Genomic DNA, 144,179 nt, shown 5'->3' on the forward strand with positions numbered 1-144,179 from the left:
CCCACCATTTAGACAGTTGCAGTATAATAAACTGACCAATGGACTGGCAAACTGTGTATAAAGTGCATGGTTTTTCTATTTCAAAATAGAAGCAATTGAACAGCCAATGTGTATGTACAGTGCCTTTTAATTGGACCATACATCAGTAAATGCAGTGCATGCTTTCACATTCAAAAGCTTTACATTAGCCTACCCCTACAATTAAAACACATTGTTGGACAAAAGTTACCCATCAACTCAGGTATTTCAAGGCACCTGTGACGTGTCGCTCTAAATAGTCTAATACACGAGGAATACTTTTGATTGAAACAAAAGTACATGTTTAACGAATCGTTTAATATGAAGAAATAACTCAAAGAATCATTCCATCCTTAGATAATGTGGTCTTTAGGTCCTCTGGAAATGTTGTGTAGTAATATAAAAAACGTGTTGAATCCAATGTCACCTTGTCTGTTTAACCAGTTTTGTTATCTGAGAGTACACTATCGACCAGAGTACATACAGGGGTTTCCAGGAAACTCAAATTAATTCCATTTGAACTATCTGATAAGTAACACCATTAGAGGAACTTAAAACGTTCTGTTCAATCTTCCTATGCCACATTGTCAGAGAGCACATTATGATTTTAAACTGTTAACTTGTTTTCCATTTAGATTTGTATTTTTCAGCCTGCAGTTAAAAATAAATTACTGTTGAAGATTGACAGTAAGATTCAAGTTTTCCATTGTATACAACTATAAAAAACTTGAGTCCAGTTTGGATTATTATTTTATGTTTCAGTCAGAGGATTTTTATTTAGGATATTTTGAGTGTGATTTAGTTAATTCTGTAGTTTTCAATAATGTACAGGTCTTGTTTCTTTGATTGTATTCTTGATATATTTTTTTTAGATGCATTGTTGCTAAAACATTTCCACCTTCCTCATTTCTCTCCTCTGCAATTGATTTCTTCTACAAAATCCTCTCTAAAAGGATAATAGTGTGAATGTTTCTGATCTTCAGTGCAGTGTTTGAATGTACAAGTCATTTATTTTGGGGTTTATGTCTCGTAACAATATTCATTTGAACTTTATTGAGAACTTTTATTTGAAATGAATATTCTGGTTAAGGCAGCTTTTCCTCTGGTAAATGCAATCAAAGCTGTCATACTATATCTAGATCATTGCTAATTATCCTCATCCCAACTCGAAGCCAAAAATTCCTAAGTGAGAACCATTGTTTAATGCTTCTTTTGAAGAATATAGAAAGCATGTCTAGCTTGGTTTTTCTGTCACAGAAAATGTCATTGTAGAGTTAATTACCCACTGGCTGGCTCCATGTTTTTTTCCAAATAAAAGTACTCTCCCTCACCATCAACCTCCTGTCTTGGTCTTGTTGAATAATTTTACTGAAGTGTGACATTTGCACTTGGTCAGTATTCATTTTTGCTAAGCCCTTGGCCTTTGGAGTTCCATATGAAGTCATGGTTGTATATCAGCGGTACTCTCCGGCCTTCTATTGGGACCCTATCACAATGTACTACACCTTTCTGCAAACTTTTCTCCTTCCTGTAACATGCACACAGTTCCTTTGATACTACAGATGTACTTTCTATGCGCTTCCTGTTTCAATTACTGTAAAAGGCAAAAGGTAAATTACATTAGCCTATTTCAAGAAAGATTTCATTGTTTTAGTATGGTGTCCTTCTAAAACAAAAAGCACTTTGAGATCCAACACAATAATTTGCATAAAATAAATGTTAACAAAATGCTGAGGATATATAGCTCAGACAGGAAAAAGCTCAATATAGAATACCAAAGAATAATCATTAACACATTTTGACAGCAGGATATGTAAACATTTCTTCAGAATGTCCCATAAGCTGTGACCCCAAGGCCGTTTCAGGGGTAATTAGTTTAGTGGTATTGGTCACATACTGTTTCTATTTTTGCAAAACACAGACTTTCTTTTATGAAAAGATACGTCCATTACTCCGGAAGGCCCACTGACATCTAAAGTAAGACTACGTCTATTTTTAACTAGAAGTGTAATAAGAGCAACATGTAGTTCTACAGAAGCATCATGTCAAAACAACATTTTTCTACAGCCAGATCACGTGTGAGAGCACGAGGCTGCTTTTTGGACTTGAGTAAGCCACATGGAATACTTCTAATAGTTCTTGCTCTTCCATATATTTTATATCATCCCATTCCTTTACTAGATTCTGTGTATTAGGTTGTGGAATTGTTAGATATTACCTGTTAGATACTGCTGCACTGTCGGATCAAAAGCATTTCGCTACACTCGCAATAACATCTGCTAACCATGTGTATGTGACCAATAACATTTGATTTCTAGTAACTTCTACAGTGTCTTCAGAAAGTATTCACACCCCTGACCTTTTCCGCCTTTCGTTGTGTTACAGCCTGAATTTAGAATGTATTACATTTAGATTTGTGTCACTGATCTACATACAATACCCCATAATTTCAAAGGGAAATTGTTTGAATATATACATTTTTTTTATACATCTGAAATGTCTTGTCAATAAGTGTTCAACCCCTTTCTTATGGCAAGCCTAAATAACTTCAGGAGTAGCAATGTGCTTAACAAGTCAGATAATAAGTTGCATGGACTCACTCTGTGTGCAATAATGGAGTTTAACATCATCTCTGTACCATACACATACAGATAATTGTAAGGTCCCTCAATCGAGTAGTGAATTTCAAGCACAGATTCAATGACAAAGACCAGGGGAGGTTTTCCAATGCCTCACCAAGAAGGGCACGTATTGGTAGATAAAAACAAACATACTTTAAATATCCCTTTGAGCATGGTGAAGTTATAATTACACTTTGGATGGTGTATCAATACTCCCAGTCACTAAAAAGATACAGGCACCCTTCCTAATTCAGTTGAGGGAGAGGAAGGAAACCACTCAGGGATTTTATCATGAGGGCAATGGTGATTTTAAACCCGGATGGATCAACAGCATTGTACTCTACAATACTAACCTAAATGACTGAATGAAAAGAAGGAAGCCTGTAGAGAATAAAACTATTCCAAAACATGCATCCTGTTTGTAATAAGAAACTAAAGTGAAGAATAAAAAATGCAAGGAAATTAACTTGTGTCCTGAATACAAGGCATTAATTAGGTTTATGGCAAATCCACACTTCATATTTTCAAGCATGGTGGTGGCTGCATCATGTTATGGGTATGCTTGTCATTGGCAAGGACTAGGGAGTTGCTTTTAAATATAAATAAAATAAATAGAGCTAAGCACAGGCAATGTCCTAGAGGAAACCCGGTTCAGTCTGCTTTCCAACAGACACTGGGAGACAAATCCACCTTTCAGCAGGACAGTAACCTAAAACGCAAGGCCAATTGTACACTGGAGTTACTTACCAAGACAGCATTACATTTTCCTAAGTGGCCTAGTTAAAGTTTACTTAAATTGACTTAAATCTATGGCAAGACTTGAAAATGGCCATCTAGCAATGATCAACAACCAACTTCACAGAGCTTGAAGAATTAAAAGATAAAATGGGCAAATATTGTACAATCCAGGTTTGCAAAGTGCTTAAACATTTACCCAGAAAGTCTTTGCTGCCAAAGGTGATTCTAACATGTATTGACTCAGGAGGTTGAATACTTATCTAATCGAAAGTGTTTTTTCCCCCATAATATTTGTGGGGTGGAACTTTTGTGTCGATCGTTGAAGAAAAATAACAATTAAATTAATTTTAATCCCCCTTTTAACACAACAAAATGTGGAAAAAGTCAAGGAGTGTGAATACTTTCTGAAGGCACTGTATTAACAGAGGAATGTTCCCGCCATGGAGGCAAAAAAATCTGTTTCTGGGAGAAATTGAACATCTTGCCAAACCTTTGAAACAACTTTTAGAATTAAATAACTTTCTTTAACACAGCTGCCTTGAGCTAGGGGTGCAGACAAACACATCTTCATTCTGCAGACTTTCCCCCTTCTGATGACCAGGTGGCGAATCGCATCTCTGCATGTCTGGCAGACATATCAGTGTGGATGACGGATCACCACCTCAAGCTGAACCTCGGCAAGACGGAGCTGCTCTTCCTCCCGGGGAAGGACTGCCCGTTCCATGATTTCGCCATCACGGTTGACAACTCCATTGTGTCCTCCTCCCAGAGCGCTAAGAACCTTGGCGTGATCCTGCACAACACCCTGTCGTTCTCAACTAACATCAAGGCGGTGGCCCGTTCCGGTAGGTTCATGCTCTACAACATCCGCAGAGTACAACCCTGCCTCACACAGGAAGCGGCGCAGGTCCTAATCCAGGCACTTGTCATCTCCCGTCTGGATTACTGCAACTCGCTGTTGGCTGGGCTCCCTGCCTGTGCCATTAAACCCCTACAACTCATCCAGAACGCCGCAGCCCGTCTGGTGTTCAACCTTCCCAAGTTCTCTCACGTCACCCCGCTCCTCCGCTCTCTCCACTGGCTTCCAGTTGAAGCTCGCATCCGCTACAAGACCATGGTGCTTGCCTACGGAGCTGTGAGGGGAACGGCACCTCAGTACCTCCAGGCTCTGATCAGGCCCTACGCCCAAACAAGGGCACTGCGTTCATCCACCTCTGGCCTGCTCGCCTCCCTACCACTGAGGAAGTACAGTTCCCGCTCAGCCCAGTCAAAACTGTTCGCTGCTCTGGCCCCCCAATGGTGGAACAAACTCCCTCACGACGCCAGGACAGCGGAGTCAATCACCACCTTCCGGAGACACCTGAAACCCCACCTCTTTAAGGAATACCTAGGATAGGATAAAGTAATCCTTCTCACCCCCTTAAAAGATTTAGTTGCACTATTGTAAAGTGGCTGTTCCACTGGATGTCATAAGGTGAATGCACCAATTTGTAAGTCGCTCTGGATAAGAGCGTCTGCTAAATGACTTAAATGTAAATGTATGCAGACTCCTAAATATTTACACACATTCCATCAAATAATTCTATGTCTTGCCTGCGTAACCAAGATGTTCACATTATTTGTTGATAACAAGTTGTCTGCCGACGATATCCCATTGATGGAGATCAGAGGAGGCTGGTGGGAGGAGTTATAGGAGGACATGCTTATTGTAATGGCTGGAATGGAATAAATGGAAATTATAAACAAATCAAACAATAGGAAACCACATGTTTGACTATGTTCCACTGATTCTATTCCAGCCATTACAATGAGCATGGCCTTCTATAGCTCCTTGCACCAGCCTCCTCTAATGGAAATACAGTGCCTTCAGAAAATATTCAGACTCCTTGACTTTTTCCACATTTTGTTGTTACAACCTTATTCTAAAATTTATACGATTGTTTTTTTTTATTATACATCTATGTAATACCCCATAATGACAAAGCAAAGCAAAAACAGGTTTAGAAATGTTTGCTCATTTATTTATTTATTTATTTATATATATATAAGGGAAATGTCACATTTACATAAGTATTCAGCCCCTTTACTCAGAACTTTGTTGAAGCATCTTTGGAAGCAATTATAGCCTCAAGTCTTCTTGGGTATGACGCTACAAGCTTGGCACACCTGAATTTGGAGAGTTTCTCCCATTCTTCTCTGCAGATCCACTCAAGCTCTGTCAGGTTGGATGGGGAGCGTTGCTGTACAGCTAGTTTCAGGTCTCTCCAGAGATGTTTGATCGGGTTCAAGTCCAGGCTCAGGCTGGGCCACTCAAGGACATTCCGAGACTTGTCCCGAAGCCACTCCTGCCTTGTCTTGGCTGTACGCTTAGTGTTGTTGTCCTGTTGGAAGGTTGAACCTTCGCCCCAGTCTGAGGTCCTGAGCAGGATTTCATCAAGGATTTTTGATACCACCATGCTTCACTGTTGGGATGGTGCCAGGTTTCCTCCAGATGTGACGCTAGGCATTCAGGCCAAAGAATTCAATCTTGGTTTCATCATACCAGAGAATGTTGTTTCTCATGGTCTGAGTGTCTTTCGGTGACTTTTGGCAAACTCCAAGCGGGATGCCATGTGCCTTTTACTGAGGAGTGGCTTCCATCTGGTCACTCTACCATAAAGGCCTAATTGGTGGAGTGCTGCAGAGATGGTTGTCCTTCTGGAAGTTTCTCACATCTCCACAGAGGAACTCTAGAGCTCTGTCAGAGTGACCATCGGGTTCTTGGTCACCTCCCTGACCAAGGACCTTCCCTCTGATTGCTCAGTTTGGCCAGGTGGCCAACTCTAGGAAGAGTCTTGGTGGTTCACAACTTCTTCCATTTAAGAATGGTGGAGGCCACTGTGTTCTTGGGGACCTTCAATGCTGCAGAAATGTATTGGTACCCTTCCCCAGATCTGTTCCTCTACACAATCCTGTCTCGGGGCTCTACAGGCAATTATTTTGACCACATGGCTTGGTTTTTGCTCTGACATGCACTGTCAACTGACAGGTGCGCCTTTCCAAATCATGTCCAATCAATGGAATTTACTACAGGTGGACTCCAAGTTGTATAAACATTTCAAGGATGATCAATGGAAACAGGATGCATCTAAGTTCAATTTCGAGTGTCATAGCAAACAGTCTGCATACTTATGTAAATAAGGTATTTCTGTTTTTCTTATATATATTTGCAAAAAATTCTAAAGACCTGTTTTTGCTTTGTCATTATGGGGTATTGTGTGTAGATTGTTGAGGACATGTTTTTCTTAAGACAAATAGTAAAACAACAAAACAAGCACAACCTTCTGAATATCTGCAAAGCATTAGCCAACATCAACACAAGGTCTTTTAACACACCTATACTTGGAAATGGTCTTAAGAGGCAAATTCCTAAGAAGAAATTGTCAAACCCACAGGGAAGCGTTGAAGATCAGGAGTTTGCTGTTGGCTGTTCCTGTGTAAACAGTAGTGTGTGAACAGCTGGGTGTGTTCCCTGTCTGACTGTTATCGCTTAAACATTTTGCATTCCAGTTGAGTGCCTCAATTCAACATTACTACAGTGCACTGCCTCAGACTAAGCAATAGGTAAACTAATAATAGCCTGTCTGCCCTGGATGACTTGAGTCCCGTGGCTTTAAGAGCTCTGTAGATCATCTGTAGGACCATTTAATAAGCTGTGAAGCTGCTTAAACATCTGATTTATTTTCTATCTTTTCCAACATTGGTGATTTAATCTCAGTGATTGCTGCATGCCGCTTTTTCTTAACACTACATTCAAAGACTCGTTATACTTCACACTCTAAACAGAACAAGGAAAGAAATGCGATACTGTATTTCATAACCAGGGGACGACAAGATTCTGACATGCTTGTAAAAATTGAGTTATTCACATAGTAGCTGTTTAGGTGGTCTTTTACCTGTGAGATGTTGCTAGTTATCCATAGGATACGATCTCTTTAACAAATGTGTGATGAACATGAATTAATATATTTGATAATGTGATTAGAAATAATTAAGGGTATTCTCTTTATTTAATCATTAAATATCTGTACTTTTCTATTGAAATTGAAAATCCTGTGCACCCCACACAAAAAAAGATTGACAAATGTCTTAGAATTGGGATACTCGGCACTTTAGGTACCTTGATGGCGAGGACCTTAATGGGTTATGAAAGCAAATAATTCACTACAAAACATTTGAGATCTGGGATGTGAAAAATGTCATTCTCAATATCTCAGAACCATGCTTTGTGCAGATATAACCTTATAGTCCCACGGTCTCGATTTCCAAATACCACAAACCAGTTTCCCCGATGAGGAAGAAGTTAAGGCAAAAATAAGAAACTAGGCCTACACTATTAGGCTACTCATTAAATACAATTCCCAATTTAAGGTGAGAGCTAACAAAACTGCCCAAAATAAACTCAAACATCACACAGTAGTATGTAGTTGAACCCATGTTTACTAATGAACTAAATGTGGAAAACTAAATGTACTACTATTCATAGTTTATGAAGAAGTGCTTCCATCTTGTGGCTCAATCAGTGCTATGCAGGCTGGTGCTCCTGCCTTGGATCTGTCTGATATGATGTCTCCAACAATAGTGATGAAGTAGATTTATCTTATAATTCAGAGGAATAATTATCCAAATATCAATAAAAAGTTTTATAAATGTTGTAATTATATACATTTTCTATGACACATTACATGTAAATAGAAAAGGTATTCTTGTTGAAAAAAGCATATACCAACATAAATTAGTTATTTTTTAACAAATTAAAAAGTATCTGTTTTAGTTAACATTTCTACAGTAACCTGTGAAAATTTAACTCTTCAGCGCTCATGTCTCTTGAAGGACAACAACGTGAGCCCAAATAAGACATGCAGTATCCTGCATACGGTCGTTCAACTAAATTCACAGCTACATAAAAATGTCCTACAGTTTAATACAGGAAGTATTTCCTCTGAGATGTCCGTGTCTGACAGACATCAACTGAGCAGGAGGTATTTCCCCAAAAGCGTAAGGGTCATTTTGATGGAGACATACAGTACATTCCTTGCTGTTTTTAGATTATGTTCCTACATCACAAGAGCCAGTGTGGAGACGCAGCGCCCCCTGTCTGTGGAGTGAACTCAGGGTCCTGAACTCCAGTGGCATAGTGTGTGGACTGGCATGGGACGTGTACTCGTAGGTCAGAGTGTCATAGTAATGGTACTTCACTGGTTTCCCCTGGGAATCCTGAGGGAAAGGCCAGAAACCGTACAGGTGGATCTCCTCACAGAAGCGAGTGGCCATGGTGTACATCAGTAGACCAGTGGTGGGTCTCTTTATCTGGACGTTGTTGGTCAGCCAATACCTGAAGAATGGAGCAAGATAGTTATATAACCAAGCTAAAGGTATTTTAAGGCACTCAAGTGTTACCTGACATCTGAAAGAAATACCTAAGAGGAAATCTTTGGAATCTTTATTTTAGGATAGAGCTATTTCTCAGTGTCCAAATATTTTCCTTTGTATCTGGAAAATAAATCTACAGAACCTATAAAACTAGTGGACACTTGCACACATGCCAAGGTCCTATGACAGATAACACATAGCAAGAATACAGTCGTGTTGAATATTATCTGAAGCAAAGTCTGGTAGACTTTATCTCTGATAAAGAGGATGAGTGCATTGAAGCCAATATCTGTTAGAAAGCACTGAACCCTCTGCATTCTTAGCACTGCAATGGCAGTCCACTCACCCCTGAATAAGCCCCTACAATAAGCACCCTTTCTCTCCCTATGTGGTGTCTTTCACTCAGCTCTCTGGGTGGATGTATGCTGAGGCGTCAGTGGGCTCAAGAAGAGGAACAGAATTGTAATAAGAGAGACAGGTCTGGGGCCTGCAGTCACAATGCAAGCCCCATCTGGTCCTCTCACTCACAGGCCCCCAGCCCAGCGTGGCCTACCTGGACCTCGAGATACTCTAAGAGGAGCCCAGTGACCTAGCAGTGGCCTAGGACTCGCAGGAGGTCAATGGTGGATCTATCGAGTACTCAGAGAAGCAGAAACCCAGGGGAATCTATTCAGTTTGTCATTTATCAAGCACCACAGTAGCTAAAAGGTCATAGACATGTACTGCATTTCTAACAGCGTTTTCCCTGCATTTCAAAAAATGTATTGCCCTTTCAGAAATGATTCAAGGCTTTTTGTCAAAATACACTACAAAAAAATAACACTTCTGCTGGCTAGCTGTCCTCCTGCAAATTCAACAGCAGGCAGAGAGGCCAGCAGCAGTAAGTTGGTCAACAATGGCCTGTTGAGTAGCTCTAATAATCTGTTTAAAAATGGCAGGGGACCTGTGAACTGCTGCTTAATTAATGGCTGCCAGGCCCTGGATTGTGGAGCTCACAGGTGTACAGACTACGAGCTTCAGTGTCACAAAGAGCACATGCGTTCCCTCCTTGTCTTACCCTCTGACAGCATGGAGAAGGCGCAGTGAGGGGAAGGCGGTGTGCACATCAACCGTGTGCAGCAGGATGAGATGGATGGCCCACTCTACCCTCTCCTCTCCTCCCTTGGCCATGAAGGCTGGGATCCACAGTACGCTGCCGCTGAGGCTCCGGAGCCGCTGCAGGAAGCGCTCCCTCCACTCCTCACTGGCCAGGTCCTGGAAGGCCCGCTGCACCACAGATGGGTTCATGGTCACAAGGTTGGTGCGCCGGCCCACATCCTCAGCATACTCTTCCACTGGCGCCAGGTTACATCTGCAAATATAAATGTATCTAAATTACTCTGCTATCACTTAGTCCATTTTATTAGTCTTTCACAAATATTAAGGTCAAACCACAGATCTCATAAATTTGCCCAATCCTACTGTCCTCCATAAACTCCATGAAGATTAGTAAACTCCACATACACTAATTTAGGTAGCTCTGACATTGTTCAACATGCATTAAGCACATAATCAGTGAGCTAAGAACAACCCTACACCAAACACAGCTAGCTCATTGGTGAACTGCAACTGAAAACCCTAATGAATGTATTCCATGTGTCATCCTGCTGTGTGTTGGTATCGTGTCCAAAGAAGGTTACTTGACTGACCTCAGTAAAAGTAATTACTATACCAATGCACCGAGAGATGACCTAAGGGGAAATAAAATGTCCTGTATCTATTAAAATAAATAATGTGGAGCTGTGTGAGAGCCAGAGTCAGGTTTAACTGAGCACTGCTGTGAGCAGAGGCATTATTTCCCTACCTGAATACCTCAGCAAATCCCTCATCACTCCCTCCCAGCTAACGGCCCCTGCTTAGCTATGGCTTTCTCTGCAAACCCATTCTGACCCATCTTTCCGTTTCCCTGTTGATCTGACACTCCAGCAGCAGGGAGGTTGGGGATTTACTCTTCCACCATAGAGGCATACAGTATGGCTCTGCATATCCAGACATTAGATCAAGTTGCACAAGGAGGATGGAGAAAAACACCATCCCAAAGTAATGAGGGACTTCAAATATCCCAATCTCATTACAGCAGTACAAACATATCAGCAGAAATGCACTGCCTTGCTACGGTTTTGCTATTATTGTACAGGAATCAAATGATACGAGATATACTATGATTCCCATCCCCCAAAAACTGAAATATTGATATGGTTTCGCATATTTCCCAATTTCCATTAGTTCAGATGCCTCTCTTCATCATTAATTTATGTCATATGTCAAACTCATTCCACAACTGGGCCGAGTGTCTGCGGGTTTTCGCTCCTCCCTTGTACTTGATTGACTGATTAATTAAGGTCACTAATTAGTAAGGAACTCCCCTCACCTGGTTGTCTAGGTCTTAATTGAAATGAAAAACCAAAAACCAGCAGACACTATGCCCTTCATGGAATGAGTTTGAAACCCCTGATTTATGTGCTCTACTTTCTAATTACCCATACTCACGATGCAGTGGAGGCTTTTTTGCCTGGTCTCAGAAATCTGCTGTGTTGTGCACTGAAGTCCACAAGCGAAGGGAAAAGATGACAGGAGGAGAGTGCGTAGATAGTTGCGAGAAGGAATTTTATATACAATGAACAGTGATCATGCTGTTTTTATGTGGCTGTTATGAAAGTGAACTGTGTTTGCGTGGGATCAGCGGTGTATTCATTCTGCCGATTCTGTTCAAAACGCTTCTTAAATGGAAGCAAACAGAATCGGGATAAGCATACCTGAATTTGTCCAATGTAAAACTCTAATTTGTAACTGTTGGACTAATGATTACACCCCAGATCAGCTAGATGCAGGCAAGAGTGTGCAATGCGTATTGAATGTGTCAAAGTCTGTCACCTTGATTAGTCAAAAATCTCTCGACCTGTGCACCTACATTGTCAACTTTTATTCATAGGTTAGGTTGTAGCAACCTCATGATGGGTACAGGGAAAATTGGTCATTGTCATGTAGTAGCCTAAACCTATCGATGTTACATTGAGCTGGGTGAATGGCATTTGAATGACAATCATCCAATATGCTGTAATAGAAATAAAAACAAAATTATTCTCTCTCATCTCAAACGGCACCGACCGCCACTGTCACAATGCCTTGCTGTAGTGTGGACACAGTTAGGCAACCTTGGATTTCATCCCCCTATAAACATCTGTAGTTGTACAATTGCTATTCATAGCTGTACTTTCTCTGTTGCTACACTGACAGACAAAGCAGTTATATAGCAATAAATAACCCACTCACAGAAAGCCGTTTGCTGACACACTAGCACAGAGCAGCATTGACGGATGGTTTCAGACAGACATTCTCCCTTGGTAAATGAGTGTAGCAGTCCTAGGAACAAACGGCAGTGCTTCTCTAAAGCACCCCATTACATTTCGGGTGGATAGCAGTAGCTTTTGAAAATGTCACATTTACCCAGCAGGAATTTAATTGCTGTAAGTACTGCTGCTCATTTCTAAAAGTAGCAGGCATTTCAAAGGTGTGGAGAATATGTTGTTATAGAGCAGTGGCATTGAATCTTCAAGGTAAAGTATTTGTGAAATCTAAGGGACTGTGCTTAAATAAAAGTTATGAGTATAAAGATGAATAGTGCTTTAATAGAGAGAGCCTCATTACTATCCTGAATATTCCACTGCAAATTCAATGATAAATTAACTCATAATTCACTTTTATACACAGCAAATTGGCCTGTGTTACCTAGTCTTGATTTCTCAGTGTAACATTTCTAGTGTTGATTCAGGTGTTAAATTACGTTAACACTCATTCATAATAATAATAATAATATATGCCATTTAGCAGACGCTTTTATCCAAAGTCATCCACAGTCATGTGTGCATACATTCTACGTATGGGTGGTCCCGGGAATCGAACCCACTACCCTGGCGTTACAAGCGCCATGCTCTACCAACTGAGCTACAGTAGGACCCGTTCATGTAAAAGAATCCCAGTGTTGATGTTAATAACCAATCTTAACCTGTTACTCCTACCCCCTACTTTTTCGAACATTCTGTTAAAAATCGCGCAACATTTCAGCGCCCTGCTGCTCATGCCAGGAATATAGTATATGCATATGATTAGTATGTGTGGATAGAGAACACTCAGATGTTTATAAAACTGGTTAAATCACGGTGGTGACTATAACAGAACGTGCGTTTCATCGAAAATCTGATCACTGAAAATGGAAAAATATATCCATGCGCGACTTGAACCCATTGATAAAGGTGAACCACATTTAATGGGGCTGAGGTTGCAATTACCTACAGCTTCCACACGTTGTCTAGAGTCTTGTCATTTGCCTACTATTTGTTTCTTGGTCAAACAGACGCAAGGCAGCGCATTTCTTCCGGTCTCCAACCGGATATTTTGGTTGAGATTTACCCGGACATTATTTCCAGACCGACAGCTAAAGAATATACTTCGCCTCGTGATCAATTTGATCGCTTATTAACGTTTACTAATACCTAAAGTTGCATTACAAAAGTATTTCGAAGTGTTTTGTGAAAGTTTATCGTCGACTTTTTTAATTTAAAAAAATGAGGTTACGTTATAAGACGCAATTTTTTTTTGTTTATCACACAGTCTTCATAGATCGATATCTAGGCTATATATGGACCGATTTAATCGGGAAAAAAAGACTCAATAGTGATTATGGGACATCTAGGAGTGCCAACAAAGAAGATGGTCAAAGGTAATGAATGTTTTATATTTTATTTGTGCGGTTTGTGTAGCGACGACTATGCTAATTATTTTGTTTACGTCCCCTGCGGGTCTTTTGGGGTGTTACATGCTATCAGATAATAGCTTCTCATGCTTTCGCCGAAAAGCATTTTAAAAATCTGACTTGTTGCCTGGATTCACAACGAGTGTAGCTTTAATTCAATACACTGCATGTGTATTTTAATGAACGTTTGGGTTTTAACTAGTACTATTAGCATTTAGCGTAGCGCATTTGCATTTCCAGATGTCTAGATGGGACGCCTGCGTGTCAGGTAGGAGCAAGAGGTTAAACCAAAATCACGCCCAAAATTATCATATTTACCAGAATGCTCTATTGCAGGTGTCACGACTTCTGCCAAAGTCAATGCCTCTCCTTGTTCGGGCAGTGCTCGGCGGTCGACGTCACCGGTCTTCTAGCCATCATTGATCCATTTTTCATGTTCCATTGGTTTTGTCTCGTCTTCCTACACACCTGGTTTTAATCCCATTCATTACCTGTTGTGTATTTAACCCTCTGTTTCCCCTCATGTCCTTGTCAGAGATTGTTTGTCTCTGGTGCGCAGAGTGCTTGATCGCCTGTTGGAGCATGACCTGTACGACAAGGCTGAGAAATGCCTGTTCTTCCAACAGTCCGGTTCCATCCTAGGGCATCGGATTTCCATGTCAGGATTGGAGTTGGAGAGTGACCGCATTGCAGCCATGCGTAATTGGCTGACTTCCTCGACGGTAAAGGAGGTGCAGCGATCCTTAGGGTTTGCCAACTACTACCTGAGGTTTATCCGGGGTTTTGGTCAGGTTGTTGGTCCCATTACCTCACTGCTAAAGGGGGGCCTGGTGTGCTTGCAGTGGTCAGCTGAGGCGAACAGGGCATTTAGGCACCTGAAGGCTGTTTGCCTCGGCACATGAGTTGGCTCATCCGGATCCCTCTTTGCCATTCATAGTGGAGGTGGACGCATCCGAAGCTGGGATAGGAGCAGTGCTCTCTCAGCGCTCGGGTACGCCACTGAAGCTCCGCTCATGTGCCTTCTTTTCGAAGAAGCTCAGCCCAGCGGAGCGAAACTATGATGTGGGGAACTGGGAGCTGTTGGCTGTCGTCAAGGCTTTGAAGGGGTGGAGACATTCGTGTGAGGGGGCTAAACACCCTTTTCTCATCTGGACTGACCATCGCAATCTGGACTACATCTGGGAGGCGAGGAGACTGCATCCTCGCCAGGCAAGGTGGGCCATGTTTTTCACACGTTTTGTGTTTACCCTCTCTTACAGACTAGGCTTCCAGAACGTTAAGGCAGACGCTCTGTCCCGGCTGTATGACACAGAGGAGCGGTCCATGGATCCCACTCCCATACTCCCAGCCTCTTGTTTGGTGGCGCCAGTAGTGTGGGAGCTGGATGCAGACATTGAGCGGGCGTCACTTGCAGAGCCCTCTCCCCCTCAGTGTCCAGCTGGGCGTCTGTACGTTCCGTCTGCTGTCCGCGACCGATTGATCTATTGGGCCCACACGTCACCCTCCTATAACCCTGGGATAGGTTGGACGGTGCGCTGTCTTGATGGGAGGTATTGGTGGCCCACTTTAGCTAAGGACGTGAGGGTTTATGTTTCCTCCTGCTCAGTGTGCGCCGAGTGCAATGCTCCTAGACACCTGTCCAGAGGTAAGTTACAACCCTTACCCATTCCACAAAGGCCGTGGTCGGACCTGTCGGTGGATTTCTTAACTGATCTTCCACCTTCACAGGGTAACACCACGATCCTGGTTGTTATGGATTGTTTTTCTAAGTCCTGTCGTCTCCTCCCTTTGCCCGGTCTCCCCACAGCCTTACCAATTGCGTAGGCCCTGTTTACACACGTCTTCTATGGGGCGCCTGAAGATATAGTGTTTGCTCGGGGTCCCCAGATCACGTCAAGGGTCTGGAAGGCGTTCATGGAACATCTAGGGGTTTTGGTCAGCCTTACCTCAGGTTTTCACCCCGAGAGTAATGGGCAGGTGGAGAGAGTTAACCAGGATGTGGGTAGGTTTCTGCTGTCTTATTGCCAGGACAGGCTGGGGGAGTGGGCGAAGTTCGTGCCCTGGGCAGAGATGGCCCAGAACTCGCTTCACCACTCCTACACTAACCTTTCTCCCTTTCAATGTGTATTAGGGTTTCAGCCGGTACTGGCTCCTTGGCATCAGTCAGACCGTGGCTCCTGCGGTAGACAATTTGTTCTGGCGCGCGGAGGAAACCTGGGAGGCGCACCGTACTGCGCCAGAAAGTTGGTGCAGACCGTCATCGCAGTGAGGCCCCGGTGTTCTCACCAGGGGACAGGGTCTGGTTCTCGACCCAAAACCTGCCCCTGCCCTGCCGGAAGCTTGGTCCGCGGTTTGTGGGGCCGTTTAAAGTCCTGAGGAGAGTGAACGAGGTATGTTATAGGTTACAGCTACCTACCAATTACCGTATTAACCCCTCGTTCCATGTGTCTCTCCTCAGGCCAGTGGTGGCTGGCCCGCTCCAGGAGGCTGAAGTGCGGGATGTTCCTCCACCGCCTCTGGACATTGAGGTGATCCCGGCGTACTCCGTTCGATCCATCTTGGATTCGAGACGTCGGGCGAGGGGCCTTCAGTACCTCGTGAACTGGGAGGGGTACGGTCCGGAGGAGAGATTGCTGGGTTCCGCTGTTAGATCCTTCCCTGCTGCGAGAATTCCACCATCTCCATCCGGATCGCCCTGTGCCTAAACAACTCCATTCCATTAAGTTTGATTCTCCTGCGCCGGACTTCCCTGCCACCTATACACAAGATTCTGACGGGAGGTAGATTTGTAGACTTGTTTGTTTCAAATGTTTCCATGTTTTTGCATGTACATTGATTAATTAATATTATGCCTCTCGAATATAAATAACATTTTTCTAAACAAATCCAATCAGTTACTGGGACTTGTTGTACCCGTTACTGAAATGGTAGTTCCAGTCTCATATTTTAGTCTTCCCAACCCGGCAGTCATTCTAAATGCCGGTTGCCGGTGAATACAAATGAAAAATGTTGGATATCCCCACTCTGGCTGAATTCCAATAGGACTTACACATCACTTTGCAAGCCAGCATAATGTTACTTGCAGGCCTGGTGTTGCCTGTAAACCATGATTTTCAGCCCACTGTATTAAGATAAATATGCCTTATGAATAATGTTGTCTTGCGTTAAATAATTAAATGTAATGATACCATATTCACTTAGTAGGCCACAGGACTAAGAATGCAACAACCATGTCTCTGTCACCAGGGGTGCAACTTTCACTGGGGATTGAGGGGACATATCCTGCCCAAATTCTGAAATTAGATTTTTGCCACTTCTCTAACCTGGAGGAGACAGGTTAGAGAAGGATTTTTAAGCCTTAAGACATGTAATACATGGTTTGTGTGCCATTCAGAGGGTGAATGGGCAAGACAAAATATGTAAGTGCCTTTGAACGGGGTATGGTAGTAGGTGCCAGGCGTACCAGTCTGAGTGTGTCAAGAACTGCAATTCTGCTGGTGGTTTCATGCTCAACAGTTTCCTTAGTGTATCAAGAATGGTCCACCACCCAAAGGACATCCAGCCAACTTGACACAACTGTGGGAAACATGAGTCAACATGGGCCAGCATCCCTGTGGAACGCTTTCAACACCTTGTGTAGTCCATGCCCCGACTAATCGACGCTGTTCTGAGGGCAATAGGTTTTGTTTAGTACACTCAGTGTATATAATGTAGGTATTCGTCTTGTCCAGATGGGATAGGGCAGTGTGCAGTGCAATGGTGATCTGTTGGGCCAATATGGGAATTGTAGTGGGTCTAGGGTGTCTGATAAGGTAGAGGTAATATGGTTCTTAACTAGCCTCTTAAAGTACTTCATCAGATCAGTTCTTTTCACGTTGTTGGGTACAGGAACAATTGTGAACATCTTGAATCAAATGGGGACAACAGATTGGGATATGGAGAGTAAACACTCCAGCCAGCTGGTCTGTACATGCTCTGAGGCTAGGGATACGTTCTGGGCCGGCAGCCCTGCGAGAGTTAGCATGCATAAATAATTTACTCACGTTGACCACAGAGAACGAGAGCACACCTTACCTGATAACAAAGTCATAGGAGTCTATCTCTGGCCCACAGCTGCTGTTGAGTAGGATCCCAGAGTTCCCTATGATGGCACAGTGCCTGTGGTGCTGGTTCTTCATGGGGGATGCAGTGGGCAGCAACTGGTATAGGTTTTCTGAGATATTGGTAGTGCTCTGACGATCAAAGATGTAGTGGATGACATCTCCAGGTTTCAATGTGCCCTTCAGAATAGAGATGTCCCTCTCTGGGTCGAAAAACCTCAGGATGTTCTTCCTATAAAAAGAAAAATAAGTTATCCATGAGGGAATACCTAGCTTAGAGGAGTGTGAGATTTGATGGAGTCCAATGCAGAGGTAGGCCTACCTGATGAGATTGGAGAGGGTCCTGTTGAAAATCCAGTTATCTGTAGAGAGCTTGGTGGTATTATTCGAGTATGAAGGAGAAGCAGGACTCTTGTCCTCCCCTTCACTAACTAAAGGTTTAGGATTGGCCTTCACTGCTACATTTCTACAACAGGACAGAGGCATTTATCCTAAATTAAGGGCAACATGACTTTGATACATGTGATATAAGAATTAATGTCATCACTTAAAAAAGCAGTGTGAATGAACAACCAAGTCCTGTGTGTAAAGCCATCAAACGTGTAATGAAAGCCCTATAGTCCATTTCATGACATCATTAATGACACTTATTTTCAAACCCCAGGGAATTCCTGTGTTTACAGTGAGGGGGAAAAGTATTTGATCCCCTGCTGATTTTGTACGTTTGCCCACTGACAAAAAAAATTATCAGTCTAGAATTTTAATGGTAGGTTTATTTGAACAGTGAGAGACAGAACAACAACAACAAAAACCAGAAAAACGCATGTCAAAAATGTTATCAATTGATTTGCATTTTAATGAGGGAAATAAGTATTTCACCACTCTGCAAAACATGACTTAGTACTTGGTGGCAAAACCCTTGTTGGCAATCACAAAGGTCAGACGTTTCTTGTAGTTGGCCACCAGGTTTGCACACATCTCAGGAGGGATTTTGAACCCACTCCCCTTTGCAAATCTTCTCCAAGTCATTAAGGTTTCGAGGCTGACGTTTGGCAACTTGAACCTTCAGCTCCCTCCACAGATTTTCTACAGGATTAAGGTCTGGAGACTGGCTAGGCCACTCCAGGACCTTAATGTGCTTCTTGAGCCACTCCTTTGTTTCCTTGGCCGTGTGTTTTGGGTCATTGTCATGCTGGAATGCCCATCCACGACCCATTTTCAATGCCCTGGCTGAGGGAAGGAGGTTCTCACCCAAGATTTGACGGTACATGGCCCCGTCCATTGTCCCTTTTATGCGGTGAAGTTGTCCTGTCCCCTTAGCAGAAAAACACCCCCAAAGCATAATGTTTCCACCTCCATGTTTGACGGTGGGGATGGTGTTCTTGGGGTCATAGGCAGCATTCTTCCTCCTCCAAACACGGCGAGTTGAGTTGATGCCAAATAGCTCCATTTTGGCTCATCTGACCACAACACTTTCATCCAGTTATCCTCTGAATCAATCAGATGTTCATTGGCAAACTTCAGACGGGCATGTATATGTGCTTTCTTGAGCAGGGGAACTTGTGGGTGCTGCAGGATTTCAGTCCTTCACGGCATAGTGTGTTACCAATTGTTTTCTTGGTGACTATTGTCATGACGTTGGGCTGGGGGTAGGTTTATGACAGTCATAAATACCTCTTTCCCCCTTTTTCCTCTCTCTACCCTACTGATGTTACATTTGCAAAACCCTTGGTTAACATAGAGATTCTGGGAACATCAGAAGGTGGGGGGAAATGAACTATATTCTGGTAATCTGACCAATTGAACATATGCGGTGGTACTTAATGAATATGATGTCAGTTCGGTTGTCATCTGAGACATTCTCATCAATGATAAGATGACAAACTCTACAGTAGAAAGTCTACACATCAGAGTTATCAGATTCACATGGAATTGTTGTTCAATTTAAATGTTTGAATATGAAATCATTCGTGATGGGATGAAATTTGATTTTAGCTTCTAAAATGTGAGATTTGGGTTTTCATAAAATAGGGCTCTGCTCAATCAGTGGCCCTTGACAACAATATAACTTTCTGTTCCGAGGACGTGAGGACGACGGTCCGATGTCAGAATGGTTCAGATAATAACTACAGAACGAAGCTAACATCAGCGTGAGCTTTGGTTGCGAATGGTATGAACTTTGAACTCTTATTCACTACAGAAGTGATACCTCCTAGCCGTTGAGTTAGCAACAGCCGCTGCAAACGAGGGTTAGGAAGGAACAGACAGAGTATCCCGTCTACCACACAACGACGTTACTACAACGTATTCAATTTACCAGCAGAGACATCCTTCAAAGGACTTGGTTGGGCAACACGGCCTTCCATCTACCACCAACCTACCGAAGCGCAGCTCAGAGTAAATATTGGTTGCATTTTCCTTTTTCAATTGGGCGGTAATTTAGAATGCATAAGATACTGTATTTACGATAGCACAACTCTGCCCTTGTTCCTCAGTCTTCCCGCTCTTTCACTCAAACCCAGCCCCTTTTCTTTTGTGTAACCATCTGTCATATCTGTTCCGCCCACTAGGGACGTTTTCCTTTATGACGTAATTTGTAATCAAGTTATGATTTAAATATGTGCATTTGTAATTCTGTGTGATTAGTTAGGTATTTAGTAAATAAATAATTAAACCCAAATTTCTATTGCTGATTCAATTTGTTAGCCAGGGTTCGTGCAGATAACCAAGAATTTACAACTTTCAGATGAGACTGAATTAAGATGATTAATATTGACTGCTATTGATGTAAAATATTACTAGGTCTTTACTAGGTTTATTCAGAAGATAACAGCTCTATAATTATTATTCAGTGGTGCCCGACTCTCTAGTTCATTACATTCACATGATTGGCTCAATCAGGTAATATTAATTACGGATAAATTATTTTATAGAATAGCATGTCATATCACTTAATCCGGCATAGCCAAAGACACGACACTGTGGTCCCAGCTGCCTTGAGATCATTGACAAGATCCTCCCGTGTAGTTCTGGGCTGATTCCTCACCGTTTTCATGATCATTGCAACTCCACGAGGTGAGATCTTGGATGGAGCCCCAGGCAGAGGGAGATTGACAGTTCTTTTGTGTTTCTTCCATTTGTGAATAATCGCACCAACTGTTGTCACCTTCTCACCAAGCTGCTTGGCGATGGCCTTGTAGCCCATTCCGGCCTTGTAGCCCATTCCAGCCTTGTGTAGGTCTACAATCTTGTCCCTGACATCCTTGGAGAGCTCTTTGGTCTTGGCCATGGTGGAGAGTTTGGAATCTGATCGATTGATTGCTTCTGTGGACAGGTGTCTTTTATACAGGTAAATCAAATCAAATCAAATCAAATTTATTTATATAGCCCTTCGTACATCAGCTGATATCTCAAAGTGCTGTACAGAAACCCAGCCTAAAACCCCAAACAGCAAACAATGCAGGTGTAAAAGCACGGTGGCTAGGAAAAACTCCCTAGAAAGGCCAAAACCTAGGAAGAAACCTAGAGAGGAACCGGGCTATGTGGGGTGGCCAGTCCTCTTCTGGCTGTGCCGGGTAGAGATTATAACAGAACATGACCAAGATGTTCAAATGTTCATAAATGACCAGCATGGTCGAATAATAATAAGGCAGAACAGTTGAAACTGGAGCAGGAGCATGGCCAGGTGGACTGGGGACAGCAAGGAGTCCTCATGTCAGGTAGTCCTGGGACATGGTCCTAGGGCCCAGGCCAGTTGAAACTGGAGCAGCAGCATGGCCAGGTGGACTGGGGACAGCAAGGAGTCATCATGTCAGGTAGTCCTGGGGCATGGTCCTAGGGCTCAGGTCCTCCGAGAGAGAGAAAGAAAGAAGGAGAGAATTAGAGAACGCACACTTAGATTCACACAGGACACCGAATAGGACAGGAGAAGTACTCCAGATATAACAAACTGACCCTAGCCCCCCGACACATAAACTACTGCAGCATAAATACTGGAGGCTGAGACAGGAGGGGTCAGGAGACACTGTGGCCCCATCCGAGGACACCCCCGGACAGGGCCAAACAGGAAGGATATAACCCCACCCACTTTGCCAAAGCACAGCCCCCACACCACTAGAGGGATATCTTCAACCACCAACTTACCATCCTGAGACAAGGCCGAGTATAGCCCACAAAGATCTCCGCCACGGCACAACCCAAGGGGAGGCGCCAACCCAGACAGGATGACCACAACAGTGAATCAACCCACCCAGGTGACGCACCCCCCCCAGGGACGGCACGAGAGAGCCCCAGCAAGCCAGTGACTCAGCCCCCGTAACAGGGTTAGAGGCAGAGAATCCCAGTGGAAAGAGGGGAACCGGCCAGGCAAAGACAGCAAGGGCGGTTCGTTGCTCCAGAGCCTTTCCGTTCACCTTCCCTCTCCTGGGCCAGACTACACTCAATCATATGACCCACTGAAGAGATGAGTCTTCAGTAAAGACTTAAAGGTTGAGACCGAGTTTGCGTCTCTGACATGGGTAGGCAGACCGTTCCATAAAAATGGAGCTCTATAGGAGAAAGCCCTGCCTCCAGCTGTTTGCTTAGAAATTCTAGGACAATTAGGAGGCCTGCGTCTTGTGACCGTAGCGTACGTGTAGGTATGTACGGCAGGACCAAATCAGAGAGGTAGGTAGGAGCAAGCCCATGTAATGCTTTGTAGGTTAGCAGTAAAACCTTGAAATCAGCCCTTGCTTTGACAGGAAGCCAGTGTAGAGAGGCTAGCACTGGAGTAATATGATCAAATGTTTTGGTTCTAGTCAGGATTCTAGCAGCCGTATTTAGCACTAACTGAAGTTTATTTAGTGCTTTATCCGGGTAGCCGGAAAATAGAGCATTGCAGTAGTCTAACCTAGAAGTGACAAAAGCATGGATTAATTTTTCTGCATCATTTTTGGACAGAAAGTTTCAGATTTTTGCAATGTTACGTAGATGGAAAAAAGCTGTCCTCGAAATGGTCTTGATATGTTCTTCAAAAGAGAGATCAGGGTCCAGAGTAACGCCGAGGTCCTTCACAGTTTTATTTGAGACGACTGTACAACCATTAAGATTAATTGTCAGATTCAACAGAAGATCTCTTTGTTTCTTGGGACCTAGAACAAGCATCTCTGTTTTGTCCGAGTTTAATAGTAGAAAGTTTGCAGCCATCCACTTCCTTATGTCTGAAACACATGCTTCTAGCGAGGGCAATTTTGGGGCTTCACCATGTTTCATTGAAATGTACAGCTGTGTGTCATCCGCATAGCAGTGAAAGTTTACATTATGTTTTCGAATAACATCCCCAAGAGGTAAAATATATAGTGAAAACAATAGTGGTCCTAAAACAGAACCTTGAGGAACACCGAAATGTACAGTTGATTTGTCAGAGGACAAACCATTCACAGAGACAAACTGATATCTTTCCGACAGATAAGACCTAAACCAGGCCAGAACATGTCCGTGTAGACCAATTTGGGTTTCCAATCTCTCCAAAAGAATGTGGTGATCGATGGTATCAAAAGCAGCACTAAGGTCTAGGAGCACGAGGACAGATGCAGAGCCTCGGTCCGATGCCATTAAAATGTCATTTACCACCTTCACAAGTGCCGTCTCAGTGCTATGATGGGGTCTAAAACCAGACTGAAGCATTTCGTATACATTGTTTGTCTTCAGGAAGGCAGTGAGTTGCTGCGCAACAGCCTTCTCTAAAATCTTTGAGAGGAATGGAAGATTCGATATAGGCCGATAGTTTTTTATATTTTCTGGGTCAAGGTTTGGCTTTTTCAAGAGAGGCTTTATTACTGCCACTTTTAGTGAGTTTGGTACACATCCAGTGGATAGAGAGCCGTTTATTATGTTCAACATAGGAGGGCCAAGCACAGGAAGCAGCTCTTTCAGTAGTTTAGTTGGAATAGGGTCCAGTATACAGCTTGAAGGTTTAGAGGCCATGATTATTTTCATCATTGTGTCAAGAGATATAGTAAGGTAACAAACTGAGATTAGGAGCATTCTCTTTAAGAGTGTGCTCCTAATCTCAACTCGTTACCTGTATAAAAGACACCTGGGAGCCAGAAATCTTTCTGATTGAGAGGGGGTCAAATACTTATTTCCCTCATTAAAATGCAAATAAATGTATAACCTTTCTGACACGCATTTTTCTGGATTTTTGTTGTTATTCTGTCTCTCATTGTTCAAATAAACCTACCATTAAAATGATAGACTAATAATTTCTTTGTCAGTGGGCAAACGTACAAAATCAGCAGGGGATCAAATACTTTTCCCCTCACTGTATATAATTTTTAAACTGGACAAAAATATAAACACAACATGTAAAGTGATGGTCCCATGTTTCATGAGCTGAAATAATGATCCCAAAAATGTTCCATAGGCACAAAAATGTCTCTCTGTTAGTGAGCATTTCTCCTTTGCCAAAATAATCCATCCACCTGACAGGTGTGGCATATCAAGAAGATGATTAAACAGCATGCTCATTACACAGGTGCACCTTGTGCTAGGAGCAATAAAAGCAACTCTAAAATGTGCAGTTTTGTCACACAATACAATGCCACAGATGTCTCTAGTTTTGAGGGAGCATGCAATTGGCATGCTGACTGCAGGAACGTCCACCAGAGCTGTTGGCAGAGAATTTAATGTTAATTTCTTACCATAAACCGCCACCAATGTCCTTTTATATAATTTCGCAGTACGTTTAACCGGCCTCACAACTGCGTACCACGTGTATGGCATCGTGTGGGTGAGTGGTTTGCTGATGTCAACGTTGTGAACAGAGTGCCCCATGGTGGCAGTGGGGTTATGGTATGGGCAGGCATAAGCTACGGACAATGAACACAATTGCATTTTATCAATGGCAATTTGAATGCACAGAAATACTGTGATAAGATCCTGAGGCTCATTGTCGAGCCACCATCATCTAATAATGCACAGCCCTATGTCGAAAGGATCTGTACACAAGCTGAAAATGTCTCAGTTCTTTCATGGCCTGCATACTCACCAGACATGTCACCCATTGAGCATGTTTGGGATTATCTGGATTGACGTGTACAACAGCATGTCCCAGTTCCTGCCAATATCTGCAACCTCGCACAGCCATTGAAGAGGAGTGGGACAACATTCCACAGGCCACAATCAACAGCCTGATCAACTCTATGCAAAGGAGATGTGTCGTGCTGCATGAGGCAAATGGTGGTATCTCATACCATATACTGCCTGGTTTTCTTATCCACGCCCCTACCTTCTTTTAAGTTACACTATATATACAAAAGTATGTGGACACCTCTTTAAATTTGGGGATTTGGCTATTTCAGCCACACCAGTTGCTGACAGGTGTATAAATTGTGCACACAGCCATGCAATCTACATAGACAAACATTGGCAGAAGAATGGGCTTACTGAAGAGCTCAGTGACTTTCAACGTAGCACCGGCATAAGGATGCCACCTTTCCAACAAGTGAGTTTGTCAAATTTCTGCTCTTCTAGAGCTGCTCCGGTTAACTGTAAGTGCTGTTGTTGTGAAATGGAAACATCCAGGAGCAACAACGGCTCAGCAACAAAGTGGTAGTCCACACAAGCTCACAGAACGGGACAACCGAGTGATGAAGAGCATATCGTCTGCAACACTCACCACCGAGTTCCAAACTGCGTCTGGAAGCAACGTCATCACAAGTACGGTTTGTCCGGAGCTTCATGAAATGGATTTCCACACACAAGCCTAAGATCACCATGCCTAATGCCAAGCGTCGGCGGGAGGAATAATGGTCTGGGGCTGTTTTTCATATTTCGGGCTAGGCCCTGTAGTTCCAGTGAAGGGACATCTTAACGCTACAGCATACAATGACATTATAGACGATTCTGTGCTTCCAACTTTGTGGCAACAGTTCGGGGGAGGCCCTTTCCTGTTTCAGCATATCAATGCCCCTGTGCACAAAGGGAGGTCCATACAGAAATGGTTTGTTGAGATCGGTGTGAGAGAACTTGACTAGCCTGCACAGAGCCCTGACCTCAACCCCATCAAACACCTAATCGCCCAACATCAGTGCTCAACCTCACTAACGTTCTTGTGGCTGAATGGAAGCAAGTCCCCACAGCAATGTTCCAAGATCTAGTGGAAAGCCTTCCCAGCAGCAGCAAAGGAGGGACCAATTCCATATTAATGCCCATGAATTTGGAATGAGATGTTCGACGAGCAGGTGTCCACTTACTTTTGTTCATGTAGTGTATCTATGACCTACAGATGCATATCTGTATTCCCAGTCATGTGAAATACATAGATTAGGGCCTAATTAAATTATTTTAATTGACTGATTTCCTTATATGAACTGTAACTCTTTGAAATTGTTGCATGTAAAATCTTTGAAATTGTTGCATGTTGCATTCATATTTTTGTTCAGTACACATCAGAAATTGTACATCAATTATGTGATTTATTAATTATTTTAATTAGATACAATTTTGTAATCCATGTAGCTTTCCCAAATCTCATAGGTCTTACATGTTTCTATGGAAACAAGCAATTTAATGTTTTTTTTATTCAGGTTCACTTTCTTGCCTTAGGGCAAAACCCAATCATAGGGTAATGAGATTGCTGATATGTTCACGTGTATTAAGTCTGTTAATTATTTTACATGTCTTCTGCAAGCATATGAGCTCTGAAGGGTAGCAAATAAAAAGCTAGAATAACAGAATTGATGAGTGTTACAAAATCAGGAGGCAATGGTGGAAGGGGCAGACCAGCCTGACAAACCTGTTTGGCTTGGGAATGAGGCTGTGCAAGTACAATTGTCTGGAACCTCCAAGATTCCTAGACCAAGAAAAAAGTAATTATAGCCACCATCAGAATAATTCACAATATTGTTTGTATGTGTATGTAGTGTATTAAAAAACTATTAATAACTTTACAAAAAATATTATTTGTTAGATGAATGGAATCATGCAGAACATGAAGTGTGAGGGGCAAGAGCTGGTTTAATCAAATTCCAGGCATATAACTCAAGCTGTCAGAATAGGGTATATGGCTATGCTCTTAATGTGTATTTGGATGAGCAGTAGGCTCATCACGCTCACGTGAACATGAAGGACAAGAGCATGCATCAAAATGCAGTCAGATGGTGAAACAGAACAGCCATTACATTGATATAATACTGGAAAATGTGCGCTGAAGGCCATGCTTGTCAATAAAGAGGTATGTAGTAAGGCAATGTGTCACATGATCCCTGGTAGGGCGGAATATCTCAATGTCTCAGGTATCTTATGTACCTGAGGGGAAAAAAAACAGGACATGCCAACTGATCTACCAATCTGACCGTTACCGAGTCTGGATAAAAACGTGTAGTCGGTCAACATCCCGTAAAGATCAACATGAATGGTATATAATCTGTACTCTATGAGTAGCATGGACTACTGTTCTAGATATACAACATTAGATACTTCATCATTGCCTTTTATGACCACAATCTCAACATAATAAAGAAAAGACGATAAAATATCATCACATATCTGATTCAAAAACCCAACTCTCACATGGTGTGTAAAACTATAAAGCTCCAGAAAATCAATTAGAGCAAGCACTCAGTACTATAATACTATTGCTCCACTAATTGGAAGGTGTAAATGGACAGTGAAAATCCCAATTAGGTATGTGCAATTGCATCTTGTGTCAGTTATTACAGAGGCAAGGAGAATCACTAATATACCAGGCGGTAGACCAGGAGCTAGGAGCATTCAATCTGCTGAAATGAATGTGACAGGCCTAGCTGTGCTATCTGGGGAGCAACACAGCTATTCTATTGTTCTTGGAATGGAGATATGTACTAATATAGGCAAGCTCCTTCATGAAGCATTTGTAATTAATTGGTTCTTACCATGTAGTTACAATATAAACATGATTATTACTGTGTAATTACCACCATAAGTATGTTAATAAATACTTGGTCATTTGTGAACCGTTAGACAAAGTACTACATACCAACTGTTCCAGCTGCTTAACATTTACAGCCTTGAGACTTGTGCTATAATTCTCTCCAGCTCCAGAGGTCTCCATGGCAGAACTGTTTGCAGCACATGTATCTTCCAAGCTTCAAGAGTTGTATTTGTGTAATAGAGGATTTCTGCTGCAGGGCTGAATTATGTCTGGAGAAAGGCAAACTGTTTCTTCTGTCACCAGTCTGTTGCGCTCACAGTAACAAATCAAACAGTAATCTCCTATCTGCACAGCCACCCACCAAACAGCCCTCTACCATGACATGACTGGAGCTGGAGTGCAAACAGGATACACTGAAGTGTGGAACAAAACCACCAAGCGCATACCATTTGTCACGAAGCCCTGGGGTGTCTCAGCTCAGCCTGATGATGCTATTGATTCAAGGTTTGATGTGGAAAGAAAAATGGTCTTCCAATTATTGGACTGGTTCCTTTTGATACAGTGGTCTGTTCTATTGTGTTAGTATCTCTTCTAAATCAGTGACTATACAGGCTGTTTTTATTATCAAAATGCAATACAATTAGAGCAAAATCCAGTTGACACTGCTGTTAGAGAGTATAGTATTCTTCACTGAAGAGAGCTAACAGTGTAAAGTTACACCTGAAACTATCTGATTACCAGCACATTGTCTCTCCCCCCAAAAACTCCCCTGGTTTTGTAGCAATTAGTTAATCCATGCACTCCATAAGTAAAGTGCCAAGAGTACACGTATACACTCATGCACACGCACGCACGCTTGCTCGCTCGCTCGCTAACTCACTCACTCACTCACTCACTCTCACTCACTCACTCACTCACTCACTCACTCACTCACTCACTCACTCACACACACACACACACACACACACACACACACACACACACACACACACACACACATAGAATCTGAAGGTAGTCCTTAAAGATACTGTAGCCTACTGTATAATGCATTGAGGCTAAACTTTACACAAATTGCTCTTTGGATACAGGTATTGAGCGTCTGTTGAACAGCTGTCATCAATTGCATTATTACACTGGGATATCACAAACAAAGGAACAGCTAAAGTGAATGGTTCGATTAAAAACCAAAGACAACACTCTTTGAAAAAATGTTCCAAAAGGGTTCTTCGGCTGTCCACATAGGAGAACCCTTTTCGATTCCAGGTAGAACCATCTGTAGAAAGGGTTCTACATAGAACACACCTGGAACCAAAAGGTTCTACCTGGAACCAAAAAGGGTTCTTCAATTCTATGGGGACAGCCGAATAATCTTTTTAGGTTCTAGATTGCAAATATTTTCAAAGATGGGAATAGGAGTGGAACGTATAAATACATGCACAGGGGTTTGTAACCTTGAAATGCACAAAATTGTACTCAACCTACATGCATCCTACTGAAGAAATGTAAGAGGAGCGCTCAACATCTTCTTAAAGTTCTAAACTGAATGAGTGAAGATAACGCTGAATCTAACAATTATATATGAACATAAGATAATTATATTTATCTGAATAATGCATTTTAACATCTAGATAACACGTGCAACAAAATGCATGAACAACTCGAATCAGAATCCACCGCTATACTTACGCAATTTCTTTCTCGACTTCAGCAATATCAGCAATGATCAGAAATAATACCAGCACCGTTACAATTCCAAACATCAATGTTCGTAATTCTAACTGCATGACTGAGAAGGTAGAATAACTAATCGAAGCTACACTCAAAAATCCAAATCGATTGCATATATTATCCTTTTAATCGCTGACATTGATAGATTGTACGCAATTAAACTCAATTATGTCCACCGATATTCCTCAATGTTCATTTTAAACGAAGACCATTTGTCGACGAACAAATCCCAGGTTCAAGTCCTTTAATAACGTTTTTTCTCTCTCCCTTTTTTCCCAACAACAGCAGCAGCACTGTTTTCATTCTCTCCTCAATTCCCCCAGTCAAACTTTCAAAGCTTGTGCTTGAAACTACAAGGGATTGAGATAAAAGCAATATGGAAAATATTTAAACCTTAAAGGTACAGCACGCCTTATGGCTTTCTACAGTAGGGTAGCCTATAGCTGCTCTTGGAGGCTTAGGCTATAGGCTGCTATAATTGGCTACTATCTATTACCATTGCCAGGTCATCATTGAATTGTGATTGACTATTGTTGTAGAACTAACTGATAACCAGGTTCAAGGGACCACCTGACATGATTAGGCTACCATATGTCATCAAAATAATAATCACGGTCTATATTTAACCATTCATCATATAAAGAGCATTGTAATAGACACAAAATAATAAAATATGTCATCGCTGTCTTTGTGAGGTTAGGTTTGTTGAGATAACATTTTTAAAAATGCAATTTTGTATCATAAAGATATTCATTGAGTGGCATTCTAGTGTCACTATAACATAAATGATCCTTTGTATAGCTGGTTGTCATGTCTGAGTCTGATTACTGTCCTCGCTCCAATGCAAAACCTTTCAGCTTTCAACTTAATGGTAGTCATGTTGAGTCAGTGAAAATGGTGTTTGTCAGGCGGATGGATGGGTGAGTGATTGAAGACCTAAGGGAGGAATTAAATAGCGCCAGTACTCAGTTAAAAAACATTTGCATTTACTGTACATTTTGTCACTTTACTGGCTTATCGTACTGGTACTCTGGTACGTATATATACACCAATGGTGCTCTTTCAGCATTCAAATAAATCTGTCAAGTGACAGTGGAAATGGATTTCTCAATAAAACCTTTTAAGGATTTTTTTGTTGCTTGGACTGACATGGGTTGCGTGTGGCAGTGGTACTAAGGTAAATGTATATGATTTTCCTACAACTGTGAATCAAATCAAATCAAATCAAAATCAAATCACATTTCATTTGCCACATGCACTGAATACAACAGGTGTAGAGCTTACTGTGAAATGTTTACTTACAAGCTTATAACCAACAATTCAGTTCAAGAAATAGAGTTAAGAACATATTTACTAAATAAACAGAGGTAAAAAAAATATTAAAGAATCAAAAGGTAACAATAAAATTATATAACAATAACGAGGCGATATACAGGGGTTCTGATACAGAGTCAATGAGCGGGAGTATAGGTTAGTTAAGGTCATATGTAAAGTGACTATGCATAGATAATAAACAGACAGCGAGTAGCAGCAGTGTAAAAACAAAGTGGGGGGGTCAATGTAAATATTCCTGGTGTGTAACGTTCGTCGGAATGAGGAGACCAAGGCGCAGTGTGATTTAGGTTCATCATATTTATTTGAATGTGAACCAGCAACAAAACAATAAAAAAATATATTAAAAACGAACGTACAGCCTTGTAGGGCTCAAAGCAACAATACAAAAATCAAAATCCCACAAACAACAGGTGGGAAAAGACTGCCTAAGTATGATCCCCAATCAGAGACAACGATAAACAGCTGCCTCTGATTGGGAACCATACCTGGCTAACAAAGAAATAGAAAACATAGAATACACATAGAAATAATAAACTGGAACACCCCCCAGTCACGCCCTGACTTACTCCACCATAGAAAATAAAGGCTTTCTATTGTCAGGACGTGACAGTACTGTCTTGGTGTGCTTGGACCATGTTAGTTTGTTGGTGATGTGGACCACAAGGAACTTGAAGCTCTCTACCTGCTCTATTTCACCCTCATCGACGTTACTGAGGGCCTGCCTGTTCTACCTTCCTTTTCCTATAGTCCACGATCAGCTCCTTTGTCTTACTCACATTGATGGAGAGGTTGTTGTCCTGGCACCAAACTGCCAGTTCTGTCCTCCTCCCTATAGGCTGTCTCATCGTTGTCGGTGATCAGGCCTACTACTGTTGTGTCATCAGCAAACTTAATGATGGTGTTGGAGTCTTGTTTGGCCACGCAGTAGTGGATGAACAGGGAGTACAGGAGGAGACTAAGCATGCACCCCTGATGGGCCCCAGTGTTGAGGACCAGCGTGGCAGATGTGTTGTTGCCTACCCTTACCACCTGGGGGTGGCCCATCAGGAAGTCCAGGATCCAGTTACAGAGGGAGGTGTTAAGTCCCAGGGTCCTTAGCTTAGTGAATCAGATCACATGTGCATATCCCACAAGTATTTCTAAAAGACAGAAAAAGCTGGGGGGGGCTCAGCTCCCTTGAATGAGACATTTGCTCCCCTAAATGCAACAGAGGTCTAACTTTGTGGAGTCTCCAAATAATGCTTATTTAACCATTCTCCTAATTGTTTAATATGCAGTGGAAAATATGTTTTACCGTGGTAAATATGAAAATTAACAGCTTCCAAATTAAACGAACACCCCTACCTCTCTGTCAGGGTTTAAACCATTTATTTCTTCCTGTCCGCTGTATTTCGGCCTCAGCTGAGCTCCTTTAAACGCATCGTTTTTCCTTTGAACTTACTCATTTTTGCCATTTGTTTGCCTGTGTCCTTGATATAAAATAGCCTTTATTCCAATGCATTAGATTTATCCGTTGATTTATCATTGTTTGCTTTTGTCAGTCAGCTGTTTAGAGCGCTCATTGCTTTGTTTTTCAAGTGCACATGGGTACTGGTGTTCTTTGCGAATCAGCTGATGATGGTCACCAATATCATTAGGCAGCTAGCCTAATGTACAGCTAGACACCAATGTGCATCCAATCCATCCAACGTTAATGACAGTAGGCCGATATTTGACTCTTTCGGTTAGAAGCATTCGATTTTGCAATGGTATAAGCTTACAATATTTTGGATTTATGTGCCCCTGAGAACTGTGTTCTTGGCGAAACGTAATTAAATGTTACAGTGCATTTTCTGAGATCTCCAAGATCTAGGAATCATACAGGGTTTAAGTTCAATGTTCTAATTCAGTTGTTAAATGCTTAATAATTACAAATAACACGGTCATAAATGTTATTCACGTAAGGAAAGAAAGTTAGTGTTTTAAGTCAAATGATCTGTGAAGACTCCAAGCATTCAACTAATGAATTATGGAAAAATCAAGAACTAAGGTGCAAACATGTTTTGATTCAAATCGTGTATTATATTGAATGTGAGCTACCTGTTCTGTGTTTGTTCATGTGTGTAAAATGGCCTCAGCTACTGGCAGCGGTGTAGAGCTAGTGGAGGGTGCAATGCAACTAAACACAGTTTTACCCACCTTTTTCAGAAAAATGCATTGAAAGTATAGGGAGTGTTACTTTTGTTTTACTGCAAATGGCAATCAGAGTTTTCCCAGCACCTATTTTTTTTACCACTACACTGCTTACCGACCAATTTGAAGTTCATGGTAATAGGCCTACACATTGTAGCCTAGTGTAGTAAATTGACCGTGTGTGTTAGGGTGACCATCATGTTTTTCCCAGGACAGTTTCAGCCCCACTTCAGGTGTCCCAACTTTTCAGGCTACAAAAATGTAAACACTATAGGAACACTATGGTGTTTTGAAGCAGATGTCTATTTACATTTATCAAATGGTGCAAGTGTACATACATTGCACTGTTTGGATTATTTTGGAGTGGCTGAACATGCACAGGTTGCCTACTTTTTAAAGTGATTTGTTTGACAATCAGATGAAAGCATCATGAGCGGTTGTGTTCATGCCACATTAAAAAGTAATTCACTTTTACCATTAAATTATGTCTTTATTATTAGACTTGCTGTCTCTTTTAATGTGTGTAAATATGAAAAGATCATTGGAGTCACATGGTTCGGGATTTAAAACATAGCAAAAAAGGCTGTCCAGATTAGATACATTTTATGTGTGTTTTTGCTTGGTGACAAAATATAGCAGGCATTCTTCTTATTCTTCTCATTCTGTATGCATATTGTGGTAACGTGAGCTAGCCAAATAGATAACTTAAGGCATTGTAGCTAAGGACAGTTCATTTCTTTACCTCCATTGTATTTCATGCATGTCCATCAAATTGTACTCCGGGGAACAATAGACATTCATTTCTGTTGCCTTCAGAGCACATCTGATTTCATGAGGTACTCAGTCCCATGGCTGTAAAGCAGACTTGGATTCAAGAACCACTAATAATAAATGCAAGACATTGCCTTAACCACATACTGTAGACAAAAAACAGAATGAGGAAATCTTCGCTGCATCTCAACACAGCAGTGGAGTGTATTCATGGATGCCAAGGGAAGCCTGGCTTCCCCCAAAAATCGGTTGAACGTATCTCACAGGAGAAAGCATCTGAGCGAGTGAAACAGCGCCCCTCTGTCTCACTACGTGTAGGCCATCTATCTGATGCTATCTGGTCCAAATGAGATTGACATTGTTGCCGAACGAAAAAAAGTATAAAAGATTAGCCAATCAGTGTTGAGCTAAACTGAGAAAGCTCAACTGTGAATGGTCCTGGCGCACCCAACAAGTGTCAAGGGAAGCCAGCTTGAATTTGTTGTCACTCCTTATCAAATCCCATCGAGAGCATATGTCATTGACAGATAAACCTGAATTGTTGCATCTCGTTGTATTGTTGTCCTCCGGTGGTTAGCTAGCCAGCTAGCTAAAATTGCCCCTTTCCTAAATGACCACTGGATGGAAATAGGGATTTAGATATGAGGTTTTACTTAATTTTCTGTACTGGCCAATTATTATAACCAGTGGCGATTTTAGCATGTAGATCTTGGTGGGTCCCACAAAAAAGTGGGTTGCATTCCATCAAAGCTACAACACAACACTAAACAATGCATTAATTGCACTGTAACGGTGACAAACGGTGCCCACAAACTTTTAGGGTCTACATAAAGCTGTCCCTAAAGCAAAGTCCCAACAGCAGTCCCAACACTGCTACACCTGGCAATCAGTCAGCGGAGCCTTGTCTGGCAGCGAAACGTTTCATTCAGCCTCATTTACTACCATTTAAAAAAATAGCTGATATGGCTGACTTGCTTAAACAAATGCGGTTTCTACTGACAGTTGAGATGTACAAATTATGGCATAAGGGGATGACAAGTAGAAAAAAGGCAATACAAAATTTAGATTAAGACATCAATGAGCGAGCTAGGACGAACGTCGTCAATATAAATATTTGTTCAGCAGCACTTTTGAAATGTACAGCAACAGAATTCAGGACATGGGCTGTTCTTACAGTATTATATTTGTATACCAAGTAAGAACCGTGGGATAAATAAAGGGGGCATATAAGCAGCCAATAAAAGTTCTTACAATATCCAATGATTACACTTCTCAAAAACAGGTTATATGCTACATGTGCAACACCAAGTCAGAACAGTAGGCGAAATTAAGAGGTGAAAAATTGACAAAATTATTAGGGTGAGGCACATGGGCTACTAACAGCTTACTACACAACACACACTTAGTATTACTTTCTTAGCTACAGTATACATATATCCCTGGCATATTTTTTCCAGCATACAAGACAGTTGTCTTGAACTCACTAAAGTCAGATTTTGCAGTGCCACTGCCTGTTCACCCCGCTATCATCCAGAAGGCGAGGTCAGTACAGGTGCATCAAAGCTGGGACCGAGAGACTGAAAAACAGCTTATATCTCAAGGCCATCAGACTGTTAAACAGCCACCACTAACATTGAGTGGCTGCTGCCAACACACTGACTCAACTCCAGCCACTTTAATAATGGAAATTGATGGGAATTGATGTCAAATATATCACTAGCCACTTTAAACAATGCTACTTAATATAATGTTTACATACCCTACATTATTCATCTCATATGTATACGTATATACTGTACTCGATACCATCTACTGCATCTTGCCTATGCCGCTCTGTACCATCACTCATTCATATATCTTTATGTACATATTCTTTATCCCTTTACACTTGTGTGTATAAGGTAGTAGTTTTGGAATTGTTAGTCAGATTACTCGTTGGTTATTACTGCAATGTCGGAACTAGAAGCACAAGCATTTCGCTACACTCGCATTAACATCTGCTAACCATGTGTATGTGACAAATACATTTAATTTTGATTTGATTTGATTTGAGATGGGCACTTCTAATGTAACTCTATGGCAGCACCCAAGAGAAAATAATTTTCTAGCTCTACCCTTAGACTTGGCGTTGATGTAATGTCCCCATGAGTGACAGAACACTGAGCCAATCACGGCGCAACGCTCCGTATTTTCTGCAGGCTTGCTCCACCACCACAGAAAGCACTGAGCTAGGCTGAAACACCTGCATTTTGGAGCTGCCTTACTCAAGAAACCAAAAAAGAGACCATGTTTGTATGCAGCATTATTAACTCAATGATATATTTACTTTTACATTGTTTTCAAACTGATATGTGACACGTATTAATGGCAAAATAACATGGAAACATGTGGCCTGAGAGGATGGAAGTTCAATATGTAGCTCGATGTAGAAGGCAAATGTTAACTAGCTAACGTCGCACATGAATGGAAGTTAGGCTAGCGAGCAAGCATTTTAGCCAAGTAGCATAGTACAACAAAAACTAAAAGCGTGTACTGTTTGACATGTTTTGTCAACATGAAAGAGAAGAGGATGGCATTGGCATTCTTTATAAGTAGGGTGAGTCAACATGTTTTTGCACTTGCACAAACACGCACGCGACCTGCGTTCTATGGCTTTTCTAAAGACAATGGAATTCTCCGGTTGGAACATTATTGAAGATTTATGATAAAAACATCCTAAAGATTGATTCTATACTTAGTTTGAAATGTTTCTACGACCTGTAATATAACTTTTTGAAGTTTTCGTCTGACGTTCGGCTGGACCTGAACGAGCGTTTGGATTTGTGTACTAAACGCCCTAACAAAAGTAGCTACTTGGACATAACAAATTGACATTATCGAACAAATCAAACATTTATTGTGGAACTAGGATTCCTGGGAGTGCATTCTGATGAAGATCATCAAAGGTAAGGGAATATTTATAATGTTATTTCTGATATCTGTTGACTCCAACATGGCGGATAATTTTATTTTTTCGTCTGAGCGCCTTTCTCAGATTATTGCATAGTTTGCTTTTTCCGTAAAGTGTAAAAGAATCTGATACAGCGGTTGCATTAAGGAGAGGTATATCTATATTTACATGTCTAACAATTGTATTTTCATCGACATTTATAATGAGTATTTCTGTAAAATGATTTGGCTCTCTGCAATATCACCGGATGATTCTAGTGAACGTAATGCGCCAATGTATACTGAGATTTTTTAAATATAAATATGAACTTTATCAAACAAAACATGCATGTATTGTGTAACATGAAGTCCTATGAGTGTCATCTGATGAAGATCATCAAAGGTTAGCGATAAATGTTATCTCTATTTGTGCTTTTTGTGACTCCTCTCTTTGGCTGGAAAAATGTCTGTGTTTTTCTGTGAGTTTATGGTGCTTTCGCTGTAAAGCCTTTTTGAAATCGGACACTGTGGTGGGATTAACAACAAGATTACCTTTAAAACGGTATAGGATACATGTATGTTTGAGGAATTTTAATTATGAGATTTCTGATGTTTTGAAATTGGCGCCCTGCACTTTCACTGGCTGTTGTCATATCGATCCCGTTAACGGGATTGCAGCCCTCAGAACTTTTAAGTGGTCCGAATATGTCGGAAACATGGTTGATAATGCTGTAGGTCATGTACAGCTGAAGTCGGAAGTTTACATGCACCTTAGCCAAATACATTTCAACTCAGTTTTTCACAATTCCTGACATTTAATCCCAGTAAAAAAACACTATTTTAGGTCAGTTAGGATCATTTATTTTAAGAATGTGAAATGTTAGAATAATAGTAGAGAGAATTATTTATTTAAGCTTTTATTTTTTTCATCACATTCCCAGTGGGTCAGAAGTTTACATACACCTAATTAGTACACCTGCTTTCACGCCCTGGTCGAAGTATTTTGTGTTTATCTTCATGTATTGGGTCAGGCCAGGGTGTGGCATGGGTTTTTGCATGTGGTGTGTATATATTGGGATTGTAGATAGTGGGGTGATCTAGCAAAGTCTATGGCTGTCTGGAGTGGTTCTCAATCAGAGGCAGGTGTGTATCGTTGTCTCTGATTGGGAACCATATTTAGGCAGCCATATTCTTTGAGTTTGTCATGGGTGATTGTCCTTAGTGTCCTTGTTCCTGTTGATGTGTTAGTATACACAAGTATAGGCTGTTTCGGTTTTCGTTACGGTTTTTTGTAGTGTTTGTATTTAGATTCGTGTTACGTTTGTTTATTAAAACATGGATCGCAATCTACACGCTGCATTTTGGTCCGACTCTCCTTCACACCAAGAGAACCGTTACACCTGCATTGCTTGCTGTTTGGGGTTTTAGGCTGGGTTTCTGTACAGCACTTTGAGATAGCAGCTGATGTATGAAGGGCTATATAACTAAATTTGATTTGATAGTATTTGGTAGCATTGCCTTTAAATTGTTTCATTTGGGTCAAACGTTTCAGGTAGCCCTCCACAAGCTTCTCACAATAAGTTGGAGGAATTGTGGCCCATTCCTCCCGACAGAGCTGGTGTAACTGAGTCAGGTTTGTAAGCCTCCTTGTTCGTACACGGTTTTTCAGTTCTGCCCACAAATTTTCCATAGGATTGAGGTCAGGGCTTTGTGATGGCCACTTCAATACCTTGACTTTGTTGTCCTTAAGCCATTTTGCCACAACTTTGGAAGTATGCTTGGGGTCATTGTCCATTTGGAAGACCCATTTGAGACCAAGCTTTAACTTCTTTACTGATGTCTTGAGATGTTGCTTCAATATATTCATATCATTTTCCATCCCCATGATGCAATCCATTTTGTGAAGTGCACCAGTCCCTCCTGCAGCAAAGCACCCCCTAAACATGATGCTGCCACCCCCGTGCTTCACAGTTGGGATGGTGTTCTTCGGCTTACAAGCCTCCCCGTTTATCCTCCAAACATAACGTTGGTCATTATGGCCAAACAGTTCTATTTTTGTTTCATCAGACCAGAAGAAATTTCTCCAAAAAGTACGATCTTTGTCCCCATGTGTAGCTGCAAACCAAAGTCTTTCTTTTTTTATGGCAGTTTTGGAGCAGTGACTTCTTCCTTGCTGAGCGGCCTTTCAGGTTATGTCGATATAGGACTAGTTTTACTGTGGATAATGATTTTGTATCTGTTTCCTCCAGCATCTTCACAAGGTTCTTTGCTGTAGTTCTGCGATTGATTTGCACTTTTCGCACCAAAAGTACTTTTCATCTCTAGGAGACAGAACGCGTCTCCTTCCTGAGCAGTATGATGGCTGAGTAGTCCCATGGTGTTTCTACTTGCGTACTATTGTTTGTACAGATGAACGTGGTACCTTTAGGCGTTTGAAAAATGCTCCCAAGGATGAACCAGACTTGTGGAGGTCTACAATTTTTTTTCTGAGGTCGTGCTTCTACACCTGCATTGCTTGCTGTTTGGGGTTTTAGGCTGGGTTTCTGTACAGCACTTTGAGATATCAGCTGATGTACGAAGGGCTATATAAATAAATTTGATTTGATTTGGCTGATTTCTTTTGATTTTCCCATGATGTCAAGCAATGAGGCAATGAGTTTGAAGGTACGCCTTGAAATACATCCATAGTTACACCTCCAATTGATCAAGCTTCTGAAGCCATCACATAATTTTCTGGAATTTTCCAAGCTGTTTAAATGCACTGTCAACTTAGTGTATGCAAACCTCTGACCCACTGGAATTGTGATACAGTGAATTATAAGTGAAATAATCTATCTGTAAACAATTGTTGGAAAAATTACTTGTATCATGCACAAAGTAGATGTCCTAACCGACTTGCCAAATGTATAGTTTGTTTACAAGAATTTTGTGGAGTGGTTTAAAAACAAGTTTTAAATACTCCAACCTAAGTGTATGTAAACTTCCAACTGTAACTGTCTGTTACTGTACATGCAATATGCTTTGTGGACTTCACTGGACAGAGGTTGCTATCTGGTATTGTGTCAAAACAAAGGTTTATTCTGCCACTGTGTCTTCTTATTGTCTCGGCCTTTAGGCCTATATTTCACAGTCACAAGGGATATGAACTAACAGGTTATAGAGCAAACAATGAAATTACAGCAACACAGGTTGTAATATGGCTTTTCTTTATGGGGCTTCCCCAGTGAATTTACTCACACACCGATAATGGTTCAGAGTATATTTTCTGGGCCATATCTCATATATATGCAAACCTCTCTGAATCAATATGTGACCTCTACAGTAAGACAATGAACATCAACCTCTCGTTCACCTCTAAATGTCACCCAGTCAAGCTCCATTGGACTAGAATATTAATATTCCTTTGAATATGTATGTATGGATTTAAGTGTGTTGCTAAAAATGGTAGTTCCATCTTACTTACAGTTTCAAACTGTCATGTTTTGTGATGCTGTGTTTGATTCACAAGGTGAAGCATTCATTAGTTTGACAGCACCGGATGGGATGAACAAGCCTTGAGACAGGAGGCTTGTCATGCATGAATGTTACTTGCAAAATATATATATTTTTAAGAATGATAATTGCCTTTGTGGGGCTTTGGTGTCATTAGCACTCTAAGTGTGATACATTTCGAGGAGTGTGTTTGTAACTGAGGTGCCTCTGATGCTGGAACCAATGTCATTGGCATGCATGAGCATCTCTCCTTTGTTGAAGCGTCTCACTGTGCTGTCTGACATGAAGATGGCTAAAACCCACAATGGAAGACAATGCTGGGAGAAATGGCACAAGAGCTCCCAGGAAACATTTTACATCAACAATGAGTTGGAATTAGCAAAAAATCTATAGTTTTTAGAGCTGCAATCAGTTGCTTTTAGCAGTGAACTCCAAGTTGAGGATATGACGATATTGTTCTACAAGGTAATGCACTGTGAGTGCACTCCCATACGGTAGCTCTTGACATTTGTCCTGTATGTTCACACAGAGTGATATTTGATTACAAGAACACTTGTCATAGTTAGCAACATCATTAACTATTGTCATTATAAGATCAAAACAGATGTTTTAAGGTGAATTTATGTGTAGAAAATACTGGAAATCAACACTTTGTAATATTGTAGTAAATGTTAGTATTTGAAGAATATCCCAAAGATGAAATGGAATATAGGTATTTATTTCAATTTTTTTTCAAATGTGGGTTATGTTGGTGGTTTGCAATCATACAGACCTGGCACTGCTTTAATAGGCTACACCTGAGGGATAGACTTCTGCTACATTACGAAGTTGTTAGTTTGATTTATAAAATAAAAGCTATGTACTTTAACAAACTAAAGGTGCAGGTCTCTGGAGAAATCAGTTTGCGCGACGAATCCCCAAATGAATTACATTTATGAATTATGTGCAGTGTGATACAATAGCCAGCCGGCTGATGGATCACCACATGAAACAAAGCTTAACAGATGCAGTGTAAACACACACACACACACACACACACACACACACACACACACACACACACACACACACACACACACACACACACACACACACACACACACACACACACACACACACACACACACACACACACACTGTGCAGATAAACAAGGCACAATTATTTGCCTTGTTTGATTTTGCAGCATCTTGAGACTGGCATTCAATTATTGCGTACTCAAGTGGTTGGTGATTTATCACATATTTCTTATGCTTTCCCTCACTGTTTCCTTTCTTTCTCTCCTTAGAATAAAATGTTTATTGCAGTGCTAGTGCTGTCAACTATGTATGCATTTTTATATGTATCTTTATATTGCAACTCTTTGCACAAACTGTCACTCTCATAAATTCCTGTCATCCCTATCAACGACAAACAAGACCAGACCAGGAAACAAATAGGGTTGCGGTCAGACTGCAATACACAGATAAGTATTGAACACAACACTGTTACCGCTAAATCTGTGCCAGCATTGGTTTCAGACATTTGTCATTGGTTTTAAACACATGCAAATGTGCTTTGGGATAAGATAGCGCGTCACCTTGTAAGAATCGACAGCAGGGAATGGGTCTTTTGTCCTGCTGACAGATATCTTGCTTTTTCCCTCGGATGTAAACCATTGGCTTTGTACCACAGTAAACAACTGCATGCAATCAAGGATGTAATCAAGAATTACAATGGACATCCAACGCTGTAAACATCCAACACTCTGGAATAATATGGTCTCTGAGAAATTGACTATAAAACAGAAAGTAACATCAAACACATCCCGTAATGTTGCAATCTTTAAAATGTTCTATGACTTCCTTGGTTGTTCTTTTTATGATCAAGGGCTATAAAAGCAGAACTATCAACATGCACACAGTGAAATTGTGAGCCCATTTTGTAGCACAATGTTTTTTAAAACTTGAATTAAGAGATAGAGGTAGAACACTGCACACACATGGATGGAAAGCCTTAGAGGGATGTAAAGACTGATTCTCTTGCTTCCTCTAGCCAGTGGTGAGAGGTGAGTGGACTGATTGTTCCTGTCTGTGTCTGTGCTACTGTATTGCCAAACACTCTGAAGGCTGGAGTAGTGATGATTAGCTCTAGGCCTCCCCTTAAAACCCATGCCTTGCACTATTTTCCCCTCCACCAGTATTAACTCAATTCATCTGGTATGGCTGTGTTAAGACAGGCAGCCCAATTCAGATTTTTTTTCTCACTAATTGGTCTTTTGACCAATCAAACCAGCTCTGAAAGAGATCTGATGTGATTGGTCAAAAGACCAATTATTGGGAAAAACATCTGAATTGGACTGCCTCTACCAAGCAGACCAGATAAATGCACTACACGGTTGTCCATTCACATTTTCAAAAGACACTCAGCAACTACAAAGCACCAACATATGCCCTGGGAAAGCTATTTTAAACACTAAAACATTTAGGGTTATAATGGTGCTGTTGAGCATTATGAATCAGTGTGTCTATACAATGAGCTCTTTCACAGCATCTGGATAAATCAGCACAGGTAGCTAATAGTGATATCAAATTCTGACCTAAACCGATATCAAATATTGCTCAATAATTTTAGGACCTGGACATCAGTACACGTATAGAGGACTGATTGAGTGCTTTAGACACATCAAATACAGGTATTTGTATTTACCTGCCTACACGTACATTTCTTATGTCAGTACATCACTGGGGCCAAGCTTCCTGCCACCTAGGATCTCTCTACCAGGCAGTGTAAGAGGAAGGCCCTAAAAATTGTCAAGGACTCCAGCCACCTTAGTTATAGACTGTTCTCTCTACTACCGCACGGCAAGCGGTACTGGAGCACCAAGTCTAGGTCCAAGAGGCTTCTAAACAGCTTCTACCTCCAAGCCATAAGACTCCTGAACATCTAATCAAATGGCTACTCAGACTATTTGCATTGCCCCCCCCTCTTTTATACCACTGCTACTCTCTGTTGTTATCATCTATGCACAGCCACTTTAATAACTCTACCTACATGTACATATTACCTCAACTAACCAGTGCCCCCACACATTAACTCTGTTCCCGTACCCCCATGTATATAGTCTCGCTATTGTTATTTTACTGCTACTCTTAATTACTTGTTACTTTTATTTCTTAATCTTATCCATATTTTTTTAACTGCATTGTCGGTTAGGGGCTCACTGTTGTTTCACTGTTGTAGTCGGCGCATGTGACTATAAACATTTGATTTGATATTTTCCCTGTAAAAAAATAAAGTGAAAATGACACCATGTCTGGATTATTATCTGAAAAATAATTTTATTTCCAGAGTAAAATAAATTATATCCTGCCATACAAAAAAGTGTAAGAAAAGGGACAATGCTAAAAGTTTTGCTGTAGAGAAACTGTAAAAGAAGTTAGGTGTGCCATCAGGCCTTGAGGGTCTTCAAAAAATGATGTCAAGGGATAACAAAATAAGAATGCCTATTACCTTGTTGTAGGATTATCAGCCATTGCATATAAATTACTCCCAGTACCTTTTGTGTGAATTCACATGCAGATTCTGCATGCTCTGAAGTAACAAGCAGTTCTGCTCTGCCCTACGCAAAGCACTGGTGTAGTTGCCTTTGAACTTTGTTTCTTATTCCTCTCTTGTTATGACATTGGCTCCCATTTTGTGTGATGCATATCACAACTAATTTTTTTTTTTATAATTAAATGTCAAATTCCTATATTATCATCTCAGTTTAGTTAATTCTAATACAACATTCTGAACATCACATGTACAGTACAAATATATAAACTTGAATCTTCATTGTTTAGCTTGAAGAGATGTCATTATAACACACACAGAAAGACTTGTTGATTTCCATTCTTTGCTTTTCTACTATGGTGCAAAAGCCCCCCTCAAAACATAATTAATACTTCTTATCTGGATAATCCCTCATATTAAGACATATTAGGGTTAAATAAACTAAGCAAATAAAACATGTAAATAGAAAGGCAAAGAAACTTTTACAACATTCAGAAAGGACTGTGCAAAAAGACAGATTTATCTCTTTCACAATGATAGAAATGTATATGAATAATATAACATTTGAACCCATGGAAAGATAAACTCAATTCTATGTTTATAGTCAGAAACAGTGTCTGTGTTCCAGTAAGAGTACTGTTTTTGTACAGTGTAGGCTGACATTAACACCATTTCAGCTACTACCACTGAACTTCATTCTGACACTGAATGCATACAGTAACGTTAGAACATTGTCCTATATACGCACTCTACTTTCTCCACTATATAGTACATGAGAAAGCTCTCTGTTTGTTTCATCAAAATATAACATATATTATGCAACACATAATGATGACACAACATCTCTTTATTTATATATTCTTGGCAACGTGGAGAAACGTCCTATCATTTATACTTATGTCTTGGTTCCATGGTGGAAGGGAAAGAAATGTAACCCATAGTGAAACTGACCAAACAGGTCCCGTCATTTTCAGTGACTGGATCCATGTTATACTCGAGCGAGTAGAAGTATGGCGCCTATAACAGTAGCATAATATTGACCATCTAATCACCTAGGAGCAGGACAGAGCCAGACAGTAGTTGTCTTCTACTAACAATTACAACAGAGTTCACTGGTACTGGACTATACCCTTGCTGATAACACCTCTACAAACAAAATGGCCTCTATCAAAGGTTACCAAGGAGAAGAGAGCAGCAATAGTCTTCCAGGGCCCTTATAGGACTTCAGATAGAAAACATTCTAATGTTGAATAAAAAAATACAAAGGAGGATGATCGTCATTTATGAACTTATTTAATAATGAATGTAGCAGATAGTCCTTTGGATGGTTCAGAACCTATAAAACCGACTCCATGTTTTCGCACAACTCATGGTCCTCTAGGTTGTATATAAACGTTGTCTTGTTTGGGTTCTGACTCCCATCCTTCATGTTGTCCATTGTGAGACTGGAGGGGAACAGTTCGGTTGGCGTCGTATAGCCCTCGTGATTTTTGATGTATTTCTTATAGTTCTTGCGTAAACAGTACCAGGTGGTGGTGTACAGAATGAAGGCGGTGACCTTAAGACCGATGGCCAGGCTCACGTACAGATGTCTGTAGGCGATATTGTCGTACAGCAGGCAGGCTCCCTTATCCCCACACTCTGTACTCCAGAAAAGGCAAGTTGAGTCAATCCCAGCACCAAAGATCAGAGGAGGGGGGATGAATCCTACAAAACAGGTGAGGAGAGGGTTACATCAGCAGCACAAGCTTTTCATCTCTACAAGTGAAGAAATCAATACTTTAGCCTTAACATTACACCAGTACTGGTCAACAAACTGTAGCATCTGAAAACCCAGTATGTTTGATTTATAAACAAAGTAATGTAACAGTGCAACCTGACTAGTTCAGATGTAAGTGTAACAGTATTATAACTTACCAAGTAGTCGCAGCAAGAGAAACAAAACTCCAAGAGCATATGATTTCAGCTCAGGGCTCACAGTCCTAGGAAGAGAAGGATAAACAGTATTTGTTACACACAGGAAAGAGAAAGATGTCTGAGTAAAGTACACCTTCTCTACATTTTGACTGGGTTCTACTGGCCATGTTATGGCATGGTGTTAAGGTGAATTCCAGTGGTGTTACCTGATGAGGATGATGACGGAGGGTGTCTGAGCCATGGAGCCGATCATACAGCAGGCACAGATGACACAGAGGAAGGTGAGGAAGGCCTCCTGGCAGCCTGGACTGGGACACTTCCCTGGGACAGCTGTGGCCATTTCACTGTCACCGGATATACATGTACACCCTGTCAAATTCTGAAGACAAGAGAATAGGTATATCTGCATTAGTACTACTTTATGTGACAACAAGCCAGATGAACACAGATACAACACGGCATTCTCACATCTCTTCCATCTCTCTATATGTAGGTTGTTGGGGAAATGTAAAATGACGAATGGTGGTGACTCTGTTTGTGCAGTGATAATAACAATCCATAGATTTCATATGTAGAAAGGTCACTGCTCTGACTACACACAGTAACACAGAGAAAATACCTATGATTCATAAAAGTGAGAGGAGTGTGATAAAGAACATTCATCCACAGCCTGCTTCGGTTCACAGCATGGGGCGAAGCATCTAAATACAGAGTAAGTTGTAACGATGAAGACCATCTAGTTGTAGGATCTCTAGACGCAATATTGCCATTGAAAAGCTAAGGATTTGTTACAGTTTGATGTGCATGAAGGCCATGATGGAAGTCACTTTGGTTTAATTAAGGGTGACATAACATCAGGGCATCTGTATGGTACATGGGAGCATTGGAGACAACATACTCTACTGGTCCACAGTTGCTCATAAGACAGAACATTGTGTCCATTCCAGGGATTCTATTTCTAGGATGGCTGCTCTGTTCTTTAATGATCTAGCATTTGGGCTGTGGTGAATGCCTCTATCTATCACAGGACATAATGGGACGCAGAGAGGTGAGGGTGGAAGGCTTCCAGGGTAATGACCTGAGCCAGAGGGGGGTAGATGCCTGTGCTCACTGTTGTAGTGCAGCCTGCAAAGCAGGAGGACAGGTAGGTGACTCCGTTGGAGCCGCACACTGGGCTGACTGAGGAGGTGTAGCAGTTACAGTTACTCATGCAGGGGACCTCTGGTTTCTCGCCCACCCGCAGTGTCCTGGAGAGAGAGGGAGAGAAAGAAAGAGAGAGGAAGCGAGAGAGATACAAACAGCTGTTCAGAATATACTGTGTACATATAGGAATGTTACTATGTCCCTAAATAAACAAGTTAAACAGTGCAAAGCACATTTCCAGTTGGTGAGTGTAGGTTAAGTTGAGCCACCCCTGTTTCTAGGAAATCATAGACAAATGAATCATTTTACCAAATATTTAGAAAGGGGTCAGAATTTCATGGAGTTTGTGAAGGAAGAAACTACAAAGAAAAATTGGTAAGCAAGTTAATACTTAAGTCCAGAAAAAACAGATTTTCACAAAGTCAAATTATTTGTTTGTGTTAGATTGTTCTATAAATCAGTTGGGGTCTCTATACACACCAATATGAGGTCCTAAACCTAGCATGAAAGTACATCCTTGTAGCTGTGTTTAATATAGTCAAAATGTTTGCCTTTGGGTAAATTGAACCAAAGGCCATGAGCTAAGTTGAGCCAATGGTTGAGCAGATGGCAAGTTGAGTAAATTGAAGTGTTTTCTTCCCAGGCGTAATGCAAGGCATTATGAAATGAGTTGCAAAATGAATAGGAGATATAGTCAAGACGTTGACACGGTTATAAATCATGATTTTTAATTGAAGTAATAATTGTGTCCTTCAAACTTTGCTTTTATCAAATAATCCTCAATTTGCAGCAATTACAGCCTTGCAGACCTTTGGCATTCTAGTTGTCAATTTGTTGAGGTAATCTGAAGAGATTTCATCCCATGCTTCCTGAAGCACCTCCCACAAGTTGGATTGGCTTGATGGGCACTTCTTACGTACCATACGGTCTAGCTGCTCCCACAGCATCTCAATAGGGTTGACTGTGCGGTGACTGTGCTGGCCACTCCATTATAGACAGAATACCAGCTGACTGCTTCATCCCTAAATTGTTCTTGCATAGTTTGGAGCTGTGCTTTGGGTCATTGTCCTGTTGTAAGAGGAAATTGGCTCCAATTAAGCGCCATCCACAGTGTATGGCATGGCGTTGCAAAATGGAGTGATAGCCTTCCTTCTTCAAGTCCCCTTTTACCCTGTACAAATCTTCCACTTTACCACCACCAAAGCACCCCCAGACCATCACATAGCGCCTAGACTTGGCGCTCCGTACCCGCTTGCCATGCGGTAGCAGAGAGAACAGTCTATGACTGGGGTGGCTGGAGTCTTTGACAATTTTTCGGTCCTCCTTTTCCTGTAGTCAACAATCATCTCCTTTCTCTTGATTACGTTGAGGGATAGGTTGCTATTCTGGCACCACCCGGCCAGATTTCTGACTTCCTCTCTATAGGCTGTCTCATCGTTGTCAGTGATCAGGCCTACCACTGTTGTGTCATCTGCAAACTTAATGATGCTGTTGGAGTCGGGTCTGGCCATGCAGACGTGGGTGAATAGGGAGTACAGAAGGGGACTGAGCATGCACCCCCGAGGGGCTCCAGTGTTGAGGATCAGCGTGGCAGATGTGTTGTTTCCTACCCCTACCACCTGGGGGGTCCCGTCAGGAAATCCAGGATCCAGTTGCAAAGGGAGGTGTTTAGTACCAGGGTCCTTAGCTTAGTGATGAGCTTTGTGGGCTCTATGGTGTTGAACGCTGAGCTGTAGTCAATGAACAGCATTCTCACGTAGGTGTTCCTTTTGTCCAGGTGGGAAAGGGCAGTGTGGAGTGCAATAGAGATTGCATCATCTGTTGATCTGTTTGAGCGGGAATACAAATTGGAGTGGGTCTAGGGTTTCTGGGATAATGGTGTTAAAGTGAGCCATGACCAGCCTTTCAAAGCACTTTATGGTTAACAATGTGAGTGCTACCGGTCTGTAGTCATTTAGGCAGGTTGCCTTAGTGTTCTTGGACACAGGGACTATGGTGGTCTGCTTGAAACATGTTGGCATTACAGACTCAATCAGGAACATGTTGAAAATGTCAGTGAAGACACCTGCCAGTTGGTCAGCACATGCCCGGAGCACACGTCCTGGTAATATGTCTGGCCCTGTGGCCTTGTGAATGTTGGCCTGGTTAAAGGTCTTACTCACATCGGCTGCGGAGAGAGTGATCACACAGTCGTCCGGAACAGCTCTCTCATGCATGTTTCAGTGTTGCTTGCCTCGAAGCGAGTATAGACGTAGTTTAGCTCGTCTGGTAGGCTCATGTCTCTGGGCAGCTCTCGGCTGTGCTTCCCTTTGTAGTCAGTAATTGTTTGCAGGCCCTGCTACATCCGACGAGCGTCGGAGCCGGTGTAGTACGATTCAATCTTAGTCCTGTATTGGCACTTTGCCTGTTTGATGGTTCGTCTGAGGTCGTAGCTGGATTTCTTATAAGCGTCTGGGTTAGAGTCCCACTCCTTGAAAGTGGCAGCTCTAGCCTTTAGCTCAGTGTGGATGTTGCCTGTAATCCATGGTTTCTGGTTGGGGTATGTACGTACAGTCACTGTGGGGACAACGTTATCGATGCACTTATTGATGAAGCCAATGACTGATGTGGTGTACTCCTCAATGCCATCGGAGGAATCCCGGAACATATTCTAGTCTGTGCTAGTAAAACAGTCCTGTTGTTTAGCATCTGCGTCATCTGACCACTTCTTTATTGACTGAGTCACTGGTGCTTCCTGCTTTAGTTTTTGCCTGTAAGCAGGAATCAGGAGGATGGATTTATGGTCAGATGAGGGGGCGAGGGTTGCTGATAATGGGCCCCTGTACACCTATGTAGATATTCCATTTAAAAAAAATCTGTCGTTTCAATAGTCATTTACAACATTAACAATGTCTACACTGTATTTATGATCAATTTGATGTTATTTTAAAATGGACAAAACAATTGCTTATCTTTCAAAAACAAGGACATTTCTAAGTGACCACAAACATTTGAACGGTAGTGTATGTAGATATCTTTGTTAGAAAGAATACTATATTTTCCTTGACAGAATGATGCTGAATAGTTCAACTTACCCCACATTTCCCTACAAGCTATTATCCTATAATTGTTATTTAAAAAATAAAAAATCAAAAATGAATAAAGGGTGGAAACAGATTTAGTAAAACGTATATTCTGACAAATGTTTCCGTAGTCAGAGTGTGGCTTTGTTCCCACATTCATCAACCACCCTGCCCCCAACAGGAGCACTGCTATTACATATGCATGTACAGGCTGTTCTTACTCGTTGCCATAGGGGACGGTCACCCCAGCGACAGGTCCTGTGTCACAGCCAAGGAAGAGGAAGGAGACGTAGCAGGCGGTGGAGATCAGGTTGACCAGCATGGCCATGCGAATGGCACCCAGGGCTGAGAGGTTCAGCTTCTTGACCAGAAGCCCCCCCAGGAATATCCCCAGACAAGCACAGGGGATGGCCGTCATACCTGGAGAGTTAATAACACCAGGTTAAGCTAATCTCCTTCTCATATACTGCACTGATGCTTCTCATTGTACTGCTCTCTGTCTACTGTGTGGCACCAGGGGGCCTGGGGCTGTATGTATGTGTGTGTATGTGAGAGAGAATGTGTGTGTGTCGTGCATGTGCATGCCACTCACCTAGTAGTTGATTGGCTGAAGAGGTTGTGAGGTTAAACTGCTGCTCCAGGTACTTCCCCAGGAAGGCAGCGAAGCCAGCCACTACACCAATCTCCATACAGGCAGCCAGCGTGATGCAGGTATACACTGGGTTGGACAGGAGGTGCTTGGTCACTTTAGGGATCACTGAAAAGAGAAGATCCTTAATATCAAAGCGTCACAGACATCTCTCTCTTGCTATAAATAAAAAATCTGCCAGTTACACTAAACTGGTGAAAGGTTCATATAAAAATCTGAAAACATTTTGTAATTTGTATGTGGAATGTATTTGATTCTTTCCTCATAACTAGTAAAAAGCTACATAATTTCAGTAGAAGCAGAGGATTTAAGTCCCTTGCTTTCTTTTCTCATAACAGACAACATATATAGTACACTACCCCAGATGACTTATCAGACTCAACAGTCCAGACTTTACAAAACAGAATCTGGAACTGTGTTTTTCAAATCGCAGTTTTGAGAAAGAACATTTTCATGAAATAAAATAATCCTACAGCAATGGGAAATGTGAATTATTATGTGGATAATAATGTATTTAAAAAAGTAGATACATTTTTCATTAGGGCAAATCAAGTCTGACATTTTTAAGTGGAAATTACTAACCTTAGAAGCCTTTAAAAATCTTCAATATACTACAAGTTTGCATTTCCTGCCGTGCAGGAAAATTTGCAGCAAAAAAGTTATCAAATTAAGATTCTACATTTGCACCTAACGTGGAAGTCGGAAGTTTACATACACCTTAGACAAATACGGCACAATCTCCGTGGCGGAGATCTTTGTGGGCCATACTCGGCCTTGTCTCAGGATGGTAAGTTGGTGGTTGAAGATATCCCTCTAGTGGTGTGGGGGCTGTGTTTGGCAAAGTGGGTGGGGTTATGTCCTGCCTGTTTGGCCCTTTCCAGAGGTATCGTCGGACGGGGCCACAGTGTCTCCCGACCCCTCCTGTCTCAGCCTCCAGTATTTATGCTGCAGTAGTTTATGTGTCGGGGGGCTAGGGTCAGTCTGTTATATCTGGAGTATTTATCCTGTCTTATCTGGTGTCCTGTGCAAATTTAAGTATGCTCTCTCTAATTCTCTCTTTCTCTCTCTCTCTTTCGGAGGACCTGAACCCTAGGACCATGCCTCAGGACTACCTGACCTGATGACTCCTTGCTGTCCCCAGTCTACCTGGCCGTGCTGCTGCTCCAGTTTCAACTGTTCTGCCTGTGGCTATGGAACCCTGACCTGTTCACCGGACGTGCTAGCTTGTCCCAGACCTGCTGTTTTCAACTCTCTAGAGACAGCAGGAGTGGTAGAGATACTCTGAATGATCGGCTATGAAAAGCCAACTGACATTTACTCCTGAGGTGAAATGAAATACAATTCAACGCAGTTTTTCAACTTAGTGTATGTAAACTTCTGACCCACTGGAATTGTGATACAGTGAATTATAAGTGAAATAATCTGTCTGTAAACAATTGTTGGAAAAATGACTTGTGTCATGCACAAAGTAGATGCCCAGCCAAAACTATAGTTTGTTAACAAGAAATTTGCGGAGTGGTTGAAAAATTAGCTTTTTAATTATATATATAAAAAAACATGTTTTACCCCTTTTTCATGGTATCCAATTGTTGTCCTATCTTGTCTCATCGCTACAACTCCCATACAGGCTCGGGAGAGACAAAGGTTGAAAGTCATGCGTCCTCCGATACACAACCCAACCAGCCATACTGCTTCTTAACACAGCGCGCATCCAACCCGGAAGCCAGCCACATCAGAGGGTACACCGTGCACCTGGCAACCTTGGTTAGCACGCACTGCGCCCAGCCCGCCGCAGGAGTCGCTGGTGCGCAATGAGACAAGGACATCCCTACCGACCAAGCCCTCCCTAACCCAGACAACGCTAGGCCAATTGTGCGTCACCCCAGGGACCTCCCGGTCGCGGCCAGTTACGACAGAGCCTGGGCGCGAACCCAGGGACTCTGATGGCACAGCTGGCGCTGTGCCACCCGGGAGGCCTGAAAAATGAGCTCCAACCAAAGTGTATGTAAACTTCCGACTTCAACTGTACTCAATTACCTCATAGCCCTACAAATCAACTCGGTACTGGTAACCAGTGTATATGGACAAGTTGTCCTTACTTATTGTGTATTTTTTCTATTTTTTCTCTCTCTGCATTGTTGGGAAGGGTCATCAGTAAGCATGTCACTGTTAGAATGGAATTAACAAAATAATATATATATATTAGGATGAGCAATGTCGGAATGGCATTGACTAAAATACAGTAAAATACAGCATATACATATGAAATTAGTAAAGCAGTATGTAAACATTATTAAAGTGACCAGTGATTCCATTTCTATGTACATAGGGCAGCAGCCTCTAAGGTGCAGTGTTGAGTAACCGGGTGGTAGCCGGCTAGTGATGGCTATTTAACAGTCTGACAGCCTTGAGATAGAAGCTGTTTTTCAGTCTCTCAGTCCCAGCTTTGGTGCACCTGCACTGACCTCACCTTCTGGATGATAGCGGGGTGAACAGGCCGTGGCTCGGGTGGTTGATGTCCTTGATGATCTTTTTGGCCTTCCTGTGACATTGGGTCCTGGAACGCAGGCAGAATGCTCCCGGTGATGCGTTGGGCAAACCGCACCACCCTCTGGAGAGCCCTGCGGTTGCGGGCAGTGCAGTTTGCCATATCAGGTGGTGATACAGCCCGACAGGATGCTTTCAATTGTAAATCTGTAAAAGTTTGTGAGGGTCATAGGGGCCAAGCCAAATTTCTTCAGCCTCCTGAGGTTGAAGAGGCGCTGTTGTGCCTTCTTCACCACACTGTCTGTGTGGGTGGACCATTTCAAATTGTCAGTGATGTGTACTCCAAGGAACTTGAAGCTTTTCACCTTCTCCACTGCGGTCCCGTCGATGTGGATAGAGGCGTGCTCCCTCTACTGTTTCCTGAAGTCCACGATCAGCTCCTTCATTTTGCTGACGTTGAGGGAGAGGTTATTTTCCTTGCACCACTCCGCTAGGGCCCTCACCTCCAGGTGGAGGTGATATGATCCTTAACTAGCCTCTTAAAGCATTTCATGATGACAGAAGTTAGTGCTACGGGGCAATAGTCATTTAGTTTAGTCACCTTTGCTTTCTTTGGTACAGAAACAATGGTTGACGTCTTGAAGCAAGTGGGGAGAGTAGACTGGAATAAGAGAGATTGAATATGTACGTAAACACTCCAGCCAGCTGGTCTGCGGAAGCTCTGAGGAGGAGCTTAGGGATGATGTCGGGGACGCAGACTTGCGAGGGTTAACATGCTTAAATATCTAACTCACGTCGACCACAGAGAGCTAGAGCCCACAGTCCTTGAATGCTGCCATCTATCCACTGTTTCTGGTTTGGGTAGGTTTTTAATAGTCACAGTGGGAACAACGTCCCCTATACACTTCCTGATGAACTCAGTCACTGTGTCCATGTATACGTCAGTGTTATTCTCAGAGGATACCCGGAACATATCCCAGTCCGCATGATCAAAACAATCTTGAAGAATGGATTCCGATTGGTCAGACCAACGTTGAATAGACCTTAGCATGGGTACTTCCTGTTTGAGTTTCTGCCTATAGGAAGGGACGAGCAGGATGGAGTCGTGATCTGATTTGCCGAAGGGAGGGTGGGGGCGGGCCTTGTAGCCATCCCGGAAGGGGGAGTCACAATGGTCGAGTTTTTGATGCGCGAGTACTTCAGACAATATGTTGATAGAACTTCAGTAACATTTTCCTCAAATTTTCTTAGTTAAAATCCTCAGAAACAATAAATGTGGCCTCAGGATATGTTGTTTCCAGTTTGTTCCTTGAGGATCGTCATGGTATCGGCTTGAGGGGGAATATACTCTTGGGAGGTAATACGGTCAGCATTTGATTGTGAGGTACTCTAACAAATCATGGTGGGATACAGATGGAGAACAAGTGCTGTGCTACACTATATACAAATCAAATCAAATCAATTTTATTTATATAGCCCTTCGTACATCAGCTGATATCTCAAAGTGCTGTACAGAAACCCAGCCTAAAACCCCAAACAGCAAACAATGCAGGTGTAAAAGCACGGTGGCTAGGAAAAACTCCCTAGAAAGGCCAAAACCTAGGAAGAAACCTAGAGAGGAACCGGGCTATGTGGGGTGGCCAGTCCTCTTCTGGCTGTGCCGGGTAGAGATTATAACAGAACATGACCAAGATGTTCAAATGTTCATAAATGACCAGCATGGTCGAACAAGTGTTAATTTAACTGAACAAATACTAAATGCAATATAAATGGACAGAAAAAATCCCCCCTCACCTCTGAGCTGCTGAAAGCAGGTGGGGCCGTTGACAGGCTCATGGTTATTGTGTACGACCCCATTGCTTGACTTGGGCATCTCATTATAGTCCAGGGGTAGAGAGGTAGAGGGGAGCATGGCCTGTTCACTCTCCCCTCCACCGTCCCTGTCCTTCTCTCGGTCTGACAGGGTTTGGGGGAAGCCAAACATGAAGAGGGATGAGAAAAAGAGCAAGGCACCACACAGGAGGAAGCCTCCCCACCAGGCTCCGATCCACCGAGGGTCATCAGAAGTGATGTCCAGTTTACCTGTGCAGACAGAACACTTATCAGACTAAATATTGAGAGGAAAACATTTGCCTCTTGACTTATATTCAACTACTGAGGAATTCCAATGTTAGATTCTAGAGGGAGAGTGTTAATTTAACAATTAGGACATAGGCTCATAATTCAATTATAATTATATAATGTTAATAAACCAAATTAACATTATTTTGGCTTACCTTGAATAACAAAGTACTTAGCTCTAATTATGTGTTGCTAGGTTAATGTACTTCTTAATTGCTTTTCCATAGAACAGTGTTGGGAGTGATGTGAGGTTGTATTTCCCAGTAACTCACTGGTGTCGATGAAGAGGAAGTCCACATAGAACTTGGTGCAGAGGGACCCCAGGAGGAAACCACAGGCAGGCCCAAACACCAAAGTAGAGAAGACGATCCCTGGAATGACATGGAGACAAATAGAGAGATAAGGCTTTATAGTAGTACAGTAGACAACATGTTATCTATCTTATGGATGAAATGTAACAATTCTAAACTCAACCACAAGGTGGTGAACCATGTTCACGAATCCATCGCTTTTTCCAGAGGGCAGTATGGGGCAAGCTTTATAATGCAGAGGGCTGTAAATCAAGGGACTATTTCATTGTAAGGACAAATGTTGTATTTAAGCATGCTATGTAAATAATTACGCAAAAAACAAATGAGCCAGAGTCAAGGAAACTGTATTGAACTGCACTTAAACATGTGTATCACCTCTGATCTCAACCAGGCAGATTTGGACAATCATCAACCCACTGATGCCATACAATAATGAGAGAAATTATACTTGCTCTACATACTGTGCATATCGAGAAAAAATAAATAAAAATAATATAAAAGAGACCTACTATAAAACAGTCAAAATCTACAAACTTCCCAGCTCTAATAGTGTGACCAGCTGAAGCAGGACTGTGGGACCACACATCCTCATTAAAGTGTTATCTGTCAGAGGGTGGAGGAGAGCCTGGCACACGGAGTCAGACAGACAGAGGTGGACAAAGAGCCAGCGCTTATGAAGACCTGGGAGGCTTTATTTGGTCACCTAATCTACTTTTATCTTTCGACACATTGTCTCATTTAATGTAAACTGATTGATTGAAAGTGGAAACAAAACATCACATTTGAATGTGTTAGTGAGACAGGCATTGGATATTATGGATAACGTGGGTTAAAGCAGTAAGCAGCTCCTGGACCAACTGACACTCCCCAGAGCCTCTAGCTGAAGCTCAGGCCAGTCAGGTCTTGTGCTGTGGAGGCTCAGAGCCCATGGCCATGTTATTACTGAAATAAAATGACACTTAGCGTAAAACTGAGCTTTGGCAGGTGCTGTTTGAAACGCCGGATGGGCAGACAGACAATGGGAGGGGGTTCGACAGGCAGCACTTCACCCAACACCCAATGGACTTCACCCAAGTCCATTCACAGCCAAAAAAACACAGATACTGTAAATGTCAGAAGATAGAAGTGTGTCTCTCTTTTTCACCAGGCCTGCAGAAGATAAAGTATGTTTTTTTCCCGAGTGTTTCCCTTTTCCCACTAGTGCATGGTAGTCAGATTATGCATTATGGGTGCATTATGGGTTTAAACCCTAAAATAGTCATGTTTTAATCCAGCAATGAGTTTACTGGAATTTCACTTTACTTTAAAATGTGCGAACAAAGGACAAACAAAATTATTACGAAACAGTGCTATTTCGGTTGAATCTATTCAGTTGTGCAACTGACTAGGTATCCCACTTCCCTTTCTAGAAAGTGCAGAGAAAACTTAAGCAGAGGTGTGATTTTACGCCCTAGCTGGTTGATTAATTGTGATGATTTAGAGATACACAAAAGCAGTAGCATTCCTTGCTATCCCAGCTCCCTTTGCAGTTGTGCTCCATTAAAGCGAGGGGCGGAGAGAGGAAGGGAAGGGAGTAGGAGCAGGACTGAGTGGAGCACCCGCCTGACATTTGCCGCGCTGGCTCCGGGTCAGCCCTGGCACCGATGGGAACCCAGCACAGCATGACAGATGTTATGCATACATCTCGAGCAGCCAATTAATGAGCATGTATGGAAAAAACAAGTCAGTTTCACCATTCACTAAATTACACTGGCTTAGATCAAAGCTGTATATACTAGGGATGTACCGACATGTCATTTTGGCCGATACTGATATCCGATATTTTCCTTGCCAAAAAGAAAACGACACCGATAACCGATATTTAACATTTTAGCGGCGTTTTAAGCATTCGAGTAAATAGTTGAAACACACACACATATTTCTTTCACTTACTTGCCGTGCTGTTTCGTTGTTCATTTATTCAGTCTCACCAGGATTTCATCGTACATGTCAAGCAGTGAAGTTTCAGCTCTGTCTGTCTGTGGCCTCTCTTCCTCAGTGTGCACTGTCACTGTGTCCGTTTCCATCTTGTCCAGCCATGTCTGTAACATTTAGCATTGAGCATGGTGTCGACCCAGTAGAGGTTCAGAGAGAACGCCATCAAATCCCTTGTTCACAACCTCTAGTAGAGTTTTCCACGTTAACCCGATGGTCTGTGTTGGCATTTTCGTTGAGCAGGTGTTTCAATGCCATGACAGGGTATCACGTCTGCTGCAGACACAGTTGAGCTTATTTCTCGAGTCAATTGTTCAAATGGAGCCAGGAGTGTTCATGTTTCCCAAGTTTCAAACATGTTCTCAAATGCCATTGAAATGTCAGCAGCGGCATGAGAACCAGCACATTCTTGAGCATACAATACGGCTTTCCTCAGTAGGAAATCCTCGTGGACCCACTGTGCTGTCAGAATCATAATGCTCATGGGGCTGACATTGCTGGTCCAAATATCAGTCGTGAAGCTAATAGCAGTGACGGCCATATCAAGTAGTTCATGGATGCTGTGTAACTCCGGTAGTGCAGCATGAAAAATAGCGGAAGTGTTTACCGGTGCTCGACCAGTCGGCAAAAGCCAACATCATCCACGACAGAGAACGGTTGATTGTCAAGGGCAATGAATCCCATTATTTTGGCATTCGTCTTTGAGTTGTCTCGCTGAATTGTTCTTACTCTTTCAAATGACTGCTCTACTTGTTGATTGCTCAATCCACACAGCAGACATTGTGAGCTAGGTTAGGAATGTGTTGCATGTGTAGCTCTATATTTTTCATCCTTAAGTCATCTATCTACGTTATATAGGTATGCACGTCTGATTTGACATCGGTTTTGCACATCAGCATTAAACTAGACATCGGGCCAATGACGATGTTGACATTTTTAGCTAATATCGGCCGATTCCAATATGCTTACCGATATATCGTGCATCCCTAGTATATACATGTACATCACTGTGAATACTGACAATGAGACCCTGCTTCCTGAACATACCACCATACCACTCAAACCTAAGTAGGAATTAAAATGCACATTCAAACACATCTGTTTTAGTGGTTTTTGTATTCCATAGGCAATATGTTTCACATTACTGGCTTGTAAGGTTTTCTCTCAGTAAATGACTATGTTTCTCCTAGGCAAGGCACAGCAATAAAGTACTGCACATTGTTCCTGTCATAACACAGGACAAATCAGGTCACTTTGTCTGGATAAAGAGAGGGAAGTCTGGAGTGTTTGCTTTAGGGTTGTCAAGCTGGGAACAAAACATATTGCTTCTTCCTGAGACCTAGGAAAAACCCTGGTTGTCTGGGAGGTTGGCAGTAAGGCCAACATTGCCTGTTGGTTGAAGGCAAATAGAGACACAGCTACAGTGAGCTCTGTACTCCAGCACTTTGAATTAGGAATGATATAATGAATTTGGGGTTAAAGTGCAGACTGTCAGCTTTAATTTGAGGGTTTTTATCTATATCAGGTAAACGGTTTAGAAATTACAGCACGTATAGATGATTTCAACGTGCCCGAAAAATGATAATATCGGTCCCATGACTTGAATAGGATTTGTGCCACAAAATGTTAGCATGTGGAATCAGTGCCAGGGAAACTAAACCAAAGCATGGATTGCCGTAATAGTCCATAGACTGCTTACAGGGTAAGGAAACTAATATGGCATGTTGTAATTTGGGTGAACTATCCCTTTAAATAATATCGAGTTACTTTTGCAATATTATTTCCCTTTTTCTTTGTTGGCACAAATTAAAATCACTCCCCCTATCCTACATTTGCCATGGTTCGCGTTCTTCCTGCATCTGCATGAATGTTGCAGCATGTAGCTGGCATGGCAGCTGGTAGCTAGATAGCTAGCAAGATGGCAGAGACAATAGCCTTTATTGTGGAAGTAGTCACATTATTTTAAATTGGTAGAAGAAAAGGACAGATGTTACCCCTCAAATCTTGACTGATGCTACTTGCAGGATTCACACGCAAACACAGGATCATCAGGTTCAGGCGATTGACCCATTTATTGTCTGGTAATAAAGCAAACAGCGTAGCTAGGTGATCAAATTAGGCTCAGTTGATAAGAAATTACATGTCTCCAGCTCTGTCTCACAATAAAAGGAAAGGGCACTACAATTACACAATGTGATCGTATAGTTTTACATAGAATCTCTCTGGTCAGTTCGTATGTGTGTAAAACAGTAGCCTCTTGTCCTTCTATTTGAGCTCTCCCTTTACTGCCAAGATGGTTTTAGTTGATTGATTTAAAGTATTGTAAAGGAGATATGGCGTCTGTCTTTATTACTTGAGCTGGTATAGCCCAGAGTTATAGATTAGGCTGTTGATGGTAGGATATGCAAGCCATTCAAAGATAGTCAAGTGGGCATAAGAATGAATGACCAACACGTGCAAGGCCTCTTCAGAGGGTTTTCTGTTTTTGGTAACGCAAAAGTAATGTAACTAGTTACTTTCCATAGTAAGTAACGGAGTATCATAACAAGTTACTTTTATTGCAAGTAACATTGAAACGCAACAAGTTACTTTTAAAAGTACCGTTCCCCAACACTGCTCTAGGATCAATCACTTTGTCTGTAGTCTTGAACCAGACTCCAGTAGTCTGTCATCTATTTCCCCAACCAGCTGTAACAACAATTGTTGATCTCTGACTGTGATTGAATAGCCTACAAGTCAATTCCAGTGAAACAATAACTTATGCACTGAATGATCACTCTTAGCTTCACCATGGTGTCCTACAGTAAGTCATTCCTGACAGACAAATAAAATACTACATGGAACAAAACTATTCCCAAAATAGTACATAGAGTTGTAAAAATGTAATAAAAGCAGGAGAGCGAAAGCAAAGAGAGCAGATTATGCCAATAAAGTTGTCATGCATGCTGACAGCGTTTTCAGGAGAAACTCCAGCACAGTTTCCATCTTGTGTATACACTAAATGGCCTGTTGTGCATTAAATTAGTGCTGTGCAGTCACTGTTTCAAGCTTTTCCTTAGAAACAGAGTGTTGTTTCCAAATAGCAACAACGCCACCATTGTTCTCACCACAGGAAACATCAAAGAAGAAAAACTCAGTGATATCACCTTTCAGAGGCTTGCCGTTTAAGGCGTCAGCATGTTTCAGTGCTGAACGAGTGTGCTCGCATACCCCCTTAAAAGCAGCAATAGTACTGTATGTCCATTTTTAGACACCGTAGCCAGTATATGCTTCCTCAAAATAGTCAGAATTAATTTAAGATAACGCCAGAAATCTGTCGTTCATTTTGACGTTTTTGCCGAATTGATCTTAGTCGTGCAATTTTACATCTAAGATGTGCAGTATTTTTCAATGAAAACGAGTCATCTCTCCTTGAATGACAACAAAGAATGTATTGAAGAATCGCTACAGTTGACCAATGACCAACAAAGGGGCATAGACTTCGACTACGAACCTCAGATTGGCTTCAGAAAAAAAACATCACCAAAGTCCAAAACAAACAAAAACGTCACAGAATGACATCATAATATATGCACAAACTCTATCAAACTGTTTTGTCTGGGAAGCATGCTGACGCCTTTAAAGTAAGTCCATAATCACTCACTTACAGGCTCAAACTTTAAACCAAACTCACTGTTTTCAGAAACACTATCTCCTTGGTAATCACACTCAACTATCCTACTGTTGCACAAGACAAAACATTCAACCTTTTTCAAGGACCACGCCTTCTGTGCATCTGATAGTGAGAAAATGAGAGGCATATGATTTTTAAAAATTATATTTTATTTTTCACCACTTTTTTCTCCCCAATTGGTAGTACAGTCTTGTCTCATCGCTGCAACTCCCGTACTGGCTCGGGAGAGGCGAAGGTCGAGAGCCATGCGTCGTCCGAAACACAACCCAACAAAGCTGCACTGCTTCTTGACACAATGCCCATCCAACCCAGAAGCACCAATGTGTCGGAGGAAACACCCTGTGCCCGGCCCGCCACAGGAGTCGCTAGTGAACGATGAGACAAGGATATCCCTGCTGGCCAAACCCTCCCTAACGCAGATGACGCTGGGCCAATTGTGCGCCGCCCCATGGGCCTCCCAGTCGCGGCCATCTGCGACAGAGCCGGGACTTGAACCCAGAATCTCTAGTGGCACAGCTAGTGCCTTAGCCCACTGCGCCACTCAGGAGGCCTGGAGGGCATATGATTTTGCTGTCATCCTGCAGGTTTAAGCGTTTCAGATGAGGAAAATAATGCTGAGACTTAACATTCCATAGCAGTGAACGCAAGACATTCTTAGTGATATGAACCTGGGACAGAAGCTACCCAGCCCTGCCTGAGTCACAACAAACACAGAGCTGCAGGACTTCTACAATGCTTCTAGCCATTCCCCCCTCCTTTTGTCTTATCTAGAAGACATGAAATGGCCAGCAAAACGGTCTAAGAGATGTTTTATTTTTTAGAGCTGTCAAAAGAAAAGCTCACTCTAAGGACAAGCAAGAACACCCAGTGTTTCTCTCTCCAGGCAGGCAGGTGCACCACATGAGCCTACCCCTCCCCTACTGAGGACAAACAGGCAGCCCCCACCTACTTCCCTCTCTCTCTCTCATCTCAGGACAGTAGGTACAAAAGCAAGTGATCATCTCCCCAGTTCCTGACATCAAGCGGATAGGCCTCCTTTCACCTTTTCCATTTCGCTCTCTCTCCCTCTCACACTTTTCTGAGGAGCTCAGGTTCAACTCTGGGATAATGAATGTGGTGTGGCCGTATGTGAGAGGTGATTTTGCATGGTTCATTTATGAGATTTCCCTCTAGGCCACCACTGACAGGCTTGGTTGCATGTTGCATGGCCTCTGTTTATTTCCCAACCATCTTGTGGGTGAACCAGTTCAAATGTTTTCAAACCTCAAGTCTTTAACCTCAAGTCTCAAGTCTGAGCATTGTTAGATGACAGTGATAGGAAGCATTTTACTCTGCATGGGGAGGTTACAGTACAAGCAAATGAGAATGAAAATAAGACACGCCTTAAACAAAAAATGACTTTCATTCATTTCATGTTCTATGAAAACAGTTAAGACAAAACTGCTATATTATACTATTCAAGAGAAATAATGGACATTTTCATTTAATTAAATAAATCTTCATTTTAATTAAGGCCATAACCTGAGTCAAATGGTCTTGTTGGTAATCATCCAAAATATTTCCCTTAATTGCCTCTGAAATCCCATTTTCTTCCAACAGTCCTGTTATAGAACAAGTACAAAACAAACTAATTTGTTCCTGTTGTACTTTGCTCGAGCATTTAAGTATCCCATGAATTATACTCTCTGTAGAGCATGTCAGACGTAATTCAATAAAACCGCTGGGCTCTAGTCTTTCTGTCTTCCACTAATTTGCTTAGAGAGCAACAGAACTAGGCTGCATTTCCTGCTGTCTATAAATCACATCCTTTAGTGATATTAATTAACCCAGTGGTCCATACCACTAACCGACAGCACAGACTTTTTTTTGGAAAATGAAAATGTTAGTCTCTATGCTCTATGTTGTAATAAATGCTGCATCTATGAACATAATACAGGGGAAGGTTTGCATATCCTAAGATAATACGAAGTACTGGGTACTTCCAACAAACACAGATTCATAAGTTCTGGATATCTGCGGAGGAGGGCTTTTCTTCCAGAGACGTAGGTTTAATAGAGATGCAATAGAAGTGGCAATGTCATGTCTAACATTGTAACCCTGATCTAAAGGCAGGAGGGGCCTTTTCCTCCACTAATGTGTGTATTGAGTCAAGCAAAGTTGTATTTTACAGGCACCTCCAGTGTATACAGCTCCCTCTAATGGACCTTCCTAACACAATACAGACATTAAACCAGAATGCAGGCCATAAAAGACAGTGACCAGCCTTGCACTGTTCCTTGCACCATCACTCCAGAGCCTAATGAAAGCTCTTAAGAAAATACTTTCAAAGCTATTCAACTCAACACATAAGCCAACATACAAGCACTTCATATCACAGGTGTAATGCTGCACTGTACATGTATGTACCCAATAGCATGTTCTGTGCACGGGACAGTATGCACACTATGCTAGTGGCATATGCAATGAAACACAAAGTGACACAGAGTTATGTAACCATCCAAAATATACTAACCATGTACAGTGGGGCAAAAAAGTATTTAGTCAGCCACCAATTGTGCAAGTTCTCCCACTTAAAAAGATGAGGCCTGTAATGTTCATCATATGTACACTTCAACTATGACAGACAAAATGAGAGAAAAAAAAATCCTGAAAATCACATTGTAGGATTTGTAATGAATTTATTTGCAAATTATGGTGGAAAATAAGTATTTGGTCACCTACAAACAAGCAAGATTTCTGGCTCTCACAGACCTGTAACTTCTTCTTTAAGAGGCTCCTCTGTCCTCCACTCGTTACCTGTATTAATGACACTTGTTATCAGTATAAAAGACACCTGTCCACAACCTCAAACAGTCACGCACCAAACTCCACTATGGCCAAGACCAAAGAGCTGTCAAAGGACACCAGAAACAAAATTGTAGACCTGCACCAGGCTGGTAAGACTAAATCTGCAATAGGTAAGCAGCTTGGTTTGAAGAAATCAACTGTGGGAGCAATTATTACTTATTTTCCACCATAATTTGCAAATAAATTAATAAAAAATCCTACAATGTGATTTTCTGGATTTTTTTCTTCTCATTTTGTCTGTCATAGTTGAAGTGTGTGTACCCATGATGAAAATTACAGGCCTCTCTCATCTTTTTAAGTGGGAGAACTTGCACAATTGGTGGCTGACTAAATACTTTTTTGCCCCACTGTATCTGCAGCATTAGTTGTAGGCAAATGTTAAAATTCTTCAGCCATTCCTGGACCTGTGACCAAAAACGAGCTATATATGGACAATACCAAAATAAATTATCTAATGATCTGCCTCCTGACAGCAGAATCTGCAGAGCTGGAAAGATTTTGTATCCCCCTTATATATAACATTCTATTGGTTGCAAGAATTTTGTATAGTAATTTAAATTGAAGAATTTGAAGTTTTGCATCCGGTGTTGTTTTGCATATAAATTCATAAACCATGTGCCATGGAATGGGTACATCGAAAATCTCTTCCCAACTATTTTGCAATTTATATGGCACAGCTGTCAGTTTTTTGGTCCTTAAATGAAATTGGTATATGTTTTTATTTATCACAATTTTCTTTAACCATTTATGTTCTTTAATACAGGACTGACAAACAAGTTCCTTACTTTTTCCCCCTTCTACTTGCCTTTGTGTAGAGCAGACATTTCCATATGTCTGTGTTAGCTGCATGTGTGACATAACTCCACCATGATATCATTCACAAAAATGATACCTTTTTTATAAATTTAATTTCTTCGAATAATTCAGTTTATCAATTAGTATATTTGAATTTAACCACAATATTTGTTGTATTATTTGTTCTGTCCTTTCAGGTGGATTAAACTGAAATTGCAACCAACTTTCTACGGCTTGTTTAAAAAATAAAGATATTTGGGAGATTATTTCCTTTTCAAACAATCGAAAGTGGGTCATTTTCAGTTCATTTTCTTGCATTTCTCTCTGTGCAGAGTGATTCTTTGTTCCCCTCCATTAATGCTGCTCAAGTTTACTAAGCATCTTGGAGAGTAATCCTCCAGAGCCCAGTGAGAGTATAAGGACACAGTGCAACGTGGGAGGCCAAACAACTGCCTGCCCACCCCAGGCCACTTTCATAGAGGGCCAGATTGAGAGGCAGAGACAGAGATCATCCTTAAACTAGTGCCAACTGCCAGGGTTTCAGAGTCTCAGACCTTTTTGGGTTACGCTACACACTGACTGGGTGTCACAAAAAACAACAACACAAAGTACAGGACAGGAAGGGTAGGAGGACGTTCATACAACTGCAGGTCTGGACACAAAACAAACGATAGTTTACTGTAACATTGTTTGGCAGGATACAGTATATACCATATACGCAGTATATGGAAATAACCACAAGATGTTTTTTCAATACTGTTAAAACCATAAAACATATTTCTTTGAAGTTTTTCAAAACATTTTAATATTTGTAGGTATTTTTTAATTAAATACCTGCAGTCAATTTGTGCAATACGTTAAGAGATAAAGCAGATCACATTCTTCATTTCACCTGTCAAATTATGTTACACTATGAAGCTTACCATAGTTCCCCAGAACAGTTGAGCCAGTCACATGTTTGTTTGTAAATAGCACAATGAGAGAAAGCAGGAGCAGGTGAGTCCAGCTGTGCATTGCAGGGTTTTTATATTAAAAGTCAACTCTGTTTTCTTCACTCAATAGAGTGTTCAGGGTTTCACAGAATAAACATTAGTGGAACACAATCGGCAGAAAATAGCTTCATTTTCATCAGATGACAACAGAAGTGACGCTATTTGGCTGGCAGCCAAACAAGAAACAGCTTACAATGAAAAAGGTATTTTTTGCAAAAACGATGCGTGGCCATCATATATATCTAATGTGTATCATAGAAAGAATGTAGCCAGCTACATTTCCTGATGTTTTGCTTAAAGTTAATCTTGCATTTTACTGGAGAAAAGTAATCTGGCTACAACTAGAAAAGTACCAGAGAAAATTAGCTACACATCAGTCCGAGCGCTGTCTTGTGATAGAATGCCCGTTTGTGAATTCTCATCTGAGAAGGGAATTGCAACTGAAGCACAACATTTGTCTGATGCCGAGCAGAAATTACAATAAGAAGGTTTTTTACAAAACGCAGCAAGATATTTCTTATGCATTTTATAATTTTGTCCTGTGTAAAAAAAAATGCAGAATTCTGCGTTAACGTGCTAGTTATATAAGTGGCTGAATTAAGAAGGTGACGGGGCATCATATTGTGTTAGCTTTCTGCCGTGTTTGAGAAGTCAATGCCATTTGGATAAGTTATTTGTACAGCTGTCAATATCTTGATTTCCTTTAGTTTTTTCTCCTCTCCGTTCTCAGCTGGTCTTCTCCTCGCCCCTCTTCTCCGATCAGAGCATGAAGGCCCATTGCCCTAGTGTCTCCGGACTCCATTCAAACACCATGTACACATGCTGCTCCAGAGCCAGTACAGTTCTTCCTTCAGACAAGCACGCATCAAAACTTTGTTTAAATTCACAATATCTCTCGTTCACATTCGCTTGTAAATGTCCAAACTCACCAAAAATGACATTTGGTAGCTCCCACCCATATATGTATTACTTTATGAGCTGGATTGCCTGTCTTTGTAATTTGTTTATTTTATTTTGCACTTGTTAGCATTTAGCTAACAGCCTCAAATAGATATTCGCTATTACCTGTGTTAACTTTGTTAGCATTCTGGTAATAGACGCCTAATGGATTTTCTTGCGTTGTTATGGCGCCCCCTTGTGTACTAAGCCAGTAATACCGTATATTCCGGGATGATAGAAGGACGGTATGACAATATGAAAATCTAGATACCGCCCACATCAGATAGCCTAAAGGGAATTTAAACACTAAATACGTTGATAAAGTTGAAGTCGGAAGTTTACATACACCATAGCCAAATACATTTAAACTCAGTGTTTTCACATTTCCTGACATTTAATCCTAGTAAAAATGTCCCTGTCTTAGGTCAGTTAGGATCACCACTTCATTTTAAGAATAGGAAATGTCAGAATAGAAGAGAGAACGATTTATTTCAGCTTTTATTTCTTTCATCACATTCCCAGTGGGTCAGAAGTTTACATACACTCAATGTGTATTTGGTAGCATTTCCTTTAAATTGTTTAACTTGAGCAAACATTTCGGGTAGCCTTCCACAAGCTTCCCACAATAAGTTGGGTGATCTTTGGCCCATTCCCCCTGACAGAGCTGGTGTAACTGAGTCAGGTTTGTAGGCCTCCTTGCTTGAAAACGCTTTTTCAGTTCTGCCCACAAATTCTCTATAGGATTGAGGTCAGGGCTTTGTGATGGCTACTCCAATACCTTGACTTTGGTGTCCTTAAGCCATTTTGCCACAACTTTGGAAGTATGCTTGTGGTCATTGTCCATTTGGAAGACCCATTTGATACCAAGCTTTAACTTCCTGACTGATGTCTTGAGATGTTGCTTCAATATATCCACGTAATTTTCCTACCTCATGATGCCATCTATTTTGTGAAGTGCACGAGTCCCTCCTGCATCAAAGCACCCCCTCAACATGATGCTGCCACCCCCGTGCTTCACGGTTTGGATGGTGTTCTTTGGCTTACAAGCGTCCCCCTTTTTCCTCCAAACATAACGATGGTCATTATGGCCAAACAGTTGTATTTTTGTTTTATCAGACCAGAGGACATTTCTCCAAAAAGTACGATCTTTGTCCCCATGTGCAGTTGCAAACCGTAGTCTGGCTTTTTTTATGGCAGTTTTGGAGCAGTGGCTTCTTCCTTGCTGAGTGGCCTTTCAGGTTATGTCGATATAGGACTCATTTTACTGTGGATATAGATACTTTTGTACTTGTTTCCTTCAGCATCTTCACAAGGTCATTTGCTGTTGTTCTGGGATTGATTTGCACTTTTCGCACCAAAGTACGTTCATCTCTAGCAGACAGAACGCGTCTCCTTCCTGAGCGGTATGACGGTTGCGTAGTCCCATGGTGTTTATACTTGCGTAGTATTGTTTGTACAGATGAACATGGTAACTTCAGGCATTTGCAAATTGCTCCCAAGGATGAACCAGACTTGTGGAGGTCTACAAATATTTTTCTGAGGTCTTGGCTGATTTCTTTGGATTTACCAATGATGTCAAGCAATGTGGCACTGAGTTTGAAGGTAGGCCTTCAAACTACCTTCAAACTCAGAGGGGGAAAGGGGAAATACATCCACAGGTACACGTCCATTGGCTCAAATGATGTCAATTAGCCTATCAGAAGCTTCTAAAGCCATGACATAATTTTCTGGAATTTTCCAAGCTGTTTAAGGCACAGTCAACTTAGTGTATGTAAACTTCTGACCCAATGGAATTGTGATACAGTGAATTATAAGTGAAATAATCTCTGTAAACAATTGTTGGAAATATTACTTGTGTCATGCACAAAATAGATGTCCTAACCGACTTGCCAAAACTATAGTTTGTTAACAAGAAATTTGTGGAGTGGTTTAAAAACTAGTTTTAATGACTCCAACCTAAGTGTATGTAAACTTCCGACTTCAACTGTATATACAGAACAGTGAAATAAACGAGACGACGTGGAGGAGTTGGACTATAAATCTAGAAAATGTTCAAACAATATCCTGTCTTTACACTATATCAACCCTGGCCAAAATACCCTCCCTCCCTCCCTCCTTCCCTTCCTCCTTCCTTCCAGTAAACTACACAGACGATAGGGTCTGCCCATAAAAAGGCTTTGACGAGTCTTTCTTCTAGGGAGAAGCCCTACATGGAAAGAAGGCGTTGGGTCGTCAGACTCAGCACGGGCCGTTCTCTGTGTGCCCAGCAGAACAAACTGACAGGGAATAACATTCCCACTGAAAGTCTATGAAATGGATTGGACAGTTCTGTGATGCCCCTACGGAAGGGTCAGCAACTTATTAACACTGAGCAACGTGAGGCGACAGAGCACAATATCTTCGAGACATGTCACATATAGTCTACACAATGTGCTCCCTGGTCTCGCCCAACAAGTTTCCTCTTCCCTCTCTCTCCACTGAGCTCAATGTGCTCTGAAATAGCACCTTATTGTTCTGTCAAGGCAACTTTTGAAGGGTAGTTTAGGATGGGGGGAAATGTAACTGAATACATTACGAGTGTTAACTTTTCTGACCTGGAAGACGAAGCAATGGGGAAATGGGCGTTCAGCCAAACTTCTCTATTCAACTACTGCTAAAGTTACAGTATCTCTCCAACAATGCCTTACCTATGAAGTCATCTGTTGTCAAGCAAAACATCTCCACCAAGGTTATTCACATTCTAACAAGGGGAAAGAGATATTGAATTATAGTACCTAAAAAGCAAACTATGACTCCTACCTTGAGTCAGAACGCTGTCTAGTGATAGAATGCCCTTCCGTGAATTCTCGTCTGAGTGAAGAGAACTGAAGCACAAAATTAGCCTGATGCTGAGCAGAAATTACAATAAGAAGCATTTTACATCTGTATTTACAAAATGCTGCAAGATATTTTTTATGCGTTTTATATATTTTTTTCCTGTGTGAAATAACACTGAATAACTTTAACTAGCAAGTTAAAGTTATGGGTTGCGTTATTCCCCCCTTATCTCCGAGCAGGCAGGCTGTTGCCCTAGCAACTTCAGACTCCACACAGACACAGCGTGTGTACACATCCTGCTCCAGAGTGAGTACTGTTTTTCCTTTAGACAAGCATGGGTCAAAACTTTGTTCATTTGCACAATGTCTGTCATTCACATTGTAAATGTCCAAACTCACCAAAAATGACATTTGGTAGCTCCTACCTCCATATGAATTTCTTTACGAGCTGGATTGCCTGTGTTTGCATTAAGTTTATTTTCATTTGAGCTTGTTAGCATTTAGAAAACAGCCCCCATGAAAATTCACTATTAATTGTGCTAATTCTGTTAGCATTCCGGGATGATAGAAGGAAGGTATGATGACATAAAATCTGGATACCGCCCAACCATAGTTTGCATCAGTAAAATCACTTTCTATTGACCTTCAAATAAAGCCATGTGTGTTAAGTAAAGTAGACCAAAATACCCTTCCTGCCTCCAGTAAACTGCACAGCCTGTCCCTTTTCCCATTGTTATTGGATAATTGTCCTCAAACTCTCCCTTTCTACCTGGCATTTGCTATGTCCTGCTGCAAAAATACAGAGCAACACTGCAGTGCAATAACTTTGCAACATCTTAGGTATAGTCTATTGCCAAGAACGATAAAGCTAGTAACCTAAATGTTTTGGTAAACTTTACTTCGTTAGAACTAGGACCATTAAAGAGATGGGGTGTTTTTACAGTTGCTTGAGTCTGTTCCATTCACTGGGGATTAGGGAAGCATCAGGCCAACTGAAACATGGGTCTGTTTTCAGAGCACACCAATATACTAGGAGATGCAAATCACACTGACTTAGATTTATTGTCAGGAGTGCATATAACAGTGGTCACCAACTCCCGATCGACTGGTCGATCTTCAAGGCATTCCTAGTCGATCACCAAACATTTCTGTAAAAAACCCAATGAAACAGCCTTGTGTCCTTATTTATTTATTTGGTTTGTGCTGTTGGCAGTAGGTGCATTTTATTCAGCAGCCCTAGCGCCGGGAATGCAGTGTTCCCATTTTGAACCTTTTCATGTGTCTGAGGATAGACCTCCGCCTACCCGGCAGGCCCAGAGAGCAAATCAAGTGCACCTCCAGGCCTACCCTTGGCCAATCAGACAGCTCAGATCACAGAGTCTGCACAGTTTCCTCGAGCCATAGACCATAACAAGAAGCCTTGAGCGCACAACAAAGTTGATACTGTGAGATTTAAAAACATTTAAAATCATGACTGAAAACAGCAAAGCTCTGCTGTTTTTATGAGTAAGTTCATGTTTAAGTTGCTATTCGGCACTAGTAACACATTGTTCAACACTTTTATAAGCCATAAAATGCACTACAACCAGCACTGCTGCTGCAATGAATGAGTATAGCAAAGTGTTTCAATAAGCTTGCGTTGTTATTATTACTGGCGTGTCTCTTTTTTATATCAAGTTTTAAAAAATGATTATGATAAACACTCAGTAATTACAGTATCAGGCTGTATCAAAGCAAACGTTGAGTCTAATTTTCTACGTAAGATTCCCATATATTTCAATATTAGAAATAGGTTAAAAGGGAATAGTAGAAATATGTGAAAAATATCAGAGGAAAATACATCTTAGAGTTTATAACAATTCACCCAGAAACCCTTTAACCCTAATCCAGAAATCCTTAGAGAGCAACTTTCACTTCTGACCCATACCGTTTGGGCATTTCCTCCACACTTCCTCTCTGAGTTGACTTCCTTGACCTTGTACACATAAGGCATCAAAAAGTCCAAACATCTCTGCATCAGCTTCACATTTCATCATTTACAAGCTGTTGCTCACACCCTGGTTTTATTAGAATAAGGGTTTCAATCTTAAATGGTCTTATCAGCTCCACATTCAATCCTTTCTGAGTTCGTTATTCATTAATAAGAAGGAGGAAGGCGGCGTGATGCCTTAACCTCTGGTGTCAAATGGTAACCCCTAGAATAGTGTGATAATATCCATATTGGTTAAGACTTCAAAAAGTAACAAAGATGACTACATTTGTGCACTTAAGTCAAGCTCTAATGTAACATTTTGAAAGGAAACATGATGTATGTTAACCTGAACTACACTAGTCTACACCCTGAGGGAACATGCTCACATGGGGAAAAATCTGATCCTATTTGAACCTTTTACTGAGTCTGATTGAAACCTTTTACTGAGTCTGATACGAGGTTCAAGCTCAATCAACTCCATTTGCGCGTGCAGTGGAAAAATAAGAATGTGAACTATGATGAAGGCCATTGACGAAAATGTGTCTGAGACTTGCCGGCGCCAGGGCCTATTGTGATGATTCAATCCCAATTTATGACATTGTCCGGATGGCTGGCCATATGTTTGCTATCACAGGAGTCAAACACACCTTATCCGTGGCTTTCTCCGGGGCGGGACGCTCCCATGGAACATTGGGAGCACGGGCACCGTCAGAGGTGTGAAGACAGATGAAAACTTGAATCAACGTAAATAATGTTACTGTGTGAATAAACCTGACATGTTTGGATTGTTTCAAGAGCTGAACATTTTGATATGTTGTATTGTACTGTATGTGTTATGGATTTCTGACACAGAGGTGCGCTCCTATCATTTACATTGAGTTGTGATGATTCAATTCGAAAATGTGTGTGATGTTTGTTTTATTGTTTTGGGCCAAGCAAAGTGATGGTAATTAAAAGATGGTAGTTGTTGAGATCGAGTTCCGCCGTAGTTAGGATAAAAAGTGTTGAGTTGTTTCATTCAGGCAGTCATTGTAAAACAATCTAGTGTGTTTTTATACTTTAGACTTTAGAATTTGACTTTAGATTTGGTATATTTTGACATTGAAGAGTTCTGGTATGTACTATATGATAACTGTATTCTTATTGTATAGCTGTAATAAATCTGATTACTTTTAAATTGATAAGTACGGTAGTCCTCATATTTCTTTGAATTAGTCTTTGATCTAATGGTCTATGAGTAAATGTTATTACACTACACATAGTGCATCTCTGGGCTAAGGTTAACTCAATCAATTAATGCTTGGACATGATTGCAAGGTATTAGCTCTTTGTCTCTTAGACACTTAATAATTGCATAACGGAGAACCTAGAGTGTCACTTATAGTACTCCGAGTGGGGACGATAAGACTTGCTATCTTACTATCCATCGGATATGTTTAAAGGCCTATAGCAATATTTACATGATAATGGAGTCAGATTGAAAATTATATTATGGTCATATTCCTCCTGCACTCATTTATTTATTTTATACATTTATTTTTGGTTAGTCATTTTCCCCCCCTTTTTTCTCCCCAATTTCGGGATTACGATCTTGTCTCATCGCTGCAACTCCCCAACGGGCTCAGGAGAGGCGAAGGTTGAGTCATGCATCCTCCGACACCATGACCAGCAAAGCCGCGCTTCTTAACACCCGCTCGCTTAACCCGGAAACCAGCTGCACCAATGTGTCGGAGGAAACACCATTCAACTAACAACCGCGACAAGGAGTCGCTAGAGCGCGATGAGCCAAGTAAAGCCCCCCCGGACAAACCCTCCCCTAACCCGGACGATGCTGGGCCAATTGTGCGCCACTCCATGGGACTCATGGTCAGACCCCAGGCTGTAGTGACGCTGCAACACTGCAATGCAGTGCCTTAGACCACTGCACTAATTTCTGTCATCCGAAGTCAGTGTCAATTCTAAATAATCTACACACATTCACGTGCACCTCCCCCATATGCATAGCCACTTCGACCAAGCCAGCAAGGCTACAGGCTCCAGAGCGAAGTGCTATCTGAACATGCACCACAATATGTTTGGAGTTTGAGCAATTTCATAATGGAGAGGTGTGCCTAATTGTATTTGCTTGTGTTCGATTTCGAGGCTTGACACATAAAACAAATGAAATTCCTCCCAAATTAAATGTTCAACTGTAATTGAGGTTTATATCTTGTTGATTTGAATTTATTATTTTAATGTTTAACATGAATTGCATTATTGAAGTCACGAGTGTGTCCAGAAGTTAATGTTTTTTTTATCCCCTCGCCACTCTATGAAAGTCGTCAGCAACACGTGACAATAGAGGGCCATCCGTACAAGTTGGAAGGGGTGAGGGGCTAGTTTGGGATTCACCATGAGACTGTGCTGCCCCTAGTGAGGGAATTCAGCAGCAACACTGTTTGATAGACAATGATTTCTGATTGGTCTCTCTCTCTCTCTCTCTCTCTCTCTCTCTCTCTCTCTCTCTCTCTCTCTCTCTCTCTCTCTCTCTCTCTCTCTCTCTCTCTCTCTCTCTCTCTCTCTCTCTCTCTCTCTCTCTCTCTCTCTCTCTCTCTCTCTCTCTCTCTCTCTCTCTCTCTCTCTCTCTCCTCTCTCTCTCTCTCTCTCTCTCTCTCTCTCTCTCTCTCTCTCTCTCTCTCTCTCTCTCTCTCTCTCTCTCTCTCTCTCTCTCTCTCTCTCTCTCTCTCTCTCTCTCTCTCTCTCTCTCTCTCTGCTACAGTTTTGGGAAGTCTCATGGATATATTGTGAGATTCCCTGTTACTCATTAGCCATGCAAGGTCCACCCAAATGATAGTTCTTCTAATTATAACAGGAACAGGGATCCTCATCTCATGCCCTGCTCAAGGACATGGCACTTAAGAGTAGCCACGCTATCTTGCACAGTAACTTAAATGGCTTCTCTGCCTTTCTGTAACCTACTTGACAATTGTACACAAGCAACCAACCTGTCCAAGAACAGACTGAGAAAGAGTCATTGAGTAGTTTGGACAAAAGCAAAACAGTGAATTTAGCTGTATTATGTAAACAGAGACAGCACAGACCAAGCAAACAAGACAAATAACGGAAAAACTCAGAGTAAACTTAGGTGAGGTCTATTTTCATTGAGTACACCGTGTAAGAGAGGATTAGGGGATCTGCATCCTGCCCACCAGCCACAACTACCAGCATTATCCTGCCTGGACTATAAAGCCTTCAGAACATGGTGTATCACAATGTCAACATGTTCTTCTGCAGGCATATTCGCTTCCAACAGAGACAAACACAGGTACATAACTGTACATCTTACTGATGTGTCCGGATATGCCTCCAGACACATACAGTGCATTCGGAAAGTATTTACTTTTTCTCAATTCTTCTTACATTACAGCCTTATTCCAAAATGTATTAAATTGTTTTCACCCCTCATCAATCTACACACAATACCCCATATAAACAAAGACTTTTTGCAAATGTGAATTTTTTTTTTTTTGAAATATACCATTTACAGAAGTATTCAGATCTTTTACTCAGTGCTTTGTTGAAGCACCTTTGGCAGAAATTACAGCCTTGAGACTTCTTGGGTATGACGCTACAAGCTTGGCACAGCTGTATTTGGGGAGTTTCTCCCATTCTTTCAAGCTCTGTCAGGTTGGATGGGGCGTGTCGCTGAACAGCTATTTTCAGATGTCTCCAGAGACATTAGATCTGGTTCAAGTCTGGGCTCTGGCTGGGCCATTCAAGGACATTCAGAGACTAGTCCCAAAACCACTGCTGCGTTGTGTCAGGGGGACTGATAACGTCATTGCTGACGCACTCTCTCGTGCGCCCTGTTCCTGAATGTCCACGTGACTGACCACTGTTTATTGTTGTATTTGGTATTGTCCTGTTCTATCGCTCCAGTCGGTTCCCTTCTGGTCTCGTTTTCTTCTTTCCTCTTAAAGGTTGCTTCCTGTGCGCAAAAGTTGCTGAGGTCTGGGGAGGACGAGGTTGGCTGGGGCAAGTGGAAGTGTGAACCCGTAACCCCTCATGTATTTAAAAGGCATGGATGGAACAATGCAGTCTGGTTTCTCTATTAGGATCCAGGGCAGTATTTTGTTATGTGTGACTGGTATGGTATTCAGGGGTCCTTGTTGGCTGTGTGCTTAGGGTCATTGTCCTGTTGGAAGGTGAACCTTCGCCCCAGTCTGAGTTTCTGAGCACTCTGGAGCAGGTTTTCTTCAAGGATCTCTCTGTACTTTGCTCCGTACATCTTTCCCTCGATCCTGAATAGTCTAACAGTCCCTGCCAGTGAAAAACATCCCCACAGCATGATGCTGCCATCACCATGCTTCACCGTAGGGATGGTGCCAGGTTTCCTCAAAACATGACGCTAGGCATTCAGGCCAAAGAGTTCAATCTTGGTTTCTTCAGATAAGAGAATCTTGTTTCTCATGGTCTGAGAGTCCTTTAGGTGCCTTTTGGCAAACTCCAAGTGGGCTGTCATATGCCTTTTACTGAAGATTGGCTTCCGTCAACTCTCCATAAAGGCCTGATTGGTGGAGTGCTGCAGAGATGGTTGTCTTTCTGAAAGGTACTCCCATCTCCACAGAGGAACTCTGGAGCTCTGTCAGAGTGACCATCAGGTTCTTGTTCACCTCCCTGACCAAGGCCCTTTTCCCCTGATTGCTAAGTTTGGCCAGACGGCCAGCTCTAGGAAGAGTCTTGGTGGTTCCAAACTTCTTCCATTTTAGAATGATGGAGGCCTCTGAACTGTCCACTGTGGAACCTTATATAGTCATTTGTGTGCCTTTCCAAATCATGTCCTACCAATTGAATGTACCAAAGGTGGACTCCAATCAAGTTGTAGAAGCCTCTCAAGGATGATCAATGGAAACAGGATGCATCTGCGCTCACTCGTGACACTAATTTAAAAAAAAATACAAAACTGAAATACCATATTTAGAGTAAAATCACTCCAAGCTGCAGTAGGATGAAAACAGCAGTTTATCAAATGGGACACATAAATCTGTTGGAACTCTGGGATGTTATCATGACAATAAATACTCGTTGGATCGATAAAATTACCCTGTCTCCTGAATTCGTTCACAATATGAGTCCATTGCATTAAGATCTATGATATTAATGTACCTTGTGTGAGGCTCCCTTTAAAGGAGAATAATAAGTATACAGGCCAGAAGGATTATGTAGCACTTTCTTAGAAACGCAAGACGGAAAACAGGGTAAGAGAATGTAAGCAAAGGTAAACACTGTCAATTTGAATTTACAGCTGAATTCCGTTGCACAGTGAGTAGCAGGCACCTATTGTCTATATCAAGTCTTTGCTATGATTAGAATTCACCTTAGGGTTAACATTCTAAACGATGACTGTCATTAACACTTAACAATCTTAACTACAGGGATCTTTGTTCCAGTTTGTGAGAAGGCAGAGCCTGACACCACCAACACGGCCCTGTATAACCAGAGGCCATTTAAGGACAATAGCTTGCAGTCCTAACCCTCCCCTCCCACTTCACTGATGAAACCCAGCTAAGAAATTGGTACCCAGAATGTTTCTGTTTGGTTAGAGATAACCTTCTGTGAGACGCTGTCTTATCATCCATACACCCGGCTGAGGAAAGGGAGGGATGCTCCAGTCACACTGGCTGTGGAGATAAAAATGAGTCACTGAAGTGTCATCCTGTGTGTTAATCCCTAAACACTGACCTGTATGACAGCTCACTAAATGTCAGGTGCATAACAGCAGAGCACTGTCTTGTCTTGTGTTTATCTAGTCTACTGCCTGCACTTTAGAGGAGTTATTTCAAACAACACAGATTACCTTATCGATTGGAGTTAAGCGCATCTTTGTAATGTTGTCATCTGGGAGAGTATACATGTATACTAAACCACATACTGTAGTTCCAAACATGGTATTTAGAAAATGAGTCATACATTCATGTCATCGTTCATGTTTTTAGTGTTAATGAAATATGTGTTTGCCTATGTGTGCCTGCATACTGTATGTGTGTGTTTTTGTTTTGTTCGTCTGCGTATGTACGTGTGAAGAGGTCTATCTTTTTCCACTGCTAAATGCCGTAAGTCAACAGCATTAGTCTACCTGATCCTGACATGTTGTCGGATAATCTGTGGGTCTTAACCTTGTGTCACCACACACCATTCCAGGTAAGAGAGAGTCCTCATTAGCCTGAATACCTACATTAGGGAGATAAATTAGGAATCTGTGAGTGTTTGATGGAACTGACACTAGTGCAATACTCAGTGCTATGGGACAGCCTCTTCATTATAGGCTACATATCCACTTACTGCCACACAGTATTCTTGATCACAAGGAACTGGAGTACATTTTCTTTAAAACCTGATATTAAGTAACCTTAATGATGGATTCCTCAATGTGAATTTGACCTGATTGGCATTCATCCCTTTAAATCCGAGAGTGGGTGAAGCAGTGGACTGCATTCAGCTTGTCATATTTATTCATTAGTCGTCATTGTGCTTGAGAGCCAACATGGCCAGGGAAGGTCCCTGCTGAAAAATTAAGAGAGATATCTCTACAGTCTGTGATTTGCAATTATTTCAATAATGCTACGTTACAGCCCTTTCATAATGGTAATGATAGCCAGGTCAGGGAGGGAGAGCAGAAAAAACAGAGCAAGAAAGAGAGCTAGAATGAGAGAGAGGAAAGGGCACAGTCTAACAGCCATAGCAACCCTGTATTGTAGGGTTTAACACACAAAATACACAACATGAGCAGCAGCAGATTGGCATAATTTTTATGGCACATTATCCAAACAGGCTGTCGCATGGAAACCTTTAGCCTAGCATATTTACTTCACACAAAGTCACCATATATTCAAAGGTTCTTCCTTTTAAAATGTTGAGTTTATGCTGCGATCGTTTGTGGTAGATGGTGGCAGATTGTGGTAAATTGCGTCATTCTGTCATTGCACCACACTATCACAAGGGGGAGTTAGAATGCTGATCTATCGGTAGTTTAAACTGTGGCACAAATGTATAATGTTTTCGTAAATTAAATGGAGGTGTGAATGTTTCAGTCCGAGAGTCTCTCTTGATTGACACTGCCGGAATGTACACGAGACTCAAATGCAGTTTATAGAGTTCTCATCAGAACCCAAGCCCGAGCCCTGGTCCAACGTCACAGAAATTAAATGAGCTCGAACCCGAAAAAATGGCAGATTTCTAGAAAACAGCAGGCTATATTGATTTATATGGGTGTTGAGAACAACACAGAGGAGACGGGCGGCACCGGAGTGAGGAGATGAGGAAGCAGTCATTGGGCCTAGAAAAAGCGCAGAGAGAGAAAAACACCGTAGTCATGATCAACTGAATTATGAAAATATTGGAATAAAGTAGGCTAATGCAATTGAAGGCATGTATCAAGCTTGAACTGAAACTCCCAAAATCATATCCAACCGTTATCCTAATTTAAAGCAATAGTCGTGTGTCGTCACCTAGATGATCATTTCAGCACCGTTTTGATTGGGACAGCGCCATCGCGCTGCTTTGAGACAGGTTTGGGGAACTCATCTAGATAAATCAATCAATGTCAATTTTTGTTTTCACTGAATCTCCGTTTCGATATTTGGTAACAATTAGGCTGGGGAAATGTTAGCTAAGTTGGGGTGAGTGCTAACGATCATCTTTAATCTAGTTTGCTCATATATTAGCTGATCAGAACATTTTCCTAGCATGTTTTACAAGTTTGCTTGCTCTTCCCTCGTGTAGTAACCTGTCCTACTCCAGACCAAAAGACAGTAACTTTTCCGATAATCAATCAATGTGATTTAGTTTCACTGAATTTCTGTCTCTATATTTGGTTAGTTGATCTCTGGCTGGACAAGTGGAAGTGGCCAATGTATTTGTTTACTCATCTATCCCTGATCAGAAACATTTAGCATGCAATAATGTAGCCTAAATCAAGTGCATTATGTATCTACTGACTCATGTAGTAGCCTTATATAGCCGTGTATAAAGCCTAGGCTATTGTATGTAGTTCTGTCTTTGAGCTCTTCTTGTCTATTGATGTTCTGTATTATGCCATACTGTATTATGTTTCATGTTTTGTGTGGACCACAGGAAGAGTATCTGCTGCTATTGCAACAGCTAATGGGGATCCTAATAAAATACCAAAATACCAAATACTATCATCTCAATCCCACTGAAACCCAAAATCGCATGAAAACTCCTAACTTTATTCTGTAATCCACAAACTGCATTATCAAAGCACGTCTCGCCTATGCATGTCAAAATAGCACTAACATTTCCCCTGCTTTTCTGCACTGTATCGTACTGCTGCGGTAGAGAATGTGTGATCAACAAATGGTATGAGATTAGATATACAGTGGGGAGAACAAGTATTTGATACACTGCCAATTTTGCAGGTTTTCCTACTTACAAAGCATGTAGAGGTCTGTCATTTTTATCATAGCTACACTCCAACTGTGAGATACAAAAATCCCCAAAATCACATTGTATGATTTTTAAGTAATTCATTTGCATATTTATTGCATGACATAAGTATTTGATACATCAGAAAAGCAGAACTTAATATTTGGTACAGAAACCTTTGTTTGCAATTACAGAGATCATATGTTTCCTGTAGTTCTTGACCAGGTTTGCACACACTGCAACAGGGATTTTGGCCCACTCTTCCATACAGACCTTCTCCAGATCCTTCAGGTTTCAGGGCTGTCACTGGGCAATACGGACTTTCAGCTCCCTCCAAAGATGTTCTATTGGGTTCAGGTCTGGAGACTGGCTAGGCCACTCCAGGGCCTTGAGATGCTTCTTACAGAGCCACTCCTTCGTTGCCCTGGCTGTGTGTTTTGGGACATTGTCATGCTGGAAAACCCAGCCACGACCCATCTTCAATGCTCTTACTGAGGGAAGGAGGTTGTTGGCCAAGATCTCGCGATACATGGCCCCATCCATCCTTCCCTCAATACGGTGCAGTCGTCTTGTCCCCTTTGCAGAAAAGCATCCCCAAAGAATGATGTTTCCACCTCCATGCTTCACGGTTGAGATGGTGTTCTTGGGGTTGTACTCATCATTCTTCTTCCTCCAAACACGGCGAGTGGAGTTTAGACCAAAAAGCTGTATTTTTGTCTCAACAGACCACATGACCTTCTCCCATTCCTCCTCTGGATCATCCAGATGGTCATCGGCAAACTTCAGACGGGCCTGGACATGCGCTGGCTTGAGCTTGTTTGTTTTACTTGTTCTCTCCACTGTATATTTTTTCAACAGAGTTGGTCCCCGTTACGATACCTTGATATTTAATCTATTTCCTCTCTTTATCATGAGCTGATCTGCTATCTGTATTATCATAAACTCGATTTTGCCAAACAGGAGATATTCTGTCACTTGTTTGAGGTTATCTACAGTGGTTCCTCCTTTAGAAGTTGCAGCGTACTGCGGCACACCTTGCATGTTGCCGCAGAATTCTATGACACATTATTTAAGTATGTACCACTGGTACCATTAATGCCAGTTAGTGCTAGTTTGAGCACCAGTGGGCATCTTTAAGAAGCATTTGATAGCCTTCAATAATGACTGTACTAGAGAATGCAGGCACGCGGGAGACCAGGGTTCAATTCCCCGACAGGGAGGAAGGAGTAGGAAGTCCTTGTAAATAAGAATTGGTTCTTAACGGAATCCAAATGTGTTATTTCATAGTTGTGATGTCTTCACTATTATTCTACAATGTAGAAAATAGTAAAAATAAAGAAAAACCCTGGAATGAATAGACGTGTCCAAACTTTTGACTGGTACTTGCTTAATTCATTTGCTTAATATTATGGTGTTTCTATTCCAAGAAAAAATAAAAACCCTCTGGGTTTCCATTAGAACGGAACGGAAAATATGGCGCTGTACAACATTATGGTCGGAAGTACAGTACTGGGCTATTTAGCTAAAGGGTTTAATTCCCCAACGGGGAAGAATGAGGAGGCTGTCCTTGTAAAATAAAAGTTATTAACTGACTAACCAAGTTAAATAAAGGTTACACTAAGAGCATAACATTTCCGCACCCTAATTTTCTAATTCTAGTCTAACCAATACCCAAACTGAGATTAAGTGAAAATAAACATAGCTTTGATTTATCAAGACCAGTCCCCAGTGCTAAATGGTGTTAAAATAGCTGTAGGCTTTTGCTTCAAATACTATTGCTTCTGTCACGCCCTGACCTAAGAGATCCTTTAAATTCTCTATTTGGTAGGTCAGGGTGAAACTAGGGTGGGAAATCTATGTTGATATTTCTTTGTTGGCCGAGTATGGTTCCCAATCAGAGGCAGCTGTCTATCATTGCCTCTGATTGGGGATCATACTTAGGCAGCCCTTTTTCCCACCTTCTGTTGTGGGATCTTGTCTTTGTTTGTTGCATGGGTTGCACTCCTAAACTTTTCGTTTGTTGAGATGTTTATTGTTTTTTTTGGTGGAACATTTTAATAAAGAAAATGTACGCCTACCACGCTGCACCTTGGTCTTCATTTAACGACGGACGTTACAGCTTCTAACTTCAATATGCTCTTTAAAAAAATTGACTGATACCACTTTTAACAGCACATTACTCAACACTAGTGAGACACATGTTGCCTACGGTAGGCCTACAGTATATCGAAAAACATGACATGACTCTCCGCCAATAATTACATATAGAGGATTTGAGGATTTATGAACGGCCTGTTTAGCCATTCACAACAATGTCATTGGCGATCAGAGTTACTCTATCATTACTAAATATTAGTTTCACCTCTTGTGAAATCTTTACACAGCGACGCAGCCAAGCCGGCAATGTGGCGCAGCGACAATCTTATTTTAGGAGAACCCTGGCATAGTGACTATATATTGGTTTTAAATGCTTAAAATTAGATTTTTGCGGTATTTCTCAGGACTCTCGGGATAAATAGGAATTATTCCCGGTATTGAAACCTGGCAGATTTTCGGGAAAATACTACTCCCTACTGTGTTGGGCCTTGTTGCAGATTGTATGATCAGTTTGTAATGCTGCCTTAGATGTATTCCTGAGGGCTGAGGGTGACACACACAGTGCCCATTGTGCTTATGGGTGGTGGCAGGGTGGAGGCAGACAGAACAAAAATCAGGGATCTATGGGAGGCTAAGACAAGGTGCAGCTCCCTGACCTCTTCTAATGGAGTTCCCCCAGCTGCCCCATAGAAGGAGAGGTGGAGCCAGAGCAGGGTAAAGGGATCAGCGACTGCCTGTAGCTGGTAACAGCTCCGTCAGCAGGTGGCTTTGCCCAATTACCAGGCTAGAGACGCCAACAGCAAGGCTCCTCATTGCTCAACAAGGGAAATATAATGAAGCTAATTGGACAAAAGCATATCTGCCACAAATAAGTCTTAATTCTTCTGAATCCTGAGGAAGTGGGTAAATTGATGTGGTTTGCCAAATGTGAAGCTTGTTCAATGGAGAGGGAGAGGTTGGCAGTGATCTATAATGTGGAGAGGGTTTGATTTGGAAGTGAAATGTGGAAGTGATATCGTAATGTGGTGAGGCAAGGCCAGAATATTTTACCATGAGGCGTTATTGAATGAAAAATAGAAAGACCTACAGCTCATCAGGTTTTGTATCAGGTAATCTTTTTTCTTAGAGACATAGTGATTAAACATAGTGTGTTTCTCAATATTCTAACAATCGTGCTCCACACTCTCATGCTCCAAGTTCGTTCCCCGAGGACATTCTCTTGAGTATGTTCTTGTGAGGACGAGTATGGAGAATGCATAAAAATGTATATTTGAGAAGCACTGCGCCCTTGTGCTACTACATTACCTCTGACCAATACAGACGAAACAAGATAACTATACCGAACAAAGAAATAAACGCAACATGTAAAATGTTGGTTCCATGTTTCATGAGCTGAAATAAAAGATCCCAGAAATGTTCCATATGCACAAAAAGCATATTACTCTGAAATGTTTTGCACAAATTAGTTTACATCCCTGTTAGTGAGCATTTCACCTGGCAGGTGTGGTATATCAAGAAGCTGATAAAAACAGCATCATCATTACACAGATGCACCTTGTGCTGGGTACAATAAAAGGCCACTCTAAAATGTACACACAACACAATGCCACAGATGTCTCAAGTTTTGAGGGAGCGTGCATTTGGCATGATGACTGCAGGAATGTCCAATAGAGTTGTTTCCAGAAAATTGCATGTTCATTTCTCTACCATAAGCCACCTCCGACATCATTTTAGATAATTTGGCAGTACATCCAACTGATGTCAGAACTGCAGACCGACCACGTGTAACCATGCCACCCAGGACCTCCAGTACCAGATTGTTTACTTGCGGGATCATCTGCGACCAGCCACCCAGACAGCTGATGAAACTGTGGGTTTGCACACCCAAAGAATTTTTGCACAAACTGTCAGAAATAGTCTCAGGGAAGCTCATCTGCGTGCTCGTCGTCCTCACCAGGGTCTTGACCTGACTACAGTTTAGCATCGTAAGCGGCTTCAGTGGGCAAATGCTCACGTTCGATGGCCACCGGCATGCTAGGGAAGTGTGCTCTTCACAGATGAATCCCGGTTTCAACTGCACCGGGCTGATGACAGAGCGTGTATGGTGTCATGTGGGCGAGCGGTTTGCTGATGTCAATGTTGTGAACAGAGTGGCCCATGGTGGCGGTGGGGTTATGGTATGGTAAGGAATAAGCTACAGACAATGAACACAATTGCATTTTATCGATGGGAATTTGAATGCACAGAGATACCGTCATGAGATCCTGAGTCCGCCATCACCTCATGTTTTAGCATGATAATGCACGGCCCCATGTCGCAAGGATCTGTAGACAATTCCTGGAAGCTGAAAATGCCTCAGTTCTTCCATGGCCTGTATACTCACCAGACATGTCACCCATTGTGGATTTTGGGATGCCCTGGATCGACATGTACGACAGCGTTTTCCAGTTACTGACAATATCCAGCAACTTCACACAGCCATTCAAGAGGAGTGGGACAACATTCCACAGGTCGCAATCAACAGCCTGATCAACTTTATGCTTAGAAGATGTGTTGCGCATGAGACAAATGGTGGTCACACCAGATACTGTCACAACTTCCACCGAAGGTGGCTCCTCTCCCTGTTGGGGCGGCGCTCGGCGGTCATTGTCACCGGTCTACTAGCTGCCACCGATCCCTTTTTCTTTTCTGTTGGTTTTGTCTTGATTGTTTTCACCTGTTGGTTATTTTGGTTCGTCAATAGTCTATTTAAACTTCTAGTGCCCGCCTGCTTTTGTGCGGGCTTATGCTTACTGTCTGTGGTGAAGTTGTTTTTCGCCTGCGTATTTTGTTGTATGTCCGGACCCGAGGGAGCACGATGGTACGGCTGCTGGGTGCAAGGGGTTCTTGCTCCAGCTAGAGCTTTACCTGGCTACTGTTCGCCCAACTCCCTCGGGAGAGGAGAGTGTGAGCTTCCTTGTCTCCTGACGGGCAGAGCGGGTTCAGACTCAGCGAGGGACCATTACCCTGAGGTCACCTGCCGTTTCCGGGTGAACGGCTGTTCCACCTTAGGCAGGAGACGAGGATCGCGCAGGACTTCGCACTGGAGTTTCGGACCCTGGCCGCTGGAGCGGGGTGGAATGACAGGGCCCTGATGAACCACTACCGGTGTAGCCTCCGGGAGGACGTCCACAGGGAGCTAGCTTGTCGGGACACCACCCTCACACTAGACAAACTAATCAACATGTCAATCCGGCTGGACAACCTGCTAGCTGCTCGCGGGCGTCCAGAGCGGGATTCTGTTTGTTCCACCCCCAGCACTCCCACTCCAACATCCATGGAGTTAGGGTGTGCTGCATCTAGGGCACCGGAGGAGGAGCCTCCTCCTGCACCAGTTGTGGTCGGGTACTTGGGCGACTGTCGGAGTATGACCTGTACGTCAATGCTGAGAAATGTGTGTTCTCCACAAGCCGTGGTGATGGAGTGTGACCGCGTTGCAGCCGTGCGTAATTGGCAGACTCCGACCATGGTAAAGAGGTGCAGCGGTTCTTAGGGTTTGCCAATTATTACCGGAGGTTTATCCTGGGTTGGCTGCTCCCATTACCTCACTGCTGAAGGGGGGATCGGTGCGGGGACCGGTGGTCAGCGGAGGCGAGCAGAGCTTTTAGTCGTCTGAAGGCGCTGTTTACCAATGATCCCGTATTGGCTCATCCGGACCCCTCTTTGGCATTCATGGTGGAGGTGAATGCGTCCGAGGCTGGGGTTGGAGCCGTGCTATCACAGCGCTCGGGCACGTCACCGAAGCTTCGCCCCTGAGCTTTTTTTCTCTCGAGGAAGCTCAGTCCGGCGGAGCGAAACTATGACGTGGGGGACCGGGAATTGCTGGCTGTGGTAAAAGCTCTGAGGATGTGGAGAAATTGGCTTGAGGGGACTAAACACCCTTTTCTCATCTGGACTGACCACCGTAATCTGGAGAACATCCGGGCAGCGAGGAGACTGAATCCTCGCAAGGCAAGGTAGGCCATGTTTTTCACCAGATTTAGTTTTACAATCTCTTATAGACCCGGTTCCCGTAACACTAAGGCCGACGCACAGTCCCATTACTATTATACTGAGGAGCAGTCCATCGATCCTACTTCCATACTTCCGGCCTCATGTCTGGTGGCACCGGTGGTGAGGGGGGTGGATGCGGACATTGAGCGGGCTTCTCAGTTAGAACCCACGCCACCACAGTGTCCAGCGGGCCGGAAGTACGTGCCGCTTGGTGTTCGTGGCAGATTGATCCGGTGGGCCCAAACGCTACCCTGCTCGGGTCATCCGGGAGTTGAGAAAACGGTGCGGGGCCTTAGGGGAAGGTACTGGTGGCCCACTTTAGCTAAGGACGTGAGGTTTTATGTCTCCTCCTGTTCGTGTGCGCTCAGAGTAAGGCTCCTAGACAACTGCCTCGAGGGAAGTTACAGCCCCTCCCCATTCCACAACTGCGTTGGTCTGTCAGTGGACTTCCTCACCTACCTTCCCCCGTCTCAGGGGAACACCACGATCCTGGTCGTTGTGGATCAGTTTTGCCGTCTCCTCCCATTGCCCGGTCTCCCTACGGCCCTGCAGACTGCAGAGGCCCTGTTTACCCACGTCTTCCGGGCACTATGGGGTGCCTGAGGACATAGTTGCTGATCGGGGTCGCCAGTTCAAGTCCTGGGTTTGGAGGGCGTTCATGGAGCGTCTGGGGGTCTTGATCAGCCTGACCTCAGCTTTTCACCCCGAGAGCAATGGGCAGGTGGAGAGAGTGAACCAGGATGTGGGTAGGTTTCTGCGGTCGTATTTACAGGACCGGCCAGGAGAAGGGGCGAGGTACGTCCCATGGGCGGAGGTGGCCCAAAACTCACTCCGCCACGAACTTGTCGCCTTTCCAGTGTGTGTTGGGCTACCAGCCGGTCCTGGCACTAGAGCCAGACCGAGGCTCCTGCGGTGGAGGAATGGGTGCAGCGCTCAAAGGAGACCTGGAGAGCCGTCCAGCAATCGCTAAAACGGGCTGGTGGGCGGCAGAAAGTGAGCGCAGACCGCCACCGCAGTGAGGCCCCCGTGTTCGCACCGGAGGACTGGGTCTGGCTCGCGACCCAAAAGCTGCCCCTCCGCCTGCCCTGCCGGAAGCTGGGGAGTTGGTGTGTGGGGCCATTTAAAGTCCTGAGGCGGATAAACGAGGTGTGTTATAGGTTACAGCTCCCCCTTACTATCGTATTAACCCCTCGTTTCATGTGTCTCTCCTCAAGCCGGTGGTAGCTGGTCCCCTGCAGGAAGGTGAGGTGCCGGAGGTCCCTCCGCCCCCTCTGGACATCGAGGGGTCCCCTGCAGACACGGTACGTTCCATCTTGGACTCTAGACTGTCACGACTTCCACCGAAGGTGGCTCCTCTCCCTGTGCAGACGACGCTCAGTGGTCGTCGTCACCGGTCTACTAGCAGCCACCGATCCTTTTTTCTTGATTGTTTTCACCTGTTGCTTATTTTGGTACGTCAATAGTCTATTTAAACTTCTAGTGCCCGCCTGCTTTTGTGTGGGCTTATCCTTACTGTCTGTGGTGAAGTTGCTTTTCGCCTGCGTATTTTGTTGTATGTTCTTTTCATGAGTTTTGGAGACATACTTGATTTATGGTCATTGCCTGATTGTTGGCTAGACCAAGCTCAATAAACACATTAAATTGGAAGTATTGCTCTCTGCGCCTGACTCACCACTCCTAGGAATCTGTGACAGAAGCCCGCACCAGAACATGGAGTCAGCAGGAGCAGCTGATATTGTGATCCATTCACCTACTTTTTTTTAAGGTGTCTGTGACCAAGAGATGAGATGCATATCTGTATTCCCAGTCATGTGAAATCTATAGAATAGGGCCAAATGAATTCATTTCAATTGACATTTCGATTTCCTTATATGAACTGTAACTAAAATCTTTTAAATTGTTGCATGTTGAATTTATATTTATGGTCAATGTACATAATGCAAACATAAGCTTGTAACTTCCTAATTATCAACTAGCTAGCCAGCTAGTTTAAAATGTAAAAAAAATACCAATAAGAATGTTGTTATGAAAGGTAGATGGCCAACGTTAGCTACAAATTATTTGTGGGTAGATAGCTAGCAACCAATTCTTTGTCAGTTAGCCTGCGATCACAGCAAACTACAGTGGATATTTTAGGTAGGAAAACATGCCAAAGTTACCACAGGGTGTATTTATTAACGTTTCAAGATAAAATATTGACAACATATGAGACGTGAATGTTTTCAACAATCCTGAGAATTTATTGTTAAAGCTTGCATCGATCCATGTTTCAAAATATGTACAAACGGTGTATTCACCCGAGAAGTGCCCTTCGTGCTCCGTTTCGTATTCTGTGATTTCATACACCGACCATTGCGTGCTTCAATTTGCATGCTCAGAGCACGGTAGTCTGCATATTGAGAAACACAAATAGTAAACTCCTGTGAACTCATTGAAAACCTAGGGAATACAGGATGCCAGCGAGAGGGACCTCCTGACCCTGGCTATTTAATAAAGGTTGATTCAATCTACATCTGATTGTTTGTAATAATCACTTCTTACGCTATTGATCCAAGTCCATTTAATTAGGCAATGTTATCCTGCGCTCCACGTCAGCATTGATACAGGGATAAAGTGCTGAACATGCTACTGGGTAATCCTAGGAGCCCTCAGAGCCACTACTTATAGACCACTCAATCAGTGATGCTGGGGATTTGTGCTAATGCCAGGAGAGGAGAGTGAATCTGCACATTTTGAGCACTAAGCACAAGGTCAACCTAACCTCAGAAAATGAACAGCTATGGTGCATCCAGAAATAGTGTGGATCTTGCATTCTTCTAAAGAGGAAGGGCCAGTTCCTGGGCCTTTATTTGTGAACACTTCTCTATGTCACTGTGTTGTCATTGGAGGCTCGCCTCTCAGATCAGCCTGAGCCTTCTGACAGCTGCCTCCTTCCCAGCAGGCATAGGGCCAGACCTGACGGCCGTGTCAGGGGAAAGGCTGAGCATCTCAATCTAATAGTCAAAACCATCTAGACAAACAGGCATTTCTGTGGCAATGGCTTGCTGATGTTGCTGTGTTTATGATCTGCCTCCGCCCCCTCTTATTCCCTTGTCCCTCCCCTCCCCTGACCGGAAAAAAAATCCCCTTTTTAATCAGCGTCGACAAGGTCTGACCCAGATTGCCTTGAGAAGGTCGCACGATGACGGGTGTACTGAGGCCACAGTGATTGTAGAGAGGGAGATGAGAAGGTTATGATGACCACCCTCTGCCTAGTCCAACACACATCCACTCTACCTTCCCTAAGCATTCAGACAAACAGATAGCCCAGGCTATACAGTAGCAGGGTTCAGATAAGTACAGGAGGTGCCGGGCCGGGCCAGAGAGGGGTGGGGTAATTTGGGTGGGCAGTGGACCAGGCCCCTGGCCCTACTCTCCGGTGCTGCAGATGGCGGGCTGTACTGTACCCGAGTGATATGTTGAGAAGCAGGCCACGGGCGGCAGGCAGCACACTGCTCTGGTGTTACCATGTTAAGGCCTCCCCCTGGGGCTCTGGGCCACATCTGTTATCCAACACTGATCCACTTCATCCAGAGGTCTGACATATTTTGAGGCTTCCAAACTCAACCTTCACTTCCCTCTCTGGTGAGCCCAGCTGGAAGGAGCAGATCCACAATGCTCATCTGGCTAGCCTAGCGCCCATGAGCCACACTGAAGCTTTTAGGCTGGGTAATGTGCTCAACATTCTTAGAGGTCCACACTCTCCAAAACAGAGCTAAACCAAGGCACATGGACTGCAGCATGTCTGGTCCAGCTCTGCCCTCTGCTCTGATGAAACTACCCTGCCAAAGCACACACATGGGTCAGTGCTCATGGCTTCAGAGACCCTGTTAACACCAGTGCAGCAACATTCTCTAGTCAGTTAACTGTAACACTTCCTGGTTGACTAGACTCCAACGCAAATGATAGGAGCATTAGCAAGAACTACGAGGGAGATGACAGTATCTGGCACATAGACAACTCTTTAGAGCATAATTCTCAGGACTGATAAAGGACATGCTCAGCTTTTAGATACATCGCCACAAACATTGGCGATAAAGGTGCTGTATTATATTGGCATCAATAAAGATACTGTAAAATACTTGAATAAAGAAACCATATAGCTCTTATCCCTCACCTTTAGCTAAAGTTTCCACAGAGCACTGAGACATCACTGTTTGGGTGACAAGTTTATGCCCTCATTTGTCATTTATTCATGGCCACTCAGAAAGTTTAGCCTTCACACAATGTGGTGTCATATCGGGGTCAACATGCTCAAACAGCACACAAAGGAATTTAGTGACACCATATGATATTTAACTAAGAGCAGCCAAACCAGACACATAACAACAGAGTTGTGCCATTGACAGCAGTAATGACTGGCTGGTATAACCATAGTATTGGACAACTGAAGGATAACATGAGGAATGCCCAAATGGAAGTTGCTACAAACTACATTAGCCTGTTCCTGCTTCACTGATATAGAGTACAGGAGATGACTCACTAGCACTGCATGGCATTTGTTTTGCTACATCAGCAGACAGCATTGATAAATGCTATCATTAAGTTTAAATAACAACAGGAGATTATAATGGAGTTATCCGTCCACTATAATTTTATTACGACTCTTAATAATGACAATCACTTATCAATCAGTGTGGTACAGGTTGCCATTTACCAGACTGCATGCTCTTTTGGGTACAAGGTCTCCCGCATCTAATTGCATTAAACACATTATGTGATTTCTTTCCATGATTAGATTTTCCAATGCATATGTAGCTGTATTTCACTGCACTATCCAGACATGCTAGCTTGTAGTTGAGCAGTTAGATCCAATTAACACGGCTCAGTAAGGCCACTGTACTCTGACAAATGGTGTATAGCTACTATAGCGGTGCCTCTGAAGCATCCAGGGAGTTACGCTGCCAAGCAAGTGATACCAGGCCTGCTGTCAGACAAGTGGAGGGGCAGGTCCACACAACACAATGATGAAGAGAACTTCTCTGCTGCCTTAATGAATCCATGTTGTTTATGGTGTTGCTAGGGCACACTCAGCTTGGAGTTTATCACAGAGATGGAAAAACCCATTTAGAATCTAATCCTTCAAGATGACATTACAGTGCTGAGTTTAAGTAGCTTATAAACACACCTTGCTGAAGCCACTGTTTGGAGTCAGAACATTTTTGCAGAATGTTGACGGGGCTCTCGAAGGATATATGTCACTGCAACAACTACAGAAGACTCCTTGCAGAACCAAAGCTGAAGTGTCCATCCTGCCCTGCCTTTCTAAAGTCTTCGAAAGCCAAGTGAACAAACAGATCACGGACCATTTCGAATCCCACCGTTCCTTCTCCGCTATGCAATCAAGATTCCGAGCTGGTCACGGGTGCACCTCAGACATGCTCAAGGTCCTAAACGATATCATAACCGCCATCGATAAAAGACAGTACTGTGCAGCCGTCTTCATCGACCTGGCTTTCGACTCTGTCAATCTCCGTATTCTTATTGGCAGACTCAACAGCCTTGGTTTCACCAATGACTGCCTCGCCGGGTTCACTAACTACTTTAAAGATAGAGTTCAGTGTGTCAAATCGGAGGGCCTGTTGTCTGGACCTCTGACACTCTATAGAGGTGCCACAGGGTTCAATTCTTGGGCCAACTCTTTTCTCTGTAAATATCAATGATGTCGCTCTTGCTGCGGGTGATTCTTTGATCCACCTCTACTCAGACGACACCATCCTGTATACCTGTACACATCTGGCCCTTCTTTGGACACTTTGTTAACAAACCTCCAAACGAGCTTCAACGCCATACAACACTCTTTCCGTGGCCTCCAACTGCTCTTAAATGCTAGTAAAACTAAATGCATGCTCTTCAACTGATCGCTGCCCGCACCCACCCGCATTACTATTCTGGATGGTTCTGACTTAGAATATGTGGACAACTATAAATACCTAGGTGTCTGGCTAGGCTGTAAACTCTCCTTCCAGACTCACATTAAGCAGCTCTAATCCAAAGTTAAAACTAGAATCGGCTTCCTATTTCGCAAAACAAAGCCTCCTTCACTCATGCTGCCAAACATACCCTCGAAAAACTGACTATCCTACCGATCCTACCGATCTAAATTGTAATTACTTCGCCACTATTTGCCTATTTATTGCCTTACCTCCTTACTTAATTTGCACACACTGTATACAGATTTTTCTATTGTGTTACTGACTGTACATTTGTTTATCCCATGTGTAACTACATGTTGTTTTTGTCGTACTGCTTTGCTTTATCTTGGCCAGGTCGCAGTTGTAAATGATAACTTGTTCTCAACTGACCTACCTGGTTAAATAAAGGTGAAATAAAAATAATAAAAAAACAGAGCTAATGTAGGTTGATGTATGGTAAAATGTGGTTGATGTTGATATTGTAAATACGGTACTATACTATATAGATCAATTACTATATAAAAGTGAAATTATCTTGTGAAGTGACTTGTGAAGTGACTTCATAAGAAATGCACCGATATTACATTTTTGTCAGATACCGATATCCGATATATTCCTTGCCAAAACACCCCGATACGATAACCGATATTTACAATTTTAGCGGCCTTTTAAGCATTCTAGTACAGTTAAATTGTTAACACACACACATGGACGCAGCGGTCTAAGGCACTGCATCTCAGTGCAAGAGGTGTCACTACAGTCCCTGGTTCGAATTCAGGCTGTATCACATCAGGCTGTGATTGGGAGTCCCATAGGGCTGTGCACAATTGGCCCAGTGTTGTCCAGGTTTGGCTGGAGTAGGCCGTCATTGTAAATAAGAATTTGTTCTTAACTGACTTGCCTAGTTAAATAAAGGTTACACACACACACACACACACACACACACACACACTGACCAAAAAGTTATTTTGTTGGTATTTACGTAGGTCCCCATTACCAGTAAAACATAATCAAAATCAATTTCTTTCACTTAATTGCTGTGCTGTTTCATTGTTCATTTGTTCAGTTGTTGCATCCTCAACCAGGATTTCTATAGAACACCGTTTGGGTCTTGGCATGTTAAAAAAGATACACGTCAAATAACACTTTTGACGTGTCAAATAAACTTGTTGCCCAATCAGGACCTGAATATGACTGCACGTCAAATAATAATGTAACGCGTTCATTAATTCTGTACGTATTTATTACACATTGATTACACTATCACTTGTATTTCATATGTCACAACGATTCATCGATACATATGCTATGATGCTGGTAAAATTGTCTCGCGCACTTACAGTGCTGGTCATAAAAAAAGCTAGTTAGCTCATGGATGCAAACAATGTTCTTCCCAAAAAACATAGCAAAACGACATAACATTTTAGTAGCTATAGTTATCTAGCTGACTATATAGCTAGGTGTCATCATCTTAAATAACCCTAATTTATACGTCAGTTCTTATTTGATTAATTAATTGGGTGGCAGGTAGCCTAGTGGTTAGAGTTTTGGACTTCTAACCAAAAGGTTGCAAGATCAAATCCCCAAGCTGGCAAGGTAAAAATCTGTTAACCCACTGTTCCTAGGCCATCATTGAAAATAAGAATTTGTTCTTAACTGACTTGCCTAGTTGAACAAATGTATAATCAAATAAAAAAATGTATGGTGGTTGGACCCATCTATTTGACGCTAGCCACAATAAGGATTATCAACAATAGTGGACTTTGCGGTTAGCCTTCAAAATAAAAGATTGTCATTGACAGTGATGCAAATGCATACAAATAGTATAATTATGACATATTTTAATAGATCATGCTAAACGAGGTTGGAATGATATATAAAATCAACAAAAGACAATCATTTGTTAATTTGACAAAATCTGTTGAAATCACACTGGATGTATTATACTTTACAGAAGAATTGGGGGCATACTTATTTCACTGTACAGCCTTAACTATTGATTGTTGGATTGTGGCTCAATGACATGGGGTATCAGTCTACACAGAGAACATTAGCATCGTAGCTCTTATTGCGGGACTCTGAAACAACTGTGAATTGAGCCACATTTATTGTCAACCTATGTTTATTGAACACTATTCCAGAGGAAAAACAATACAGTGCGGATATTTTAGAGTATGATAACTCTGAGGAGGACGTTGGGAAAAAATATATTGGGTATTGAGTAAACTGTTACCCCATTTCATTGATCCCCAATCCTTAGGTAAAACTGTACAATGCGATATGAATGTCAATACACACAATAGGCTGACTGGGGAGGTGATTTCACACAGTCACGCGATAAGAGCTACAGTGCTAATATTTGCGTAAACTCTTCACAGTTGTGTTTTGTGGGTGTCACCGAGTAGACTAATACCTAATTTCATTGCTTCACATTCCAACCTTGTTTAACATCATCTAGTCTAAATACGGCATGATTCCACCAATTGTAATCTTCTGCATCACTTTCAAATAGGTACTTTTATTTTGAAGGCAAATTCCACTATTGTCTCTAATCCTTGTGGCTAGCTTCACAACACATAACCCGCTCAAGTCGAGCCACACGAGCCATATGAAGCTAGCTGGCTGCTTATAATGTTAGCTTTGGGCAACAGGGTTAGCTGGCTAGCTATTTATTTTCATGAACTGAAGTTCAATTTCAATAGGCGAACAACAACTGGCTACCAAGCTAATACTTACTCACAATGACTCCTAAATCATTGCTAAAACTATCGGCCTATATCGAATCTTCCATTCCTCTCAAAAATTTTAGAGAAGGCTGTTGCGCAGCAACTCACTGCCTTCCTGAAGACAAACAATGTATACGAAATGCTTCAGTCTGGTTTTAGACCCCATCATAAGCACTGAGACGGCACTTGTGAAGGTGGTAAATGACATTTTAATGGCATCGGACCGAGGCTCTGCATCTGTCCTCGTGCTCCTAGACCTTAGTGCTGCTTTTGATACCATCGATCACCACATTCTTTTGGAGAGATTGGAAACCCAAATTGGTCTACACGGACAAGTCCTGGCCTGGTTTAGATCTTATCTGTCGGAAAGATATCAGTTTGTCTCTGTGAATGGTTTGTCCTCTGACAAATCAACTGTAAATTTCGGTGTTCCTCAAGGTTCCGTTTTAGGACCACTATTGTTTTCACTATATATTTTACCTCTTGGGGATGTTATTCGAAAACATAATGTTAACTTTCACTGCTATGCGGATGACACACAGCTGTACATTTCAATGAAACATGGTGAAGCCCCAAAATTGCCCTCGCTAGAAGCATGTGTTTCAGACATAAGGAAGTGGATGACTGCAAACTTTATACTATTAAACTCGGACAAAACAGAGATGCTTGTTCTAGGTCCCAAGAAACAAAGAGATCTTCTGTTGAATCTGACAATTAATCTTAATGGTTGTACAGTCGTCTCAAATAAAACTGTGAAGGACCTCAGCGTTACTCTGGACCCTGATCTCTCTTTTTAAGAACATATCAAGACCATTTCGAGGACAGATTTTTTTCCATCTACGTAATATTGCAAAAATCAGAAACTTTGTCGAAAAATGATGCAGAAAAATTAATCCATGCTTTTGTCACTTCTAGGTTAGACTACTGCAATGCTCTACTTTCCGGCTACTCGGATAAAGCACTAAATAAACTTCAGTTAGTGCTAAATACGGCTGCTAGAATCCTGACTAGAACCAAAACATTTGATCATATTACTCCAGTGCTAGCCTCTCTACACTGGCTTCCTGTCAAAGCAAGGGCTGATTTCAAGGTTTTACTGCTAACCTACAAAGCATTACATGGGCTTGCTCCTACCTATCTCTCTGATTTGGTCCTGCCGTACATACCTACACGTACGCTACAGTCACAAGACGCAGGCCTCCTAATTGTCCCTAGAATTTCTAAGCAAACAGCTGGAGGCAGGGCTTTCTCCTATAGAGCTCCATTTTTATGGAACAGTCTGCCTACCCATGTCAGAGATGCAAACTCGGTCTCAACCTTTAAGTCTTTACTGAAGACTCATCTCTTCAGTCGGTCATATGATTGAGTGTAGTCTAGCCCAGGAGTGGGAAGGTGAACGGAAAGGCTCTGGAGCAACGGACCGCCCTTGCTGTCTCTGCCTGGCCGGTTCCCCTCTTTCCACTGGGATTCTCTGCCTCTAACCCTATCACAGGGGCTGAGTCACTGGCTTACTGGGGCTCTCTCATGCCGTCCCTGGAGGGGGTGCGTCACCTGAGTGGGTTGATTCACTGTTGTGGTCATCCTGTCTGGGTTGGCACCCCCCCCTTGGGTTGTGCCGTGGCGGAGATCTTTGTGGGCTATACTCAGCCTTGTCTCAGGATGGTAAGTTGGTTGAAGATATCCCTCTAGTGGTGTGGGGGCTGTGCTTTGGCAAAGTGGGTGGGGTTATATCCTTCCTGTTTGGCCCTGTCCGGGGGTGTCCTCGGATGGGGCCACAGTGTCTCCTGACCCCTCCTGTCTCAGCCTCCAGTATTTATGCTGCAGTAGTTTGTGTCGGGGGGCTAGGGTCAGTTTGTTATATCTGGAGTACTTCTCCTGTCCTATTCGGTGTCCTGTGTGAATCTAAGTGTGCGTTCTCTAATTCTCTCCTTCTTTCTTTCTCTCTCTCGGAGGACCTGAGCCCTAGGACCATGCCCCAGGACTACCTGACATGATGACTCCTTGCTGTCCCCAGTCCACCTGGCCATGCTGCTGCTCCAGTTTCAACTGTTCTGCCTTACTCTTATTCGACCATTCTGATCATTTATGAACATTTGAACATCTTGGCCATGTTCTGTTATAATCTCCACCCGGCACAGCCAGAAGAGGACTGGCCACCCCACATATGCTCTCTCTAATTCTCTCTTTCTTTCTCTCTCTCGGAGGACCTGAGCCCTAGGACCGTGCCCCAGGACTACCTAACATGATGACTCTCTCACGTCACCCCGCTCCTCCGCTCTCTCCACTGGCTTCCAGTTGAAGCTCGCATCCGCTACAAGACCATGGTGCTTGCCTACGGAGCTGTGAGGGGAACGGCACCTCAGTACCTCCAGGCTCTGATCAGGCCCTACACCCAAACAAGGGCACTGCGTTCATCCACCTCTGGCCTGCTCGCCTCCCTACCACTGAGGAAGTACAGTTCCCGCTCAGCCCAGTCAAAAGTGTTCGCTGCTCTGGCCCCCCAATGGTGGAACAAACTCCCTCACGACGCCAGGACAGCGGAGTCAATCACCACCTTCCGGAGACACCTGAAACCCCACCTCTTTAAGGAATACCTAGGATAGGATAAAGTAATCCTTCTCACCCCCCTTAAAAGATTTAGATGCACTATTGTAAAGTGGCTGTTCCACTCGATGTCATAAGGTGAATGCACCAATTTGTAAGTCGCTCTGGATAAGAGCGTCTGCTAAATGACTTAAATGTAATGTAAATGTGACTCCTTGCTGTCCCCAGTCCACCTGACTGTGCTGCTGCTCCAGTTTCAACTGTTCTGCCTTATTATTATTCGACCATGCTGGTCATTTATGAACATTTGAACATCTTGGCCATGTTCTGTTATAATCTCCACCCGGCACAGCCAGAAGAGGACTGGCCACCCCTCATAGCCTGGTTCCTCTCTAGGTTTCTTCCTAGGTTTTGGCCTTTCTAGGGAGTTTTTCCTAGCCACCGTGCTTCTACACCTGCATTGCTTGCTGTTTGGGGTTTTAGGCTTGGTTTCTGTACAGCACTTTGAGATATCAGCTGATGTACGAAGGGCTATATAAATAAATTTGATTTGATTTGATGTGGATTTGCTAAGAATAGTGAAAATGACTGCAGTTTCTACTGGTCATTGTTTTCAGGCTGGTTGTATTGGTGCTAGCTAGGTACCAAGCTAAATCTAGCTAGCTACCCCAGAATTTGCAGTTGAACAAATAATGCTTTATTACCAATGCGGTATTGTAAACACATCTTCATGGCCAGTGTTTGCTTGTTTGCAGACTTTTTTTGTACAGCTTTGACACTGCTACTGATAGTAGTGGTGGCGGTTGGTTTGCACGTACAAATTCAGATCACACAACATTCTATAATAGAAAAGTGTTATTTGACGTGTCAAATTAAAAGCTTATTTAATGCGAAAGCCAACATTACCGACGACAGAGAACGGTTGATTGTCAAGGGCAATGAATTCCATTATCTTGGTGTTAATGGATTTCGTCTTTGAGTTGTCTCGCTGAAATTTACTCTTTCAAATGACTGCTCGGCATGAATGTTCGATCCACACAGCAGACATTGTGGGCTAGGTTAGGAATGCTGTGTTGCAGGTGTAGCACCAAATGTTACGTAGCGGCATTACGTCATGTACCTACGTTATATAAGTATGCACATCAGCTTTGACATCGTTTTTTCACATCGGCGTTAAACTAGACATTGGGTTGATAAAAATGTTGGCATTTTTAGCTAATATCGTCCGAATCCGATATGTTCACCGATATATTGTGCATGTTAAATAAAACAAAAACCTCTCTTGTCTTCAAAATGATCATCATACAGTACATAAGCATGTTCTTTTTTCTCTTTGGGCATGTCTTGAAGTGACTTATCACAGGACTTTTTGAAGTAAAGGTCTTGAGTTTTAGTTTAAGAAACTGTAATGTAAGGGGCTACTGTGGGAGTGTCTGCCAGTGAGCACAGGCAAATTGCTTTAGGCTGCAAAACTGTTCAGGTAAGAATCGCATATTTGTGCCTTTTCAAAGGAGTGGGCACTTGTCTCGTCTCTGGCCATAATAAAAAAAGAAGGACCTGTGCGTTCCCCCTCAGTAGCTAGTCTGTCATGTATAGTTTGGATTGACTTTATGACAGATCCCAGGGTGTGTGTGTGTGTGTGTGTGTGTGTGTGTGTGCGTGTGTGTGTGTGTGTGTGTGTGTGTGTGTGTGTGTGTGTGTGTGTGTGTGTGTGTGTGTGTGTGTGTGTGTGTGTGTGTGTGTGTGTGTGTGTGTGTGTGTGTGTGTGTGTGCGCGCGCACGTAACCTGTGCCTGCACAGCTTTGTGTTGGCCAGGGAGAGACTGGAGTACTTTATACGCTGGAACATACAGAGCATTCTTCCCTTCTCCTGCTCCGCTCTGCTGGGACCTCAGACTGTTGCCGTCGGTACATGAAGCCTCAAAGTTTAAAACCAGAGTGCTGATAAATGGAATTGCATTTCAAAAGGCCACATCTCTGATAGACGCTTCTGTTCAAATCGTTTTTCACTCTTCCTATCTTTATCAATGACAATGCATGAAGCACTAATTTAAAATAGAAAAGATTGAGGCCTGATCATTCTATTATGGCCTCTCCCCACATCTAGGAAAACATTTCTGAAACCTGTGAAGTTAATATGACATTAAATTAGCTGATGCAGAGCAGTACTAACAATTTTCCAATCATCAAACAATGATCTGTTACAGACCCCAGATCCTAGAAATACAGCCTTTTACACTGGTGGCAAAAAGCACATCAATAATTGAGCCGATCATAACCACTTAATACATTGACACTGAATAAACAAATGTGATCATTTCAGTCTGCAGATAGGTCCTCTCATGTTACAGGAGACTACCCAGGCTTGAAAAAGCCTTAAAAGTAGTGAGAGTTGGATGGGTAGTGTTAAGGCCTAATGGTGTTTGGAGGAAGCATTATTGCTGAACAACTGTATATGTATGTGCTGTATGGTTTTGCAACCTCAGGCCCTGTGGGAAGAGCCATAATTAAAACTATATGGTGAAAGAGCAGTGGGAATGGAGGGAGATCGTGTTGACTAACTCTAATCATATTTGCTCCCTTCGGCCCAATTGAGTGCCTACGTCTAGACATGGAAAACAAGCTAATCTCGTAAAACACAGTGTTTATCCGCAGCACCACTTTTAACATCAAGTCGTGATGGAAGCAATTTCACCCCTACCTAGACTAATCCTTTCAACCCTTAGTATTGCATTTGAGGAAAATAGTACAATGTTCAGCGCTCAACATGATTGGATCCACAAGTTCAACAGTGACAGATCCCAAAACTGAAAGTAAAACCAACTGGATCAGCAATGGTCAGACTCTAACCTTAAAGCAGGCCTACTTCTCCTGAAAAGTCAGGCAGTTTGAGAAACACTCTGTAAGTGCAGCTATTTAAAAAAAATGCCAACATCGTTTCAATCCATTTTATCTGCCGATTAGTACTATAAGTCCTGCCTGGCAGGGAGAGACAGCCCGTCCTTCTGCCCAGGCCAGCCCTATCTCCGAGTCAGTAGGAGCTGTTTTTCACATGTGGTATGCATGTGCAGTCGGGCTGCTCAGACGCACCTCAGGGCTAGCTGGTTGGCATTCCTGCCTCACTCTGTAATTATGGCTTCACTCCTACAGACCACTGCTCTCTCTGCTCCTCTCTTCTCCACAGCCCACTCTCACATTTTCACAGGTCTTCCACTGATGTCATACTGCCATTACCTGAACAGTTTATACCACAGGCTAATTAAAATAATATGCTATGCATGAGGCTATAGGCGGCATCTGCCATCATCTTCAACAACAAAAGCTTGCGATGATGGTCATTTAGAAATGACAGCAGAACATAAATCTGAGCAGAGACTTCTACCAACGGTGTGATAGTAGTATTATATTAGTCTAATCACCACAGTCTCACCTCACACCCTGGGTCTCACTGCATTATACAATGAGCTGCAGATTAATATTCATGCCTCCTGACACATTGATGTACAGTATGAACCTGGTTGTGTCAGAGTGAGAACACAGAGATACATTTCACAAGCAGTGTTCAAATAGCCCATACGTCTTCATCACCCATCACAAGGATCATATTGTATACTGTAGTTCTGCTCTCTATTTCTGCAGGAGTCCCATTGTCACTCATTGCTCTCTGACTGCCTATAGACTGCCTATAGGCCAACTACCACTTCTTCCTCCTCTGTCAACCGCTTATGCCTTTTAAATGCACCGCACTGGTCCATCCATTTTATGGACAGTATGTGAGGCTGTTATTTCAGGTTATCCTTACAAGCAGTAATGCATAGTAGTGAAATACAAAGAGTCAAATCTCCCATAGCGAGCATGTAGTGGAATTATTCAGGCCGGGCAGACGAAAAACAGACAGACCCCTTACGGCAGGGTAGCATAGTGGGGTGGCAGGGTAGCATAGTGGTTAGAGCATTGGACTAGTAACCAGAAGTGTTGGAAGTTCAAACCCCTGAGCTGACAAGGTACAAATCTGTCGTTCTGCCCCTGTTCCTAGGCCGTCATTGAAAATAAGAATTTGTTCTTAACTGACTTGGCTAGTTAAATAAAGGTTAAAAAAAATAAATACGGAAAAACCACATGAAGTGTTCCAAAAACACTTTTGTACTGATTTCATGTGAAATGTCATGTGAAATCATGTGATTTCTCTGTAAGGGGCAGACTAGGAAGCTAAAGGGTAATCACTATGCTGACAGTGTCTGTTTTAGTCATTAAACATACAGAATCAATTAGGCTCCCATAACACCAGCTACTAACCTTCATATCATGGGCCTTTGAGACGTACTAAGCTCATATAAAACAACATATTCAACCTCACTAGGCATGTCCAGTACAGTATGTTGGGGTGATTTTTCTTTAGTAATGTATCTATGGTTGTGTTTGGCCTGCATTGATCAAAAATAATATATTTCTGTATGTGAAAATATAGAAGCATCTATTTCAGCTTTTTGAGACTGTTTATTACCAGGCAGTGGAAGTCAATACTGTCATGCTGAATCAGGACTGTCTTGCAAAAGTGTTAGAAAGATATTTTGCAGAGGAAAAATATTGCAAAACACAACTTAAGTACAACTTTATCTGATTACTGTCACATTGTGTACACCCCCTGCATAATATGTTTCATGAATAATCATACAATACATTCATAGCCACGCGAGGATGTTGGAGGGGTGAAGCAAATTGTTTTTTGGGGGAGGGCTATATATGCCCGCGGTACAGACAGCTATATCAGGCCGCTAATACAGGAATAGTAAAGGCTCAGTGCACTTCTTTTGGAAAAAGATGTTTCTCTCAAAAATACATAAATATTCAGATTTTTCATGGGGGTGCTACAGCAAATCAATCTTACAGAGATTCAGACAATCTCCTCCATTCATGCTGTTACCAGCACATGACATGCCAGCAGAATGGGGATTAGGATGATCAGCTGAGCACATGCTCCCAACTCAATGCCACATTGTTCTCTGATGCTCACCGCTTGTTTTCCTCCAACTCTCCTTGCAGCTTATGAGGAGAACCGCACCAAATCTCCCTCTATGCCTGCCAAACTTTAATCAGTCCACCTCCTACTGTACAGTGCTAACAAGGCACTGCAGTTGTGTCTTACGTCAAAGCTGTTCTGTGCTTGTTTGCTTTTGTCACTTCTAAACAAAGCAGAGCACATTGTGAAAAATAGCTAGGACTAAGAATGAAAGTTGGGGAGGTACAATTGAAGTCGGAAGTTTACATACACTTAGGTTGGAGTCATTAAAACACGTTTTTAAACCACTCCACAAATGTCTTGTTAACAAACTATAGTTTTGGCAAGTAGGTTAGGACATCTACTTTGTGCATGACACAAGTAATTTTTCCAACAATTGTTTACAGACAGACTATTTCACTTATAATTCACTGTATCACAATTCCAGTGGGTCAGAAGTTTACATACACTAAGTTGACTGTGCATTTAAACAGCTTGGACAATTCCAGAAAATTATGGCTTTAGAAGCTTCTAATAGGCTAATTGACATCATTTGAGTCAATTGGAGGTGTACCTGTGGATGTATTTCAAGGCCTACCTTCAAACTCAGTGGCTCTTTGCTTGACATCATAGGAAAATCTAAAGAAATCAGCCAAGACCTCAGAAAAATCATTTTAAACCTGATTTAAAAAGTCTGGTTCATCCTTGGGAGCTATTTCCAAACGCCTGAAGGTACCATGTTCATCTGTACAAATAATAGTACACAAGAATAAACACCATGGGACAACACAACCAGTCATACAGCTCAGGAAGGAGACGCGTTCTGTCTCCTAGAGATGAATGTACTTTGGTGCGAAAAGTGCAAATCAATCCCAGAACAACATCAAAGGACCTTGTGAAGATGCTGGAGGAAACAGGTACAAAAGTATCTATATCCACAGTAAAACGAGTCCTATATCGACATAACCTGAAAGGCCACTCAGCAAGGAAGAAGCCACTGCTCCAAAACAGCCATAAAAAAAGCCAGATTACGGTTTGCAACTGCATATGGGCACAAAGATCGTACTTTTTGCAGAAAAGAACACCATCCCAACCGTGAAGCACAGGGGTGGCAGCATCATGTGGGGGTGCTTTGATGCAGGCAGGACTGGTGCACTTCACAAAATAGATTGCATCACGAGAAGGAAAATTATGTGGATATAGTGAAGCAACATCTCAAGGTGTATGTAAAATTCCGACTTCAACTGTATATGCTGTTGGCCTGAGACCATACAAGACACTGAAGGCCTTTGGTTTGAGTTTGACCGACACATCAGTGTTACACTAACAAATGTCTTCCATATTACTAATGTTGTAAATATATCAGGAAGGACCTTGTCTCCCAATCAGCCATTCTCACATTCTGTGGTGCTGCTTAGATATCAAACAAGGCCATGCATGTAGCAGCTGATTGATCAAGCCACGTCTCCTCTATCCTATCAAAGGCTAATGTGCATCCATGGACACCATGTTACGGCCAGCCTTTATCAAACTAGGAAACCTGGCTGCTTTAATCTGGATTTGTGGCTTTATCTACCAATATAACAATGTTCTCTCTCTCATCAGCAAAAAATAAAGAAGAAAGAGCACATGTCGTACGGAAATGTCCAATTATCCCTCAACGATATCTCTTTGTAACCTTGACAACTCTAGGTCTTTAAAGCGAGTTGCAATCATAGACATGATTTTTGCTTCATCTCGACTTGTGAGATGACTGAATTATCTCTACAGGTGGTATTCCTCTGGCAGCAGATTTTAACCAGCAGCCAGCATCTAGCCTAAAGGCTGTGATGTCATGTAACATGCCCTGTGTATGCCCTTCAGTCAATCAGAATAAATATTTAACAAAGTTAGGGCGTGTAAACACAGCGACACAGTCATGACAAGCACACGCCAATGCCTCTTCCAACTTGTAAAGATTTTACATGGGCCCTCAGATCCTCAAAAAGTTCTACAGCTGCACTATCAAGAGCATTTTGACCTTCTGCGTCACCACTTGGTATGGCAACTACTCAGCATCTGACCATAAGACTCTACAGCGGGTAGTGCGCACGTCCCAGTACATCACTGGGGAAAAGTTTCCTGCCATCCAGGACCACTATACCAGGCGGTGTCAGAAGAAGGCCCTACAGATTGTCAAAGACTCCAGCCACCCAAGTCATAGACTGTTTTCTCTGCTATCGCACGGCAAGCGGTACCGGAGCTTAAAGTCTGGGACTAAAAGGCTTCTGAACAGCTTCTACCTCCAAGCCATAAGACTGATAAACAGTTAACCCCCTTTTTTTTGCACTGACATTCTTGCACTGACTCTACCCACACACACACTCACACATACTACACTGACACTCCAACACACACACACACACACACACACACACACACACACACACACACACACACACACACACACACACACACACACACACACACACACACACACACACACACACACACACACACACTACACTGACACTCCAACACACACACACACACACACACACACACACACACACACACACACACACACACACACACACACACACACACACACACACACACACACACACACACACACACACACACACACACACACATGCATATTGACGCCATACACACACACTCACAGATAGACACTCTTTTAAACGCTGCTGCTACTCTGTTTATTATCTATCCTGATTGCCAAGTCACTTTTATCCCTACCTACATGTACATAATACCTCAATTACCTCAACTACCTCATACCCCTTCACATTGACTCGGTACCGGTACACCTTGTATATAGCCTCATTATTGTTTTTTTATTGTGTTACTATTTCCTTTTTTGTTGTATTTTTATTTTTTTACTATTTAAGTCTGCAATAATGTAAAAGGGCTCGTAAGTAAGCATTTCACAGTAAATTCTACACCTGTTGTATCCGACGCATATGACAAATACAATGTTGATTTGATTTAATTGTGGTTATACAAGGGGGGCTCATGACAAACATATACTGAATGCTCAATGCTCAACATTAGAGTGTTGTCAATACAATGGCCTTTACAATCAGCAGAGCAAATACGTCAGAGCCACACAACCCTTCATTTTGAAAAGTTTGTTGGGATGACTGACCACAGTATATCTTACCAAACATCAGTGAAATATATTCAAAGATGCAGTAAGGCACTGCAAAGAGACAGTATCCTCAGGGTACATTCGCAAACAATCATCTGCTATTTAAGGTTAGCTCAGAAAGTGCTTTGAATACACTGTTAAACCTTGAAACGCTAAGTCAGCAGTTGGTCAAATACCTGTGTGAGAGCGCAAGCCAGCTGAGTGGAGACATTTTGTACTTTTATGCTTCTGTTTCATCCCAGGCATCTGCACTTGACTGTGACTCCAGCACAAATGTAATGGAGATAATAAACCCCTCACAGATCTGGTCACCTGGCAGTCACATGGGCCAGATTGTGCTTGGGGACAAAAGAAAGACTGAGCACAACACAGAGAATACATTCATGCTGTATTGACTCAAAGGCAGGGCTGTGTACACACTGCACCTTCCGGCAGTGATCAGAAGACAAACACAACCACTGTTTGTCCTCCCACCATACAGATGGGACAATTTGGGTAGTCTTATGAACCCATTGGCATTGGAACAAATAGATTGCGAAATGCTAGTGTGATAACAATTTCCTTCTCTTAAATATTATTTTAATATAAAATAGCTATATGGCATTAAGCAGACACTTCTATCCAAAGAAACTTACAGTTATGGAATCAAACACACTATCCTGGTGTTGCAAGAGCCATGCTCTACCAGCTGAGCTACAGAGGAGCACACTCAAATACAGAAAAAAATAGAATATATTGCAGTGAAATGTCCAATTATCCCTCAAAGATGTCTCTGTCACCTTGACAAAGATCTCATTGTGTCATTGTGATCCTCCATTTCTATTTAACTGTAAGGTTAAACTGTAAGGTTAAACTGTAAAGTTAAATAGAAATGGAGGCTCACAATGATACAATGAGATTCTTCCCTCCTGGACCTTTATTAAATCTCAATGGTCCACCTTTTCTGTTTTATTTCCTCATTAAAATGACATGTGTGAAGTGGTCTCAGTGTGTAGTAAATCTGGTTTATAGTGTATTAACATATCCTGTAGTGTAGCAACATATTCCCATAGTGTATTAATGCATCTAACTAACTTACCTATATACAGAGAGGAGTCTTTCCTCTTCACATGGTCATCTATGTAGGACACACCCAGGGGCTGAACTGGGGTGGCTCCAATCCCAAGCAGCATCTGGGCCCCAATCAGCAGCAGGTACATCATGTTGGTGTTTGCCTTGTTGGAACACAACTCCTCTATATATTGCCCACCATTCCTGGTACTGTTGGCACACCCATTCCTGCCCACCTCAGTCCTCCATGTCTGCCCTGGCTTGTGCTCGTATTGTTTGGTTAGAAACTCTGGCAGTGCTGACAGAAGAGCTCCTAGCGCCATGACGATACCCCCACAGCCAATCAACCTTGGCCGGTTTGCTTTGGCCCCGAAGTAGCTGACGAATAGGATAAGAGCTAGATTGCCAATCTCAAAGCTGCTGGCGATCACACCCACATCGGCACTTTGGAGGTTGAATCGTCGCTCCAGGGTGGTCAGGACACTCACCTGAGAAAGCAACAGCAGAGGAAATATGTTGCTCATAAACGGCAATCATAACTAACTTCCCATAACTGATTAACTTCGTAAATGACGGGGTATCATCATTACGATGCTAAAATATTACCAGGCTTAAAGCCTAATTGTTTTCTCACTAGCTGAGAAGTATGTAATTGAGAGGGAAATGGGGGAAAACACATAGCTTACAAATAGCAATTAAATAAATACGGCATGGATCATGGTTATTGTTTTACCACAAGAATCACTTGCAACATTAGATGCAGTTCAATGAATGGCCTTTGGTATACTGAATCACATCTCAGATGGGTGCAGTATTTTACAATTACCATTGAAAACCAAGTAACCAAGACTGTAGGCCTAAACATAGAGAAAAAATGATTTGTCCGAAAATTAAGGTTATTTAAGTGACATATCATTTTGGTTATTACAGAACAAACAACTATATACAGTGGGGCAAAAAAGTATTTAGTCAGCCACCAATTGTGCAAGTTCTCCCACTTAAAAAGATGAGAGAGGCCTGTAATTTTCATCATAGGTACACTTCAACTATGACAGACAAAATTAGAAAAAAAATCCAGAAAATCACATTGTATGATTTTTAATGAATTTATTTGCAAATTATGGTGGAAAATAAGTATTTGGTCAATAACAAAAGTTTATCTCAATACTTTGTTATATACCCTTTGTCGGCAATGACAGAGGTCAAACGTTTTCTGTAAGTCTTCACAAGGTTTTCACACACTGTTGCTGGTATTTTGGCCCATTCCTCCATGCAGATCACCTCTAGAGTAGTGATGTTTTGGGGCTGTTGCTGGGAGACACAGACTTTCAGCTCCCTCCAAAGATTTTCTATGGGTTTGAGATCTGGAGACTGGCTAGGCCACTCCAGGACCTTGAAATGCTTCTTACGAAGCCACTCCTTCGTTGCCCGGGCGGTGTGTTTGGGATCATTGTCATGCTGAAAGACCCAGCCACGTTTCATCTTCAATGCCCTTGCTGATGGAAGGAGGTTTTCACTCAAAATCTCACGATACATGGCCCCATTCATTCTTTCCTTTACACGGATCAGTCGTCCTGGTCCCTTTGCAGAAAAACAGCCCCAAAGCATGATGTTTCCACCACCATGCTTCACAGTAGGTATGGTGTTCTTTGGATGCAACTCAGCATTCTTTGTCCTCCAAGCATGACAAGTTGAGTTTTTACCAAAAAGTTATATTTTGGTTTCATCTGACCATATGACATTATCCCAATCTTCTTCTGGATCATCCAAATGCTCTCTAGCAAACTTCAGACGGGCCTGGACATGTACTGGCTTAAGCAGGGGGACACGTCTGGCACTGCAGGATTTGAGTCCCTGGCGGCGTAGTGTGTTACTGATGGTAGGCTTTGTTACTTTGGTCCCGGGATTTTTGCTCACCGTTCTTGTGATCATTTTGACCCCATGGGGTGAGATCTTGCGTGGAGCCCCAGATCGAGGGAGATTATCAGTGGTCTTGTATGTTTTCCATTTCCTAATAAATACTCCCACAGTTGATTTCTTCAAACCAAGCTGCTTACCTATTGAAGATTCAGTCTTCCCAGCCTGGTGCAGGTCTACAATTTTGTTTCTGTTGTCCTTTGACAGCTCTTTGGTCTTGGCCATAGTGGAGTTTGGAGTGTGACTGTTTGAGGTTGTGGACAGGTCTCTTTTATACTGATAACAAGTTCAAACAGGTGCCATTAATACAGGTAACGAGTGGAGGACAGAGGAGCCTCTTAAAGAAGAAGTTACAGGTCTGTGAGAGACAGAAATCTTGCTTGTTTGTAGGTGACCAAATACTTATTTTCCACCATAATTTGCAAATAAATTCATAAAAAATCCTACAATGTGATTTTCTGGATTTATTTTTCTCATTTTGTCTGTCATAGTTGAAGTGTACCTATGATGAAAATTACAGGCCTCTCTCATCTTTTTAAGTGGGAGAACTTGCACAATTGGTGGCTGACTAAATACTTTTTTGCCCCACTGTATAAGACAAATGACATGTTTCTATAGTAAACATCTATGAAAGATGTGATTTTCCCAAATTAAATACAAAATAATCACATAAAACTCTAGATATTGGAATTATAAGGATTAACATGCCAAGGGGTTCCCAAACTTCAGGTACCTACATGAAAATGAGAAGAAATGTGATATTGTTTGCACGGTGGAATTGTGAATTAAGTTGCATGCAAGAGGGTTTAGAGAAATATGACATGGCTATGAAAATACCATGTTATTGAGGTTGTGCCCTTTTAAATAATCCCTTTCCTTTGGATATACTGACTCACATTGAGACCTCTTTCAGATGTTTCTCATCGTGCTCTGAGTAAAATCCTCTCTCTGCCAAGATGGAGCCCTGTTTTTGATTAGCTGGGCACTGCATCACTTGCTCGCATGGCTTTATGGAAAGTGCATCCTCCCCAAACGCTCTCTCTCTCTCCCTCTCTGAGTTAATGGAGCAGCATTTAACGCAAGTAAAAGATAAGAGCATAACACTGTCTCTGGATGGAAGTTGGGGCAGCAGGGGATTTTGCCTCCCCTCTGCCATTGTTGGTAGAATACATGGAAGTCAGACATCATGGAATGCATTTCAGTTCATCAGATAGGATCCTAACTAAGTATAACGATCCTAACTAAGTATAATGATTCAATTGATCTCCATTTAATTTTTAAAAAATTCATGTGATATGTACCCCATCACAGACTTACCAAACCCCATTTGTAACTGCTATGAAGGCCAGTTTTTGTAAGACACTGATTTCCATGATGAACACAACTTGAATGTTAAAGACCAACTTCACAGAGGCTCAGGAGGACTATATATAGTTTGATAGCAAAGACCTTGGTAAATCTGGCCAGTCTTCTGTTTTTGGTACACCGGTTGCCTCCTAGATAGTGATACAGAACACCCACAACTAATAGGGAAGAAAGATTCTTAAAGAACATAAGACCAACCACCCACACCTTTTTACCAACACTGTACAGGCTACAATGATGCAAAAAGGAACACCAAGGCCAGACTGAAACAGAAATGCATGGGATACACACAAACGCTCTACAAAGAATTTGGAAAATTACCCAAAAGCCCCGTTTCCATTGGCCATTTGAAGTCAACCTGGGTTGGGCTGGCCTTTGTGGGCAATCTCAAATTGGGTTTCCACTACCTCCAGAAATTAAAAATGTTGTCATGTTGCTATGTAGCCGTGACTGTGCAGATGTTGAATCATTTTTATTCACCCTCGCCATGCTGTAACTAACATTACCCCATACTCCTGCCACTGCCAGCCAGACTCAGAGCCATGTAGTTAGCAAAAATGTTTAGCTTGCTATGGCCTTGGGCTTTAGCTAGCTAGCTAACCAAGCAAACCAGATGACAGATTTGATATGATGTAGCTAGCTAGCTAGCTTTCACGACCTGGCCAGTTAAAATTCCTACTAGCTAATGTTAGCTAGCTCGCTAGCTTTTTCAACTCTGATTTGCTAGCTAACGTTAGGTAACTAGTATTCGAGGGCTGACTGTTCTCATAAAAGTTTATTGTGCAGTACAAAAATGAATGAAGGAGTCAGCTATGGTGGTAATTTGTGCCATGTATGACTCAGTACTGCTTGTCCATGTGCTAGGTAACAGCAACAAGCCCAGACGAGCTAGCTAAAGGTGGTGTCAGCATCCAGCTGTGATCAGCTGGTGGTTTCATAGTAACGGCGTCACCAACCTGAAATCTAATCGAGCTGGCATTTGTTGTGAAACTGGTCTGCGATGGTCTGCGATGGTCCCAGTTTCCCCTGAATGGGCTCTAATTTGAGAATTCTATTTGCGCCAGCCCTAATTCCAAGTGCTAGTGGAAATGGGGCTTTGCTCTGCAGGAAGTACAATAGGCTGCCCCTTCTCAAAGGAGTGGATCCTCAGATGTTTTAAATTAAATTGGTGAGTATTGTCTAGAGAGTTCATAAGAAATTATGTGGGTTTGCAATGTCTGGGAACCAACTGCTGAGCCATAGCCCACCTGTCATATTTTCACAACGATTTTCAAACTATTTTCGGATGTTTCCCAAAATGTCCTTGAAAGGGCATGGTCCTCTTTCATTCCCACAGTGATGTCCAACAGGCTAACATGCTAAATTAAGCTCCTCTTAGGAGCCGTGGGGACAGGAAAATAACAGCTAACTTAGAGAAGGATGCCATTGCCAGTAGGAAAAATGATCTTCTCTGTGACTTTACAAAGTGATTACTTTAAATGGCAGGTGTGACTGAGAAATAACTATACTAATTCAACTACCTACACTTTGATTAAATTTGAACACGACCACAGGTTGGGCTTCTGAGTGGTGCAGCAGTCTAAGGCTCTGCATCTTAGCGCTAGAGGCATCACTACAGACCCTAGTTCAATACCAGGCTGTATCACAACAGGCTGTAATTGGGAGTCCCATTGGGTGACGCACAATTGGCCCAGCATCGTCCAAGTTAGGGTTTGGCCGGGGTAAGCCGTCATTGTAAATATGAATTTGTTCTTAACTGACTCGCCTAGTTAAATAAATATATATATATTTTTTTAAGTGTTATAAATCAATGTAGTGATGTCAGTCATCCTATGTACAAGGCCTATCAGCAGACACCAGCACAGACTCCCGAACCTCCACTTCACCACCACACCACAGCAGAGGAATGGCAGCCAGGCCAAGCAGACCACATCATGTCATCTCTTGCCCAGACTAGACTCGGGCACTAGTGGGCCTGACAGCAGTGAGTTTAGAAGAGCACCCGTCCCCCAAATTCCATGTGTTGTATATGCACTCTGCCATCAAAGCATTTTACTAAAATATACTGCATTTCTCGACTCAATAATTGAAAAAAAAATATTTATAGTTCTATGTTATCTAAAAAGGCTGTATACATTGCAGACAGATGAGTAACAGAAATCTAGTTAAGATACACCTGGAATCTTGAACTCAAAAGTAAACAGTTAGTCAGGAAGGTTTGTTGTACTTTATTGCAGCAGGGTTACAATGCAAACTTGTCTGGCTGTGTTTTCATGGACAATGTGACCATTTAGCCTCAACATTACCTCACCTGTCCAGAATGAGAGGATCCAAGCCCCACACCCTTTTTTAACAAGCGGATGAGGCTTGTGTAAGCACAGTTTATGACATAACTACAGCCCTTTGCTAACTAAAACTGTTGAAGTGCGTCTCAGGTTCCTATGCTGTCTAGACGCCCTTTCAAAAGGGCAATTCAGTGTCTGCCAGAAGACTTTACAGAATCCTGTCTAATTCCAAAATATTAGGTTTTGGCAAGTTGCAAGAGCTTAACCTGAACACATTAAAGTCTCAAACTTGGTGTAGAATTAATATAATCAACTACTAATGTTGGGTTTGAAAATCAAATATATGCAGGGGAAATTATAAAGTACATAGACAGTTCAGCCTGTTTTGCAATACGTAGATGGAGCACGTAACAGCAAACAAATTCACCACTGTCAGTCATCACCACAACATTCAACGTGGGCTGAAACCACAGAGTCTGTTGAATTTCCGAGAACTAAAAACGTAAGGTAGGTTTACACACCATTTCCAGATCATTCTCAAAATGAAACTAGGGAAGCTGAGAGTCAACCACAACCCCATAGTGTTGAGAGTGATTGTCTATGCAGGTATGTGCACTGACTGTTTACCCAGAGACTATGTTGCCTGGGAAAAAGTCAATTGTAAGCTGCTAATGTAGAGCAAGAGTATAGGCCATGACCCATGACTTCCAGGCTGGCTCCCTGGCTACCAGCACACACTTTAAGTTGCTTCACCCTATCATGTATACAACAATAGCTCTGACACAGGAGGACCTCAAATAAAGACATGACATTGTCATCAGCTTGTCCCTGTAGCTGGTGCCTGGTTTCCAGCCCATGCAAATAGAGCAGGTGCCATGTGAAAGAGACTACCTGTGCTGACAGCGATAGAGCATGGCTGAAGGCCTGTTAATGCGCTTCCCTCTCAGATCCATAATTTGCTAATCTTTACTCACCAGTATAAAGTGTACCCGTATTAGTTAAATGTGGTTTAACCTTCTTTAGAATAACCTCCTGGAAAGTGTAGTTGAAAATATTTACCTAGTCAAAGTGAGACAGGGCTTTAAATGGTAGTTATACTGTAGGTGTAAACATTCTAGCTAAGCTAAGCTATAAGTGCCTATGTATAAAAGCCATCAGAGTCCCCTGCAGCCACTGCTGCAAATGAGACAGCTTCCCGTTTCAACTACATTCAATTCAATGAGACATAACTAGACCAATTATCACACAGAGGAATCCTGATAGACTCATTCCTTCCACTGTGACCGGCGAGTCTGTACATAGCAGAGAGACACATCACAGAAAAATGTGTGCAATGTTCCATCCAAGTCAGAGAGAAAAGGTTGGAGACTACTGGTTGTAGGCCCAATTTGATGATAATGTTACTTGGTTCACAAGCAAGTAGTGTTAGAAAGTTAGTCCATCTAAATAGATTTTTTTAAAACCATGTTATAACAACATGTTATAAAAATAGAATAACATAGATTGAAAAAAACGAAGTACCAAGTACTTTGGAAAACATTCCTCTCAATAATTTGGGGTCATTAAACTTCATATCAAAGGCAGGAAGTGGTGAATTCTTGTTAATTGTACATTTGACTCAACAATCCAAGTCCACTCCTTACAGGGGAAATTCTGACTGGATACCAACATGCCTCATCCACATAGGCTACACTGTTCCCATGGTCAGGAGGAGGCTTTTGGTTCAGTGGCACAGAATAGATAACACGTTCCACTCCAAATAAGGTCAAAGCATTTCAGTTTACATCTTTGATTTCCCTGGGAAGTGGCACTAGCCCACCATACCACTTTGTGACTTAAAATGCCCTACTATAAACATCACCAAAACATCAACTGAATTTGAGAAGGGAGCATAGAAAATATTTCTGTATGGAGGACCTATTAGGACTAAAACGATTTAAACGGTTCAAAAGAGTAGGCCTATAGCATATCAGAAGCATCAGGTGTGAACTTGAGATAAAAGAGTTGAATAGGCTTGTCTGCTCTTCTTAAACAAGATAGCATTGCTTTCAAGCCTGGCACTCTGATAATACAGGTAGGGGCCTATAATTTCACTTATCCAGCTACACCAATAGATTGTGTTATTGAAGCATATTACATGTATATTACAGCTATATGGCCCATTTGCCGCATAAACTAACAAATCACTTGTAAATGGTTGTCCTCTACGGAATCAGTGTTATTTTGGGTACTTGGATTATTTAGGTGCGGCATTAGGAGAACAAACCATCATTAGCAGGTTTGTTTTGACAGAGGGAAAATAGGCTATGTTAGCTGTGGACATATGGACAAGGTTAAACTCCTCAACCAGACGAAAATTTGTTTCGAATTGAATATTGAGTCCACATGTTGGCTAGCCTGGCATGGGCTCTGGCTACTGCGTATTTAAAACACCGGTGTATGTCAAGCCTGCTTTAAACCGGGTAAAATGTATCTCATTATGTCATAGCTGTTGCCCGTTTCATGACAGATAGCCTACTTTGCTTACATGCTCAGTACTGGCGCGGAGTTATAGCTAAGATAAAATGGCCCAAAGTATTAGAATTCATATGAAACCTGAGCCTGGACAGATCAGACGTAATGACACCGCTTAAACTGTTTCACTCACCAGGTAGGCTCCAACAGTGCCCTGTGCCAACATCAGGGCACATTCCGATATCAAAAATATCTTGATGTTTGAGAAGCATGATGACTTTTTACGGGTACCCTCTCCAGTGCTCCTGTCCGAGCCCCTCTGTTTTTTCACCTGCATCCTTTGGAGCCGCTGCTTTGTTTTACAGCGAGAAAATAAATCCAGAGGGTAACCTGCCCCTGTGTAGGCTACATTCAGCACGTGTCTGACGCACGGTCTCTTGTCTATTTTCTCGTTCAACCTATGCTTTACATCTGACTAACTATTACAGTAAATATAAAGCCAGACTCCAAAGGGCTGCCCCTCCGCAAGCTCTAAACATTGCCACTTCGTCGAATAAGACACATGAACTCCACGACGATTTCCTCATATGCACACGAGAATGAGAAACGCCAGGTTCTCTCAAATAGCATTTTTTCAGAATCTTGACGTTCGTTCCCGAATGTTAAGCATAACAATGAGTAGATTCTAAAAACAATCGATAAGAATCTTGCCACGCAGTCGCTGCTCCACCTTTACTTGGCATGGCCTTTGGTCGTGTAGCCTGTTATACAGTATTTAAGCATGCACTCACTCCCTCCACCACAACTTGTGTAGCCTATGTTCCGACTCTGCGCCTGATCCAACCACTGACAGCCCTACAGTGGCACTGTGTAGCATGCACCAAATTCTGGGTTGCAACATGGTCTCAGAGCATTTAGTATTATTCCGTATGTAAATCCGAGATACTTTGGTTAGTATTCTATGTTACGTGTCGTATGGTATGTATTCATTTGTGGATGTCCATCACCCATTTTTTATGATATGTTACGAATTACAATTCGTATTAAGTTATGTTACGAATTGAAAAACGTATGATATATTACGAATTCTGGCTAAATGTTAGCTAGATCGCTAACATTAGCTAGGGTTACATTTAGGAGTTAGGTTACAGGGTTAAGGTTAGGGCTAAGGGAAGTGTTAGCTTAAAGGGTAGTTAGGGTAAGGCAACGGGTTAGCTAAAAGGGTTAGGGGAAGGGTTAGCTAACATGCTAAGTAGTTGCAAAGTAGCTAAAAAGTAGTACGTTGTTGAAAAGTCCTTGATGAGATTCAAACTCACAACCTTTGGGTTGTTAGACGTTTGCATTATATGCCTACACACCTGCCCAACCACCCTCTTTTAATTTTGCCTTAAGTAACCACCTGTCTTATCTAACCATACCAAACATAACATATCATAATAAATGGAGTGGCTCAGATTTACTTACAGACTCTCTCTCTCTCTTACTCTCTCTCTCAATTTCACTTTAAGGGGCTTTATTGGTATGGGAGGCACATGTTTACATTGCCAAAGCAAGTGAAATAGATAATAACCAAAAGTGAAATAAGCAATAAAAAATTAACAGTAACAATCACACTCACAAAAGTTACAAAATAAAAAAGACATTTCAAATGTCATATTATGTCTTTATGCAGTGTTGTAATGATGTAGAAATAGTTCAAGTACAGAAGCCAATATAAAAAAAAATAGGTTATGTATATATGTTTTTAATTTAACAAGGCAAGTCAGTAAAGTACAAATTCTTATTTACAATGACAGCATAGGAACAGTGGTTTAACTGTCTTGTTCAGGGGTAGAATGACATATGTTTACTCTCTCTCTCTCTCGCTCTCTCTCCCTCTCTCCCTCTCTCTGGTGGAAATCTGTCCTTTGATCTGATGAGTCCAAATTTGAGATTTTTTGCTCCAAACACCATGTCTTTGTGAGACGCAGAGTAGGTGAACGGAGGAGCAACGCATGTGTGGTTCCCACCGTGAAGCATGGAGGAGGAGGTGTGGGGGTGCTTTGCTGGTAACACTGTCGGTCATTTATTTAGAATTCAAGGCACATTTAACCAGCATGGCTACCACAGCATTCTGCAGCGATATGCCTTCCCATCTGGTTTGCTCTTAATGGGACTATCATTTATTTTTCAACAGGCTAATGACCTAAAACACACCTCCAGGCAGTGTAAGGGCTATTTGACCAAGGTGAGTGATAGAGTGCTGCATCAGATGACCTGGCCTCCACAATCACCCAGCCTCAACCCAATTGAGATGGTTTGGGATGAGTTGGACCGCAGAGTGAAGGAAAAGCAGCCAACAAGTGCTCAGCATGTGTGGGAACTCCTTTGAGACTATTGGAAAAGCAAATTTCGGACCAAAAGGCTCCTTAACAGCTTCTACCCTCAAGCCATAAGACTGCTGAATTACTAAACTAATCAAATGGCCACCCGTACTATTTAAATGGCCACCCATACTTTGTTTTTTTAACTGCTTCTACTCGCTGTTTATTATCTATGCGTAGTCACTTTACAAATTACCTTGACTAACCTGTACCCTCGCACATTGACTCTGTACCGGTACCCACTGTATATTGCGTCGTTATTGTTATGTAAATGTATTGTTTACCTTTTTGATTGATTCAATTTTTTTACTTGATTTTATTTAGTAAATATTTTATTAACTCTATTTCTTGAACTGCATTGTTGGTTTTAAGGGCTTGTAAGTAAGCATTTCACGGTAAGGTTGTATTCAGCGCATGTGACAAATAACATTTAATTTAATTTAATTTGATTCCCAACAATACATGGCGTAACTGCTGGCTTTTGATAGGTTAAAAAGACCAGGCTTATCTGACACTCCAGCAACTCCTAACTTCTACATTTTCACACTGTTATTATGTGTTATACCCAAGCCCCCAAGCAGTGGACATCTCTTTGTCAACCAGGGAGCCATAAAACTCATATTTCACATGGAGAAAGACAGGTCTTCAAAAGGAAGAATACATACTAGATCACTGTTGGTGGTTCTATAAACCTAGTGTATGTTAAGGCAATATAAATACTTGTCTGTAACACACTACATCTTGTCTATAACACATTACATAGATTCTGTTTGTCCCGTCCCATGTATATATATTTTTCTTCGTACATATTTTGTATATTTTTTAAATATGTTTTTTATCTCAATTTCCATCTATGGACTGAACATACTCTCCTGCAACCCGCCTCACCCAATGTGGTACGGATCTGCTATATTTTACACTTTAGAACCGGAACCCCCATCAGCAGCTATCCAGCTAACTAGCTACTAGCTAGTAGTCAGTTAGCCACTGCTAGCGGTTAACTGTTAACTTGGACATCAGCCAGCCTCAGCCTGGTCAATTCCTGCCAGATTGCACAACGCGATATCAACCCAGAGCATATCGGACTGCTTTTTCTCTACCACATCTCCGGATTGAACCTTTACACTGGATCGTCGCAGCTAGCTTGCTGCTATCCAAGTGGCTACTCCTGGCTAACGTCTCTGTCCTAAAGCAAGAGAACCATCAGCCAATTCTTGGGCGACAATACCTATTTTGCCAATTGGCTGGACCCTTTCACTGCCTACACGGAGCCCCACCGATCCATCACGACTGGTCTGCCGACGTAACCGCCTGAGGAGTTTTCAACAGGCTCTTCCATTGTGACGTCCCCCAAAGGCCCATCTGCTGGCCTGCTAGCCCCGGCCCACTAGATGTCTGGATTGTCGTGTCTCCAGCTCACCTAGCTACTCACTACACATGATTCTCCCTAACGTCAATATGCCTTGTCTATTGCTGTTTTGGTTAGTGATTATTGGCTTATTTTACTGTAGAGCATCCAGCCCTGCTCAATAAGCCTTAGCTAGCCTTTTTGTTCCATTCCCCACACATGTGATGACTTCACTTGGTTTAAAAATGGTGCCTCTAGAGACAAAACCTCTCTCATCATCACTCAATGCCTAGGTTTACCTCCACTGTATTCACATCCTACCATAACCTTGTCTGTACATTATGCCTGGAATATATTATTTTGTGTTCAGAAATCTGCTCCATTTACTCTCTGTTCTGAATGCACTAGACAACCAGTTCTTATAGGCTTTGGCCATACTCTTATCCTACTCCTACTAGGTTCCTCTTGTGATGTAGAGGTTAACCCAGACCCTGCAGCCCCTAGCTCCAATCCCATTCTCCAGGCACTCTCATTTGTTGACTTCTGTAACCGTAAAAGCCTTGGTTTCATGCATGTTAAACATAAGCTATCTGAGCAGCTAGACAGGATAACATTAGAAGCCTCCTCCCTAAGTTTGTTGTATTCACTGCTTTAGCACACTCCGCCAAACCGGATGTTCTAGCCGTGTCTGAATCCTGGCTTAGGAAGGCCACCAGAAATCCTGAAATTTCCATCCCAAACTATAACATTTTCCGACAAGATAGAACTGCCAAATGGGGCAGAGTTGCAATCTACTGCAGAGATAGCCTGCCGAGTTCTGTCATACTAACCAGGCTTGTGCCCCAAAAAATAGAGCTTATACTTTTAAAAATCCACCTTTCCAGAGACAAGTCTCTCACCGTTGCCGCTTGTTATAGACCCCCTTCAGCCCCCAGCTGTGCCCTGGACACCGTACGTGAATTGATTGTCCCCCATCTATCTTCAGAGTTCGTATTGTTAGCTGACCTAAACTGGGATATGCTTGACACCATCCTACAATCTAAGCTAGATGCCCTCAATCTCACACAAATGATCAATGGACCTACCAGGTACAACCCTAAATCTGTAACCATGGGCACCCTCTTAGATATCATCCTGATCAACTTGCCCTCTAAATACACCTCTGCTGTCTTCAACCAGGATCTCAGCAATCATTGCCTGCGTGCGTAATGGGTCCACGGTCAAACAACCACCCCTCATCACTGTCAAACGCTCCCAGCTGCCCACTGCACCGAGGATAGGAAACATTGTCACCACCGATAAATCTCCAATAATCTATTATTTTTTCAAAGCATTTTCAAAACATTTTTTTCTATGGCTGGCCATGCTCTCCACCTGGCTACCCCTACCCAGGCCTGAATCTCAGCACCCCCTGCAGCAACTTTTCCAAGCCCCCCTGCTTCTCCTTCACCCAAATCCAGACAGCTGGTTATCTGAAAGTGCTGCAAAATCAGGATCCCTACAAATTAGCTGGGCTAGACAATCTGGACCCTCCCTATTACTAGCCTATTCAACCTCTATTTCGTATTGTCTGAGATCCCCAAAGATTGGAAAACTGCCGCGGTTATCCCCCTCTTCAAAGGGGGAGACACTCTAGACTCAAACTGTTATAGACCTAAATCCATCCTGCCCTGCCTTTCTAATATCTTCAAAAGCCAAGTTAATAAACAGATCACCGACCATTTTGAATCCCAAACTACCTTCTCCACTATGCAATCTGGTTTCCGAGCTGGTCATGGGTGCACCTCAGCCACGCTCAACGTCTTAAACGATATCATAACCGCCATCAACAAAAGACAGTACGGTGCAGTCGTCTTCATCGACCTGGCCAAGGCTTCGACTCTGTCAATCACCACATTATTTTATAGCCTTGACTTCTCAAATGACTGCCTTGCCTGGTTCACTGTGATAGAGTTCAGTGTGTTAAATCGGAGGGCCTGTTGTACGGACCTCTGGCAGTCTCTATGGGTGGTGCCACAGGGTTCAATTCTCGGGCCGACTATTTTCTCTGTATATCTCAATGATGTCGCTCTTACTGCCAAACATACCCTTGTAAAACTGACTATCCTACCGATCCTTGACTTCGGCGATGTCATTTACAAAATAGCCTCCAACACTTCTCAGCAAACTGGATGTAGTCTATCACAGTGCCATTCATTTTGTCACCAATGCCCCCTGTAATACCCACCACTGCGACCTGTATGCTCTCGTTGGTTGGTCCTCGCTACATATTTGTCGCCAAACACACAGGCTCCAGGTCATCTATAAGTCTATGCTAGGTAAAGCCCCACCTTATCTCAGCTCACTGGTCATCATAGCAACACCCACCCGTAGCACGCGCTCCAGCAGGTATATTTCACTGGTCACCCCCAAAGCCAACACTTCCTTTTGCCGCCTTTCCTTCCAGTTCTCTGCTGCCAATGACTGGAACGAATTGCAAAAAGCTTATATCTCCCTCACTAACATTAAGCATCAGCTGTCAGAGCAGCTTACAGATCACTGTACCTGTACACAGCCAATCTTTAAATAGCACTCCCAACTACCTCATCCCCATATTGTTACTTATCCTCTTGCTCTTTTTCACCCTAGTATCTCTACTTGCACATCATCATCTGCACATCTATCACTCCAGTGTTAATGCTAAATTGTAATTTTCACCTCCATGGCCTATTTATTGCCTTTATTACTCTTCTATATTTGCACATACTGTACATAGATGTTTCTATTGTGTTATTGACTGTACGTTTGTTTATGTGTAGCTCTGTGTTGTTGTTTTTGTTACACTGCTTTGCTTTGTCTTGGCCAGGTTGCAGTTGTAAATGAGAACTTGGTCTCAACTTGCCTACCTGGTTAAATAAAGGTGAAAAAAATTAAAAATAATAAACATCCAAATTTGTTATGAAACCTGCACATTGTGCATAACAAACATTTTATACACACATTGTAAGAGATAGTTATCTTAACATCCTAAAAGTCACATCCTGAAAAGCAGGGCCTTCAACAGGATCATGTGAAGTAGAAAGATGCTGGTTATTATTTTGCAACAGTATACATTTTTATCTGTATACAGTTCGTTCAGCAATATGTTGAAGCAAATGTTCATTTCAGACACCCAGACCAATACTGTAATTTAAAACACATGGAAGTCCTCCTTCCCTGCACTCTTTTCCTGCATGATTAACAACATCACTGAGGTATATAGATGAAGGTAATTTGTTTTTGCCAGCGATTAATAATTGCCTGCACTCCGGAAGATCACATTCTGTTGGGTGTCCATTAATTCAAATGAGGTTATGGTGTACAGCAGTGATTTCCTACATGTTTTGGTTACTGTCCACCAACCAATGTTCCCTCTCAACTGCAAATGCAGCAGCCCCGAAATACAGTGTCAGCCCACGGAGAGAAACATGAGACTGAACGTCACTCAACTTTCTAGAGTTTCCCCTGTTAATTAACACTATCAATGTTTCCCTTTGCTGTGGCAATAGGGATCGAATCAAATGAATATTTGCCACTTTCAATAAAACAAAATTAACTACAGTGTGCAAGACTTAGTATGCGAAACTATCTATGCAAGATATTTTGTTGTATGCAAAACGCATCAGAGTAGTACGCACAATGTCGTTGGGGTACCCAAATAAAAATATACAATTAAAAATGTAATGTTCACATAAAAATATATATATATATATAATTGTATTTTTATTTTTTATTCTTCACATTTTCAAACAGTACATTTCTATTTTCCAAAGGGGCTATGCATTTGGGTGAGTTTTTTCTCTCGCCTGAGTAGCCTTGTTTCACTGCCAAAAATAAAATTAAACCATCTAGTGTTCAGAGAAATAACAACACAATGTCAAATAATCAACATCCAATCATATTAACTGTTACTCTCTTGCGAGAAACTTTCACTCTTGCGCAGACATTTAGAAACGAAACATGACAATTCGAAAAATAAGTCACATGAGGTTTTTGAGCGAAAATAAAGACAACTTTTGAGTAGTAAGACATGTATAAAAGCAAGAGCTACCATTAATAAGAAGGGGCTAGAAGCATCTTATGGTGAGCTACTGAGTGGTGGAGATCTTTGTGGGCTATACTCGGCCTTGTCTCTGAATGGTAAGTTGGTGGTTGAAGATATCCCTCTAGTGGTGTGGGGGCTGTGCTTTGGCAAAGTAGGTGGGGTTATATCCTGCCTGTTTGGCCCTGTCCAGGGGTATTGTTGGATGGGGCCACAGTGTCTCCCGACCCCTCCTGTCTCAGCCTCCAGTATTTATGCTGCAGTAGTTTGTGTCGGGGGGCTAGGGTCAGTCTGTTATATCTGGAGTATTTCTCCTGTATTATCTGGTGTCCTGTGTAAATTTAAGTATGCTCTCTCTAATTATCTTTCACTCTTTCTTTCTTTCTCTCTCTCGGAGGACCTGAGCCCTAGGACCATGCCTCAGGACTACCTGGCATAATGACTCCTTGCTGTCCCCAGACCACCTGGCCGTGCTGCTGCTCCAGTTTCAACTGTTCTGCCTGCGGCTTTGGAACCCTGACCTGTTCACCGGACGTGCTACCTGTCCCAGACCTGCTGTTTTCAACTCCCTAGCGACAGCAGGAGCGGTACAGATACACTCAATGATCAGCTATGAAAAGCCAAATGACATTTACTCCCGAGGTGCTGACCTGTTGCACAACTTACTGTGATTATTATTATTTGACCACATTTTTTATTTATTTTTTATTTCACCTTGTCACATTTGTTGTATGAAGGAGACCAAGGCGCAGCGTGGTATGTGTACATTCCCTTTATTAAAAGAATGAACACCGAACAAACTAACAAAATAACAAACGTAACGTGAAGCTATACAATATAGTGCTGATAGGCAACTACACATAGACAAGCTCCCACACCAGAAAAAGGCCTGCTTAAATATGATCCCCAATCAGAGACAACAATAAACAGCTGTCTCTGATTGGGAACCATATCAGGCCAACATAGGCATACAAAACACCTAGATATACAAAAACCCTAGACATACAAAAAACCTTAGACATACAAAAACTTAGGAGCCACCCTAGTCACACCCTGATCTAACCAAAATATATAGAAAACAGAGATACTGTATCTAATAAATCTCATAAATCAAATTTCTCAAACATACAAGTATTTTACACCATTTTAAAAATACAATTCTCTTCAATCCAGCCACAGTGTCTGATTTAAAAAATACTTTACAGCGAAAGCTCCACAAACAATGATGTTAGGTCACCACCAAGCCACAGAAAAACCCAGCCATTTTTCCAGCCAAAGAGAGGAGTCACAAAATGCACAAATAGAGATAGAATTAATCACTAACCTTTGATGATCTCCATCAGATGACACTCATAGGACTTCATGTTACACAATACATGTATGTTTTGTTCAATAAAGTTCATATTTATATAAAAAAAAATCTAATTTTACATTGGCGCGTTACGTTCAGTAGTTCTAAAATATGCGGTGATTGTGCGGAGAGCCACATGAATTCACAGAAATACTCATTATAAAATTTGATGAAAATGCAAGTGTTATGCATGGAACTTTAGATACACTTCTCCTTAATGCAACCGCTGTCAGATTTAAAAAAAACTTTACGTATAGAGCATAATCTGAGTACTGCGCTCAGAACCCAAACCAGCCAAAATACAGTGCCTTGCGAAAGTATTCGGCCCCCTTGAACTTTGCGACCTTTTGCCACATTTCAGGCTTCAAACATAAAGATATAAAACTGTATATTTTTGTGAAGAATCAACAACAAGTGGGACACAATCATGAAGTGGAACGACATTTATTGGATATTTCAAACTTTTTTAACAAATCAAAAGCTGAAAGATTGGGCGTGCAAAATTATTCAGCCCCTTTACTTTCAGTGCAGCAAACTCTCTCCAGAAGTTCAGTGAGGATCTCTGAATGATCCAATGTTGACCTAAATGACTAATGATGATAAATACAATCCACCTGTGTGTAATCAAGTCTCCGTATAAATGCACCTGCACTGTGATAGTCTCAGAGGTCCGTTAAAAGCGCAGAGAGCATCATGAAGAACAAGGAACACACCAGACAGGTCCGAGATACTGTTGTGAAGAAGTTTAAAGCCGGATTTGGATACAAAAAGATTTCCCAAGCTTTAAACATCCCAAGGAGCACTGTGCAAGCGATAATATTGAAATGGAAGGAGTATCAGACCACTGCAAATCTACCATGAACTGGCCGTCCTTCTAAACTTTCAGCTCATACAAGGAGAAGACTGATCAGAGATGCAGCCAAGAGGCCCATGATCACTCTGGATGAACTGCAGAGATCTACAGCTGAGGTGGGAGACTCTGTCCATAGGACAACAATCAGTCGTATATTGCACAAATCTGGCCTTTATGGAAGAGTGGCAAGAAGAAAGCCATTTCTTAAAGATATCCATAAAAAGGGTTGTTTAAAGTTTGCCACAAGCCACCTGGGAGACACACCAAACATGTGGAAGAAGGTGCTCTGGTCAGATGAAACCAAAATTGAACTTTTTGGCAACAATGCAAAACGTTATGTTTGGCGTAAAAGCAACACAGCTCATGACCCTGAACACACCATCCCCACAGTCAGACATGGTGGTGGCAGCATCATGGTTTGGGCCTGCTTTTCTTCAGCAGGGACAGGGAAGATGGTTAAAATTAATGGGAAAATGGATGGAGCCAAATACAGGACCATTCTGGAAGAAAACCTGATGGAGTCTGCAAAAGACCTGGGACGGAGATTTGTCTTCCAACAAGACAATGATCCAAAACATAAAGCAAAATCTACAATGGAATGGTTCAAAAATAAACATATCCAGGTGTTAGAATGGCCAAGTCAAAGTCCAGACCTGAATCCAATCGAGAATCTGTGGAAAGAATTGAAAACTGCTGTTCATAAACGCTCTCCATCCAACCTCACTGAGCTCGAGCTGTTTTGCAAGGAGGAATGGGAAAAAATTTCAGTCTCTCGATGTGCAAAACTGATAGAGACATATCCCAAGCGACTTACAGCTGTAATCGCAGCAAAAGGTGGCGCTACAAAGTATTAACTTAAGGGGGCTGAATAATTTTGCACGCCCAATTTTTCAGTTTTTGATTTGTTAAAAAAGTTTGAAATATCCAATAAATAAATGTCTTTCCACTTCATGATTGTTGTTGATTCTTCACAAAAAATACAGTTTTATATCTTTATGTTTGAAGCCTGAAATGTGGCAAAAGGTCGCAAAGTTCAAGGGGGCCGAACACTTTCGCAAGGCACTGTATATATCCACCATGTTGCACAGTCAACATTAGTCAAAAATAGCATTATAAATATTGACTTACCTTCGATGATCTTCATCAGAATACACTCCCAGGAATCACAGTACCACAATAAATGTTTGTTTTGTTCGATAATGTCCATCATTTATGTCAAAATAGCTTATTTTGTTAGGGCGTTTGGTAAACAAATCCAAAAGCGCGTTCAGGTCCAGTCGGACGAAAAGTTCATGTTATATTACAGGTCGAAGAAGCTTGTCAAACTAAGTATAGAATCAATCTTTAGGATGTTTTTATCATAAATGTTCAATAATGTTAATAATAATAATAACCGGAGAATTCCATTGTCGGTAGAAAAGCAAGAGCTACCTCTCATGTGAAATGCGCATGGCTGAGAACGAGGCTGCAGCCAGACCCTTTACTCAAACAGCTCTCATCTGGCCCCCCTTCACTGTAGAAGCCTGAAACAACGTTCTAAAGACGGTTGACATCTAGTGGAAGCCTTAGGAAGTGCAAAATAACCCATATCCCACTATTCGATAGGGGCTGAGTTCAAAAACTACAAACTTCAGAATTTTCACTTCCTGTTTGAATTTTTTCTCAGGTTTTTGCCTGCCATATGAGTTCTGTTATACTCACAGACATCATTCAAACAGGTTTGGAAACTTCAGAGTGTTGTCTATCCAATACTAATAATAATATGCAGTATAGTAGCATCTGAGACTGAGTAGGAGGCAGTTAACTCTGGGGACGCTATTCATCCAAAAGTGAAAATGCAGCCCCCTATCCCAAAGAAGTTAAAGTTACTGAGGGAAATGTAAGTCTCCAGCTTCAGCGATTTTTGCATTTCGTTCCAGTCACTGGCAGCAGAGAACTGGAAGGAAAGGTGGCCAAAGGAGGTGTTGGCTTTGGGGATGACCAGTGAGATATACCTGCTGGAGCGCGTGCTACGGGTGGGTGTTGTTATCGTGACCAGTGAGCTGAGATAAGGCAGAGTTTTACCTAGCATAGACTTGTAGATGACCTGGAGCCAGGGGGTCTGGCGATGAATATGTAGTGAGGGCCAGCCGACTAGAGCATACAGGTCGCAGTGGTGGGTGGTATAAGGCGCTTTGGTGACAAAAGGGATTGCACTGTGATAGACTGCATCCAATCTGCTGAGTAGAGTATTGGAAGCTATTTTGTAGATGACATCGCCGAAGTCGAGGATCGGTAGGATAGTCAGTTTTACTAGGGTAAGTTTGGTGGCGTCAGTGAAAGAGTCTTTGTTGCAAAATAGGGAAGCTGATTCTAGATTTGATTTTGGATTGGAGATGTTTGATATGAGTCAGGAAGGAACGTTTATAGTCTAGCCAGACACCTAGGTATTTGTAGTTGTCCACGTATTCTAGGTCAGAACCGTCCAGAGTAGTGATGCTAGTTGGGCGGGCGGGTGTGGGCAGCGGACGGTTGAGGAGCATGCATTTGGTTTTGCTAGCGTTTAAGAGCAGTTGGAGGCCACTGGCATTGAAACTCATTTGGAGGTTAATTAACACAGTGTCCAAAGAAGGGCCAGATGTATACAGAATGGTGTCGTCTGCGTAAAGGTAGATCAGGGAATCACCCACAGCAAAAGAGACATCTTTGATATATACAGAGAAAAGAGTTGGCCCGAGTATTGAACCCTGTGGTTCCCCCATAGAGACTGTCAGAGACCCGGACAACAGGTCCTCCGATTTGACACACTGAACTATATCTGCGAAGTAGTTGGTGAACCAGGCGAGGCAGTCATTTGAGAAACCAAGGCTATTGAGTATTCCAATAAGAATACGTTGATTGACAGAGTCAAAAGCCTTGGCCCGATCGAATGAGACGGCTGCACAGTACTGTCTTTTATCGATGGCGGTTATGATATCGTTTAGTACCTTGAGCGTGGCTGAGGTGCACCCGTGACCAGCTCGGAAACCAGATTGCACAGCGGAGAAGGTATGGTGGGATTCTAAATGGTCAGTGATCTGTTTATTAACTTGGCTTTCAGAGACTTTAGAAAGGCAGGGCAGGATAGATATAGGTCTGTAACAGTTTGGGTCTAGAGTGTCACCGCCTTTGAAAGGGGGAATACCGCGGCAGCTTTCCAATCTTCATGGATCTCAGACGAAATGAAAGAGAGGTTGAACAGACTGGTAATAGGGGTTGCAACAATGGAGAAGGATCATTTTAGAAAGAGAGGGTCCAGATTGTCTAGCCCAGCTGATTTGAACATCTTGGCCATGTTCTGTTATAATCTCCACCCGGCACAGCCAGAAGAGGACTGGCCGCCACTCATAGCCTGGTTCCTCGCTATGTTTCTTCCTAGGTTTTGGCCTTTCTTGGGAGTTTTGCATGATGATGAGTTTCTCACACGACTAGCCTATCTGGGTGATGTTTTTTCTCGCCTGAATGATCTGAATTTAGGATTACAGGGACTCTCCGCAACTATATTCAATGTGCGGGACAAAATTGAGGTTGGAGTTATTTTCTGTCTGCATTAACAAGGACAACACACAGGTCTTTCCATCATTGTACTTTTTTTGTGCGCAAATGAAGTCAAGCTTACGGACAATGTCAAATGTTATATACCGAAGCACCTGAGTGAGCTGGGTGCGCAATTACGCAGGTACTTTCCTGAAACGGACGACACAAACAACTGGATTTGTTATCCCTTTCATGCCCTGCGTCCAGTCCACTTACCGATATCTGAATTAAAAAATACAAAAATCTGAACAAGAGAGCCTCATCGAAATTGCAACAAGCGGTTCTGTGAAAATTGAATTTAATCACAAGCCACTGCCAGATTTCTGGATATGGCTGTGCTCAGAGTTTCTTGCCTTGGCAAATCGCGCTGTTAAGACCCTGATGCCCTATGCAACCACGTACCTATGTGAGAGTGGTTTCTCGGCCCTCACTAGCATGAAAATTAAATACAGGCACAGACTGTGTGTGTAAAATGATTTAAGACTGAGACTCTCTCCAATACAACCCAACATTGCAGAGTTATGTGCAGCCTTTCAAGCATACCCTTCTCATTACCCTTTGGTGAGGTATTTACAATTTTTGATGAACAAACAAGGTTTTATATGTAAGATGGCTAAATAAAGAGGAAAATGATTGATTACTATTATATTATTATTTGTGCCCCGGTCCTATAAGAGCTCTTTGTCACTTCCCATGAGCCTGGTTGTGACAAAAACTCACACTCATTCTTATGTTTAATAAATGTATTGTATATTGTGTGTGTGGCAGGCTTATAATGATGACAAAAACAACATTTGAGAGTACGCTGACCCCGGTACTCTCCGGTACTGACCCCGGTACGCAGCTGGAGGTTGAATGTTTGAAGGGGTACGGGACTATAAAAAGTTTGGGAACCACTGGTTTACAGGATGAGTGGTCGTGAGTTGATGAACTTCTTTTGAGATCAAAGTGAGAGCTGCATGTAGCCACTTGTGCACTTTTAAAATACATATCCTTTGCTTATTAGTGAGTTATTAGCCCAGTTATAGATTGTTTGTAGTCAGCAATAGCTGACCTAAGTTGTAAATATAGAGCAACGGATTTGCCTGGTAAAGTGTATGTCTTTGAAATCTTGGAATGGGTATCGATTCCAAATTTGGACCATTGGGAGATGCAAAAAGCTACCCTCCAGATCGCAAGGTGTTATTGGGAAATATTGGAGTACGGGCGTGCCATTCTGATTCCCTGTTACATTGTTTTTCAATTTTGCACAAAATACAAATTATGCAAGCAATAATAGGACCAAAGTGTAGTTTACGTTGTTTAAGGGATATATCAGTGAAGACCAACTCTTCCAGGGCAATAGGAGATACCACATTTCTCTCTATACTCATTAAGGGGGTGGAAGAATCATGTCAAAACCAATGGGGTGGGACGAAATACTAGTGCCTGGAAATACAATTAAACATTTGGTACGGATAGTCCTACATCTTTCCCGATTTGCAAGTTTGTTTATTTTATACCGGCACGATTACCTTTCCATATCCATTTAGAAAACGCACTGTGGACTTTATCCCAATAGCCAGAAGGGGGAGACAACCGAAGCATTGAACAACAGAAATTAAGTTGTGGAAAATATTCATTTTGACAATAAATATTCTGCCGGTTAAAGCTACTGGGATATTAGTCCATCTACTGAGGTCAGATTGAATTGATTTTAGAATCCTGTTGATTGATTATAATCTCGATAAAACTTCCTGGTTTTATCTAAGGAAGTAAATATATCTATTCCCAGATATTTCAAATGGGAAAGGATTGGGATTCCATAAGTAGAGATGGAGTCCTCTATTGGGGTCTTGAGAGGCAGTAGGACAGATTTGGTTAGATTTATTTTATAACTTGATGGAGCTGAATTTGTCTATGATCTTCAAAGCTTTTGGGAGGGATTGAGATACATTGTCTAGATAAAGTAAGATATAATCAACATATATTGAATGATATGACGTGATCCGTAGAATTGAGAAATATTGGTGTAATTTCTTTCAATTGTCAAATTGCCTGGGCCAGGGGCAACATAGAAAATAAAAATAGGGGAGTTGAGATGGGATCACCAGCAAGCCAGCTTCCTCAGTTGAGAGAAGAGGACTTGTTATATAGTTTAAAAAGGACTCGATCTGGCTTAGTGTGGATTTACAATCAGAGGTGTACAGTTCTTTATATAAACAGGATAATCTTTGGTTGATTCATTTAGATTCTGACAGTAACTCACCTAATTCAGATTCAGATGTTGCAATAACTGAATAACTGATTTTTCAGACGACTGTGTAAATTACAATGGAATTAATGGTTGAGTCTAACTCGATGGATGGCAAATTCTGCTCCTTGTGTTATCAATAGATTAAGTTCTGTCTGGACTTTCAAGAGTATTCACTACCTGGTCTGAAAAAAGTATTTGTTGAGAATGCTTTAACATCGTTAACAACTTTTCTACTTCTGATACCTTCTTTAATTGTGATTTATTCAGCCCAGATGCAAATGCAGTTGCATTGTTTTTAATAAAACCTTTAATGGGTTCCATAAAATCTGACGATCATCTACTGAATTCTTGTTAATCATTATACATGAATTAAATTCAGTTTCAAAATGTTCACAGAAAGTAGGATTTTGTAGTAAGGAAATATTAAACTGCCATCATGTAGCTCTTTTAGGAGATTCTGGCATTTGTATCTGGCAGTAATAAGTATAATAATCAGATAGGCTCATATTTCGAATTTCTATTTTTTGATTAAATAAAATAGAGCAGTAGATAATAGTATGAGAATGTTTTGTGCCTGTTTGAATAGAAAGTGTTCTCTTCAAATGTTTTGCTATCAATGAGGTTGTAATCAGATAGTATACTGTATGTTGGAGAATCTTGGTTGCCCGTGGATTGTACTTGGTCTTATTAGATGTGTTGTGCATGTCCAGAATGGCATTCATGTCTGTCCTAATAACCAGTTGAAATTCACTTAATTCTAACATTACATTTACATTTAAGTCATTTAGCAGACGCTCTTATCCAGAGCGACTTACAAATTGGTGCATTCACCTTATGACATCCAGTGGAACAGCCACTTTACAATAGTGCATCTAAATCTTGGGGGGGTGAGAAGGATTACTTTATCCTATCCTAGATATTCCTTAAAGAGGTGGGGTTTCAGGTGTCTCCGGAAGGTGGTGATTGACTCCGCTGTCCTGGCGTCGTGAGGGAGTGTGTTCCAGCATTGGGGAGCCAGAGCAGCGAACAGTTTTGACTGGGCTGAGCGGGAACTGTACTTCCTCAGTGGTAGGGAGGCGAGCAGGCCAGAGGTGGATGAACGCAGTGCCCTTGTTTGGGTGTAGGGCCTGATCAGAGCCTGGAGGTACTGAGGTGCCGTTCCCCTCACAGCTCCGTAGGCAAGCACCATGGTCTTGTAACGGATGCGAGCTTCAACTGGAAGCCAGTGGAGAGAGCGGAGGAGCGGGGTGACGTGAGAGAACTTGGGAAGGTTGAACACCAGACGGGCTGCGGCGTTCTGGATGAGTTGTAGGGGTTTAATGGCACAGGCAGGGAGCCCAGCCAACAGCGAGTTGTAGTAATCCAGACGGGAGATGACAAGTGCCTGGATTAGGACTTGCGCCGCTTCCTGTGTGAGGCAGGGTCGTACTCTGCGGATGTTGTAGAGCATGAACCTACAGGAACGGGCCACCGCCTTGATGTTAGTTGAGAACGACAGGGTGTTGTCCAGGATCACGCCAAGGTTCTTAGCGCTCTGGGAGGAGGACACAATGGAGTTGTCAACCGTGATGGCGAGATCATGGAACGGGCAGTCCTTCCCCGGGAGGAAGAGCAGCTCCGTCTTGCCGAGGTTCAGCTTGAGGTGGTGATCCGTCATCCACACTGATATGTCTGCCAGACATGCAGAGATGTGATTCGCCACCTGGTCATCAGAAGGGGAAAGGAGAAGATTAATTGTGTGTCATCTGCATAGCAATGATAGGAGAGACCATGTGAGGTTATGACAGAGCCAAGTGACTTGGTGTATAGCGAGAATAGTAGAGGGCCTAGAACAGAGCCCTGGGGGACACCAGTGGTGAGAGCGCGTGGTGAGGAGACAGATTCTCGCCATGCCACCTGGTAGGAGCGACCTGTCAGGTAGGACGCAATCCAAGCGTGGGCCGCGCCGGAGATGCCCAACTCGGAGAGGGTGGAGAGGAGGATCTGATGGTTCACAGTATCGAAGGCAGCCGATAGGTCTAGAAGGATGAGAGCAGAGGAGAGAGAGTTAGCTTTAGCAGTGCGGAGCGCCTCCGTGATACAGAGAAGAGCCGTCTCAGTTGAATGACTAGTCTTGAAACCTGACTGATTTGGATCAAGAAGGTCATTCTGAGAGAGATAGCGGGAGAGCTGGCCAAGGACGGCACGTTCAAGAGTTTTGGAGAGAAAAGAAAGAAGGGATACTGGTCTGTAGTTGTTGACATCGGAGGGATAGAGTGTAGGTTTTTTCAGAAGGGGTGCAACTCTCGCTCTCTTGAAGACGGAAGGGACGTAGCCAGCGGTCAGGGATGAGTTGATGAGCGAGGTGAGGTAAGGGAGAAGGTCTCCGGAAATGGTCTGGAGAAGAGAGGAGGGGATAGGGTCGAGCGGGCAGGTTGTTGGGCGGCCGGCCGTCACAAGACGCGAAATTTCATCTGGAGAGAGAGGGGAGAAAGAGGTCAGAGCACAGGGTACGGCAGTGTGAGCAGAACCAGCGGTGTCGTTTGACTTAGCAAACGAGGATCGGATGTCGTCGACCTTCTTTTCAAAATGGTTGACGAAGTCATCTGCAGAGAGGGAGGAGGGGGGAGGAGGATTCAGGAGGGAGGAGAAGGTGGCAAAGAGCTTCCTAGGGTTAGAGGCAGATGCTTGGAATTTAGAGTGGTAGAAAGTGGCTTTAGCAGCAGAGACAGAGGAGGAAAATGTAGAGAGGAGGGAGCGAAAGGATGCCAGGTCCGCAGGGAGGCGAGTTTTCCTCCATTTCCGCTCGGCTGCCCGGAGCCCTGTTCTGTGAGCTCGCAATGAGTCGTCGAGCCACGGAGCGGGAGGGGAGGACCGAGCCGGCCTGGAAGATAGGGGACATAGAGAGTCAAAGGATGCAGAAAGGGAGGAGAGGAGGGTTGAGGAGGCAGAATCAGGAGATAGGTTGGAGAAGGTTTGAGCAGAGGGAAGAGATGATAGGATGGAAGAGGAGAGAGTAGCGGGGAGAGAGAACGAAGGTTGGGACGGCGCGATACCATCCGAGTAGGGGCAGTGTGGGAAGTGTTGGATGAGAGCGAGAGGGAAAAGGATACAAGGTAGTGGTCGGAGACTTGGAGGGGAGTTGCAATGAGGTTAGTGGAAGAACAGCATCTAGTAAAGATGAGGTCGAGCGTATTGCCTGCCTTGTGAGTAGGGGGGGAAGGTGAGAGGGTGAGGTCAAAAGAGGAAAGGAGTGGAAAGAAGGAGGCAGAGAGGAATGAGTCAAAGGTAGACGTGGGGAGGTTAAAGTCGCCCAGAACTGTGAGAGGTGAGCCATCCTCAGGAAAGGAGCTTATCAAGACATCAAACTCATTGATGAACTCTCCGAGGGGACCTGGAGGGCGATAAATGATAAGGATGTTAAGCTTGAAAGGGCTGGTAACTGTGACAGCATGAAATTCAAAGGAGGCAATAGACAGATGGGTAAGGGGAGAAAGAGAGAATGACCACTTGGGAGAGATGAGGATCCCGGTGCCACCACCCCGCTGACCAGAAGCTCTCGGGGTGTGCGAGAACACGTGGGCGGACGAAGAGAGAGCAGTAGGAGTAGCAGTGTTATCTGTGGTGATCCATGTTTCCGTCAGTGCCAAGAAGTCGAGGGACTGGAGGGAGGCATAGGCTGAGATGAACTCTGCCTTGTTGGCCGCAGATCGGCAGTTCCAGAGGCTACCGGAGACCTGGAACTCCACGTGGGTCGTGCGCGCTGGGACCACCAGATTAGGTGGCCGCAGCCACGCGGTGTGGAGCGTTTGTATGGTCTGTGCAGAGAGGAGATAACAGGGATAGACAGACACATAGTTGACAGGCTACAGAAGAGGCTACGCTAATGCAAGGAGATTGGAATGACAAGTGGACTACACGTCTCGAATGTTCAGAAAGTTAAGCTTACGTAGCAAGAATCTTATTGACTAAAATGATTAAAATGATACAGTACTGCTGAAGTAGGCTAGCTGGCAGTGGCTGCATTGTTGACTTTGTAGGCTAGCTGGCAGTGGCTGCGTTGTTGACACTACACTAATCAACAATCTAACTAATCTAACAATATGCTGTTCAGAGAATCAAAAAACCCAAGATCATATGTATTTGGAGCATATACATTAACAAAGGACATTTTCTTTCCAATATGGATACATTTAAGGAAAGTGATTCTACCTTCTTGGTCTTCACCTTTACCAAGGATGGTGATTTTGAGTTTCTTATGTATCATTATGATTACCACTTTAGTTTGTTTGGGGCTGATGAAAAAACAGACAGTTTGTACAAATTGTCCTACTGGAGCAGGTGTGTTTCTTGGAGCATTGCTATATCAACATGGTTTCTTGCTACAATATCAAGACAGCTGGGAACGCTTGATAGGGATATTAAGGCCTTTCAAATTCCCTGAGAGAATAGCTAGTGTTGCCATTGCTTTTCTAAAATGTAATTGTTATCTAGTGTTGATAAGCATGTAGATGTAAAATAAAAAGCAGAACCCACTGGGAAACCTACCCGCTCCCCATCCAGATGTCCCTGTCTATAAATCCTTCCTCCTTCCCTGTTCCTTGTACCCACAGATAAGGGGTACCCTCGTCATTGTCTTATGCTGGGTGCAGCATTAAAGCCATTGGCTAGGCTGCATGATTGTGCATGGATAGTATACCTGAATAATGAGCCAGTCATGGGGTTTCAAGTGTTTGCTTGTCCCCTTGTGTGTTGGATTTGATGTTCTTCTCGAAGAAGTCTTGAGCTTCCTTGGCAGTGGAAAACGGGTGTGTTGTGTCCTGGAAGGTCAAGATGAGTTTGGATGAGTGTATGAAGCCGTATCTAAGGTTTAGCTTGTGTAGCTAGGAACTCATCTAGTTGTACGTCTCCCTCTGTTTTAACAGGACCAAAATTCTTAAACACAGTTGTTGTGCAGAGTTGTGTGGCAGCGTTATCAATAATAAAAACAATTATTATGTGAATGACATCACTGCTCATTTGTTATGGCTATGGCTGTGTCGAAATTGTGTCCCATGGGCTCTGTATTTCAGTTGGAAATTGAATAGGGAGAGAGCCCTGAAAATGAATTTTACTTTAATATACTCCAAAGTTTTCCCCCCATCATTCTTTATTTCATTAATATTGGCTTCATAATACATATATAATTGTTGATTTCGTCACATACTTTCTTAATTTGCAGTAAGTCAGCCAGTCAGATGTGCAGCCAGACTTATTAGACACTACCCCATCTCTTTCAACCATACAGTTTTTAAATTCCTCATCAATCCGATGAGAATTAACAGTTCTAACAGTCAGTTTATTAACAGGTGCCTGTTTATCAATAATTGGAAGAAGTGCGGCGAGCATGGGATTGGTCAGGCCCCGTGCTATGGGGTGATGTGCACTGTGTCTCGGCCGAGCATTCATAGGCCGGTGTGCTCGGTGCCAGTGTCCCGCATTTGCAGTTGGAAGCTGGCAACCAGCCAGAACGGGTGGGGCCAGCTTCGCACTTGAGACTACCAGTGCGCCTCCATGGCCCAGTTTATCCGGTGCCTCGGCCAAGGAAGAGCCCACCAGAGCCGCCGCCATAAAGAAGGCCCACCCGGATCATTCCCTTTAGAGTCAGGTTTTGCAGCCAGAGTCCGCACCTTCGGGGGGGGTACTGTCACGCCCTGGCCATAGAGAGGCTTTTATTCTCTATTTTGGTTAGGCCAGGGTGTTACTAGGGTGGGCATTCTATGTTTTTTTCTTTGTTGTTTGGCAGGGTGCGGTTCTCAATCAGAGGCAGCTGTCTATCGTTGTCTCTGATTGAGAACCATACTTTGGTAGGTTTTTTTTGTGGGTAGCTTTTTGTTTTTGTGTCTGCACCAGACAGAACTGTTTCGGTTTTGTTTATTCTCATTGTTGTTTTGTTATTCAGTGTTCAAATAAAAAAGGATGAACACGTACCACACTGCACCTTGGTCCTCACCTTCTTCCACCAACAGGCGTTACACTTTCGAAAAATGTCTACAGTATTAATAAAAATGTGGTCTCCAAGAAAGTACACATCTCTGTTTACATCACAAACACTGTCAAGTTTTTCACACACATTATTTAGATACTGCTAGCACTTGGTGGCCTATAGAAACACCCCAAAATAATAGACTTTAGATGAGGCAGGTGAACCTGGAACTACAGCACTTGACATGAGATCTTTTCTAAGCATTACAGGGATATGGCTCAGAAAAGCAAATATAGCAACACCTCCCCCATAAGCATTCCTATCTCTTCTATAGATGATATATACTTGTATTGCTACTGCTGTATCATCAAATGAATTATCTAAGTGAATCTCAGAAATGGATGATATATCAAATCAAATTTTATTGGTCACACACATATTTAGCAGATGTTATTGCGGGTGTCGCAAAATTCTTGTGTGAATGTTCTGATTTTATCAAGTTATTGATTTCATGAACATTATTTCTAAGGCTACATATATTAAGTGAAAAAGGGCTTCCATAAAGTTGCACATTTTTTATGCATTCAACAATATTGCACAAGATGGCAAGGAATGGATTACATAAAACAAACATACGACATGATGGAGGTGACTGGTGTGTGGTGAGTAGTTAGCTAGCTATGATACTGTGATAAATCAAATCAAATGTTTTTATATAGCCCTTCTTACATCAGCTGATATCTCAAAGTGCTGTACAGAAACCCAGCCTAAAACCCCAAACAGCAAGTAATGCAGTTGTAGAAGCACGTGGCTAGGAAAAACCCCCTAGAATGACCAAAACCTAGGAAGAAACCTAGAGAGCAACCAGGCTATGAGGGGTGACTAGTCAGTCCTCTTCTGGCCGTGCCGGGTGGAGATTAACAGAACATGGCCAAGATGTTCAAATGTTCATAAATGACCAGCATGGTCAATTAATAATAATCACAATAGTTGTCAAGGGTGCAACAAGTCAGCACCTCAGGAGTAAATGTCAGTTGACTTTTCATAGCCGATCATGAAGAGTATCTCTACCGCTCTTGCTTTCTCTAGAGAGTTGAAAATAGCAGGTCTGGGACAGGTAGCACGTCCGGTGAACAGGTCAGGGTTCCATAGCCGCAGTTGAAACTGGAGCAGCAGCATGGCTAGGTGGACTGGGGACAGCAAGGAGTCATCATGCCAGGTAGTCCTGAGGCATGGTCCTAGGGCTCAGGTCATCAGAGAGAGAGAAAGAAAGAAAGAAAGAGAGAAGGAGAGAGAGCATACTTAAATTCACACAAGACACCAGATAAGACAGGAGAAGTACAGATAACAGACTGACCCTATCCCCCCGACACAAATACTGGAGGCTGAGACAGGAGGGGTCAGAAGACACTGTGGCCCCATCCGATGATATCCCCGGACAGGGCCAAACAGGCAGGATATAACCCCACCCACTTTGCCAAAGCACAGCCCCCACACCACTAGAGGGATATCTTCAACCACCAACTTACCATCCTGAGACAAGGTCGAGTATAGCCCACAAAGATCTCCGCCACAGCACAACCCAAGGGGGGGGCGCCAACCCAGACAGGAAGATCACGTCAGTGACTCAACCCACTCAAGTGATGCACCCCTCCCAGCTAAATACAAAGCCTCTCCATAATGTGTAACGTGATATATCTAATATCATAGAGAGGAAGATTTTCATAGCTAGCATTGCAACTGACAATAATGTTTGATAGGATGTAACATTAGCCAGCTTGCTAAAGAATAATGTTAACTTGAAACTGGCTAGCTAAGAAGATCCTTGCCAGCTAACGTTAGCTGGCTAGCCAATTCATTTAAAAACTCAGACAAAGATATTGATAACATTATCCAGATTTGCAAGTTAGGTAGCTAGCTACTTTTATAAAAACATTAATGTTGTTTGGGTTAGCATTTGCTCTCGATATCTCAGGCCCTGGGGGCATTCTGCCTCTGCTGTATTGGAACTGAGAGTCATGATCAAGGGCTAGGTTAGAACTAGCTAGCTATCATTCACAGGTTTTGTCTGCTACTACTGTTAAAACAACATGACTGTTCTTATAAAAGTCTATTGTGTATTTTATAGGGCAAAAACAAATGCAGGCCGTTACTTTTCTAGCCTGAGTACCAGTCTATTTAACTTACATGCTACAAATATGTGTCAGCAAGCATTCAGAAACATAATGTTACACATCTGGTTGCATAGTAATGCCATCAGCATCACTGGCCTGAATATATTCTGTACCTACACAGTCACTCTATTAGTACAATTACTTCCAATCTAGAAAAAAGTTATTTTTCTCGCTGTTTTTGTCACAATTATATTTTATTATATTCCCAGGCTACTTAGAAAACCTAGTGGATTTGTTGTTCAACAGTGTCGTGGGAACACCCCTACCAGAAGGCTGAGGCAATACATGGCCAGGCACCAGTCCCACTTCAGGTTGGTCACATTTGATCTGGTCATAGGTAAAAAATACTATCACTTGTCTGTCCTGGAATTCCCCTAACAACCATTGATAATGTATCAGTGTTGTGTGTATCAACTCCCTTGTTTTTCTATAGATGGGGAACAAAAGAGATGGTTTGTCATGGAGCCCTCTGACTAAAAGACAGGTTGATACGGATGTCATAACTGGGTGAGACCTGGCGCCCAGCATTAAAATGATACAAGACACATCTATTACTTTCATTGTCTTTTGTTATTATTGAATTGAATGGTGGCTGTGTATTCTTGAAATGTGTATTCTTCAAACATGTCACTGTCTTATATGAGACACGATACGAAGGGATGAAGACTAACATGTACCATCATACAAAATGCAGATAGGTACAGTATCTGTCTCGGCTGTGAATGATAACAAAATATGACAAGTGTAAGACAAGTGTAATATAAAGCACACTGTTGATCTACTCTACAGCTGGCCATGTTTGTGCAATGTCCACATGTATCCTAAACCTGCAGGGATATTAGTTCAGCCGGGTAAGATCTAACAGCAGACAAGGAGAGAGGAGATGAGACAAAACTAGCCAGTTATACATATAATATTGTGTTGACAGCTGAGCTGACTGAAGACCAGGCATTCAACGCGCAGTTGTTATCATTTCCATGGTAACATGTCTTTACGTGATGTGATAAAACGTTAAATTGCAAGCTACTTTCATAGCAAGGTGTTGTAAAACAAGTGTTTCATGAAACAGACACGGGTACTTCTTGCTATCTTGGCATAACTGTGATTTGACAGAGAAATATCAGCTAGATAGATAGGCTAGCCAGCTGTAGCCAACCCCAAGTAATGCTAGCTAGCTGCTGTCAGGTTGGCTAAGCAAATTGAATTAAATTGCATTTGTCACATGCATTGTAAGCAACAGGTGTTGACTAACAGTGAAATGCTTACTTAACCAACAATGCGGAGAGATAAAAGAGAAATAAAAGAAAAATAGTAACACAAGGAATAAATACACAATGAGTAACGAGTACTGGTACCTTATATACACAGGGTACCAGTACTGAGTCGATGTGCAGGTTTTACGAGGTAATTGAAGAAGATATGTACATATAGGTAACCATAAAAGTGGCTAGACAACAGGATAAATAATAAACAGTAGAAGCTGTTCAGGGCCCTGTTGGTTCCAGACTTGCTGCATCGGTACTGCTTGTCATGCGGTAGCAGACAGAACAGTCTATAACTTCAGTAGCTGTAATCTTTGACGATTTGTAGGGCTTTCCTTTGACACCACCTGGTATAGAGTTCCTGGATGTCAGAGAGCTCAGCCCCAGTGATGTACTGGGCTGTAGGCATTACCCTCTGTAGCACCTTGTGGTAGGTTGCCAAGAAGTTGCCATTGCAAGCGGTGATGCAGCCAGTCAAGACATTTTGAGGATCTGAATGCCCATGCCAAATCTTTTCCGCCTCCTGATGGGGAAGAGGTGTTGTCGTGCCTTCTTCACAACTGTGTTGGTGTGTGTGGACCATGATAATTACTTAGTGATGTGGACACCGAGGAACTTGAAGATCTCGACTCCCTCCACTACAGCCCTGTTGATATGAATGGGGGAGTGTCCAGCACTCCATTTCCTGTAGTCCATGATCATATCCTTTGTCTCCATTGTCTCTTTTGTCGCCTTTGACCTCCTCCCTATAGACTGTCTCATCGTCGTTGGTGATCAAACCAAGCACCGTCGTGTCATCAGCAAACTTAAGGATGGTGTTGGAGTCGTGCACGGCCACACAGTCGTACGTGAACAGGAAGTACAGGAGGAGACTAAGCACGCACCCTGAGGGGCCCATGTGTTGAGGGTCAGTGTGACGAATGTGTTGTTGTTTACTCTCTCCCCCTAGGGGCGGCCTATCAGGAAGTCCAGGATCCAATTGCAGAGGGAGGTGTTCAGTCCCAGGGTCCTGATCTCAGTGATGAGCTTGGAGGACACCATGGTGTTGAGCGCTGAGCTTTAGGTAATGAACAGCATTCTCAGCTAGGTGTTCCTCTTGTCCAGGTGGGAGAGGTCAATTTGGAGTGCAATAGAGTTCCATCATCTGTGGATCTGTTGGAGCGGTATGCGATTTTGAGTGGGTCCAGGGTGTCTGGTATGATGGTGTTGATGTGAGCCATGACCAGCCTTTCAAAGCATTTCATGGCTACAGATGTGAGTGCTACGGTGCGATAGTCATTTAGCAAAAGGTGGCGCTACAAAGTATTAACTTAAGGGGGCTGAATCATTTTGCACGCCCAATTTTTCAGTTTTTGATTTGTTAAAAAAGTTTGAAATATCCAATAAATGTCGTTCCACTTCATGATTGTGTCCCACTTGTTGTTGATCTTCACAAAAAAATACAGTTTTATATCTTTATGTTTGAAGCCTGAAATGTGGCAATAGGTCGCAAAGTTCAAGGGGGCCGAATACTTTCGCAAGGCACTGTAGGTATTACAGACTGGGTCAGGGAGAGGTTGAACATTTCAGTGAAGACACTTGCCAGCTTGTCAGCGCATGCTCTTAGTATGCTTCCTGGTAATTCGTCGAGCCCCGCGGCCTTGTGAATGTTAACCTGTTTAAAGGTCTTTACTCACATCGGCTACGGAGAACGAGATCACACAGCCGTCAGTAACAAATGGGGTCTTCATGCATGGTTCAGTGTTGCTAGCCTCAAAACAAGCATAGAAGGTATTTAGCTCGTCTGGTAGGCTCACTTCACCGGGCAGCTTGTGGCTAGGTTTCCCTTTGTAAATCCTTGATAGTTTGCAAGCCCTGCCACATCTGATGAGTTTCAGAGCCGATGTAGTAGGATTTGATCTTAGTCTTGTATTGATTTTTTGACTGTTTGATGGCTTGTCAGAGGTCGTAGCGGGATTTCTTATAAGTGTCCCGCTCCTTGAAAGAGGCAGCTCCAGCATTTGGCTCAGGGCAGATGTTGCCTGTAATCCATGGCCTCTGGTTGGGATATGTACTTATGGTCACTGTGGGGACGTTGTTGTCAATGCATTTATTAAGGAAGCCGGTGACTGATGTCGTAAACTCTTCAATGTTATCGGATGAATCCCGAAACATATTCCAGTCTGTGGTAGCAAAAAAAGTCTGCTTCATCGTACCACTTCCATATTGAGCGTGTCACTGGTACTTCCTGTTTGAGTTTTTGCTTGTAAGCAGGAAGATACAGATGTGATCAGATTTGCCAAATAGAGGGTGAGGGAGAGCTTTGTATGTGTTTCTGTGTGTGAAGTAAAGGTGATCTAGAGTTTTTTTTTTTCTTCAACTGGCCTCAAAGCTGCAGACCATGTCTAACCACACCAGTTCAGGACCTCCACATCAATCTTCTTCACCTGTGGGATTGTCTGAGACAAGCCACCCGGAGAGCTGATGAAACTGTGGGTTTGCACAACCAAAGAATCTCTGCACAAACTGTCAGAAACCGTCTCAGGGAAGAGCATCTGCATGCTCGTCATCCTCACCAGGGTCTTGACCTGACTGCAGTTCAGTGTTGTAACTGACTTCAGTAGGCAAATGCTCACGTTTGATGGCCCCTGGCATGCTGGAGAAGTGTGCTCTTCACAGACAAATCCCAGTTTCGACTCTACCACACAGATGGCAGACAGCGTATATGGCATCGTGTGGGCGAGCGGCTTGCTGATATCAACATTGCCAACAGTGGCCCATAGTAGAGGTGGGGTTATGGTATGGGCAGGCATAAGCTACGGACAACAAACACAATTGCATTTTATCGATGGCAATTTGAATGCACAGAGATACCATGATGAGATCCTGAGGCCCATTGTCGTTCCATTCATCCTCTGCCATCACCTCATGTTTCAGTATGATAATGCATGGACCCCTGTCACAAGGATCTGTACACAATTCCTGGAAGCTGAAAATGTCCCAGATTTTCCAAGGCCTCCATATTCACTAGACACATCACCCATTGAGTATGTTTGGGATGCTCTGGATCGACATGTACGACAGCGTTTTCCAGTTCCCGCCAATATCCAGCAACTTCACACAGCCATTGAATCAACAGCCTGATAAACTTTATGCTCAGGAGATGTGTCGTGTTGCATGAGGAAAATGATGGTCACAGCAGATACCGACTGGTTTTCTGATCCACTCACTTACTTTTTTTTAAAGGTATCTGTGACAAACAGATGCATATCTGTACTCCCAGTCATTTGAAATACATAGATTAGGGCCTAATGAATTCATTTCTATTGACTGATTGCCATAAATTAACTGTAACTCAGCAAAATATTTGAGATGTTGCGTTTATATTTCTGTTCAGTGTAGTATGGTCTGCAGCTAATCATGAGGCATTTTACCTCAGGTGTGAAAAACCTTGAGACTTCCTTAACATTAGAGATCGTGCACCAGCTGTTGTAAACACAGGCCCACACACCTCCCCCTTAACCTTACTCGAAGCTGCATTTCAGTCTTGATGCATAGAAAACCAGTTAGATGTATATTATCCATGTCCTTGTTCAGCCACGACTCATAGGATATTACCGTTCTTCGGGTCCCGTTGCTAGTCTCGAATGATTTCTCTAGTGATTGTTCATTCACCAATAGAACGGAAGGTAGAGGCGGTTTATTTACTTGCCAACGTAGTCTCATCAGGGAGCCCACTCGTTTGCCTCTCTTGCCCGGTCTCTTCCTCTTTCAAGTCCTGTGGATTAGGGCCTGGTCTGGAATGAGCAGTATGTCCACAGCTGCTGACTCATTGAAGTAGAAATCTTCATCCAAATCACAGTTAGTGATCACTCTTCTGATGTCCAGAAGCTGTTTTTGGTCATACAAGTAGGAAATTGTAGTGGAAATGTACAAAAAAAGTGCTTTTTTTTTGCAGAATTGGTCAAGAGCCTGTAAGACAGCAGCTATCCACTGCAGCGCCATCTTCCCGTTCCCAAACACAAGGTCAGGGCAGGCTTTAGCCTACACATCGGACTGAATTAGCAGATCATCTTGAGATGGCGAGTCTGCCAGGAAGGGAGAAGTCCTCAATTTCAACATTTCTCTCCATAGCAAATCTAGCTTAGGTTACCTTACTGTCACTAAGTTACTCACTACTGCCCTTGTTTGATTAATGTGATTGAATGGCAAATACACACAAAAGAAACATCCACATTAAAACACACCCCAAAGACAACTCTCGTTTGGGCTTCAGTAATGGCCACTGCATTTCTTAATGAGCACCGGAAGAAACACATGCGGAATAGGAGAGTGCAGTTCACATTTAACATCATAAAAACCAAGGCTATGTCTTTTTGATGGCAGTTTGTGTAAACATTGAAAGGGAAATGTTTTTGCCTACGCCTGGGGGGTAGGTTTATGACAGTCATAAATACCTCTTTCCCCCTTTTTCCTCTCTCTACCCTACTGATGTTACATTTGCAAAACCCTTGGTTAACATTGAGATTCTGGGAAAATCAGAAGGTGGGAGGAAATGAACTATATACTGGTAATCTGACCAATTGAACATATGCGGTGGTACTTAATGAATATGATGTCAGTTCGGTTGTCATCTGAGACATTCTCATCAATGATAAGATGACAAACTCTACAGTGGAACGTCTACACATCAGAGTTATCTGATTCACATGGAATTGTTGTTCAATTTAAAATGTTTGAATATGTAATTATTTGTGATGGGATGAAATGTGATTTTAGCTTCTAAAATGTGAGATTTGGGCTTTCATAAGATAGGGCTCTGCTCAAT

At 42.4% G+C, this 144,179-nt stretch overlaps 2 protein-coding genes across 4 annotated transcripts; both read right to left on the reverse strand.

The window, feature by feature from the left end:
* Positions 1–8,323: 8,323 nt before the first annotated feature.
* st8sia2 (ST8 alpha-N-acetyl-neuraminide alpha-2,8-sialyltransferase 2) lies at positions 8,324–29,597 on the reverse strand. Its single transcript, XM_035790258.1, has 6 exons — positions 29,260–29,597; positions 26,458–26,514; positions 18,004–18,147; positions 17,656–17,913; positions 9,847–10,140; positions 8,324–8,751 (listed from the first exon to the last, which is right to left on the reverse strand). The coding sequence occupies exons 1-6, from the start codon at positions 29,355–29,357 to the stop codon at positions 8,466–8,468; spliced, it is 1,137 nt and encodes a 378-aa protein (XP_035646151.1). The 5' UTR covers positions 29,358–29,597; the 3' UTR covers positions 8,324–8,465.
* Positions 29,598–43,291: 13,694 nt separating this feature from the next.
* On the reverse strand, positions 43,292–115,095 carry LOC118396712 (solute carrier organic anion transporter family member 3A1-like). 3 transcript variants are annotated; one of them, XM_035791083.2, is made up of 10 exons: positions 114,420–115,095; positions 106,234–106,693; positions 55,183–55,281; positions 54,584–54,871; positions 50,246–50,410; positions 49,875–50,073; positions 46,527–46,695; positions 45,655–45,827; positions 45,449–45,513; positions 43,292–45,238 (listed from the first exon to the last, which is right to left on the reverse strand). In XM_035791083.2, exons 1-10 carry the CDS (start codon positions 114,561–114,563, stop codon positions 44,868–44,870), a joined length of 2,133 nt encoding a protein of 710 aa, XP_035646976.1. In that variant the 5' UTR covers positions 114,564–115,095; the 3' UTR covers positions 43,292–44,867. The 3 variants fall into 3 exon arrangements, with proteins under 3 accessions (XP_035646976.1, XP_035646977.1, XP_052321722.1); XM_035791084.2 differs by having other exon boundaries at positions 46,560–46,695; positions 114,420–115,091; XM_052465762.1 differs by lacking the exons at positions 106,234–106,693; positions 114,420–115,095 and adding an exon at positions 105,332–105,643.
* Between the last annotated feature and the right edge of the window lie 29,084 nt (positions 115,096–144,179).

Source organism: Oncorhynchus keta, chromosome 17 (assembly GCF_023373465.1).
Source record: "Oncorhynchus keta strain PuntledgeMale-10-30-2019 chromosome 17, Oket_V2, whole genome shotgun sequence".
NCBI classification, from domain to species: domain Eukaryota; kingdom Metazoa; phylum Chordata; class Actinopteri; order Salmoniformes; family Salmonidae; genus Oncorhynchus; species Oncorhynchus keta.

Bases quoted from the DNA above. Each gene is read 5' to 3' on its own strand.
- st8sia2 (XM_035790258.1), bottom strand. From the start codon at position 29,357: ATGCAGTTAGAATTACGAACATTGATGTTTGGAATTGTAACGGTGCTG. The intron at 26,515-29,259 runs GTAAGTATAGCG...TTCTTGGTCTAG, and splicing joins GAAGTCGAGAAAGAAATTGC to GAATCTTGGAGGTTCCAGAC. The intron at 8,752-9,846 runs GTAAGACAAGGA...TCCATTCTTCAG, and splicing joins CTTCTCCATGCTGTCAGAGG to GTATTGGCTGACCAACAACG.
- LOC118396712 (XM_035791083.2), bottom strand. From the start codon at position 114,563: ATGCAGGTGAAAAAACAGAGGGGCTCGGACAGGAGCACTGGAGAGGGT. The intron at 50,411-54,583 runs GTGAGGGGGGAT...TTCTCTTTTCAG, and splicing joins CTGCTTTCAGCAGCTCAGAG to TGATCCCTAAAGTGACCAAG. The intron at 45,828-46,526 runs GTCATTACCCTG...TCTTGTCTTCAG, and splicing joins TCTACCCCCCTCTGGCTCAG to AATTTGACAGGGTGTACATG.